Raw genomic sequence first — 143,692 nt, 5'->3', positions numbered from 1 at the left:
CCCAAAGGAAATCACCTACTAAAGGCGTCCTTTGAAAACTTGATGAGACTTGGTTGTTAGTACTTTCATCTTTCCCCATTCTGCCTACTATATACTTCTACACATTTCAAATAGAGAAGTAAGTAATTAAGGAATGCCCAAAGGCTGGAACACAGCTCAACAAGAGAGCACTTGTCTACCATGTAGCTCGGGTTAAGAGTCCCCATCACAGCAAAATAAACTTACAATTTAATGTAAACCTGACTTAGTACTCAATAGTTTTCTAATTCCCCTGGACTTTTTTTGGTTATGTAGGCAGCAACAGCATCCACGTGCTCAGAGAACAACTTGTGAGTTCTGAAGATCACTCAGGTTGTCAGGCTTGGCAGCATCCATGAACTATCTTGCTGATCTTCTAATATCTAGTTATAACACAGATTTTCCTTTTTTTTGCTCAATTTGAAACATGAGCATTTCCTTTCTTTAATGAACTTTTCCTTAAAAAGTAGCTGGTACAAATGTCTCTTGCCCCACTGAACACTTTTGGTGGCTTCTGAGTGCTCTTCAGTTGGCCAATATAGTCATCAGTGGGTTAAGACAATCCCTAACAGGTCATTATGCTGCAACCAACATGCTTTTGACCCTCTATTTTTTTGTTCTAAAAAACAGGCCTTAAAAATTTTCCAAACAAAACTTTACATTGTCAACAATCACCTTTGGTGTGGACAGCACAAAAAAGCCCCTGACACATAAAAACTGTACTGCCCCCACAAACCCTGCCATTAAGAATTCTAGTAAGCATTGACATAGCACATGCAATTCCAATCTACGAGAATTTAAAAGTGTACAGGGGCACATGTGCACACCACAAAATGATGCTGAGGTCAGAGATTTCTCCTTATCTCCCAGGGTGAACTCAGGCCTGGCGTGGTGACAAGCACGTTTACAGGCTGAGCAATGCACTGTTTTATAAATCACTTCTGGTCAAGATATCCTCTACGCAAAAATGCAGACATTTCACCAGTTTCCACAATATTTTTTCTTAAATGTTAACAAATGGGGGGGGGAGCCAACACCCAGGATAAAGGATTTAATCCAGTATTTATTCCATACTCATGATGGTTTTCTGAAATCAGAATACAAGTCATAAGAACAATCTATCAAATAATTTGCTGATAGTCTTAAATAACGCAGCACTGCATTACTGTTAATACTTCTGTCCTAGATTAAGTTTAAAAACTCAAACAGCAGTCTTCATTATCAATAAAAAAAGTTGAATTTTAAAAAAAGGATACTTTATCAAGCTGTTTCATAATTTAAGTATTCTCCATTTATAAAAATGCTTTCGAAGCTTGAGGCTCAAATGCTTTTCTGCCCATGTGCCCCCCTCTCCCAATCACGTGTTAGTATAGGGCTGCTGCAATGCCAAGCTTTACACATTTCCTTTAATATAGTACTTTTAAAATCTGAGAAAGAAGTCAAGGGGAGAAAAAGCACATGTCAATGTAGTTTTTTTTTTTTTAAAGAAAGCAAGTGAATTAATTTTAGGCATACCAACAGTGTCCCTTTGAGGTAGAATGCTAAAAGGACTTTTGATCAAATCACAGCCTAATTTAACCTCTCATAAATTCTCTCCAATATTAACTGTGGAGAATATTAAGTATAACATATTAACAAGAGCTTCCAAGGTAATATACAGTGGACAAGAATGTTAACCCTACAACTGTTGCCTTCATGTATATTGAAAGCACATAATTCTCCTAAAACATCCAAGATCCATTCCCAAAGTCTTTAGCATTCTATTATGAAAAGCACAGCCATGCTAACTTCAGTACACAACCATAATCCCACACCTACAAAACAAAAATAGAATTAGTGGCAGTTTATTGCCTTATACAAATTTAACCAACATGGCAACCATGCCAAAGGAATTAAAACATTTTCAGGACATATGTACAGACTGTACATTTTAAAAACAAACAAAAATGCAAGAACAATCTGTGCATTATGTGTCAACTCAACTGGTGAAAACATCAATGCAATAAATGGGATTACAAAGGCACTTCCCTACACAAAAGAAATGAAAACAGCCTACAGGGAGCTCAAAGAGTGCGTAACTACTGCACAATCTCAACTTGGAAGAAAAAAAGCAGAATTTAATCAACATTTATAGGATTCAATGTGATCCAATTTTACAAAATCTTCACATAGTCTCATCTTTGTTTTTATGTTCTTTTTCTTGGCTCTCTGGCTCTCCACTCTGGCTCCTCTGATGATCCTGTCTGTCTGACTGGTCCTTGCCATCCCCATGATCTCTCCTGTGGGAGCGGTCCTGGCTTCCGCTGCGCTTTCTAGACTTCTCTTTGCTGGGGCTGTGTTCTCGCCGCCTCAATTTTTCAACACTGCCAGTTCTTCCTTGACTGCCACTTCTACTTCTCTTGTTGGCCTTGTCTTTGCTCCCGTTTTTGTGTTTGCTCGACTTGTCTTTGCTCCTGCTCCGGCTCCGCTTCCCCGCATTCTTGCTTCTGCTTCTACTTCTGTGCTTCCTTTCTCTGCTTCTACTTCTGCTGTGTTTTTTCTTGGATTCTTTTTTGTCGTCTCGGTGTCGCCTATCCTCCTTGTCTTCTTTGTGTTTCTTCTCCTCTCCCTCACCTCTATTTCTCTGCTCCTTAGACCGCTCTCTTGATCTCTCCCTGTCCCTTTCTCGATCACTGCCTCTCTCCTTATCATAATCTCGATCTCGTCTTCGACCTCTCTCGTTTTCTTTCTCTCTTTCCCGGTCCCTGTCTCTTCTATCCCCTTTCCTGTCACGACTTCGACTGCGACTTCTGTGCCTTTCCCTGCTCCGGCTGTGCCTGCGCTCTAAACCCCGATCGACACTTCGGGATCTTCGCCTTTCCTTCTCTCTCTCTTTGGCTTCCCGCTCTAGTCGCTGTCGTTCTTTCTCTCTTTCTAATTCTCTGTCGAAACTAGAAGATCCATGGCCCTCCCGGTGATGACTTCTACTTCTTGATCTTCTTGGAGACCTCCGTGGACTCAGTGACCTCCTTGGAGACCTAAAGAAAGGGGAAAGGAAGAAACTGGAATAAGTCAAACACTGTAAGGGCTGGAGTACTCACAGCTCAGCAGAACACTCTCAGCCATTGGGACAGACATTTAACAACAAGCACTCCCTACTGCTCAGCACACACGAACCAACCAAATATACTCTAAACTGTTCTCATTATAGATACACAATTTTACTGAAAACATGGGAATAACAAAAACAAACATATCACTCCCCAAGAATCAACTTTGCACAGGCCCACTTTAAAATGGCAGCTGCTGTATTACCTGGATCGCCTTCGCTCAACATGTCTGTCTATTTCCTCAACTCCTTCCTTGCCGTCCTTCTTCATTTTCCTAGGCCGGGTTTTAATCTGCTGGTCAATATTCTTCTGAACTGGGACGGGAATCCTTGGAAACAAAGTAGAAAACCACTCCAGTTTCGTGAGGAAGGAGCGAAGCATCTCTCCGATGGTCATCACACAGCCTCCGCCAGCTTTCACATCTAGGTCCTATGAAACATAAAAGATACCCTACCGGTTAAAAAAATAAACCAGTTATTTCAACATATATGTGAACACTAAAAAAAAGTTTAAAACCATCTTTGGAATCAAGTATCAAAAACTAACAGAAAAAAATTTTGGCATCCTAACTGGTAATGAATGAAGAATATTTGGGCTAATTGTACACATGCAGGTGAGAACAAACCCTGCAGCCTCTTGGGCATAAAGGGAACTGACTTAATCTGAAAAATCCCCCTACATTGTTAAACTATGTGGAACAAGTGATTTAAACTTACATTCCACATACCTACACTTGAGGACACATTTGCACACATACCTAGCACTGAAACCTAGCTATGTAGGAACTACTTTCAGATAATTCCTGTCTAAAAGTTATCTTTAACAGCTGCAATACAAAATGAAGCCCTGCTAAAACTGGAAGCAATAGCAAACCAACTGCCATGAAGCAGTGAGGTTTCTAAAGTTATGTACAAAATAAATAAATGAACAAATAATTGGAAACGCATAATCCATGATGACCATTGTCTCTGAAAAGGGTCATTACCGCATGAAGGCCTTCTTGCTATGCCCTCTCACAGCTCAGGACATGTTAGTCAGCTATTGTCAGTCCCAAACCTATAGTGCAAGCACACAAGGAAAGTGAGATTTGTTATCTAAACATGAAAACAAGAGCTAAAGGTAAAACTGCTTGCACTCACACACATTTAAGTGTTCAGATATACAGTATTTCCAAATATAATTGCTGCAGATATCTAAAGAAGAAAACATATGTTAGCTCAAATAGAGGACCTCAGGCTTGTAAATACAATAAACAGATAAATCAGAAGCATTCAGAAACCTAATACAACAATTTTAAAAAATTACATGCCTTTTTGAAGTGCTTTAATCTCTTTAAAAAAATCCTGTGTAAATAGGAGAAAAGTTTAACAATTATGATTTTTCACCTCACTTCCTGGATTTTTGAATTAAATAAACAGCTTGGCATACAGACCAAAAACAGAGAAGGAAAATAGCAACCACTGCTGGGCTTGACAGGCATCCTTGTCACCCTGGCATTAGGGAGTGAGACAGGATCAGTAGCAGTAGAGGCCTTCCTTTCTCAGCTAGTCTGAAGCTAACTTAAGTTACAGAAGACCTTGTCTCAAAAAAGTTTTCCCTCCATGTTTTTAAGGTGGGCATCTAACAAAATGACATTTTCATTAGAAGCATGAATTCTTCAAACAAAATCCTTTTAAGACAAGGTCTCGCTATATAACCCTGGATGGCCTGGAATTTACTATGCAGACCACGCTGGTCCGAACTCAGCAAACTCTCTGCCTCTGCCTTCTAAATGCTGGGACTTAAAGGTGTACCACACAAAGAAAGCATCAAACAAATTTGTGTTTGAACTCCTCATAGAAGCCGTTATTAACTATACCATATAAACTCTGAAACACAAATAGTGATAAAAGGTAGATACACCGATAACACAGTTCACAGTTGAGTGTATGTCTTTAATATGTAAGTAAATTAATACAGGCATGATTTTTTTTTTTTTTGGTTTCTCTGTATTGTTTTGGAGGTTGTCCTGGAACACACTCTGTAGACCAGGCTGGCTGCCTGCCTCTGCCTCCCAAGTGCTGGGATTAAAGGCATGCACCACCAAAGCCTGGCTACAGGTATGATTTTAATCTGACTCTAACCTTTGTTATTATGTCCCAGGGCTTGACACAGTGACCAGATTTAGACTCAAAGAATCTGAAGTGCTAATTTAAGGAAATGTGGTTTTGTTTTGTTTTTTGGGGGGGAGGGGAGACAGCAGTATTGGGGATCAAGCCCAGATCAAAGGAGATGAGTAAGTTTTTAAAAACTTAAGCACGGCCTCTAAAAAAGTATACTGTGTATTATACTGATTGAAAAAGCTAGAATTAGGCAGGCATGATGGCAAATGCCTATTGTGATCCCAGCTACTCAGGAGGCTGAAGCAGGAAGAAGGATTGTAAGTTTGAGGTTGTTCTAAGACAGACTTGAGTATCTGGCTCAAAAAGAAAATGGAAAAGAAATACAATTATTTCCTCATCTTGGAAAAGTATAACTGTCAGGTCAATTAAGCCAATTCCAACTCTTTGTAAGTCTGTACTTGTAAGCAAATACAAATATTGCTGTTAGGGAAACGTCAAAGTAAAAAAACAAACAAACAAACAAAAAACCAAACAACAAAAACTAAAGTTCCAGGAGATTTAAAATGCCTGCAGCTACGGCAGTACACGCCTTCTACCACCATATCCTAGAAAGCCACTATCAGTCCTTGAAGTTAGGATCAACACAGTACAGTGTAATTAGAAGAAAAGGTTATTCAAGTTATTAAAGCATAACTCTTAAAACATTAAAATAACTTAAAAATTTAACCTAACATGGAAAACTCATCAAATCTTAGTAAAATAACAATCCCAAAAGTAGCACTGAAATAAATTTACAAAAACCCTGAAGACATTAAACGCCAACAAATGAAAGCTCAAGAGTAGAGGAACCAGAAGGCCGATCCCCTTGCTGACATACCTCCTCATCATCCAGGAAGGGCTCAAACCAGTCCCACAGGTCTGTAGGGGGCTGTGTATACCTAAGACCACACACACACAAAAAATCTATCAGTGTAAGGGAATTAAAATAAAATGTTTACTTAAAAATATAGATAAATGCCTGCGTACCTTATATACATAAATCCAAGGGCTCTGATATAAGGAGAGTCTGTATGTGTTATGAGACCCATCACTTGCTTTCGAGTTAATTTCAGGGTAAATAATTTGTATAACAGGCAAAAAGCTGTAGAAACAATGCCTCCTGTTCCAACACCTCGAACCTTTAAAGGAAAACAGAGTTAATAAAAAAACAATAAACAGAGTTAATAAAAAACAATAAACAGATACTTAATACCTATTGATTGGTGCTGTTTTAGGTATTAATAACCATGATCTAGAATAAGAAATACAGCAGCATAAAAACTAACCTAATTCAACGGAGACCTGAACTTTGCATTTTTGTGTTAAGATCTGCCAATGAATTGTCATTTAGCTTTCCTATAAACCCAGCAGACAGAAAAACTGGAGAAAAAAATGCACGTACTTCTACTTACCCCTCCGCACATCCCCGTCTGGCCAGCAGTTTTCCTGCTTCCTTTCTCCCATGGCTCAACATGTGTGACCTGAAAGTAAAAAAGAGGAAGACAACAAACGTTCGTACTCTGAATCTTTCAGTCTAAGTCAGCTTAGTTCATAAGAGCAACTCTCCCAAGTGTCGGGCCACTTGGTGCGCCATCCACACCACCCTGTGCTCACACTAAGTACAGAAACCATCTTTTGGGAACACTGCTCAGACAGAATACTAACAAAATTATGAGATTTAACAAACCCCTGGCAGCTTGTTTTCAAAGCAGACAACTCACTAAACTAGCTTTATAGACAGGCCATATCTATGTGGAGGCCAGGGAATTTCTATAACTCCTTATGCTTGCAAAAATTATTTGGTACTATTTTATCTTTTATATAATTAAAAAAAGTTCTCACTCTAAGGAAATAAGATTCCTTCTTACCAGTGCAGCTTTATGGTGAATGTAAAACCACACTACCAAATAAAGTGAAGTTTTCTAGGGCTTCTCATGTTGCTCAGTGGCAGGGAAGGGTGGGGGTGGGGTTCCGAGCTGGGTCTCTGCAGCCTTGGCAAACCTGGATCTCACTATTTAGATCAGGCTGGCTCAACTTCAGAGATCCTCCTGCCTCTGCCTTTCAAGTGTTTGGATTACTACCACACTTAGCTTGGGACTTTTTACCTCTGGATCAAGTTCTTTCTTAATTAAAGATTAAAATCACAAAGCCACAAGATCATTTAGCCTATCTGCAAACCCAGAGAATAAACTGTCAAAAGCTAAGTGTGACATCATTAACATACACAAAATATAATCAATGATACAGTACCATCCTTACTCAAAGAAGCACCTTAAGAAAACAGCTTTACCTAATAGCAAAAAGCTAACACTAAAAGAAACAAAACAAAAATATTAGATATTTCTGAAATTTTTCTGCCCATACATGTTAACACTTCAGTGGCTTTACCCAAAAAACAAAAACCAAAAAAAAAAAACAAAAAACAAAAAACCCACATTTAAATTGAAGCACGGGGAAAAACCACCGGTATCAAATAGAAGCTGTTTTGCTCAGCTCCTGCAGTTCTTTCCTGTTCCAACAAATGGTGTAAGTCATGCCCCACATAGCCCCCAGTGCTGGGGCTGAACCTAGGGACTTGTCCCTGTGGAGTAAGTGCAGTACCAGTTTGAATTGAACCATAGACTGTTTCTCTTCTTTAAAGGGTACCCAAAGGAGGAGATACAATGCAAAATTGGAATCCTATAAGTTTCAAAGATTATTTATTTGATCCAAAGAAATTCATAGTAAGTTTAGGTCATGACTTATGATTTTATTTTTAATTATGTGTATGTGTGGGTCTGATCCTCTGGAACTGGGATTACAGGAAGTTGTGACCTGCCCAGTGTGGATGGTGGGAACTGAACTAGGTCCTCTGGAAAGAACATTATATGCTCTTAATCCATGGGGCATCTCTCCAACCGACACTTTAGTTTTAAAATGAATTTAAACTTACTCTCTGGTGGAAAAGGTGGTTTCAAAATTCAACATTTGAAATTAACTTAAAATATTAGCCTGTATTTTAAAACGACCTGTCACAAAAGTACAGGAACCCAATCTTTCAAACTGTATAAACTTACTGCTCATTGCACTGTATCCACACTGAAAAGGCCTTACCTTTTAAAAGCTAGTTTTAAAAACATCTACTCCATAGTATCAGCTACACTTACTTAAGTGTACTTGTGTACTCCATACATCCAAAGTTAAAAGATTTTTCTATAAAAAGCAGTTAGTATCTCAAAAATCTCTCATTAACCTAAACATGTAATCGGGAGAAAAACAGGTAAAATATATAGAGAATTTTTTGTTAACACCTCCACGAGTATATTTAGATGACGAAAAATATCTTACTCTTCTGTCTCAAGTTTCTACGTGTCAAGACAAGAAAAATTAGATGTATTTTATTTTACATGCGCAAGGAAAATGCTTAAAAGACATTAAGACTATTAATACTCATTAAAACATGAATTAACTTCGGAGGCCTGGAAGGTATTTTTTAAACTACCTAATTTGCAAGGAAGTGGAGACTCTAGTTAGTGAGACCAAAATCAATGGCCCAAAAAACAAACAAAAAAAACCTAATTAGCCATTCATTTAACCAGGGAAATGCATTTATGGCGATTGAGCATGATTAATAGTGCATACCTCTACCTGCGACCCTGGGCTGCTCCGAGCCTCGCTGCAAGACTGAGTCAATCCTGCTAACGAAACAAGAACTGAGACAAGAGTGCAGTGAGGAGGCGCCAGGTGAGCTTCCCAGCACAGCCAAGCCAGCACCGACCCTGCCGCAGAAGCCCAGGGCCCAGATAACTCTAATGATGCCCAACGCACAGGTGGCTGAGACCTCCGACTCCTGACTTCCTGCTGGGAAAATTTCCAGGCCTTCTGTACGTACGCCTCCTTGCACTGGCACACCACGCCACCCTCAACCCTCCCACCCCTCCCGACACACTCACACTAACCAATTTCTGTCTGGATTGGAGAGTTAGCGAAGAACACGAGGTCGACATTCAAAGTAATTACTTCGGGGAGCCGCTGGCCCGAGGGGCAGCAGAAGCACCGAGTCGGTGCTCAGTCGACACAGGTAAAAAGGAGTCATTTCTAAAATGGTGAACTCGGACGGCTGCTGGTATTACTTTCCTCCTCTCCCTTAGCCCTCTTGCCCAACAGCTCCCTGGGGACAGGCAGGAGGTTGGGGTAGGTTAAAAGTCGACTGCGGCGGGCTCGCCCGTCTCATTAAAAAACACACTCACACACACAACCTGGAAAGGAAGAAGAGGGCGGCCCTAGCCCGACCCGTCCCGAACCAGCCACGAGCACTTCTCCCTCCGCCAGCTCCCCCCTCCCCCAAATCCTCGGGTCTCGGGGCGGGGGGGCGCTCCCACCGGCGAACTCACCCCCCCCCAAGCCGGGGCCTAGAGGATGCGTACCTTAAAGTAGATCTCGTCCACCACCTCGTGGTAGGTCTTGAGCTCGTAAAGCTGCACTTTGAAGTAGGGCGACGACAGGATGTTGGTGAGGATCATGGGGTTGAGGTTCATGGTCTTCTCGTTGCCCCACAGCGGCAGCACGTTGCCCTGCTTGCCCGACACCGCCGGCTTGGTGGCGCCGCCGCCGCCGCCGCACTGCTGCTGCTGCTGGGCCACGGCCGCGGCCGCCTGGTGCTGCGGCTGCGAGTTGCCGGTCAGCGCGGGGCTGTTGTTAGCCATGTTGCCGCGGCAGGAAGGAGGGCGGGCGGGCGGGAGGAGGGGGCCAAGCTCGATCGCGCTCTTCGGGACAACGGTCCCGGACCTACTCCATGGAAGGCCGTCGGGGCAGGGAGCCCGCCGCGTTGTGCCCCAGCCGAGCGAGGGACTGCAACCGGGACGCCGCCACACGGACCCCGGGCCCAGGGCGGAGACCAAGCGCAGGCGGCGAGAACTCCAGGCGCAAGGCAAAGCGGGCAGCCGAGGAGTGCGATCTCTTCCGCCAACTGCCCCTGGGAACAAGATGGCGGGCCCAGCGGAAGTGACGCCACACGCTCCGGGCGTTCGAGCTAAGCCCGTGGCCAATCAGAGCCGCCCGTGTGGGCAGGTGATTCCTTTTCCTGGTTGCGCGAGGTCGCTGCGTGCCGCCTTGGCTGCGGCGGTTTGTGCGCCACTCGGTTGGGTTTCTCTTGGGAGTTTGGTCCCAGGGGAAAGGGATTTAGACCCAGTCGCTGTGTTTTAGAGTTTCTATCGGTGGTTTGATTTTTTTTCTTGTTTTATACACACACGAAGATGGTCTCGTGACCCTTATGCACTTGGCGAATGCGTGACTCTTGGCTCCTACGGAGCATCCGAGGTCTCAAGAGTTAAATTTGTTAAGGTTCTTCACAGAGAACTAGAGTCAGGGAATCCCACCTCGCCGAATGACTCCCATCAAGAGTCCTTGAGCCTTTCTCACAGATGTGTCCAGCCGGAAGTCGTAGACTGCCTCATTACTCACCTAAGATTGGGGTAACATTTTAACTGGGCTGGGAGCATTAAAGAAAGTACTCTCAGCTGGGCGTGGTGGCGCCCGCCGTAATCCCAAAGCTGGGGAAGAAAAGGCAGGCGGATCTCTGCGTCCAAAGCCTTCTGATCGACATTAGTGAGTTCCAGACTAGCCAAGCCTCCATAGAGACCCAGTCTCAAAAGAAGAAGAAAAACAAAAACCAGAAAAAGCTACTGCTTGCATAAAATCGCATCTTTTGTAATTTTTAGATAGGGAGACTAGTCTGTAGCCCAAGCTGGTCTCAAACTCAGAGCAGTCTTTCAGCCACAGCCTTGGAAACACTGGGATTGCAGGCGTGGGCCACCACATGGGCGAGATAGGTATATGGGAGGGACATCTGCACGAGGCTAGGCACCGAGAGTGGGGAGTGATGGGGATGGTGAGAAGGCATAAAAAGGGTCAGGTCTCAAAGGCTACTGACAACTTCAGATAAATGGAGTTTGAGGGTTAAGAGAAGGCTGTAGAGCTCTGATGTATCCTTAGGTGGAACTGGAGGGACATTTGATTCGCAGAGAATAGCCTAAGCACAGAAGACAAAATCAGGCTTTTTTTTTTTTTTTTTTTTTGGTTTTTGGTTTTTACGAGACAGGGTTTCTCTGTATTGTTTTGGAGGCTATCGGTCCAGCCCGGCCTCGAACTCACAGAGATCCGCCTGCCTCTGCCTCCCGAGTGCTGGGATTAAAGGCGTGCGCCACCACCGCCCGGCCAAAATCAGGCTTTTTAGGTGGCAAGGGGTTAGGAGATACGCTTCTGGGGGAGTAGTGGCAATAGAAATGTCTGCAATGTCAGAATGAAACATTGGGAATTTAATAATACTTAAAACAAAATGCTATACCACATCCTCATAGTATGTGTGTTTATTTGTTTCAATTAGGCTAGGCTTGGTTTCTGTGGCCATATCTGTAATGCCAGCATTTAGGAGGCCGAAGCAGGACAATCAAGAGGCCAAGACTAACTAGTCTGGGCTACATAACAGCACCCTGACTTAGATGAAATCGGGCTGTTGGTGGTGTACTTCAGTGAGTACATGTTTAGCACATGCAAAGTCGGTCTAATCCCAACATGTATGCATGCGCCTATGCACATTCATGTAGACACACTAGGGACTGGGGATGTACCTCAGAGGTAGAGCCTTTGTTTAGCAAGCAGGAGTTTTAGCCCCATCACTGGAAAAAGAAAATAGTTCACATATGCAATTGTACCTGTGACCTTAATGTCTACTTTGTATTACTAATGCTAATATTTCTGGCTTCAGTCCGTTTTTCAGAGATTGCCAGAATAATTCCATCAGTGCACCTCTGCTCCTGACTGCCATGAGGGGAGCAGCCTCCTCAGCTACAAACTCAACTGAGTGCCATCCAAAGTGCCAAGATCTGATGACATTTTTCATCCTATTTGATTTCTGGTTGTGTTGCATCTACTCATTTATTCTTTCCTGGAAGTCTTTGGGTTACAAAGTTTCAAGGCAGAAGATCTTGCTTTCAGCAACACCTGCACAGAGGAGGTAGAAACGGAAGACAGGATGTTGGGGTAATAGGCAATAGGTTGAAAGCAATTGCTCCCCAAACTGAATCCTATTGATCACTGCTCAGAGGGAAATCCAGTCAGTTCCACATGTAGTCCCATCTTGCAGCCAACATTATGCAAGTGACTAAAACTTTGGGTTCTTTGAGGTGAGTGGTGATAAGAAACTATACCACTATAGACTGATTCATCTACACCAAGGAGGAGTTCTAGCAGGGTATGGGTGTGAAGATGAGCTTCCTGGTGGAGGTCATATACTCGTGGAATGGTTGGAATAGAAATAGAATATCAGAAAGGGAAAGCACTTCTAGTGGGCGTGAACTAGTGAGCTGAGAGAAAGGCTCCCACATTGCTGGGCTGTGAGTCAATGTGACACTTGGACACTTGCATACAACCCGCTCCTTCTTTCTGGTCTGTACATGGCAAGGTTTTATTGAATGTACTCCTTTTGCTAGTGAAGGGCAGGTGGGGAAGGGAAGGGTTTTCGGTCTCTCTCTTTTTTGGGGGCCAACTGGTGGCTTCCTCTTCCTCTTCTTCTTTTGTTTTTTGAGACAGGGTTTCATTGTGTAGCCCTGGATGTCCTGGAACTCTGTAGTCCAGGCTGGCCTCAAACTCATGAGATCTGCCTGCCTCTGCTCTCCAAGTGCTGTGACTAAAGATGTGTGTTGCTGACACTACCTGACACCAGCTGTCTTTTATATGTTCATCCACTATTAGTTTAGCCTTAGCTGTCCTGGAACTTGCTCTGTATACCAGGCTGATCTTGAACTCAAAAGAGTTCTATCTTCCTCTGCTGGGATTAAAAGTATGTGTTACCCAGGGCCATCGTTGATCCTCTTTTAAAAAGATGTTCTGGTGGTGGGTGTAGGTAGGCCTTTAATCCCAGCACTTGGGAGGCAGAGGCAGGTTGATCTCAGAGTTCAAGTTCAACCTAGTCTACAGTGAGTTCCAGGACAGTCAGAGCTGTACAGAGAAACCCTGCTTTGAAAAAACAGAAGAAGAGATGTTCTTATTTATCTTTTTAAATTTATTTGTATGTGTGTTGAGTGGGTGCTACATGTGTGTGGGTGCCCTTGGAGGCCAGAAGAGAATTCATTTGTCCTGAAGCTGGAGTATATGGGTGCTGGAATTGAATTAGAGTCCTCTGGAAGAGTAGCAAGCGCTTTTAACTGCTGAGCCATTTCACAAGCCTCCTTGTGAGCTCTCATATAAGTTCATCCTCATGTTACTTCCTGTAGTCTCTCTTCTGCTGCACACTGAGGTAGAACAAGATTAGGGAGCCTGCTGCTTAAATCATGCAGGAAGCAAGAGGAGGCAGCAAAGGGTAAAGACAAGATAGCCCCTAAGAACATGACTTCATAACCTCCCTCCTCCAAGCAGCCCACCTCTGAAAGTTCTATCACCTTCCCTTCAAACCATGAATGCATCAGTGGGTTCAGGTGTGTCCACATTGCAGCCCACAGGCTACCTGTAACCTAACACTAATTCATCCATTTAAAATATTATGAGGGTATTTCTCAATTCTAAAATGGGTTCATTTGCATGAATCTCCAGCATCAGGGAAAGAGATGCAGCTGTGCAATCCCATGCTCTGTGCCCTGAGCACTCTCCTGAAGCTTATCAACCTTGAATACTGAGGTCAAGCATGACCTTGATACTGGAAGGACTTTCAGGGCTAGCTGGTGTAGTGAAGCCAAGTTGGGAGTTTATTAAAGCCATTTTAATGTAGGCTTAATCACGAGAGTTAATAGAGGCACATCAAAGGAATACACATCAGAGAGAGAGAGTGTGTGTGTGGGGGCTCTCCAAAGTCAAAGAAAGCAGGACACATCTACATGTGACGTGGGCTTCTCAGAGAGTGAGCACTTAGTGCTAGCTGTAGATGCCATTTTGGTGGCTTTCAAACCCAAAGGTTATTTAAGAAATCTTTTTTACTCCCCTCTCTTTAAAAGAGATATACATGAAGTGGCTCTGAGAATTCATAGATGCCCAAGCCACACCCAGTGCCTCAGATCACTTACCATTGCCTGTGGGTCAAGATGTAGCTCCTCCACTCTGAGCTCCTGGGGTCCTCCTGCATGCTGCCTTGCTTCCCACCACGCTGATAATGGACTAAACTTCTGAACTGTGAGCAAGCCACCATAATTAAATGTTTCCCTTTATAAGAGTTGTGGTCAAGGCTGAAGAAATGGCTCAGTGCTTGAGAGCACTGGCTGCCCTTCCAGAGGACCTGGGTTCAGTTCCCAGCACCCACATGGCAGCTCACAGCTATCTGTAACTCCAGTTTCTGGAGATCTGACACCCTCACACAGACAGAAATGCAGGCAAAATACAATCACATAAAAAAAAAAAGGTTATGGTGTCTCTTCATAGCAATGGAAACCCTAAGACACACGATAAGGAATGGTGGTAGGAAAACAATTAAGCTAATTTAGCTTTTTGCTTTTTGTAATTAAACCATTATGTTTCTCTTTATCTTTTGTTTGGGCTGGGGCAGGGTCTCCATATATAGTCCAGGTTGGTTTCAAAATTGCTATGAAGCCATGAAAAACTTTGAACCCCTGATCTTCCTGTCTCTACCTCCTGAGTGCCTGGGCTAGTTTAATGTTTCCTCTCTCCCCTCTCCTTCTTCCTTTCCTTTCCCTCCGTGTGTGTGTGTGTGTGTGTGTGTGTGTGTGTGTGTGTGTGTGTGTGTGTGTGTGTGTGTGAGAAATTTGAGGATGATTTTATTGGAGTTGGGGAGAAAAACAATAGGGAAGGCAAACTGAAAACCCCAACAGCTGCTGGGAGGAGGGAAACAGGAGATAACATCATGCCTTTTGTGTTAGACACAGGCCAGCAAGCAACTGCTGAAAGGGCTTGTGGGGCAAGGGTGAAGGTAATGGGGATGAGGAAGTCTTCAGAGAAACTACACGGTGTTAGGGAAAGTGTGCTTAGGCCTTGGCTCGTGTCTGGAAAAGGAAAAAGCATATGCTGCTTTTTAAGTTAGAACTCAGGAAAAAAAATGGGCTATACTTTTTCTAAATGACATTTCACATTTTTTAAAAGTTTTTATTTTTATTTTATGAGCATTGGTGTTTTGCCTGCATGTATGTCTGTGTGAAGGTGTTGGATCCCCTGGAACTGGAGTTACAGACAGTCGTGAGCTGTCATGTGGGTGCTGGGAATTGAACGTGGGTCCTCTGGAAGTGCTCTTAATTGGCTTGAGCCGTCTCTCCAGCCCCTGACATTTCACATTATAATTATTCTAAATTCAGCCCTATTTAGTCTTTGTGGTCTTATTTTGTGGTGGGCATAGTCTAGTAAGACCTGTCTGTCTGGCCCCAAACTTGCCCTGCAGACCAGGCTGTTCTCAAACTCAGAGACCCTCATGCCTCTGAGTGCTGGGATCATAGCACTGCCATCATGCCCATCATATATATATATATATATATATATATATATATCTCCAACCCTGGATCTTACTATTTTATTCCTAAGATAACTTTAATTCTCGTGAGGATTATGAATTTTTTTGTTTCCAGGTAGACTTTACCTATGCTAGTTATGCACACTGTCCTCAAACTCCCTGACTGAAGAGGTCTGATGCTAGGGTTACAAATGAGAGCTTTCATGCCCGGCTGAGAATCTAAATTCTGATGCAACACAATGTTTGGCCAGAGACATTTTTGCAAGGCTTCCAATCAGGTAGCAGGGCCAAAGCCACAGATGGAGTGATCTGCTCAGCAGATGGGTCATGAATTTGTTGATATCACATTTATTTTAAGCTGTAAGAAAGAAAGGAAGAAGGAAAGAAAGACTATTGCGGGGTTAGAGCTCAACTATTTGGAGGGTTCCACAAGGAGGAATAACTGCCACAGTCTGTGTGTGCTAACAGACACAGGCTGCACAGGGGGTTACCATACCAGGGTCCAGGTGAACTTAGGTGATGGACTCCACAGCCTTCTCACCCTCTGTCTAATAATTGTTTTCTGCTGTAAGTCAAGCCAGGGATTGAGCAGCTCTGAGGAGTTCCTTCTCGGGTTGGCCTCTGTACAGCCATAGCCCTCTTAAGTGAAAGTCTCTAGCGGTGTTGTTGGCAGAGGATCTCTGAATGGTCATGACATGTACTGAATTATCAGCTCTTTGCTGATCAACATGCTAGTGACCTCCCTGCAAATGGATAACCCTTCCATATTCTCCTAGGAAATTGGAGTGGGGACAACAGAGAGAGACTCAAGATGTTAGCAGTATGCACTAATGCCAAAGGAATGGAATAAGGAAAAGGAGCCATGTTGATTCACCAGGCTGATGGCCAGGTTCTGAGGAAGCAGTAACTTAAGTGGGATCAGTGATGCAGAGAAAATGTCTCAAGTTGGTGTGCTATAAAAATACAGTGTACTTGATGCTATTCTTTAAAACTTTTTCTTCTACTTTTTGAGGTCATAATATAATTGCATCATTTCCCACTACCCTTTTCTCCCTTCAAACCCTCCCATGTTCCCCTCTTTGCTCTCTTTCAAGTTCATGCCCTATTTTTTTCATTAATTGTTTTCACACATTTCTAAATACTTAACTACAACCTACTTAGTTTCTACTGTTACTTGAATGTGCCAGGCATTGGTTGCATATACCTTTAAAATCAGCACTTGAGAAACAGGCAGATCTCTGAGTTCATGGTCAACACAGTCTATATAGCAAGTTCTAGGCTTGCCAACCCTACATAGTGACACTCTGCTCAAAAAAACAAAAACAAAACCTGAAAATACCAATACTATTCTTTACGAGTCCCTCGAGCTGGGCATGATGGCATGATTTGCCAGTAGGTCTGGGGGGCATAAACACCATTTATGTCTCCCTAGGGAAGAAAATGTAGCAACACCTGGTGTAGTTGGGTGGTTGTGCCAAAGCCGACAAGTTTTGGAAGAAAAATGGTGTCTTGATATAGGGAATGAGACAGGCAACTGAAGTCTAATGGTGGAATGTTCGTGGAGGAAATTTTGACATGGCTTTCTGTCCCCATGTGGCATGTGTTGGTGTGCTTTTTGCCAGTGGTGGCTGTGGCACGGGTAATGCAGACAGTAGTGAGATCTGCAGCTAAGGTGAGGGGATGTCTGTTGGGATGAAAGTTTTCTGGGTGGTCTTGAGTGACATGCCTACTTGATGGGTGGGAGTATGGTGATGTTTTGAGAGAGCTAACGGTCTAGAGCAGATGTTACAAACACTGGGAGTTGTCAAGTGGGTGGTCGTGGGGGTATCAGCAGGCAGCCGAGGGGCAGCCTGGCTGCTGCAATGGGTGATAAGAGAGCTATCTGAAATTCGGGTGCCAGCACAGAGGGAGATTGCAGGGTATAAGGGAGCAATTGCAACAAGAAGAGTCATCCAGACTTCCTTTGTTGGCCTCCAATCTACTGGCTACATTGGATAAAAGAAGGGGCATGGTGGTGTTAGCTTGCTACTTCTCACAACTGGGAGATGGAAGGGTAAAGAAAACCCAATATTAAAGAGCCCTTCCTGGAACCCCAAACCCCGGAAACTATGAGAAAGATCAAGTAGGAAGGAAAAAAGAAAAGAGAAATAGAGGCAATAGAAGATACCCCTGGAGTCTGGCTTTTGACACAGAGAAAGGGAAAACCCATGTTCCATTATGCAGCTTTGAATCCTGTATCCTTGATGAGAATTGCTGGCAAGATGTGCCAGCTTGTGTTGGAATAGTGGAGTGAGTGGTTATTGATAGAGCCAACCTTTTGATTGGACTTCAGGCTCACTCCACCAGGAGGAAATTTACAGATGCTACCGGAAACTTAGACAAAAACCTGTGAACCAGGCTCCAGTGGAGAAGCAGCTGCTATTGCTTTATTAAATGATATACTGGCTAAGGTGCTTCTCCACATTTGTATTTATAATCATAGGTTATTACTGCAGTCAGTGTCAATCTGAGTATTTACTCCATTTCCCATTTTGTCCTTTTCTGACTTGTGTTTTGTAGTAGAAGGAATTCCCCCAGGCTCACCCACAATATAACAGCTTTACTCATAATTACCCAAACTTCAATATAAACATATCCTTGGGAATGGAGGAGTGGCTTCTTTGACTGAGCTAAATTAAATTGACATAACCTGGTCTAACAGATGAGAAGTCATTTAATTGTATTCTGTCTCACAAGAATAGACGGAATGTATGTACAGTGGCTGACCCCAAATGAAGACCACAGACTCATTTTAGCTCCCAAACGACCTAGCCTCAAATCGTCCTCCCAGAGAACTTCCTTAGATATAAATCCTCACCTCAAATGTTCTCTTCCTTACATTTCCAAGAACCTACTTGTGAGCTGAAACTAGAATCGGTGGTAGAGCATCCACCCAGCATTGATGAGGCCCAAGGTTCAACTCCCAGTGCCACAAACAAAATACAAAACCAAAGCTGCTTGTGCAGAAGAGGACTGACAAGGTAGACCTAAACTGTCCTCCTTGCTGGCAAAATTGTCCCTTAGCAAATATCTGGAATTAGAGAGTAAGAGTTTTTGAAGCAAGATAAGAAATTGTGGGAACATGGGAAGAAAAGCCAAAGAAAGAAAAGGGCCCTTTCCTCCCTAGATCTGGTTTGCATTTTCTACTACTAAGGGGAGGAACCCACTGACAAAACCTAAATTGCATACTGGGACAAAGTCTGTTTTCCTAAAGATCCCCCAAAATGGCAAAGACATACATCAGCTGTACTTATGTAACCTTGAGTTTTTTCGCACTCACCCCTCATGATAATTTCACAACTTTAGAAGAGCAGATGCTTAAACTTTTGACCTTGTTGTCAACTACACATTTGAAGCAATGTGTAATAAAGGCTTGGGGCCGGGAACACACTTGTTTCTTAGCAACCTTTAGAACTGAAGTTGAGAACCACCAAATCCTTTATGGCCCATTGTAAAGATAGCTAAGTATGACTCTCTCTTGAAAAACCCATATCCACATTTGGGTATGGTCTTATTCTTACCCTGAGAGTCTCTTCCTATTAACCCCTGTGCTTTAGAGCAATATTAAAAATGTCTTTTTAAAAGTCTCCAATCCTGCTTCATACTGGCTTGCCCTGTAATTCTTTTCTGCCTGAAGCCATGAACCCCAGTATTGCCTGAGTGAAGATTCCTACTGAAGGCAGTGGAGTGAGGGTATGTGTGTGTGTGTGTCTATGACAATGGAGCTGTGCCTCTACCCTGGACATGGCTGACACTCCTACCACCCCTAACTATGAATGGCTGGTTGAAGTGCAATTCGGATACTATCTTATTTTAGCTCAGCCTTCATAGTGTTAGGGTAAAATCCTTCACAAAATCTAGAGAATTGCTACAAAATCTGGAGTTCTCAGGTTACATAACTACCTTAGAGGTGGGAGTATTGCTCAGGAGTAGAGTGCTTGCTGAAATCAAGGCTGCACCTGGTTCCCCCTCTACCCTCTTCCTTCCCCCCCCCTCACATGGCACATCTGATGTCACTTTGGACTCTCAGATATCTTGCATCTGGCTATGCTCTCCCACATATCTATAATAAAATTTCTCCGCCACCATACCTAGGAGCAGGCATGTTCCTTTTTTTTTTTTGGGGGCTTTTTTTTCATTCACTGGGCATACTAGACTGTGTAACTTCCTCACCTGGACCCCCTACCCCCAAACAGGTAGGCATTTAGCATTTCTATGGCTATGATGGCCCCAACCAACCTGTTATCTAACTGTCCAGTTTATGAGTGGAAGGAATGACAGGCTGAGAAATCCCAACTTTCCTAAGGGCCTCTGCTTAGCCTGGTTCTGTGATGATGCAGTCTACCCAAATTGTTGTCTGTCTGTCCTTGTGTTTGCCCATCTGTACCTGTGGTCCATCTATCTACCTGTTCATCCATCTAGACCTGGTCCTGTCATTTTACCTCTGGAGTGTGTAGGAGCGCTGCAGTTCAACTCTGACCTTGCAACCTGCCTTACAGTCAAGTCACAGCAGCTTCTCCAGCAAGACTTTCAGTTTAGTAGGGTTCACTATCTTGTCAATAAAAAGTCATATCTCTATTAGTTTTCGAGTTTTGGCCTCTCAGACTTTGAAACTTCTTGCCTTTCCACCTCATTGCAGTTATTCTAGTGTGTGTGTGTGTGTGTGTGTGTGTGTGTGTGTGTGTGTAGTTACATATACATAAATCTATTTACTGTGTGATGTATAATGTAAAAGCTTAAGGTTAATGTAATTAAGATTGGAAAAAGGAACCCATGCTGACCTTGACCAGCATTGTCAAGGAAGTGTAGATTTATTTTTATTTTATGTGTATGTGTAAAAATGTCTGTGTGTATGTGCATCATATGTGTGCCTGGTGCCCATGGAAGCCAGAAGATGGATCCTCTAGAGCTAGAGTTACGGTCCATTGTGGGTTCTGTGAACCAAACGTAGGTCCTCTGCAAGAATAGCAAGTGCTTGGCTGGGTGTTGGTGGTACACACCTTTAATCCCAGCACTTGGGAGGCAGAGGCTGGAGGATCTCTGTGAATTCGAGGCCAGCCTGGTCTACAGATTGAGTTCCATGACAGCTTCCAAACAATACAGAAAAACCCTGTCTTGAAAAAAAAGAATAGCAAGTGCTCTTAACCACTGAGCTGTATCTACAGCCCAAGGAAAGCAGAAGTGTGGCAAATTGCTGACATTGAAAGCATCATACCTTGTAAATTTGCTACCCAGTAAATCCTGGCACTGTGGAAAGTCACACGCATGTTGTCTGTTTCTGATATAGCTTACTCTTGACACTGTCTTGTTCCAAGATGGCTGGTATCTCAGGCCCAAAGTCTCTGCCCTCTAATCAGAGGCTAATCTTGCTGATGTAGCCTGCCCCCAGCATGAATCATCTTACTACCTTAAGCTATCTGAGGAGCAACTCATGAATCATCTCATTAGTATAAACTACTGGGCCCACTGGGAATAACAAGGATACTCCTACACTCAGGACATTCCAAAGATTTAGAGTCTCATTCCCAGGAATGGGGGACAAAGACCAGAAAAATTCCTTGTCAAATAGCCTTTTTCCTACACTAGTTATTGGGGACTACAACGTGGCAGAGCCCAGGCGACTGGTGGGGAAAAACCAAAGCCGCTGGCAAGGAAAAGGCTTCTTTCAACATAATGGTGTCAGCGTGTGGGATTGAATTTCCACGTAGAACGACAAAAGCTTTAAAGGAATTTTAGAAACAAAAGAACAGAGAAAAGCATGGGTTCTTGGTAGCAGCATTTTTCTCAGGTGGGCTCTGTTTTGCTAGAGACAAGCAGAGACTCATGCGGCTCACTTAAGGGAGTCTTCCTGACTCAGCATAAGTAAAAAAAAAAAAAAAACAAACATAAAAAAAACAAAATAAAACAAAACCAAAAAAAAAAAACCCAGCAAGGTTCTTTTAAGATGCTCTGCTAATGATTGATTGGAAGGTGTGTACGTACAGCTGGAAGTGGCAGTGACCACATCTCCAAGCCGACAGCATTTGCTGGATGTCACCATAGACTGAGGTGATGAGCTGGAATCACGCTTACGCCCACCATCTTAGAAAAACTGCAGTTTAAACAGCCATGGTTTTAACAGATAAGACATGTAGCCACAAAAAACAAAGATTTACAGTAAAGTCAGACTTGGATGAAAAAAACCTCTAAAGGTTTACAGTGTTTAAAAATATATGTAGGATTGAGAGAGAAAAAGAAACGGCATAGTGGTAAATAAATAGAGAAGCCGGCTGTGGTGGCACATGCTGGTAGGATTTGCTGCAGAGGCAGAGGCAGGCGGATTTCCAAAGAGAAACCCTGTCTCAGAGAAAAATAAATAAAAGTAAAATAAATAGAGTAATAATAGATAAATAAATAAGCCACGTAAAAGATGAAAAATACACAGAGAGTCTGGATACTGTATGCTATTGTGTTTTTCAGTTTTTTGATTGCTAAAGAAGGAAAAACTGCTAAAGTACACTTGATTATAAATGCTGCTGCAAAGAGCCACACTTACTCCATACCTCCAATTAGTGCCACTTTCTGTGAGCTTATGGGGGCCATTTTCTTTCAAACCACCATATTCCTCTCCCTGGCCCACATAGGCTTATAACCATGTCATAATGCAGAAATGCATTCAGTCCAACCTTAAAGTCCCCATAGTCTATCACAGTCTCAATCCACTATGTAAAAGTCCAATATTCAACATTTCTCTGAGATATATGGCACTCTCTCAACTGTAACCCCCTATAAAATCAAAATGAAAAAAAACAGATCACATACTTCCAACATCCAATTGCACTGAAAGGGGTAAACTGAACTCAAAGGCTTCACTTCTAATAATTTAGAAATAAAGGGACCAGACTCTCACTCAGCCCCCTGCTTTAGCAGCCATGACAGGCTACAGAAAAGACATGAAGGCCTCTGACACAAGGAAACTCCAGATCCTCTGGCCTCTGAGTGTAGGGCCAAAACTGAACACAAAGAAACTCCAGACCCTCCCCACCCCCCAGCCTCCCAGATGCTTGGTTCCTGGGAACTGTTTGGCCACAAAAGAAACTCCAGGGGGGACCAAAACCTCCCCTGTAGTCTCCAGGATATAATTCTTTTTTTTTTCTTCCTTTTTTAAAAAAATTAAGTTAGAAACACGTTTGCTTCACATGTCAATCCCAGCTTCCTTTCCCTCCTCTCCTCCCCTGCTCCCTCCACCAGGCCCCCCAGCCCCCCACCCAATCTCCACTCAGATCCCCAGGGAGGGTTAGGCCCTCCATGGAGGATCTCCAGAGTCTGTCATTTCACAGGATAGTTCTGAAAACTATTGGTATCTATGTACAACAGGCTACCTGCAAGTAACAAGACAATGCCATAGAAACCACAGAATGTTCCCTCTCAGCACTGACCAATGAAAACAATTGATATGCAGGTATTTCATGCCAAAATATTACTTTGAGAAATACTCCTAATTGTTCCCAAATGTCAACCAATCAGAAACCAACCTGTACCTACTGTTGTAATCCTGTAACTTTTGTCTATAAAACCTAGCAGTAGACAGGGACTTCACTCCCTTTGGAGGCTGCCCCTGTATTGGTTGGATGAATAATCATTAAATCTAGCTTTTGCAGTTTGGTGGGTCTTCCTAGTGGTCTCTGGGGACTTTGCAACTTGGGCACAACAGGCACAGAAAATACATTACCATTCCAAAACACAGGAAAGGGACCAAAGCAAGACTGAAAACCAACCAGGAAAACTCCCAATTCTGTATCTTCATGTCTGATGTCAAAATGCTCTTCAGATCTCCAATTCCTTTCAGTCTTGTTGACTGCAACATACTTCTTTCTCTTGGTCTGGTTCCTCTCCCTGTTAGCAGCTTTCCTTGGCAGGTGTGCCATGACTCTAGCATCTCTAACATCTTGGGGGTCTCTCAAGGCAATCCAGGCTTCACCTTCACAGCTCCACACTGGCTTCTCTAAGCCTTCAACCAGGGATACCCCTGACAAACACACCTGGCCTCACTATCTTTCCTTAGTCACAGAGAGAGATTCCATAACCCCTTAGTCACAGAGGGGGTTTCTATCCTTGGCTCTAAAGTCAGAACCACACAGCTGAAGCTGCCAAGTTCTGCTGCTTGCTGGGGGTGGAACATGGATCCTTATTCAATTACATCTTCACCAGCTTTTTGTTTTGATAGTTTCCGTCACTGCCAAAGTTTAGCTGTTCTGAAACTCGATCTGTGGATCAGGCTGGCCTTGAACTTGGAGACTGACTTGCATCTGTCTCCTGAGTGTTGGGATTAAAGGCAAGTGCCACCACACCAGGACCTAACCTGCTCTTTAATTCCTTTTTACAAGGTGAAATCGTAGCATAGTTTAGTGGGATGGAGTCTTGCCCTGAGGTCACCACTCCCTTTATTTTGTATCAGGCTTCTCTCTAGTCTGTTTGGTTTCCTGACTACAGATTACAGGATTTAGCTCTATTCTACTTCCTGGTGCCTCCTTTCTCTTGGAACTATACATCTTGTATTTTCCTCGATCTGCTTGCTCCTCTTCAGTTTAGTTCTTCATAAGAGAGAACACTAACAGCCACAGACAGAGTTCACACTAGGCTGTTTGAAGATTTCCTGTTGTAGCACAGCACAAAAGGGACCTGGATGGGAAGCCCCACAGAGGTGAGGGTCAAACGGGCTGCCATGTGGACAGAGCTTTCCAGGGAAGTTTTATTGGGGGGAGAGAAGAGAGTGGGGGGAGGGGAGAGGGAGAGAGAAAGAGAGGAGAGAGAAAGAGATACACAGAGAGACAGATGGCATAAAGACCTGCCAGCCTCTTGAAAGGAGCCTTGGAAAGAGAGTGGGAATGGGCGGAGCTTGCCTCTTAAAGGGGCCTTTTGCACCTTAGTAGCAGCCTTAGGGCAGGCGGCAGAGAGTACTGCCTAAGTGCTTCAGGCAGGTGCTGGGGGCAGGGCAGCATACTGAATCCTGACCTTGCCTCTGCCAATGGAATTAATCCAAAACTCTTCACTTTAGTCTCAGGCAGACAACGGCAAAAAGCAGCTATATTCTTTGCCAAAATATCACAAGAACAGTCTCTAGGCCACATGCTAACATTCTTCTCCTCTGAAACATCTTTAGCTGGGTTGACACAGTTCAAGACACCCTCAGCAGCGCTGTCTTTTGTGCTTCTACTAGGATGGTCCATTAAACCACACTTAAAGTGTTCAACTGCTTTTCTAACTTAAGTCTCAACGATTCCTCCAAACAAAAGCATGGTCAGGCCTATCACAGTAATACCCCACCCAGTCCCTGGCACCAACTTCTGCCTTAGGGTTTTATTTCTGTGAAGAGACACCATGACCATGGCGACTCTTATAAAGGAAGACATGTAATTGGTACTGGCTTACAGTTCAGCAGGGCTGGCTTACAGTTCAGAGGTTTAGTCCATTGTCGTCATGGTGGAAAGCAAGGCAGCAAGCAGGCAGACCTGGTGCTGGAGAGGTAAGCTGAACATTCTGCTTCTGGGTCCACAGGAAGTGACAGTGAGCTGTGGTTGTGCTTTTTTGTTGGGACTGCTGGCCCACAAATAAACACAGGGACTTATTACTAGTTAGAAAAGCTCAGCCTTAGTTTAGGCTTGTTCCTGACTAGTTCTTATAACTTAAATCAACCCATACTTCTAATCTACATTCTTCCACACGGTTCATTACTTCATTTCCCCACTGTCCATCCTGCTTTCTCTATGTCTGGCTGGCAACTCCCCGGGTGCCTGCAGTCTTTCTCTCCCTGGAAATCTCACCTGTCCTATCCTGAATAGCTTTTATTACACCAGCCACAGCAACACATCTTCACACAGTGTACAAATATTCTGCAATGGTGAACTACTAGGCATGCTTGAGCTTCTGAGACCTCAAAGCCTACCCCTTCTAGTGACCCACCTGCTCCAACAAAGCCACACTATTTCAGCAAGGCTGTATCTCTTAACAGTGCCACCCTTAGTGAGTCAATGGGGGCCATTTTCTTTCAAACTACCACACTTGTGTATGTGTGTGTGTGTGTGTGTGTGTGTGTGTGTGTTGTATATGTTCGTATATTTGGATGTACATATAGGCGTGTGTGTAGGCCAGACTCAACACTGGGAGTTTTCTTCCGGGGCTTTCCACCTTATGTTTTTGAGACTGAGTGTCTCCCTGAATCTGCAGTTTACAGATTCAGCTAGTCAAGATGGACAGCATCTTGGGGTTTCTGCCTGTTTCAACTCAGCTGGCACTGAGGTTACAAATGTGAACTTCCATGTCTGGCTTTTATGTGAGTTCCAGGGAATCTTACCAGTTCTCATGCTTGTTCAGTCTCAGCTCCCTAGGCATTTCTTAACCCAAAGATTTATTTATTATATACACAGTGTTCTGCCTGCATGCCAGAAGAGGGCACCAGATCTCATTATAGATGGTTGTGAGCTATCATGTAGTGGCTGGGAATTGAACTCAGAACCTCTGGAAGAACAACCAGTGCTCTTAACCTCTGATCCATCTCTCCATCCCGGTCAAATGTTTTTTTAAAAATATCTTCTACTTGATACTCTTTCATACATATATGCAATGTATCATGATCATAACCACCCAAAAGCCCCCTCCCACTCCTCCTGGAAGCTCATGAACACATCACCCTCCCATCTTTCTTCCCTCTCTCCCTTCTTTCTTCCTTCCTCTCCCCCTCTTTTTCTCTCTTTCTTCCTACTGAGTTGAATTGCCTGCTGGAATGTTAACTGATCTTGTTGACTTGATCTTGGGCAGGTAACCATTGCTGCAGTGAGTTCATGAGTGTAGCAGTTATATCATGTCCTGAAGACAACATTCGCAGCACATCTCCCAATCCTCTGGCTCTTACATTGTTTCTGTTCCATCTTCCTTGATGTTCAGTGAGCCTTGGGTGTGTGTGTATCTATCTGGTTGATATGGATTTCCCATTTATGGCTGAGCACTCAACAGTCAATATTTCTTAGTACTTTCATCGCCTAAGAATCTCTGACTGACCAAAGGAATATCAGAGTTGGTATACTTGAAAACTCATAATTCTCCAGGTCATGTTCTCTGTTTTTCTGGTTCACCATCCTGGGCATTTGCAGCAGCCTTATGTAGGCAGCAGATTCTGCAGCTGTGTACAGCACTGTTTCTAGATCTAATGTCTCCAGGGACAGGTAAAGTGATCTATTTCCAAGGATTCCTAGCTCTCTATGGAAAGATATCTGTACTCAGAGGTTATAAGCAAATCTTTCTTCTCCTTAACAAATTCCAAGTCATCTACCTAGGAGTGAACCAAAAGAATGCCCATGGGAACTCAGTCAAATGCTTTTTTATTGGATATAAACTGTCAGTCACTATCAGCTTTCTGTGCATATAGACAAAGAGGCTCTAACAGTCTGCAGGGAGATTTATTCCCAAGATGGTTGGATGACAGTTGTGAGGTGTGGGCAGCTGGTGATTCAGTTTCCCCCGTGGGTGTCTCTCCATGGACTCTTGCACAGGTGACACTTGGTTTTAAGACTGAGTGTTCCCAGAGACAGGAGGATATGCTGCCAGTTTCTCCCACCCTGGGCCTAGAAAGTAGCACTATGGTAAGCTAGTCACTGGTGAACTCACAAAACCCAGGTCTGACGTGACAATATCCAGATGAAGATCCAGCAACTGCAGGAGGCAGGAGGGTCAGGAACTAGCTAACTTGGGCAAGACTGGCAACACACTGAAATCCTGTCTCAAAACCAAAGAAACCCACCCAATAAAGTGTACATAAATTCCAAAGGTGATGAAATAGACCACACTCCTCAACAGAAGGGTTGAAGAATGTGAGAGTTTTAACCTGTCAGTCTCCTTTTATCTACACACTATTTAAGTTTTTCTTACATGCAATCAGTCTCTCAAGACCACCAAATGTCTCATTTTAGCATCCAGGATAACTTTATTTTTAAATTTTGAGACAGGGTGGTGCAGGTTGGCCTCGAACTCCTGGGTTCAGGGCTCTAGTGATTCACCTGCTTTACTCTCCCAAGTAACTTGGAGCATTGCACTTTGCTTAGCCTAACTTGATTTCCTATTGCATGCCAGATGCCTTTACACATTGTTTGGTCTATAACACAAAAGGACTGTTTTCTTTTTTCTCTCAAAACAGAGTTTGAGCCGGGCGGTGGTGGCGCATGCCTTTAATCCCAGCACTTGGGAGGCAGAGGCAGGCGGATCTCTGTGAGTTCAAGGCCGGGCTGGACCGACAGCCTCCAAAACAATACAGAGAAACTCTGTCTTGTAAAAATAAAAAACAACAACAACAACAAAAAAAAACCAGAGTTTGATCCATTAGTTGCCCTATAAAGCCATTTATGAGATAGATAATCTCAGTTCATTCTCATTTTTCTTTCTTTCTTTTTTTTTTTTTTTTTTTTGAGACATGTTTTCTCTGTGACTGTCCTGGAACTCTCTCAGAAGAGCAGGCTGGCCTGGAACTTAAAGATCCGTCTGCCTCTGCCTCCCAGTGCTGGGGTTAAAATGGTGTGTATCACTGCCTGGCTCATTCTTATTTTCAGAAGACATGTTTGAAAGATTAGGGAGTAAAAGTAAAATCAGTACTTGAGGCTAAATTATTTGACTTCAAATTCAACATGGTCTATATCTCAGTGGGACTCACAATGTGGCAGGGGAAGGTGTTGTGTTGACAAAGCTACACTAAAGCAAAGTCTATACTAAGGTGTTGGCTGTGGAAAGGAACAGATGCAGCTCACAGCTTGAAACTTGGAGTGTGGTGATCGTTCAAATTTGAGAAGGGCAGAGCAAACAGTACCCAGGATAGTTTTCAGGCTTGGGGACCAAGCTCAGAGCCACACAGGAGTCCGAGATAGGATGTAATAGGCAAGTAAGGTCTTTACATCCTTAAATGGGTCAAACTCTAGATCTGTCTGTTGTGAAAAAAACATGAGATAAATTATCTCAAAATAGGATTCTAGGTTTAAGCTTTCAGATGTTTCAATCCAAGTTCTGATGGCCCCGTGCTTTGTGCCTGAGGTAAGGCAGACTGTTATGACAATGGGACCATGTAGTAACTGCTCACCTCATGAAAGCCAGAAAGCAAGGAGGGAGAGGTACACTTCCAGCGAGTTACTTCTCCCAGCTAGGACCCACCTCAGCTGATTCGGAAATAAATTCATCTGTGGACCGCTGACAACCTCCCACCCCCAAATAGTTCTCAATAGCGACACCAGCTGGATCCAGTCCTTTGTGAGGAGACATTTCTGGAGGGGTGGTCTCTTCCTGGGCCAGGTGGTTGACCAGACCAAATGGAATGTTAGGTGCCTACCTAGGTCAGAGAATGATTCTCTTGGCCAGAATGAACTAATTTTTCCTCAACGGGTGTTATTGTGGGCTGCCTCACTGACAAAAGCAATTCAAGGAGGGAAGGGAGGCGTTATTTCCGCTGAGAGTACCAGGTAACAGCTCTTCTCCCCCTCCCCTTCCCTTCGGGGAAGCCAGGATAGCAGGAGCTTGAGAAAGTGGGGCACGGGTGGTATTCAGTCATGGTGGAGTGAATGCTCGCCTCAGGGGTCCTTTTCTTTTCTTTTCTTTTTTTTTCGAGACAGGGTTTCTCTGTGGCTTTGGAGGCTGTCCTGGAACTCACTTTGTAGACCAGGCTGGCCTCGAACTCACAGAGATCCACCTGCCTCTGCCTCCCAAGTGCTGGGATTAAAGGCGTGTGCCACCAACGCCCTGCGGGTCCTTTTCATTCAGTAGAAGACAGGAATACCCCCGCCTGCAGTGGTCAAGCCTTTCCATCTCGCCTAGGGGTGTCACCTCAATTCCCCACCACAGGCATGCTCAGGGGTTCTAGATCCTGTCAAGGTGACACCACTAACCGGCCCATCTCCCTAGTGCTGAGGTCACCTTCTGTTTGAACCGCACGTGTGCAAAGCCACCAGGAATCTCTCAAACTGCCATAATACATGATCCTATCAATAAAGCGCCGAGCCACATATTTTCTTCATTAAACTCTAGACTCCAAGATACTGAAAACAAGATGGAGATTATCTTAACCATCAGCATCATGATGTTGCATAGAGCAGCCAGTGAGCGTTTGGATACTTAATACTTCATGTGTGGCTTTTCTTAGTACCTGAAGCTGACCTTGAATTTCTGATCCTCACCTCCAAGTGCTGAAACCACAGGCATGCACTAGCATGTGCAGCTCATTTATGGTATATTGATAGGTTATTCACTAGGAAACACAGCTTGGGGATAAATTAACGAATGAATTTGCTCAGGCTGGCCTTCGACAAAGTAGCATCAGATGATTTTGAATTCCTGATTCTGTTTCCCTCTCTTACTTGGGATTATAGTAATGTGCTGCCGCACCTGGCTCAGTTTTTACTTTTAAAGTGGGTTTTGTGTCCGTGATTGGCGTCCCCCCCCCCCCCGCAGTGTTCCCAGAGTCTTCTTTGGTGGCATTCAGCATGTGTAAAGTTGACAGGAAAGAGGACATAACAAGTTTTCTGAGACCAGGGAGTTCTTAAAGTGTATGTAATTAAAAACAAAAACCAAAACCAAAACCGAAAGAATGTGTTTAAGAGCTCAGGTGACTGGGAACTCAACTTTCCCCAGCTTAAGGTCTCTTAAAGGCCCTCGTGCCATAATTGCTCTGGGCCAGCCGGCTCGCGCCGAGCCCACACGCCTCTTCCGTGGCCTGCCATTGGCCCGGGGCGATCTCCACGTCTCTTCCGCGCACGAGGCGCCTCGCACCCGGGGCGCCACGAACCTAACAGACGCCCAGCCCGCGGCCCGGCCGCCCGTCTGGGCCGCACCCAACAGTCGCGCCAGGGGCAGGTCACCGCAGCGCGAGGGCCTGGGATGCGGAGGGGCTGAGAGTCGTGGTCCCTAGGGTTCGGAAGATCGGGAAAATGTCTTCCGGGCATGCGCCACAGCGGCGGTTAAGTGACCCAAAACCGACGCCGTGGAGTCGGCAGCCCGAAGGGATGGGGCCCGAGCATGGCCGGGCTTCGCACGCCCAGCGAGGACCCTGAGGGCGCAGAGCGCAGGCGCGAGGCGCAGGGACAGCGGGCGTCCAGGTGCGGGGCGGGGGCCCCCAGGTGCGGAGAACGGGGATGGAGCAGCGCGGCTGCGCGGCGTCAGGGGCGGGGCCCGCGGCTACACGGGACTGGGCGGTGCTTTGTCTGACCAGCTCCCCTTCTAGGGTGGATTTGCTTCTTAACCACGGGGTGAGTGCTGCTGGGGGTAGACGCGGGCTAGACATGGAACACTGACGCCACCCCTCCACCCCCAGCTGAGGTTCATAATATGAGCCAGGAAATCAATGAAAAGATAGTGGTTGATACTTGCCCACTTCAGATTAAGTTGTAGTTGATGGGAACATGTGTAGTAGAATACCAGCATTCAAGTCCCAGAGTGAATTGGATCAGTGTTGTAGGATTACTGGCTTATTAAGGGCACCCCCGCCCCCAAGTTTCATTGGACGATGTTTGAGAAGTTACTGAAAGCTGTAGGGATGAGGTTGAGAATTCGAGGATGACCTTGAACTTCTCTGTGTGCTTAGTGACTCCTGTGTGCCACCGGGTCTGGTTTTATATGGAGTTGGGGGGTCGGATATACTTCATGCTTGCTAGGTAAGCATTCTACATCCCGAGGTCACGGATCTTAGCAATAATTTGTATCACACCGAACTGGTGATGGCAAAACAAGAGGAGGAGTGCGCTTTGTGGAGTTGGAACTTTGAGAACCACTATCTCAGCACTCCCTGGATGAATTCTGTAGCAAGTGGTAACAGGCGAGAAGGCAGAACACCTACGCCTTTTCACCTGGGCCATCATTTCTTCTAGGCATCTCGTGTGAAAAGGGATTATTTGGCATTTACAGCTGAGTTGCCGCTGATTCTGATACAGAGCCTGGAGGATAAATCTGCATTTTTATTATTATTTTTGTCGCAATGGAAGTTGGAAACAAAATGGAAGTGGCAGAAAAGACCATACCGGTAAATGCCACCCATCCTACCCACCTACATGGGTCTCAGAGGGAGGGGTACTGTGCAGAAATGACAAATCATCCTATTTAGGCCCTTGCCTCTCCATGGGGTGTTGAACTAAAGACTGACATCAGTCAAATACCCTCATTTGATGTGTATAGCACAAAGACACAGATGCTAGTTATTAAAAAGTATCTCTGAACGTGCAAATGGGTCACCCTGGAGATGTTATTTTCCTCTTCTTTACCTGGAGAGGTTAAAGTGTAGAGTCTTATTTGAGAAGGTCTGTTGAGGCCCCAGACTTTGCATTTCTCTAAGTTACTAGGAATCTCGGTTTACTCCTTTTTGGTACTGGCAGGAATAGTTGGCACAGCTGTTGCAGATACAGCTAACGTTTCTTTTTCTATTGGATCTGCTAAAAAGAGCTGTTGTGATTTAGGGTTTTTGCATTAAGAGCACTTTAGCAGGGTTTAACTCAGGATAGGTACAGCAAGGGAAGCTGAGAATGGAGATGTCTGTATAGATAGAGATTCTTGCAGGGAGTAGGGTATGGGAAGATAGGGTAAGTGTTTAGATTAGGAGGAAACATACATTTAGAATCTAAACTTCAGATGGTGAGGGTGGTCAGATACTAAGGGTGGGAAATTCACTTTAAACTGAGTCTAAAACTGGCCTATGCCCTCCAAAGACTGGGATTCAGACCCTAAATCAAAGCCTGCTGGAGAAGTGGCCTTAGAGGAGTTTGAGTAAAGATTGGGAGTTGAGGGGTCAGTTGTTTGCCCAGCATTTCCTAGCCTCCCGTCTATCTGAACCACAGTCTTTGGTAGTTCTCACAGTAAAAAAAACCGGAAGTCTAGCTACAGGAAGCATAAAGCCCAGTTATGGCATACTGAAAAGAGGTGGTTTGGAGGGGGGGTGGGATGGAAGGGTGGAGGGGGTGAGGGGTGGTTGGGTGGAGGGGGTGTGGGGTAGAGGGAGTGGTGGGGTGGAGGGGTGAGGGTGGAGGGAGTGCTGCCTGGTGACTTTAGGTTTGAGCTGTATGGAGGCTGTTGTTGCCCCATTTGATTGGAAAGAAGAAATCTTTTTGTTTTCTGCTTAAATGTCTAAAGTCATGCATGATTGAGAACTTGTTTCAAATCTTTCAGTGCAGTAGTGTGGCTGGTGGTAATTTTGAAGAAGTTTGTCCAGAGAAGGTAATTAGGTTTAAACCACCACTATACAAACAACGGTACCAGTTCGTTAGAGATTTAGTGGATCGTCATGAACCCAAGAAGGTAATTATGTTTTTTTTCTTTAACTGTTAAGATTGTCCTACTAAAGTGGTTTATCAAGTATACTAGTAAGGACAGAGTTCCACCTCCCACACAGTGTTAGGGATTACAGGCAGAGGCTTTGGCGTGCTGGGCCAGCACTTTCCTGCTAAGCTACATCCCCTGCCTGAAAAAGACCTGAGTGATTTCAAGTGGTGGTGGACTTAAGTATGGCACATTGTAATACAAGTATAGAACTGTCAAAACCAAAAAGATGGTTTAACTCATACACTCAAGTGATCCTCCTGCCTCAGCTTCTTGAAGCAGAGACTGTAGGTATGCCCAGCAGAAGAAACTTCAGAGTGATTATTGCAATAGGGAGAAGACCTTAAGGGTAAGGGCAACCTGTGTTTCAGAGTTAAGTAGTTTTTTTTTTTCATTTCTTTTTTTCTCAACCATGGAGGAGTGAACAAAGTCACATGTAGAGTGTAGTCTTCCTTGTCAGTCGCCTGGGACCTGCTGTGCTGTCTGAACTCCCAAATAACACACAGGACGCTGTATTAATTATTAAGCTGTTGGCCATTTGCTTGGTTTCTTACTGGCTATCTCTGACTTAAGTAACCCATAATTGTTAATCTAAATATTTTTCTTACCGGAGAAAAGGGTCCGGACCTCTTTCTTCTCTGGCTACCTACATGGTGTCTGCATCTGCCTCTCTTTCCTTGGATCCTCCTTGCCTCCTAGTCCCACCTATCTTGCTTCCCTATTGGCCAACAGTGCTTTATTCAGCAACCAATAAGAGACAGATTTGCAGAATGACATCTCCCATCAGTCACAAATTGGGAAAATCATTATGATAGTCCCAAGAAAGGCCAGCAGCATTTTTAACAGTGAGGGCAGCTAAATTATAGTGAGAGAAGTTTATTTTTGGAGACAGGGTCTTAGAGTTCAAGCTGATCTCTGTCTGCACTCTGCCTTTCCTCCCAGGTTTGGGATTGTGTTTGCCGCCACACCTGCTGAATGCCCTTCCATCTGTTTTTAATTATAAGATCTGACTGTGTTGTCCTGGCTGGTCTCAAACTCTTGGGCTCAAGTGATTTTCTTTTCTTTCCTTCCCTTCCTCCTTCCTTCCTTCCCTTTTTGTTTGTTTTTGTTTTTTTTTCAAGACAGGGTTTCTTTGTCTAGTCCTGGCTGCCCTGGAATTCACTCAGTAGACCAAACTGGACTTGAACCCAGAGATCTGTTTCCCCGAGTGCTGGAATTAAAGGCATGTGCTACCAGCCTGGCCTCAAGTGATTCTTGCTTTCCATTTTAGTCTTCTTTATTTTCCCTGACAAAGTGGGGACCACAGACATTTGGGGAAGGATCACTGAGGAAAAGCTATTTCATCAGTCTGGGGAGGCAGTTCAGTGGCATGGGGTGGGCTGGGGGAGGAGCTTGAGGAAACTGGTTAAGGGAAATTTTGGGAACAAAGAGAAATTTTCCATATTGAGGCAAGGAATGGAAACATGGAGCCTAAGCTATGCCTTAATGGAGGAGGATCTTTGTAGAGACCCTTTTCCTGGAACGTTAGTCCCTTTAGCTCTGCACAGGGAGCACAGAGTCACCTTGCTAGCAGGTGAAATGTTTCACCCAATTGGTAGAGGCGCTGGTTACCAAATCTCATGACCTGAATTCAATTCCATGATCTGCCTGGTGAAAGCCAAGAGAATTGACTTCCACAAGTTCTCTGATTCCCACCCCTGTGTTGTGGTAAGCAAGAGAAAAATGCAACAACATCAAAAAAGAATTCTTCATTACTAATTTTTTTCTTTAAAAAATTTATTCGCATCCCTGAGCTCAGGAGGCAGATGCAGGTGGATCTCTGAGTTCCAGGCTATCCTGGTCTACAGAGTGAATTTCAGGATAGCCAGGGCTACACAGAGAAACCCTGTCTGAACAACTGAAAGAAATCTATTTCTCTGTCTCTGTCTCTGTCTCTGTCTCTCTGTGTGTGAGTGTGCTGCTAGAGAGTATCAGATCCTCTGGAACTGGAGTTACAGGCAGCGTGTGCTATCTGATGTGGTGCTTGGAACTGAACCTGGGTCCTCTGAAAGAGCAACCAGCATTCTTCACTTCTGAACCACTTCTCCAGACCCCTTCACTAATATTTAAATGTGAGGGAAATCTTGATTATTTTTAGTTGGTTTTAATGCCATAGATTCCACATTTCAGGAATATTCAGTTGTAATATCAGGCAGTATTACAGTATGTAGTTAGAGGTACTGTGATTCTTTTCATATTAGATGGGCCAGAATGGCACAGGTATCTAACCCCAGGTATACTCTGCTGAGGCAGAAGGATTGCTTAAGCTCTGGAGTTTGAGGCCAGTCTGAGCTACATAGCTAACTCAAAAGCAAAAACTGACCAAACAAACAGTGACAAGTCAGGTGATAATGGGTCTGTCCATCAACTTTGGAGCAAAGTCATAGTTTCATAGAATAAAGTGCCTAGCTGTTATGCTAATGGGCTTGGTGTGGCAGTGGGCTAGATGCTGGTAAGGTTCTTTCTCTGCTCAGCAGTGAGGACGGGGTTAAGAGGCTTTCTCTTTCCGGCTCCCTTTATCGCCTCAGCTATTTTGCAGATGTTCACACATCTGCCTTAGTAGCCTTTTAAGCAAATCTGTTCACTTGAAGGGTCTGAAGTGCCCTCCCTTTTTTGCAGCTCAGAGTTCGATATGGAATTTCATATAGTTCAATATGACTTTTCCTAAACAATTTGAGAAATTAGGGCTGGGGATATAACTCAGTTGGTAGAATGCTTTTCTAGCATGCACAGAGCCCTGGGTTTGACCTCTAGTGTCTCATAAAATGGCACAGTGGTGCATGCCATAATCCCGAATTCTTAGCAGTCAGGATGTGGTTTGGCTGCATATCAAGTTTGAGGCCAGCCAAGGGCACAGGAGACCCTGTCTCAATAAGTAGATTAATGCATAAACTTAAAGAGTTAAGAAATTGGATTACTCTGTGAGAAAGGAGTGGAAGCAGAATTTTAGCAAGCTTTGTTTCTGAAGCATGACACTAACAACTCTAACTTGTGCTGGGCATGGTGTCACAGACCTGTACTCAACACACTCAGGCAGAGGCAGGAGGATTGCTATGAGTTTGAGGCCAGTTTGGTGTGCATAGTAAGTTCCAAGACAGCAACAAAACACCAAAATAAATAGAAATAAGACCCAGCTTGTAATTCTTGCTTTGGAACTGAGGATAACCTTGAATCCTCCATCTTCCTGCCTCTACTTTCCAAGTGCTAGGATTACAGGTCTGCAACCATCACACTTGGTTCTGGGAGTGGGACCCAGGGCTTCAGGCATGCTAGGCAGGCACTATATCAATTACACCTCCATCCCTACGTGTGATTCTGCCCCACCTCTCTCCTTCTTTGAGTCAGGGTCTCATATCCAAGATGGTTTCAAACTTTCTGCTTTAGCATCCCCAGTGCTAGGATTCTAGGCAGAGACCACTATGCCTTTTTATCTTTCTCTTTGACTCAAATATAGACAGTAGCAATTGTTCTGAATAGGAATGACTCTGTCTGACTCCTCAAGCACTGGTTTGCCTGCAGGACTAGAAAGTCTCAGTTTTTGTGTATACTCTTCTACCCCCAAAGATCCTTCCACACATAGCTTTATGTTTTCACTACTGATACACAATCTCCCACTGTGGGCGGAAGCCCAAAAAAGGTCAACACTGGGTGTCTTCCTCTGTCACTCTCCCCCTTATATTTTTTGAGATGGTTTCTCATGGAACCTGGACCTCTTAGACTTGGTTAGGCTGCAAGTAGGGTTACAGGTAGCTTCTGCCACATCTGACTTTCTGACTTTATATATGGGAGACCCTCATTCTTGCACTTCACTAACTGAACCATCTTCCCAGGCACCCTGTAGTTTTTTTTTATTTTTTGAGACAGGGTTTCTCTGTGTAACAGTCCTGGCTGTCCTGAAACTCACTTTGTAGACCAGGCTGGCCTCAAACTCACCGAGATCTGCTGACTTCTACCTCCTGAATGCTGGGATTAAAGTCATGCACTACTACCACCTGGCCCCTCTAGCTTTAAAAGCTCATACTTTTCTGGCTCTGAATGTTTTGCAAATGATACTGTGTCTCATTTATAGGTTGCAGACCTGGGATGTGGCGATACCAAGCTCCTAAAGCTGCTAAAAATCTACCCATGCATTCAACTGCTTGTTGGGGTAGATATCAATGAAGAAAAATTACATTCAAATGGGTAATACTTCTAGTGCTATGGTTTGGATGTGTTTCATCTCCCAAAGGTGCTTGTGTTGGCAGCCTGGTCCCCAGAGTGGTGGTGGAACTGTCGAGAGGTAGGGGGTATAGTCATAGGTCATGGGGGACTCTTCTAAGAGATGAACTCTCCCTCTGTTTTGAGGGAAGATATTATGACATAACATAGGTGTCCTCATATTGAGATATTGAGAACAATATGGAAAACTTAAAATCATGTTCTTAGTGGCTCAACCTCCCACGGTGGAAGGAAGCTTCCCCATAGCCTAGTGTTTAGTACAAGAAGAGAAAAACAGGCAGAGCAGGACTCACAACGGTGTAGCCAAAAGGTGATGATCAGAGAGCCCGGGTTCTACAGCTCTGAGAGCTGCTTCTCATTTTACGTCTGTGGTTCTGGGAATTACAGTTGTAAATCTATACACACCAAAGTAGGACTTTGAGTTTCAGGGCCTCTCCTCATTCAGCTAGGTATGCCCTCTGCCCCTGAGCCATATCTCCACCCCCAATTGCCAAGTCCGTTGTTTCCAACTGTTGCTGACTGATGATGATTCTCTTGCAGGCATCACTTGTCTCCCTACTTGGGGGAGTTTGTAAAACCCCGTGATCTAGATTTGACTGTCACCTTGTATCATGGCTCTGTTGTGGAGAGAGACTCTCGCTTGCTTGGATTCGATTTGATAACATGCATTGAATTGTAAGTCTGAAAGTTGTGTCGACTCTCCATTTTGAAAAGTATGAAGGAATTAGCCTCAGTAATGAATGTGATTATTTGTAAAAAAAAATATACTCATCAGTTGGGAGTGTCTTTTTCCTGTTAGTATTTTACTTGGGAATTCCAGATATGAAGATAATTCCAAAACCAGGCATTCATATACTCATCACACAGCCACCTGTTGACTCTTCTATTCCTTATATTACACGTGCATCTCCCTCTACACAGTGCTTTTCCCTCCCGGAGTAAGAAGGCTATTTACATAGGCCTTTGTTCCTGTTTAAAACTTTCATTTGTGGGGCTGGGAGATGTCAGTCTCAGTGGTTAAGAACACTTGTTCTTGCAGAAGATATGGGTTCAGTTCCCAGCACTCACATTGTAGCTAACATCAATCCACTAACTCCATTGCATGGGCACCAACTCCCTCTTTTGACCTCCGAGGGCATATGGTTTGCAAGCAAAATACTCACACACATTAAAATAAAGAAATTTGTATTTATTTTTATAATGTGTTTAGTTTTTAGACTTTTAATTTACTTTTATGTGTGTGTTTGCCTGAATGTATGTCTCTGTACCGTGTGTGTGTGTGTGTGTGTGTGTGTGTGTGTGCACGCACGCGTGCTTGTGTGTGTAGTGCCTGAGGAGGCTAGAAGAGGGATTGAATTCCTTGGGACTGGAATCACAGACAGGTAATAGTTGTGAGCCAACGTGTAGGTGCTGGGAATCAAACTGTGATCCTCTAGAAGAGTAGCCAGTGCTCTTAACCCCTAAGCCATCTCTCCAGCCCCTGTATGTCTCTTTTTCTCCCATCTACTCTTCCTTCCTTCCTTTCTTTCTTCCTTCCTTCCTTCTTTCCTTCCTTCCTTCCTTCCTTGGATGGTCTCAAACATGCTGTATATAATCTTGAATTTCTCCTCCTCCTTGCCTCTACCTCCCAAGTGCTGGGATTAGAGGTGTGTGTGCACCATCATCAGTTTTGTGTGGTGCTAAGGATGGAAATCAGGGCTTTTAAGGTTTCTATTGCTGTTGATTTGTAGTCTTATTCCATTGTGATCAGACAGGACAGGGAATCATTTCAGTTTTTCTGTATTTGTTGAGATGTGCTTGGTGTCCTAATATATGATCTGCTTTAGGGAACGCTCCATGGGATGCTGGGAAGGAGGTGTGTGCTGCAGTGTTTGGATAGAATAGTCTACAGATTGTATGTTAAGTCATTTTGATCTATGAGTCATTTAATTCAGATATTTCTTTTGTTGGGATAGTCTGTCAATTGGTAAGAGTTGGGTATTGATGATATTTATGTTGTGCTGGGGTTAATCTGTGATGCCACATTTAGTAGCATTTGGCAATGTCTTTAAACAATAATTGTCTTATCTTCTGAGATGTTGTTTCTCCCCTGTCTCCTCTCTCCAAGCCCTTCCATGAATCATATTTGTTTGAGGTGTTGGGATCTGATACAGGGCATTGCCTCTGAGCCCCAGCTCTAGTTCTGTCACATTTCTGTTATCACTTGTAATTACAGATTTACAGACATTGTGGGATTAGGTACAAATTAGCACTGTTCTGTTCAACCAGGCTTACTAATTCTTTACCTTTGCTTCCATTTACTTAGACATTTCCTCTCCATGTAACTTCTTGTATGCATTTTTCATACGATCCACTTGAGAGTATATTGGGTACAATGGTCTTTTACCCATAAATACCTATATTTTAAAGATTTTCCTAAAAATGTTTATTAGATTGTGTGTGTGTTACTGAACTCATGTTGTCAGGCTCCATGGCGAGTACCGTTAGCCTGTTAGCCACATTGCGGCCCTTAAACATTTTTTTCTAAGAAGAAATGATTTGGCCAACCAGATGGCTCAGCAGGAAAAGGCACTTGGCTGTGTCAGTCTACAGACCTGATTTCAATTTCCAGAACCCATGTAAAGATGGAAGGAGAGAACTGGTTTTCAGTGTTGTACTCTGGTCACCGTATATGGCACATGCACACACACAATAAGAATAAAAATTAAGACATAAGATTACATGTTTCCTCTTTCATGGCGGTAGTTTGCTGTATTAGGAAATCTCACAATGGTCAGGTGTGGTTCACACCTTTAATCTCAGCACTTGGGAAGCTGAGGCAGGTGGATCTCTGTGAGTTCAAGGCCAACCTGGTCTACAGAGTGAGTTCCAGGACAGCTAAGGCTGCACAAAGAAACCCTGTCTTGAAAACCCTAAAAAGAAAATGTTCACAATGATGCATATGGTCATGTTATATAGTAGTCTATATCCAACATTCACAACTCAATTGTTCTTTTATAACTATTTTCAATAAGGTTGCCATTTAAAATGTGGGTTTTGTTTTATTTCTTATTTTTATTTTGTGGTACTTTTGGAGACAGGGTCTCTCTATGCATCCTTGGCTGTCTGGGAGCTCTCACAGAGAGCTGCCTGCCCTGTCTCCCAAGTGCTGGGATTAAAGGCATGCCCCACCACATCCAGCCTGGGGATTTTTAGTATCATGTCTGGAACAGGTTTGTTAAGTCTTTCTTTGCTCGAGAACATCACCCCTTAATCTGGATTCATCTTAGTATTTCAATGCTAGATCTAGGGGATTTTTTTCCTGCAGGGTAGGGTATTGATTAAGTGCTTCATGCATGCTGTAGCTCTCATCTCTACCTGTGTGTGTGTTCATGCACTCAAGAACTTAAATGCATGGAAGGTGGAGATTAGAGTGTGATGTCCTATGTCTCCCTCCCTCCCTCCCTCCCTGCCTCCCTCCCTCCCTCCCTGCCTCCCTCTCTCCCTTCCCTTCCTCCCTCTTTTCCTCCTTTCACTCCCTCCCTCTCTCTCCTCCTCTCCTTCCTTCCTTCCTTTCTTTTTCTTTCTTTCTTTCTGTCTTTTTTTTGAGGGGCAGGGTTTCTCTGTGCAGCCCTAGCTGTCCTGGAACTCACTCTGTAGACCAGGCTGGCCTCGGACTCACAGAGATCCATTTGCCCCTGACTCCCAAGTGCTGAGAGTAAGTGTGTGCCACCATGCCGGACCATGGTGTTTTTGAGATGGGTCTCTCAATGACCCTGAATCTTGCTGGCTGGCTATACTGGCTGGCCAACAAGCCCAAGAGATCTTCTGATCTTTGCCTCACCAGCTTTGGGGTTACAGATGTGTGTTCCCATGCCAGATTTTCTCTGAGTACAGGGGATCTGAACTTAGGTCCTCATTCTTATACAGGTATATTCACATGTGAGTTCAGGTGCCCCTCAAGGCTAGAAGAGGGCATCAGACACCCTGAAGCTGGAGTTTCAGGTGGTTGTGAGTCACCTAACATGGGTGTTGGAAACCAAACTTGGGTCCTCTATGAGATCAGTTTGTGCTCATAATTGTTGAGCTATCTCTGCAGTTGCCTGCCATTTTTGAAAAGAACTCATAGAGGTAATGTATTTTGGGGGCATCAAATCAAGGAATGTATGAGCTCAGATACTTTTTAAAGGACTATTGCTATGAATTCTATAGAGAGCAATGGAGTATCTTAGTTGATGGATCATCCTTGGCAATGCTGGGAGGGGGAAGGATTCAAATATAAGAACAATTGCTCATGGGTTGTAGACAGTAGCATTATCAAAGAAGGAAGGAAACCAACATCTAAGTAGGAACTATTTTGGCCAAGTCAATTAGGAAAATACATCCATGTATTTTATTAATCCATTGATTCTGTTGTTTTTCTTATTAACTACTTTAGAATAGAACATTTGAATTCAGATGATCTGGCCAGATTTCCGGAAGTTGTGTTTGGATACCTGTCACCATCCATGATCGTCATCAGCACACCAAATGCTGAATTCAACCCCCTGTTTCCCACAGTGACCCTGAGGGATGCAGACCATAAATTTGAGTGGAGCAGAATGGAGTTTCAGACCTGGTAAGTTCAGAATGCTTGCTTGTTGTTGTGTGTTTGATAGGAATCCTGCTATAGGAAGTAAGCTCTGATCTTACCTGCACTGTTTCTTACTTATTCCTGCAAGGTCTCCTGTGACTTGCGATGTGGTAAGATGCCAAGGAAAGCAGCACATTTGGGCAGCAGGAGAAAAGGGTGCGCACCTACTGGGTGCTCTTTAGGAGGCAGCTTTAGTGTGGGCACGGAATGAGGACCAAAATGGGGAGGATGTAGGCTGTGAGGTGAGCTCACTCCCATGCTTGGGGTGGTTTCTTGGCTTGCACACATGTTTTGGTGTAGTTACAAATGCACATAATCTGGGCCGGTGCCTTTGAGGGTTCCTCATCCACCCTTACACTCTGCCCTCCCTTTTCTCTTCCCGTGTTGACTTGGTAACTGAAAATGTGTCACTGCCTTTTAACCCCTGCAGAAGTCAGGCATCCTCGTGATACATCATACGCTTGTGTTCAACTAAAATTGTTTGTTTTGAGATAATGTCTCTTTATATAGCTCAGGCAAGCTTTAAACTCCTTATCCTTCTGCCTTATTCATGATAGGCATGTGCGTCCATGCTTGGTTTAGAAATACTTTGATTCATATATTTTCTGTGTTTCCTAAAACTGCCGACAAGAAGTGACTTGTGAGTTGTTTGTTTACAGAGCTGTTTAATCAGAGCTGTGTGTTAGAGAAGTGATTTCTCTTTGTTTCGTTTCAGGGCTTCACAGGTGGCAAACTGCTACGATTACTGCGTAGAGTTTACTGGGGTAGGGACAGCACCAGCTGGATTCGAGCATGTTGGATATTGTACCCAGATAGGTGTCTTTAGGAAAAACAGTGGAAAGCTCGCTGAGCCCTTTGTTTCACAGCAGCATGACCAGCATGTGTACAAAGCTGTGAGTATCCCTGGGAAGTAGCTGTCCGGGCTAGAAGTCCATGGGTCAGCATGATGGATAGTGAGACAAAGACTACAACCACCACCACCACCATCACCACCACCATCACCACCACCACCACCACTACCACCACCATCACCACCACCACTACCACCACCACCATCATCATTATCATCATCATCACCACCACCATCACCACCACCATCACCACCACCACCATCATCAACATCACCACCACCACTCCCTCCTTCCATCTTCCTCTCCTTCCTCTGCTTCTTTCTTCCCCATCCTCCTTTATCCTTAACCCCTTCTCCTTTTTCCTTATTTCTTTCTTTCTCCCCTTCCTTCCTTCCTCCTTCTTCTTTTCTTTCATTACTAATCTCAAAAGTAAAAAGGAGTATAAATGACCTTTTTTTTGTTGTTTTTTCTTCTTCTCTGTCTTTTTCTTGGTTGAATCTCACTATGTAGCCCTAGCTGGTCTAGAACTTGCTATATAGACAAGGCTGGCCTTGAACTCACAGAAATCTGCCTGCCTGTACCTCCCAAGTGCTGGCGTCAAAGGTAGCACCACTACACCTGACTAAGTGACTAATTTTGATGCTTATCATAGGAAGATGGTCCAGGCTCCATGGATCCTGGTAGGGTGGCCTATGGCATCCTTCTAGACTGTCTGGCCTCTTGGCATTACGAGGCAAAGAACAATTTGTTGGAGGTCTTTTCGGATGTTTCAGAGTAGGACTTCTGCTGTCTCCTTTGTAATCTGTTAGGATTGTCAGTAGTAAAGGGAGAGCTATTGATAATTCCTCTCCAGCTTGTGATGCACACGCGCGCGCACACACACACACACACACACATACACACACCACACCACACACACACGCACACACACCACGCACGCACACACACACACACACACACACACACACACACACACACACACACACACACACACACACACACACACCCCTCATTTTTCAAAAGACTACATTCTTTCCTTGATGGAATCATTTTCATTTACTTTTAATTTTCCTTTAACCTGTGTGTCACCTTATTGCCTAGAGTGGTCTTTTTTTTTTCTGTAACAGCGACCAATTTTTATTTTATTATTTTATGGATTAACATTTATCATTTTAGTGTCACTATCTCTTTAAACATTTATGATATATTTAATTTCGTTTCAGTGGTTATTCTCATTTATGTTCAAAATGTCCTACTTTTGGCCACTGGGTCTGAACAACTCCTGAAAATATTTTAAATTGCCATAATGGTCCCTGATAACTCCTTCTTATCTTTACCTGAGGGTCCAGATCAGCCCTGAGCATCTCTCTCCTTCAGATACGGACTCAGTTATTTCCCCTAGAGTGGTCTTTTATCTCTTGGACCAGTAGTTCTTTTGCCTGAGCCTCTCAAGGAGTTGGGGTTATAGGCATTTACCACTTTTTCTTTCTACCTTAATTTCCATGTGATATCAAGTAGTAGAAACACCGAGTTATGGGTTCGGTTAGGCTTTCAACATCTGTTAACTCCAGTTCCACCACATCTAATGCCCTATCCTGACTCTGGTGGGTACCACTCATGCATATGTTGCACAGACATACATGCAGGCAAAACACTCATACACACCAAACGATAAAACAAATCTTAAAAAGAGAAAAGGAATACTGGGCTAGTGTCTATTGGTAGAAACATGACTGAGATATAGTTGACATTAGAATCGGAAGCAAAACAGTTAGCCAGCCATGTGTGACTTCAAGTAAAATTGAGTCTTTTATAATGAGTAGATTCTGATGCATGCAGGATGCACACATAGTTGTTCCGATGTAGCTGAATTGCTGAGGGTTTAAACAAGCTTCCTGTATTCTGTTTGGTTTTTCTTCCCTTCAGGTTTATACAACCTCCTACCCGAGTTTACAGCAGGAAAAGGTGCTCAAATTTGTTCTGGTTGGGGAACTCCTGATACAAGTGGAACGCTTGAGGTTGAGACACCAGCGGATGCTGAGGGAGCGGGAGAAGGAATTGGACCCTAAGCCTGGGGACATGGACTTCTCCCAAGCCCCCCACCTACTGCTGGGAGAGGTCTTCACAGAGGCTGAGAAGGCCAGGATAGACAGTTCTCCCCAGCCCTTCTGTGAAGGAGAGAAGTTTTACATACCCCTGCGGAGACTGCTTGCTTATCCCAAGCTGCACCGCTTATGTGTTGACGAAGAGAGGATGCGGTCCCTCATTGCTGATTCAGTGTGCTTAAGCAGCGACAGTTCTGCAGTCGTGGTTGACCTGCATAATTCTTGGGATTATTGGCCTGAAGATAACTGAGTCATCTGAATTTCCCAAAGCTCAGAGTCTCTCTGATAGTTAAGTTGGCTTACGATTCGAACTTGTTTGGTGCTGGGAATTGAACTCAGGTCCTTGTGCATGGTAAGCAAGCACTCTGCCACTGAGCTACATCCTCATCCGTAGGATTTAAACTTTGTACAGTCATAATTCAAGTAATATTTTGAAAGTTTGAACACAGATCGGGTCCTGAACTCATTGACAGATCTGCCTGACATAGGCTGTTCTTCACCTGAGAAAGGGCTTAACTAAAGTAGTTGCTTTCCTTTAAAATTAGATTTTAAAAAATTGGTGTTTACAAGAATGAAGAAATTGGATATGGTAACGTGTTAATTTTGTCCTCACCCATATTTTGGTGTTAGAGCCATATGTTGAATGTGACATTAAAACATTTGAATGTAATCAAAGCCACTTGAAAACCTTTCCCAGGACTGGGCATAGAGGCCCTTACCTGTAATCCTAGCACCTGGATGGATTCCATAGGAGGAGCATGGGTTTGAGGCCAGCCTGGGCTACATGGTGAGACCCTGACTCAAAAACAAAAACCAGTTCCTCTGCCCAACTTTTTCTAGGGGTGATGTAGCTTAAAAATCTAGAATTATCCTTTTACTTGCATAAAACATTATATGAAAAAGGAACATGGGTGTTTTTTGAAGGGTATGGAAATCTCCTGCGGTAGTCCCTGTCCACATTGTGTGCACTAGTGTGTGTGTCTCTGTGTGTGTGTGTCTGTGTGTGTGTGTGTGTGTGTGTGTGTGTGTGGTGCTAGAGGCTGAATCCCAGGGCTTTGTGCATTTTAGGCAAGTGCTCTACCATTGAGCTACAACCTCAGCCACATAGGAATGCCCTCCCAGAGCTTTCTGGCTGGAATTGGGGTGGTAGTTAACTGCAGGAGAGAGAAATGCGACTTTGTTTAATGAAAAAGAAAAGGGGCCTCAAAAAAAAGTCTTCTTGCTTGAGGCATGGCAGTCCAGAGGTTAAGTCCCCAGGAGTGGCTGCTCTGCGGTGCCAGAGCTCCTGGTGTCCATCTTGATAACTGTGGCAGAGACGTGGATTAACCTGGGGTTCCTACTTGCATAGCCTATGCTCACCCTCGCAGAAAGGAAAGAGGTGGGGCTGCCCAGTGTGCTTTGCTGCTCGTTGCTAGGCAACACTGTTGCCACTTCCTGTGTGACAGTGAGGGAAGTTGAGAAGTCTATATTCTAAGGATTCACGTGCATACTCAGTCTCCCAAGGACCCGGAAGAAAATGGGCACTTTGACACACTGCCTAACCTCCCCGTGGTTGTTCTGTGGCTACAGAGTTGGTCCCTGGGTAAGAGCTCTGTGGACATTTATCCTTAAGCTGAGTCTTCAGGGGTTAATAAGCAATGGCGAGAAGGTTTTCATAGAGAAAAACCTTAATCGCGCAGGCACTGCTAAGCACCTGCCCTCTTTGAATCTTGTAGACGAATCCATCAGATTTCCATGTGCCTCAGGTCTAGGCAGACACGACCTAGACAGAGGTTTGCATTCCTCTCGACATCTGAATGCCCATCTCCACCTTTCTAAGTCTGTGCCCGAGGTTTGCCTTAGGGCTCCCTGCTCATCATGGCTCCTTGCTGAAGTCACATTTTCTAGCTAGGTAAAGCCCTTGGCCATATCTTCCCCAAAGTTAGTCCATCTCTTGACACCTGATGACTTGATGCCTCTCCCACAAACCCTGTATGAGCTTCCAGCTACAGTGGGGACTAAACTGCTCTTTCTTGTGTACCTACACTTCCTGCACCGACCTCTCCCTCTTCCCCAGAGCTGCTAGGCAGGCGCTGTACCACTGGGCCACACTTCCAGCCCTGGGCTTGGTCTTACATCCCTAGTTTGTGTTCACTTCCCACTTCGATACACGCCTTTCTTTGCACATCAGAAGGTTTAGTCAGTAGCCCTCTGCCCTTTTCTCTCTCCCCTGGTGCTGGCAACGTACGTCCGGTGTGTGCCGTGCTGGTGCTCTACCACAGAGCCTCACCTAGCACCGGCCCTTGTCCTAAAGCCACACCCTTACCCTTTCGAAGCCTACGAAGACCCTCTGTCTAAAGAGTGAGGAAACTAGAGACTGCAGTAACTGCAGAAGCAAGCCAGACTAGTGGGGGTGTGCCTGTCATCCCAGCACCTGGCAAGCGGAGACAGGAAACAAAACCCAAAGGAATAAAAACTGTGCAAACTGTGCAAATTATTTCCCTTATTACAGCACTAACAATTGAAATTATTAAAGGAAAGGTATAGTTCAGAAGTATATAATCTAAAATAAAGCTAGCAATACGTTAATTCTTTTTATCCTCAGTACCCACCATCTCATAGCCTCCTGGGGGCCCCTGGCTTCTCCCATTCACTGCTTCCTGAAGAGCAGCTCTGCCCACCCTTCTGCATAGAACCCAGTTGATTGCCATGCTTTGTATCAACTTCCCCCAAATGGCCAAAGTGCATGAAGTTTTTACATTTATTCTTTTACTAGTAGGTATTTTAAATGTTTATTTTTAAAGTCTTATGGTTATTTGTGTGTATCCGTGGGTATGTATGCACATGTACTTGCATGGTTATTTGTGTGTATCTGTGTGTATGTATGCACATGTACTTGCAGGGGTCTGTGGAGGTTAGAAGGGGACAGTGGTTCCCCTGGAGCTGGAGTTGCAGGCAGTCGTGAGTCACCCAGTGTGGGAGCTGGGAATTGGATTCCAGTCCTGTACAAGAGCAACAAGTGCTCCTAACCACTGAACCTTCTCTCTAGCCTCTACTGTATGTTTCTGATGCAGCTTTGTCATTAGCGATTATAAAATGCAACTATGTGCTCCATTCTGTATCGACAACGTGTTCTTTTGCAAAACATTCACAGCTGTGTATAGAAATTCATGCTGAAATTCCTCAATTGCACTATTTAAAAATTTTATTATTTTGTGTGTAGGGTGTTTTGCTTGCATTTGTGTCTGTGAACCCTTAGAGGTCAGAAGAGGGCATAGGACCCCCTGGAACTAGAGGGAGTTAAAGACAGTTGTGAACTGTAACATAACATGGGTGTTGGGAATTGAACCTTGGTCCTCTGGAAGAGCATCCAGTGCTTTTAACCACCAATACCCCTCCACCCCCAATTACTCTTGAGAATGCAAAGAAATGTTCCTAAAGAGCTTGCCCTTCCTATCCTTCCTAGAGACAACTAACAAATACTCCTTGTTCTCAATTCACTAAGTGTAGATTCCAGTTTTGCAAGGACTAATGACATTTTGGGGGACAGGTTGTTTCTTAACCCACCATCCCCCTACCCCAGGTATTTCATGTGAATGAGTCACATAGCTTTAAAAAATTATTTACTTAGCCATGTGACTGCTGCCTGAGGTCAGAAGAGGGCATCGGATTCCCTGGAACTGGGGTTGCAGACAGTTGTGAACCACCATGTGGGTGATGGAACTTGAACCCAGATCCTGGGGGAGCAATTGGTATTCTTAACCACTGAGTCATGCCCTGGGCCACATAGTTGCTGAGTAATTTAAGATGTCTATTCTCCAATGATTAAATTACTGTTTGTGGCAATGAAGAAACATTTGCCTAAGTAAGTTTTCACTGCCACTCACCAGAGTCCATATTCCCAGACAGTGTATGAAACATGTTACCAGCCATAGCCTCCAACTCCTACTTCCAGTCTGGGCAGTTCTAAAACCTAGCTTTCTGCTAATACGACAAAATACCGAGGTAGCTAAAAAGAGAAAGGTTTTGTTTCGGCTTTCTGTCTTGGAAGTTCCTGTTTGAGATCATTTCTTTCTGTTGTTTTGGGCCTGTGGCAAGGCAGCACATGCTGGTCAGACCTCATGGTACAGCAAAACCACTCCCTTTTTTAGGCAGGAAGCAGAAAAGAGGAAGGAACCATGGTCTCAATTCTACAGAGGCACACCCCCACTAGCGTAAGATCTTCCAGGATGTTCTACCTCCTAAGGATTGTATGACTGCCCAGCACCACCACCCTGGGGCTCTCTGGGAGACATTCAAGAGGGAAATGATAGCAAGAACTTTTAACAATTTCTGTGATTTCACAGAAGCTTGTTTTCCCGGCATTCTTTGAGTTCAGGTTGTGTCTTTATTATTTGTACGTGAGACCTGGCCCTTCAGTGTCTCCATGAGACTCTCACAGCAGCAGTCGAATTCCCATCTGCTCTGATGTTCAATCTTCCCTTCAGTAGCATTCCCAGCAGGCACTGCAGCTTCCATAGTGTCCTCAGCCCTGTCAGTGGTGGCCAAGGAATAATTCCAATTAAGGCAGTTTTCTCCATTGGATTGAGTTTTAAGGACAACACTCACCATCCCTGGTCCCGTGCCTTGTGTTAAGCAGCTGCAGGAAACCATGGGCTGAACACCATCAGCAACGGTAAAAGAATCTTCCAAAGACTTTAAGAACAATGCATTTCCACCTCGTGCAGGATGCTACACAAACAGTTTATCAAGATACACATATATGCAATGGACATTTCTGTGAAAACTTAGGAAAAAATAACATTTGGGTACAATGTTGAGACATCACAAGCTGGTGGGAGTTAGACGTTATAGAAATTTGTACAGCAAATAATACTTTTTTGAAGCTCCACATGCTGGTTATAAACTCTACCCCCTGCAAAAGTTAACATGTCACACCCCCTACATATTATCTGCTGGGTTCTTAATGTTCCTGCTGGTGTGGGGTATCCACCTGTTGTGGGTTACCCTGCTTGGACACCCCTTGGGGGAGGGGGTGAGAAGATGTAGCACCAACAACTCAAGCACTGGGAGTCAGTGAGTAGCAGAGCGTGCTGCAGACTTGTTTATAAGGACGTTAGAACTGCCTTTATACCCCATCCCAAGGTCTTACTGGCTCAGGCAGCTGACTCTGCTGCATTGTCCTTTCCTCATTGGTGACTCTGGTCAGGTGTCTCTCTGTCAGCAGTCTCTGGGCCTAGAGGCAGGTTTGGCTCAGGGAGGAAATACCTGCCCAGAATGCTCATGCATGCTGGCCTGGGCACCCTACATCCACCACTGCTCAGACATGGGCTTAAGCCAATAAAGAGTCTTAGACTGAGTGTTTGGGATCCCGGTGTAGCACCGAGCCTTTCTTAGGGGGAGTTTTTAAGCACAAATCTCGTGTTATGGGTTGACATACTTCACTTAACAAGAACAGCCAGAAGCAGAGCTGCAAGAAGCCAGAAAGCAAGGTTAGTGCACTTAGAGATTTCTCAGAGCTGTGGACTTTGATGGGTGAGGCCTTTTTTTTTTTCCAAGACAGGGTTTCTCTGTAGGTTTGGAGATTGTCCTGGAACTCTCTTTGAAGACCAGGCCTTGAACTCACAGAGATCCTCCTGCCTCTGCCTCCTGAGTGCTGGGATTAAAGGTGTGCACCACCACTGCCTGGCGAGGTCTTTGTTTTTGTTTTGGCAGGTAGTACTGTCTATGTGCTGAGTTTTACAGCCTGAATGACACTTTCATCATGGAGTCAGTTATGCTAAGATCTGGAGGCCCATTACACCTGCCAAATTGTATATACATTTTGCCAGCATTCCTTTGTTTTCAACACTGTAGTTATCTTTTTTCTAACCATTTCATTCTGCAGTCTGTGATTCAGACTAGCATATTTAGTCAAATTAAGTTAAATCAGTTTCTTTGCTCCTAGAAACACTGCAACTACATCTACACCTTAGCCTTGACCCATCGGACTCTGGGTGTTCACTGAATGGCGCTTGTGTTTCCACTGTGGTGGCTGTGTCCAGGCCTATCTCTACGTGTGCCTTATATCATGGTTTTCATTTGGTGCTTCCTGGTAGGTCTCCTCAGCCCCTTCAGAACCTTGCATCAGTCCCATACCACAGGAAGCGTTTCACCTTATTTAAGCATCGTGGGGAGAAGACTTGCTAAATTTTTCTTGGCAGATATTTTAAATTATTTAAAATCACTACTGAAAAAATATCCAATATGTTCTACCCCTACTCTTTGGTTTTATTCCAAGGACTATATATGCAGACAGAGGATCACTTGGGAGTCACTAAATCCAATGCCAGAAGGGGGCACACTTTCCCTAAAGTAATTGCATACACTATAGCTTTGACTTGCTATAATTATAGCTAAGCTACAAAGCGAAGCAAATGAACAGCTCAAGAAGACAGCCCAACTTAGCAGAGCCGTAATTGCATAGGAATGTGTCTAAAGCATATCATACAGAAATGCCTTTGACTGACATTTCCTTGTTACACGGTTTCACATAGACCAGATATCACAGATGCAGGGAATGTCTAAATTTGACCCTGTCCAGTGTGCTTTGTAACTGTTACATAAACATGGGCTAGATTAATTTCACCATGGTTTTCTTCCTCATCCACTTGGAAACTTTGATTAGTTGTCTTAGCTTGAGTTTTCTGTTGCTGTAATAAAGGGTTCGTTTGGCTTGCATTTCCATAGCACAGTGCATCATTATCAAGGCAGGTCATGGCAGGAACTGAAGCAGAAGCCATGGAGGAGTGCTGCTTCCTGGCTTACTCCCCATGGCTTGCTCAGCCCGCTTTTCTATACAACCCAGGCCCACCTCTCTCCACGGCTGGGTACTCCCAAGCCCAAGATCAATCAAATAAACATGCCGCAGACTAATCTGGAGGAGGCATTTTCTCAGCTGACGTTCACTCTTCCCAGGTGACTCTAGCTGTGTCAAGTTGACAACAAACTAGAAAAGTGAGTGGTTGAAATAGGTAGAGGAAAGAAAAGGGAAAGGTCAGAAGGAGGAAAACCACCAGAGGCTGAGAAAAATGGGAGTTCTGAGGGTAGGTCAGAGACCCTGCCTGGTTTTGCTATGGTCTGCTCCAAGTTAACCTGTGTCCTGGGGATGGTTTGGAGACTCTTCCCTGTAGTGCCTACACTGTATCCTCTCCCACGAACAAGTTGGATGCTTAGTGGTCAGTCCTTTCATGAGCTTCACTGTCCAGGGCCCTGACAACGGGCAGAAGGATCTGACTCAGACTCTTAAGCACAGCTCTGTATTAACTTTCAGTTGCTGTCTCAGCATCGTCAGAGGAGGGTGCTGGGGTTGCATTTCCTTTCTAAGGGGTCATTGTAGCCAGTGGTGAGAAAGGTCTGGGCAAGGATGTGGGTGACTCTGAATGTAGTTATTAAAAAACCTAACTCTTAATATTTTTTTGGCCGAACTTTAAGAAGTATCTTTATGACAAAATTAAAATCTATTGAAGCCCTTTATCCTACCCAAAGCATTTACAAATATGGGTAGCATACCAAAAGCATTTGTAAATATTTAAAAACATCTAATTGGAAATGGTAAAAGATAATGTCCACAGATGTAAGACCCACTGGCGAGAGACAGTGAAATCTTTAGCCAGGACAGTTAGAAGATTACTGTACTATCCAGAAGTTTTAGCTTAATTCCTATGCTTAACAGGGAGGAAGCAAGACTTTTATGGTTCAGCGCCCATGGTAAACTGTCCCAGGCAACAACAGTTTCCCATGTGTTTGAGTTCAGGTGACAGGGAATACTTCTGTCACATCAGCCTTTAAATTCCTGCCTATTTTCCTCTCTCCTTTTCATCACAATGTTAGTTGGGAAGCTTCTTTGAATGTAGCATGCCAGTGGTCACTGGCTGGTGCCTGTCAAATTTAACTGCCTGGATCACATCTGAACCTGATTTAACTTTCACCGAGGATCGCTACTGGTTATCCATGACTCCTACTTAATGAAAGAGGCAGGGTAACTGTATCCTAGGAAGAGTTCCATTGGCTGAAGTTGCAGGTAATCTGTAGTTATTGTGGACACTTGGCTAACTTTTGCCTGGAGCCAGGCTGCAGTACAGACTACAAACCATTGGCTAGGTCCTCCTAGTGCAGCACAGGTCTTTTATGACTGTGAACCTCAGGTCAAGGGCTCAGAGAAAACAGGATTTCTCTCTTTTTTTTAAAAATCTTTTAAGGCATGATAACTCTCTGTAGTCCAAGCTGTCTTGGAAGTCAATATGTAGTGATCCCCCTGCCTTCTGAGTGCAGGGATTTGAGGCATGAACCCATACCTGACTTCCTACTATTTTAAAAAGTAGCGGGCTGGGGAGATGGCTCAGTGGTTAAGGATCTGCGTCCTGTTCCTAGGGGTTTCAAGTCTTCTGGCCTTCATGAGTACCACACTGACATGTACAACCCCTCACACACATAGATGAAAATAATACAAATAAAACCTTAAAAAGATTAAGATCATCTAGACCTTTGAGATACTGCTTTTATTTAACATGTATAAGATCCACTTTTACATTATTACAAACATTTTACAAACAAAACTTTATTTTGTTATAAAACATTTCCTGGATTTTTATCACTGTCTAGTTAAAACATAAGACATACAATATATAAATATGAAGGTCATTCTCCAAGTATTAGAACAGAATACTGATGGAATCACTTCATTTTCTTTTTTTCAGCACTGAGGACCAATCCCAGGTCTTGCACATGCTGGGAAGTTCCTTACTGCCGAGCTATTCCTCAGCTACTAATAACACATTTCATAAACACTGGGTAAACCTCCAAATGATTAAATAATGTAGAAGAAGGTAATTCTCAAGACATATTGTCAACATTAATCAAATTCTTCTATAGTCTGTCTTTCCTTACATTGAATTGGCCAATGAATATTGGTGAAAGACTTATATAAGATAAACATACATATTTAAAAATACAGAACACATTGTAAATCAGATTTTTTTGAAATCAATTTTGTTGTATGGAGAGACCACCCATATTACCATCTAAAATAGTTTGTGTATACATATTCTGACGAAGTCACATGGAGAAGGGAATAAGGCCTTGTTTCCAGGGCATTCTTAACTTAGGCTTACTACAGAAATATTTCATCCCTACAGCTCAACTACTAACATTATGCACAGTACCTAACTAAGCCAGTATAAACAGTGACCTAACAGTCTCAGCTACCCTACTTGATTATATTCACAAGACGTACCATCTAAAAGAACTGAATTTCTGAAATGCCCAGAGGAAAGACTTGTGAAGAAAACAAAACAATCCCGTCATATGAGCTCACTGCGTCTCTCGGAGATTTGAGTTAAACATGGAAGCCTTCAGTGAAATAGTTTATGAAACTGTCAGTTTATGCTTCAAAAGTGGTTAATTAACATGGAAATCTGAGAGTCTGGAATTGCCTCTGGATGCTTTGACATCAAAACTCAGTGCTGCCTGATTAAAAAAGAAGTTTTCTGAGTCAGGGCCTCATTTTGGGCTCATGACTACCTTGGAGCCCAGACTGCCCTTGAACTTCAGTAGATCCTGTAACCCAGGTTATCCTTGAACTCATAGTTCCTCCTGCCTCAGCCTCCCAATACTGGGCTTACAGGTGTGACCCTGGATTTGAATATGTTTTGAATGGAGATTAGTTGAAGATATTTTTTTTCCTTTTAGTAACAAAGGAGTTAAGTGGTCAACTTCTGTGGCTCACAGTTTTACACAAACAGAACAACAACAACAAAATGAAAAACAAAAACCATGTACAGAAGAGTCTAGTTTGGATATTATTCTCATGGGTTTACGCTGGAATGAGATGGAGGATTTAGGGTTGTTGGTCAAGACTTTACCATCAAAGGTGTTCATCTACATTAGTTGTTTGTACTCAGAAGCCTTCAATACCACCACAAGAGGGAGCCCACACTCAAGTGTAAACCGATGCCTCAGGGCCTTCCCTGCCTTTTCCTACACTTCACAGCCTGTGGCAGGAGTGCTCCTGACTGGCCTGTGCCATCTTAGATGTTTAGATGTTTTCTTCTCACCACAAACACTAGCTTTAAAGAGTGCCGTTGGTCTTTTCTATAGGATAGAAGAAGAAAACAATTCATACCTAAAATTCTCTAAGTGATCTAAATATTAAAAAAGTAATTTGTTAAGCCTCTACTTTTCCAAGCCTATTGTTTTCTAAACTCAAAGCAGAGTTACAAGAAGACAGTACCTGGCAAACAGCTTTTAAACTAGCCTTGTGGCTGACAGACTGACAGTGGATGCCCTGTAGGAAGTGAAGAGTAGGAAGGCAGGTACTCGAGGACCCCTTCACATTCTGATAGGACTGGACTGTAATACGAATGCAGAACATACCTCGGAACTCTAGGGAAGGAGAATCCATACTTCTGCTGACCATAGCATCGCAGATAGTCTTTCGCCTTCCAACCCAATGTTGCTACTTACTAAGTGATTTTTTATTACTTAACAATATATAAATGATTATTTAGTAGCTGCTAAAATTAAAAAGGCGTAAGATCTCTTCACATTTTTATTTTTCCTTTTTGAGATAGGGTATCATAAGTCTAGTTTGGCCCCTAAGTCACTATGGAGCCAAGAATGACCTAGAACATCTGATCCTCCTGCCTCCCCCTCCCAAGTGCTGGGGTTACAGGTGTGCACTACCACACACAGTTTTTGTACTGAGGCTTTGTGTGGTTTAGGCTAACATGAGCTATATTCCCCAGCCCCACGCCTTTTATTTTTCTAAAAAAAAAAAAAAGGATTCTGTACCATTTAAAATACCAAGACCTAATCTTGTGTAGACAGAGGGCCAGGGGCAGCCAGGCTAAGTAGGGCAGCCACTCTGCCCTGATTACAGCACCCTGTGTGTGTCTGATGGGTGGTCTCAGTGAACCATGCTCACAATCCAGCGTTATCATCCTCTTTAGAATTCAAAATCATTTGCAGAAGTGCCAATAAAAACATAGCTTAGAAATTATATTTTAAAATAGAAAAATATGCTTTTAAAATTGTCAGACTAAACCTCTCTAAATAATATCCCCATTGTCTGTAGTTAAATTTTTCTTTGATCTTTCTGTAACAGACAATGGATCAGTTCACTTGAAAACAGACAGCATGCCCTCACCTATCTAGATAACTTCCTCCCTGGCAAAGATGCTCATGTCAATGTCCCAGTCTCCAAATATATCTTAACATGGTATTCAAAATACTCTAAAACAGGGTGTCATTTTTTAAAATCAGCATCTATTCGTAAAAATAGTTTTGGATTAATGTAGACTACCCAATTCTTTAGATACTAAAATAAAAATTCTAACGGGAACAATTTCAATTTTCCAAACTTTCCAATCTGGATACTCAAACATTGTAACTCTGTCCTTACTTTGTCAGCATAAAAAGATCCATTCTGTGCTGACCTATTGTGTTGTCAGACATGATTGTGAAGGTGAGGACTGGGGCATTGCTGGCTCTGTACCTCCTCCTGCTTCTTTTCAGCTAAGAGAAGTTTAGCTCTCTCTACCTGGGCACTGCCAAAACCAGAAAAACTGCAGCTCTGTGCTGTGCTGTTTCCATGGACCCAGACCCAAAGGGCTGTATTAGAGGTATGTTACAGTCTACTCTGGCTTCAGACCGCAAAATCTGACAGTAAAGAAAATGAGAAGTGCCACAAGCAGCCACTCAGATGTCTGTCCATCAGCACTGCACGGCTAAGCGTCAGTTCACGGAAGTCTGGCTTCCTTAGAAGGGGGCCATTTTTCTGATCATCTAACAGTTTCCCTTCTGACTGCTGAGACCAGCAAGTCTTAGCACTGAATGGATCATGAAACAGCTTTTCTCCTAGCCTGCCTATGTAGCCTAACCTGCCTAACCTATTAAGTTTACCTTGACTCTTACGGAGTGCTACTGTGGCTTTTGCAGTTTATCTAATATTAGTGAGAAGGAACAATGTATGCCGCACAGTCACAGCATTCCTTCCATCCAACTGTCTCAGACCTGGACACACCTGTTATATTTGACTTATGTCTGATATGAAGTATTTAAAATGTTTAAGTTACAACATTTTCCTAAAGCATGACACCCACTTCCTGTCAATTATTCCAATTATTGCATAAAAAGAGTTAATATACTTTGTACAATGCTATAGGTAACAGGACATGGAAGATTTACTTAATAGTAATTACAATTATTTTGATAGCATTTATGGGTTTAAACTGACTTCACATACTGTCTCTTAAATGTAAAATTCAAAAACAGAGCCCGACCTGTTGAGCACCGCTGGCTTGGATTTTCATGTTGGAATACCACAATCACACTCAGGTGTGTCTAGTGCCATCTTCCCCTGGGGTGCCTTGAAAGCACAAGCAGACTGGGTGCTGAGGCAGGACAGGCCTTCACCCTCCATTCACAGGCTTCCCTGCAGGTGAGTGTCTTGGAAAGGATGGCGGAGGGGGCTTTGAGAAGGAATCAGCATTGCTTTCCTCTTCGCAGATGAACTTCACTTTGAAAACAGATTCGTCCTTTTTCTTACATGCTTGACTAAAACACCTTGAAACACCTGTTGTCCACAGCTCACATACACAGGGAAGCTTCTGTCCGTTGATGTCACCTCTAGCGTTTGATCACAACCTGCTCATAGGCTCCAGATCCTACCCTGAAACAGCAGTGAGGGAGATACTTTCAGAGCTTGAATTGTAGAGGTGGCAATTTATGGAGAAGTTTTCTCCCAGGTACACCAGGTGGTTTTCTACCTCCTCCATCTCTTTCCCTCTCCCTCCTCTTCTCCTCCCTCCCTCCCTCCCTCTTTTTGAGACAGGGTTTTTCCCTGTATCCCTGGCTGTCCTGGAAGACCAGGCTGACCGTGAACTCAGTGATCCACGCTGCCACTGCCTCCCAGCTCCAGGTGGTTTTCTACTGAGTTTATTTTTACAAGGCTTTAAAGGTTTCACGTACATAGACACACAGACAGTCCTAAAATCAGTCTCAGCTAGGGCAGTACATCGGGTTTTCACGGTGTTAATGATGACAGTCTGTGGCTTAATGTCTTTCCAGAAAGTGTAAAGCCTTTTCTTTCCATTCTCTCTCCCTCCCTCCTCCCCCTCTCCTCACACCTCTCCCCGCCGTCCATTTCTTGTCTTTCTCTTTTTCCGACAGGGTTTCAAGTAGCCTAGGCTGCTCCATTCCTCTCTATGTAGCCAAAGATGGCTTTGAAGTCTGATCATTCTTGCCTCTGCCTCGTAAGTGCTAGGATTATGAGTGTTAGAACTCAAGAGTCCCTTTCGTCAATATGTAGATGGCTTTACATAGGGCCAGCATTGTGAATCCCACCCCTGTGGAGACTGGAAAGGAAAGTGTTCTTGAAGAAGGGTTTATTTCTCTAGTATCTCGGTGTAGAAGACTATTGGTTGTCACCCATCCCCGTCTCTTCTCTTCTGTGTAGTTAACCTGGCTGGAGACTGTTTCCTCAACTCCCCTGTGGTTAGGTGTGGGCCATGTGTTTCTCCAGGAAACACAAATGAAGAGATGTAGCAAGTCTCTCTAGCATACAAAAAGTTCTTACCCTGGGTTGGTAGCTCCCCGGCAGTCCAGGAAGGTAAACTAGTAAGTGTTTCACTTTTTGGAACAAAGCTGTATTGTCAGCCAGGCCATTGCATCCTTGGGTTTCTGTGCTACAGTCTTTAATGTACTATGCCATGTACGAACTGACCTCTAACAACAAAATATACTAAATAACTTGATTTGCAAGCTTTGTGAATAAAACCATTCTGAGATAGCCTATTAAACAATGGCTTCATCCACAGTAGACTTTCTGTGGCTACTGTTATGACTTGGTTCTGTGACGTCCAGGAAGGAGCTTGCATCTTCCTGCTGCTGTTCTTTGGTCTGGCAGAAGAAACATTCTCACCATGTCTTTTAGATAGCAGCTAGCTTTAAGCTGCTGAATTGGGTCAGAATTCTGCCTTTTCCTGGAAACATCTTGGGTGATCAGGAGAACTTCAGTGGCAGTGCTTCATGGAGGCGAGGGTCTCACTGATAAAAGTTATCAGTAGGTGCCTATTTCCTCATTTGTCAAGGTATCAGAAACCCTATACCCCAAACCCAGTGCTTTACTCTGAGTGTACAGAATTTAATAATCCTGGAAGCAACCACTATGGCTGGACTCATCCCTTGGAGGCATTATGCGAGGTGTTTGCGGTATGCCTTTTTCCTCTAGTATAACATGACTAACCCATTCCTTCCTATCACACAGCAGGGATAACACTGCACTGTAGTTATGGCAACGAAATAAGTCAATGCAGTGGCAACAAGGTCTATGGGAATACAGTTGGGCTTTTAATAGAAGGAAGGAAGGGAGGGTCACAAGACTCTCACCTGGGGTTCCATCGACCATTCCCTCCTGCATGTGCTCTTGAAAGATGCTAGGGCATATAGGGGGTGGAGGGTTAACTGAATTTGGGCTTCTGGGGGGGCTGTCAGCCATGATGGAGTACAATTTCTTGGTGATGCAGCTGCTATGAGTCACTCCTGCTTTTGTAATCCCAGGAAGCTCACTGGTTCAGCAAATGGGATGTGGGGAGAATTGTTAGTCTGGTCTGTTGTTGGTGCTGTATCTTAGCATATAGAAGATAAGAATGGCATTTGAATGTCAGAATACCAGAAGGAAGCACGCATATGTGGGGAATAATGGCTGGAGAATTTTCAATCTGATGAAATCTAAGAAGGCCAGTGAAACTGCAACAGAATAATCACATCCAGCCACATCTCACTCCAACTTCTAAGAAACCAGTGACAAAGAGAAAATCTGTCTGGGTGTGGTGGCATGGGACTTCATTCTTAGCACTCAGGAGGCAGAGGCAGATGGGCTTTTGTGAGTTTGGGGCTACCCTGCTCTACATAGTGAGTTTCAGGCCAGTCAGGGCTATACATTGAGACCCTACCGCAAAAATCTTAAAAAATGTCCATATAGGGACTGGAGAGATGGCTTAGGAGTTAAGAGTCATTCCTGCTCTTCCGGAGGACCCGAGTTCAGTTTCCAGCATTTACATTGGGTGTCTCACAACTGTCTGTAACTCTGCTCCAGAGATATCCAATGTTCAATTCTGTCCTCTGTAGACTGCCCCCACCCTCAACACACACACACACACACACACACACACACACACACACACACACACACACACACACACACATACATACACACAGACACACATAAAAAATCTTTAAAGCAGCCACACATACAAATTATACAGAGAAAATTAAAAATAGAAATGGAAGCACACGTCTTGTTTGAGAAAGTGAAATATCCCTAAGGTCAAGAAAGGTCAATAACAGCTTGGCTGCTGAGTGTGTGCACAGCTGCTCACAGAGGTAAGAGCACTCACTGGCTGACAATGCTTGCTTTTTTCTGTCAAAATGTCAGGCTAAAATTCTATTCCAAATATTCTTTTTATGTTACAATTGTCAGTGCTCTACTGTCCAATATGTTCTAAAACAACATTAAAATAAGACAACAAACTAACATAGAGTATAATGTTGAAGACATCCAGGAAAGGAAAGAGTGTTCCAGTCTTCTCAAGCACAGCCTCTGCCCTATTTCAGTCTCAGCACAATGAAGACTGCAACCTTTGTCCTTTACCTGTGGTTTTCTTTCAGAGTCCAGGCGACTCACTATGTAGCCGAGGATGACACTGGGCTCCTGAACTTTTGGCTTTCACTTCCCACGTGCTGGGACTATAGGAGGGAGCCACCACACTTGGTTATGTAGCTTCGCTTTTGCTAGGCAAGCCATCTAACAGCAGAGCTACATTTCCTCTCCTCATATTAAGACGGTCTGTTTTAGCAGAATGTTGTTTGGTGGGTAACATACCTGTTTGGAAGGTGATGGCTGCCAAAGGTTGTACTTCCCCCAGGCCCCACAAATAACCTCAGTCCTTCTTCTGCAACACACAAATTGGAATGCTTGTTAAACATACAGTTATCAGATACTATCAAATAATATGAATATTGTAGTAACCCAGATTTTACATTTATTAAATGTATCCAAGTTTTATAAAGGCTTTGAAAGAGACAGCTGGAAAGGTGGCCTATAGCTCCTTACCAGCTTCCCCAAAGCTTTTTCTCTGAACAGGAATGACAGCTCTTTCTACACATTTTCATGAGGTTTAATTATTTCTATTTTCAGCCAGTTACACAACAAAACAGTCCACTGTTAAGTGTTCTCTGTTCCACCAGTGTGAGTAATTGCACCTTTCAAGTCGGTAGCATATAAATTCCCAGCTTCTGTGGAAAATGAGAGGAGAGACTCCAGGATTCCACTCACCACTGTTTCAAGACCACCACCCCAGACCTTCAAACTGGGCCAGGGACACGGCACTCAAAGTGTATGGACATGAGAGCTTTCTTTAAAACTCATCTCTGCTCCTCCACCCCCACCCCCTGTTTGGGGGACCGAGCCAGGGCCTCATACATTCTAGGAATTTGCTGTACTACTGAACCACACCCCCCTCATTTGATTTCTTCACTAAAGTTTGTTCTTTCTCCAGCGTCACCAGCCTTGGGCTTTGCTTTTGTGGGTGTGGAGTTAACTTTACACACATGCCATGGTAGCCCCGCCACGTGGGCTGACACAGCTGTGGACCACAGCGCCCGTACTCATCCGTTCTCTGCACACCTTCTGCACTGGAATCGAGGCTAAAGTCTTGACTCTGCAGGATTTTCTCCACGATGTCATCAGCATCCACTCTGGTGTCATCAACCCGCTTCAGCTGAGACTCAACAGAATCCTGCTTCACCGGGCACCTTTGAGAAGAACCACAGTTGTTTCCACCTTTTGTATTGCTCATGCTATGAAAATAAAGACGTAGAGTCCCCACGAGGGGGGGTACCTGGTGAGTTTCTCAGGAGCTTCTTCTTCTTTATCGGCTGGGTCAGGGTTTGGTTCAGCTGGGATTTGCTCAGTTTCATCGCATGGCTCCAGAATGCTTTCAATTCCTGTTGATGTACTTCCCACTGAGGTATTTCTTCGGTGGCAGAACTCGGAGAAACTGGATGACCGGGAGTGACATGTGCTATACCCTGCGGGTGGAAAAATGACTTTGGATGTATTAACAATATCAGACACACTACAATCTAACCTTTTCTTTCTGTATGTGTACACATGTTGATATGGGTGCATGCACACATATGTGCAGATGCACATGTGTGAATGTGTGTATAGAGGTCAGTGGTTGATTGTGTAGTCTCTGTCCCTGAGCTTAGAACTTGCTGATTTGGCTACAGTGGTCCTCGACGTCCTTCTGTCTTTGTCTTCTCAGTGCTTAGATTACAGGAACGAACTGTCGTGTCTGACTGTCATGTGATCGCTAGTGAGTGAACTCTGGTTCTCTTGCTTGCATGACAAGCACTTTACTGAACCATCTGTCATCTCTTTATCCCACACCACAGTAGTTTTAAGTTTATTCCTGAATTTTACTTTGTTTGGAGACGGACACCTGCTATACAGCAAGCTGGGGCTGACCTTGAACTTGCCATCCTTCTCTCCCAGTCTCTCCACTGTCAGGATAACAGGTATATACCACGACACCTGGCTTCAAGTCCCTTTAAAACAGTGGTTCTCAACCCGTGGCTCCCAACCCTTCTGGCAAACACCTATCTCCAAACATATTTACATTAGAGTTCAGAACAGTAGCAAAATTACACTTATGTAGCAACAAAAATAATGTTATGGTTGGGGTCACCACAGCATGAGGAGCTTTACTGAAGAGTCACAGCGTTAGGAAGGTTGAGAACCATGGCTTCAGAACAATTAGGAGTCGAATCCCACTATGGGCCTCTACCTGATACTTTGGACTGCTGGCTTGCATAGCTCGATGTTCTAGAATGTCCCCAGGCACCAAGTTCATCTGGAACAGAGGCACTCTTTGCTGAAAGATCTGCAACAAGTCAGGTGATGTTATTACTACCAAGTCAATGTCCAATTCATATTCTAACCTGAAGATTTTATTACTTCACAAGTTCATAATCAAGGAAAATGAATTATAGAGTGATAGATTCCTTCAAATTGGTACAATGAAAACAACTACATTGCAAGAAATGAAAGAATGCTTAGATATTTTAGTTCGTTCAATCAATCAATCTATCTATCTATCTATCTATCTATCTATCTATCTATCTATCTATCTATCTATCTACCTGACAGGGTCTCATATTAGCCCAGATATCCTTAAATCCACTCAGTAGTTGAGACTGGCCTTCAACTTCTGATCCTTCTTTTTTGAGATTACAGGTGTGCACCATCATGGCCCTGCCACTTGAGTACTTTTTGTTTTGATTTTAGGTAGTGCTGAGGAAATCTTACATGTTCAAAATTTACATTAGTAATGAAATAAAGGTCCTTTAATGCTTTAATGTCAGTCTTCCTATTTCTAGGCTATCCAGGGGGCAATGCTATAATTTAGCAACACAGCATAGGGTGTAGTACCCAGGATGAAAGTTCTTAATAAACTGGTTTCAAGGCTGGAGATGGCCCAGCTGTTTAGAGCACTGGCTGTTCTTCCAGTGAACTCTGGTTCAGTTCCCAGCACCCACACAGCAGCCCACAACCACCTGTAACTCCAATTCCAGGGAAACAATACCCTCTTTTGGCCTCTATAGGCACTGCATGTCCATGGTGCATAGCCATGCCTATACACAAAACACCCATACACTAAGAATGAAATCAATAAAATCTTAGAAAAAAGTATAAAAAGAAACTGGTGATAGCACAGTTTGAAAGTAAAAGGGCAAAGCAGTTCCAACACTGCTTCCAGTAGCTTCCAATGCATGTTCATAGTCTAGATAGCAATCACGTATTTGTAGAACTAGCCATCCTCCACAGGAGACAGAATTGTGACTGTTTAGCATTAGTGTAAAACACTTGGAAACTGGAACTGTTGTTGACTTAGGAGCAGAAGGAAGCAGTTGAGTGAGATAGTTGCTACAGCAGTAATTCTCCAAATGAGATAGATAGTACACAGTTGGGCCAACAAATGCTGCCAAACATGCAAGCCACTGGTCCTTTGTAAAGACTCATCATGTCCAGGCAGAATGCAAGGATCCCAAGTAACTCTCTACAACAGCCCTAAACCCAAAGGTTAGCTCCAACAAAACCCTCTCCAGGAGATAGTTCATGGAGATTCCTGTACACCCAAAATCTACCCCAGTGTTTGGCTCAGATCTCAGCCATCTGTCTCCTGGTTTTCAAAACGTTAAATGTATTTAATCCATATAAAAGTTTATTAAGCTCTTATCAAACTAGTTGTCTGTAGTATAGGTGAAACCGAGGCATTGGGGACACAAAGTAAATGAGACAAAACACATTCTCAAAATTTGGAGGTGGAAGCAAAGAGAATACAGTGTGTCCAGCATTAACCAAGGTATTAAGGACTCCAAAGGCCAGTGCATACAGTACTACATAGGAGGAGACCTCAGAGAGGAGGCTAGCTCGGGATCTGCCAATGCAGGAGTCTTTCAGCTCACTGAAGAGGGAAGGGCATAGGACACAACAAGCTTGTAGGGCAGCAAATGGCTTGGTGCAGTCCCCTGAGCAGTGGGGAGACGACCAGCCAGAAAAGAGGCTGAACGTGAGCACAGGCCAGCTGATGGAGACCTTTCTGTGAGCTGCATGAAAGAAATACTTCAATGACTTTAAACCAGCGTATGCCACTGCAGGCTATGCTGCGTGAAGATCATTTTAGTAAGGGGAGAAGCAGACTGGGGTGAAGAGCGAAGGTTTTTACTGTAAGCCAGCTGAGGGTGAGAGATGTTTAGCACAAATGGTGGGATCCAACTACTGTGCTAGGATACCTGAGCAGTAGGAGAAAGAGTTAGGCAAATCTGCACTGAGTATGTGATGTTGACAATCAATGCTCATCACATTCTGACCTGTCCCTGTCTGCTGGGTATAAAGCACCAACCACAAAGAATCCAAAGTCTGGGGAGAAAGATGAGCTCAACAACGTCAGTAATGATGTGTGTTGTGAAGTGGACCTTTCCCAAAATATTTGGAAACATATTTGTGAATGGAAAGTATTTAACAGACATTTATATTTATGAGACAGTTAATATAGGGGTGTAGATCACATTGCCCAGAAAACTAAGTAGAGGGGACCAAACCCCTGTGGAACAGCAACAATGGAGAGGAGGTAGGGGTGTTTTTATGCCTTAGTTTCTGTTTTTGAAGGACTGGGGACATAACCCAGGGCCTCAAGTGTACAGGCAAGTGCTCTATATCATAGCTATAGCTGGCACTTTAAGGACATTTCTTTTTAATTTTTTCGTTATTTGAGAATTTTGTGCATGCATATAGTGTGTTTTGATCAAATTCACCATCTATTCCCTCCTTTCCAATTCCACTACTTCTCTATCACTTTTCCCTACCAGCTTAATGTGCTGTGTTCTTTTTTTTTTTTTTTTTTTTTTTGGTTTTTACAAGACAGGGTTTCTCTGTATTGTTTTGGAGGGTATCGGTCCAGCCTGGCCTCGAACTCACAGAGATCCGCCTGCCTCTGCCTCCCGAGTGCTGAGATTAAAGGCGTGCACCACCACCGCCCGACTAATGTGCTGTGTTCTTAAATCTGCTGAATTCACTTAGTGCTGCCTCTATGTGCATGAGTGTAGGACCATCTACTGGAGCATGGGTAGCCTATGAGGGGCCACACCACTGAAGAAAACTCACTTTCCCTCCCCCGGCAGCCACCAATTACAAACAGATTCTAGCCTTTAAAAATTCATTACATTTATTTGTGTGTGTGTGTGTGTGTGTGTGTGTGCGTGTGTGTGCGTGTGCCATGTGGCACACACATGGAGGCCAGGCCAGATGACAACTAGCTAACTAGCTGTTGGCAAACATCTGTTTCCACCAGTGGGTCCTAGGGATTGAACTTGGGTCGTCAGAATTGGCAGCAAGCGCCTTTACTCACTGAACCACCTTGCTTGCTCAAGAAATCCCTAAGAACTGAGAAGAGGAAAAGTCATGAAGGGAGGAGACAAAGGAAGAAGAGGCTTCAAAGAAGAATTAGTGGCTGAGAACAGAAAAAACCCCACAGGATTTGGTGATCATGTAACTGTAGATATCACAGGATATAGACCAGATTGCAAATGAGTTTAGCAATAAATGGACAGTGTAATGGTTAACTCTCACTGCAAATCTGACTAGATCAGGAGTCACCTAAGCACACCTACCTGGGTGTGTCTGTGAGGATGTTTCCAGGGGGGTTAATTGAGGAGTGAAAACCCACCCTGAATGTAAGCAGAGCCATTCCCTGAGCTGAGATCCTGGACTGAATAAGAAAGGGAAAGAGGAAACGAGCTGAACACAAGCATTTATAGGAAACCAGCTGGACACGAGTATTCTGTCTCCTGACTGTGGGTGCAATGTGACCAGATAACTCCCATCTCACCACGACTCCCCCACAGTGACAGATTGTATCCCCTAGAACTGTGAGCCCAAATAGTCTTCTTTTGTCACAGCAATAAGAAAAGTAATGAATCCAAGCAGTATTGATTTCTAGATGTTTGTCTACACAACTGTGATGCATGCCCCAAATATGTATCCTCTTGATGATACTTCTCCATGTCTGTCTGCCTGCTTGCCTGTCTGTCTATCTATCCAACACCGGACAGCTGGAGTCTCGAAGACAACAGAAGACAGGGAAGATGGATATTATCCTACCATAAGGATAATAGGGTCTACTTTATATTTTCTTAGTATAGACAACAGCTCAGGATATTTACGTGCTGAGGGGGGAGTTAATGGAAAGCTTAACAGTATCCATAAGATTAGCTGATCCTAAATAAGAAATCCATTCTCAAATTACTTACAAGAAACCCTATCATTGCACATCTGAAAAAGCAGTGAAAATGTTAATACACTCTGCTCCCATAATTTGGGAGATAGAAGGAAACTCTTATGGCCTTTTCTTGTGGCCAGATTGGTACCCTGCTTACCCTGCTTTTAGCAACCACAGTAGAGTCTGCCTCTACTGGAAGCTGTCTAGGGAAGTGGATCTCAAAGAGTGCTTGGGACCAGCAGCTGAACTGGTGACTATTATGAAGTTCCAGGCACCAACTTGGATTGACCAAGTCCAAGACTGGCTGCTGGCACTGGCAGTATGGTTTAACACCCTCCACCCCCAGGAAAATCAAATGCACAGCGAGGCTTGCAAAGCAACAAGAAGGGAAACAGGAGAAGCAGCACCAAAGAGCTGACAGGTCAGTGTGCCAAGCATGAGGGAGGAATGGGGAAAATTGGAGGTTCTTGTGTTTGTAAGGAGTCACTGTCAGTGCACGTTACTTTAAATAAGTGAGTACTGGCTCAGCTGACACACTAACTGGCATATTTCAAGTCATGAGTGCATACAAATTTACATGTAGGTGGGTTGTAGGAAATTCTTTTTGCATTCATTTCTTTGTTTTTGTGTATGTGTGTGTGGACATGCATGTGTCACAGAATGCGTCAGAGGATAATCTGTTCTCTCCTTAAACTGTGTGGATTCCAAGGATTAAACTCAGGTCATCAGGCTTGGCGGCAAGCACCCTGGCCTGCTGAGCTGTCCTGACAGCCCCTCAGGTTTTAGGAATCTATTAGGAAATTAAATAGTATTGTTTTTCAGAAACTAAAGGATCAGGAAGCTATATGCTCATACCTGCTATTCCAAGATGCACTTTGAGAGTCTCTCCGCCTTTTCTATCCTCCTCCAGAGACTCGGGTTCCCCAGCGATTGGAATTGACATGGATGTGGAGGGAGGCCTGTAAACAGACAGTCTAAGGATCAGATTTAATCACATGTGAGCCTGAAGGTTTGAACTAGTCTTAGAGAGTCACTGTGTGGTCAGTACCTGGCCTTAGCAAGCTGCTTATTACAGTTAGCCTTTTAAGGATGAATTAGAGTTACAGATGGTTGCGAATAATCTTATGTGGGTGCTGGGAACTGAACTTTGGTCCTCTGTAAGTGCTCTTAACCACTGAGTCATCTCTCTCACCTGTGGAAAAGGGGCTTTTATATAACAAAACACTTGGAACATAAAGAGCAATGTCTCGTGGAGTTCTAGAGAGAGAATCCGATGTGGTGTCACAGTCCTGTAATTTCAGGTTGAGGCAGGAGGACAAGAAGACCAAGACCATCCTTGGGCACATAGCAAGTCTGATACCAACCAGGGCTATATGAGCCTCTATCTTATAGCCAAGGCAAACCCTTCAATAGTGCCTTTGGGACAATCTCCACCTCCTAGCCTGATGCCCAAGGCTCTTCACAAGTTCAACTCACACTAACATCTTTGATTACCAATAGTTGTATTTTGACTTTTGTTGTGATATTTTGGGGGCATGTATTTTGAGACATGATCTCACTCTGTAGCCCTGGCTGGCTTAGCAACCTGTATGTAGCCCAGACTGGCCTTGAAGTCATGAAGATCCTCCTGCCTCAGTTTTCTGAGTTCCAGGATTACAGGCTTGTGCCACCAGGCCCAGGTAAATTACATGTTTAAATAACGTAAGGAACTTGGTTGAAGAAAAAAAACTCCATTAAATATTTCATGGGAAAATACATAAAAGATTCATGCGAAGAACGGAGTCTACAATAACAGTCATAAATCATCAGTGATTGGCCTGTGTCTGCAAGCCTGGATTCTTAAATGTCAGTCTCCTCCCTTCCACAGGTGATTATAGCCACAACACATCTAACACTCCCATGAATGGGGCACTCCTGACCCGGGAGTCATTTCTGCTGAGTGCTCGGAGATGGGCAACTAGCATCAGACAGAGCAAACTGACCATGGGCTGTTAGTACAGCACACTCAGAATCTGAAGTCTTAACTAGGCTGCTGCAGTTCTGTTGCCAAGGGCAACCCAGTTCAGTGCCTCAAAACCGAGTGCCCACTGTGTGCTGGCTCTATTCTATCACTCCTTTTGTTCAAAAATGTATAATATTCTTTGTCAGGATCCCATGATACAGCATAGTTGCAGATGAAAGAAATGGGGATTATTTGAATTTTAAAGTAATGTTCACAGTCTGTGAAAAATGACCTCCTAAAATGACATCATTATCTACTGGGTGTTCCACAAATATCCTGTGCACCACAACAATGCCCTGTGTGACAGCCAACTTGTTTTCCCTGCCTGGAATGTCTCTACTCGACTGTCATGGTTAGTGTACACTCTTATTCATCATAACTTAGCCCAGTGCCACCCCGTCATCGAGGACCTTCTGTCTTTCAAGGAACAGTGGTGGTTAGAGCCCCCACTCTCTGCACACTCTTGCGTCGATGGGACAGCCAGCAGAGCAGGGCGTGCATCTCTCCGGTTGCTCTGTCTCAGTTTCCTCCTTGGTAAGGGAAGAATCTGCATCCCACCGGAAGGCTTTACAAATTCTCTTTTTAGATGTGGGTTTTGCTGTGCCTTACATCTGAGCTCTGAATCACCCCTCTTGTGGCTTCTCAGGAGAGAAACATTAACAAATGAACCGTCACACAATCTACCGCGTCTGTCCTTATTCCCATCGCAGCTCCCTCAGATTGTCTCTTTTCTACCCTTGCATCATAATTAGAGCATTTACTTTTCACCTGAAACCTCCATAGCCTTTTATCTTATTCAGAAGGTAAGTGGAGCCCTTACTCTAATGGCCCACAAGATGGCCATCTGACCTCATCTCCTGTTACCAAGCTCTTCACTCCCTCTGCTCGAGATAGGTAGGTCTCCAGGCAGTTACTTGAGCATTCTGGGAACAGTACTCTCTCAAGGCTTTGCTCCATATTCCCTCTACCTCGAATATTCTTTCCCTAAATATCCATGTTGCACGCTTCCTACCTCCTTCAAGTCTCTACTCGAATGCCATCTTAAGCAGGGAGGCCTCCCCTGATACTGGATATAAAATGGCAAAAGTTCTTTACAGCTCGCCCTGCTCCCCTGCTACTCCCTGTCAGAGCGCCTATCCCCAGGCTCCCACTCAGTTTATCATTACTTGGCTGTTTTTTACAGTATAGGCTCTAAGGTGTTGGAATGCAGTGTCTTTTGCTCACTGCTGTCTCCAAGCTTAGAATGCAGAACCACACACTGTAAGACACCTACTGAGTATCTGTTAAAGAAGTGAATAAGGAAATAGAAGGCAAATAAAACCTCAGTTTGTACAATTTCAGCTTAACCCTGAAAACCCAATGATGATAACTTGCATCATTCTGGGAGTGGTAAGTTTCCTTGGTAATAGGAAACAGTCACTTCTACAACATTTAGGTCAGTCTACCACAGTCTGCCTACAAATCTGCCTCAATTTGTATCATAGTCGCAGATTAACAATCCATTTACTGGTTATCAACTTACGTTTTAAAACATGGGTCACCAGACATCAGCTGCATACTGATCAAAACCTACACAAAAGAGTAACAAATGCCACAATTAGAAAAGATTCTCCAGAAGCCAGCGTTATTTCCCCTGTGACACCCAGCCTTACATTTTCTATCCAGAAAGCATGAATGTTTGACGAGGGTGTACCCAATATTCAACTACTGCTTTATGTACACATGGATTAAAAGTCACCTTTAATGTTCAAAACCTTGTGGAAGAGATAAGAATGAAAAGTAAGCATTTCCCAGCAATAATCCTTCCTTAATATGTGTCTATGTCTGGTTTGTCTGTGTTTACTCCAGATTCTTGTGGGATGTAAATATTTGACAACCAGGCCCTTCAGTTCCACAGGCTGTGGCTTCATGATGGGATAGGGAGCCTTTGTGTCAGCTTTGGACCAGGACTAAAGCCTTGCTGTTTCCTTCTGAGATACTGATACTCACGGTTGCTAAGTAACTTTTAAGAATCCACCACAGGACGATTGCATTTTTTTTTTTGAGAAGAGTCTAGCCTCGAACTCACTATGTGTCATGGGGTGGTCTTAAACTTGGCCTTTTCCTCCTTCCTGAGTGCTGTGATCCCAGGCATGTGCCACCATACCCTTTATGTGGTTCTGAGGATTGAACCCAGGGCTTTGTGTGTTAGGCAGGCTTCCTCCAACCAGGCAATACTCCCAGCCTCAAATTCACACTCTTGTGGGAAAAATAATAATGACATTCACAATGAAAGAATTTATTTTGTTTTGACTCTTGAGACTCTCCATATTCCAGGCTACCCTCAAACTTGCTATGTAAGCAAGGATAACCATAAACTTACCATCTTCCTGCCTCAACCCCGAGTGCTGGGATCACACACATGCACCACCACACTTGGCTTGATTTGGGAACTCATGTTCCAGATATAAACTACATGTCCTACACACATCATCTCATTCATCTTCAACACTCCAATGAGAGAGCAACATTCTCATTTTGAGACCACAGAGATCAGGGGATATTTTCTGAGCCACAGAGCTGGCCCAGGAACACACTTACTGAGTTCACAGTCATAATGACAAACCGGACACTTAAAGATTACTGCACACTTCCAGCTAATGTTTGCCCTGCAGCTTCTATAACCTTATTCCACTCATCTCTCTCTACCCAGGACCTCCACCACTGTCCATTTCTTTTTTTCCTGTTTCCTTAAGTCTTAGACCTATCCTGTTGTGTTGGTTCTCTTACTGTCTCTTCTTTCATATACTCCTGCAGTCTGGTTTCCAACTCCACAGGACTGTACTTGTGACTATCGGGAGGTCTTGGGATGGAAGAACTGTATAGCGAGGCAGAACAGAGAGGCAGGACAGTGGTGAGAGGTAAGAGGCTGAGCTTTGTTCTTCACACATGGGTGCCCTGCTTTGTATATTGACCAAGGTGGTTCATTAATGGGAGCAGTGACTAAGTGCAGATGATCCAAAGAGAAACATCCTTGATGTCTGTGTGGATTCTAGAGCCCAAGCAGAAGGACTGACTTTAAGAAAAATTTAAATTAATTTATTTTTTATATTCCAATCCCAGTTCCTCCTCTCTCCTGCTCAACCCCCCCTCCGCCCCCAACTGCCCCATGAAGAGGGTAGGGCCTCCCCTAGGAAGTCTACTAAGTCTAGGACTGACTTCTTACAGGAAGAGGGTCAAGTCATCCTTGTAACCATAGAGAAGACAGCAGCCACGTGCTATAATAGGACTGGAGAGACAAGTATAAGTGAAAGCCCTATGCAGGGATGATGAGGGGATGTGAGCTTAACGAGATCTATCTTTTCTATAGAGGAGAATCTTAGCTGAGGTAAAACACGGGTATGAAAATACACTGAGAAAAAGGCAGGAAGGAGAACCTCTAAATTGGGACAGGAGGCAGAGTGTGGCTGCCAGCTGGAGGTGAGCCCGATTCAGTAATGCCCACTCATTGTGTGTCCTCCAGTGACATTCAGCTCAGGACACAGACCGGGGAGGACACAGGCAAATCAAGTAGGCTTGCAGACCTGCAGGGACAGCAACAGGGAAAGGTACTGGAGTGATAATTCATAGAGGACAATCCAGAACTGTGGCCTCTAAGCCGGATGAGACGGAAGTGGAAGCAGAGGGACCTGGCAGATCATGAGGAAGGGTAGGGTTGAAGACAGCTGAGTGAGATGACCACGAGGGCTGGGGACACAGAGACGGGGGTAGGAGAGGGGCAATTACCTAAAATTAAAAAGCGTTTTAAGTGTGGGGGAGATGACTCCATGGTTACAGAACTGGTCACAAAAAAAGGACACACACACACACACACACGCAGTGCTATTTAGAGATGGTTTATTGCTTTTTAATATAAAAATACATATATTTTTAACTGAACATTTTTTTGTGCTGGGATTAAAGGTGAGTGCCACCACTGCCTGGCTCCTAACTTGGGTTTGAGACAGAGTTCATGTAGCTAAGGCTAGCCTTGAACCCCTGATCTTCCCTGCCTCCACCTCCCAAGTGTGTAATTATAGGTGTGTACCTGACATTTCCTCATCTTCTTTATCATTTCCCTCTCCGCATCAACTGCCCATCTCACTTTCTTAAAGATGCTGACATGTGCTAGGGATGTCTGCCTATAAAAACCAGTCTATGAATTTCCGTATCTTCAGAGCTAAATGTTCACGGAAAAACAAAGCTGAAACTGTGGGAATAAAGTAATCCTTCACTTTACTAACTCTGCAATAAAAACCACTTGGTTTTTAAATAGCCATCTTTCTTCTTACTTACTAATTTAAGTAAAATGCAGCAAAGATTCTCCTAGGTATAAGATATTTTCTGAATATTTTCCCAGTGGATCTAATTTAATATTTCCACCAACTTCAGGAAGCACGCATTCTCTGTGATTACCTGAACACATGGCCCCTGATGAGATTTGGAGAAATAAGGCATACGCCCATGGAGTGGCTCTACCTGTCACTTCACTGGTTACAAGAGAACCTAGGGACCTCTACAAACATATCACAGCTTCTTTGGAAGTTCTCTTGAGAGGTGTGTGTGTGTGTGTGTGTGTGTGTGTGTGTGCGCGCGTGCACATGTATATACAGGTAAATGAGTGCCAGTGCACACAGCTGCTCACACACACAACTCTGAGGAGGGCATCAGAAGTCCTCCTTTCACTTTCTGCCTTATTCCTTTGTGGCAAGGTCTTTCCTGAGCCTATCAGTTAGGCTATCAGTTAGGTTGATAGGCAGGAAGCACCAGCAGCCTTTCTGTCTCCACTCCCCACAGCACTGGGGTGACAGGCAGGAACAAAACCACCCTTGGCTTCTTACATGTGCTGGGATCTGAACTCAGCTCTTCATGATGGTATAGCAATTGCTCTTAACTACCAAGCCGACTTTCTAGTCCCAGAGATAGCGATCTGTCCTTTAAGCTGCATATCTAATCATCATGCTCCCCCTCTCCAATCTACTGTAGTGGTGGTATATTTGTTCACAGCACCAATGAGAAACACTGGACCATAAAGGTGATCATTACTTTTCACTGCTTCTATGGCTTGGAAGGGTCTTTCCTTAGTGGTGTGAAGGCTCATGACCTCCATATGGAGTCCCATTGTATCCACGACAACAGATACCTGTGCTCAGTTAGATGCAGAAAATCTCTTTTATTGGCATGTAAATCATGAAGAGGGCTTACTTTAAGAATGGAATTGTCCTGTCTTGTATTTTTGGTATCATAGCCTTCCAGTAAACAGCGACGGGTGGTATTTCCTGATCCAGCAAACTCTGCCAGGTTTAGATCTGCAAAGCCCAGCTATGAAAAGAAAGAGAATCATATTAATAGACCATCTAGTAGGCTCTATCATATCTCCTTAAAATAGACATTCAACCCATGAGTTTTCTCAAACCTTTCAGTTCTTGTCTTTTTACTACTACCCGCTTTATCATTTGCTTTAAATGGGTCCTTAATTTAGTGGCTTCTTAATAAAAATCTACTACCGATTCTACTCATCTTTTATCATGGATTTGATGTGCTGAATACATTTCAGTATACATTAAAATAAATATGGCTGTGATAGTACAACTGAGGCACACCAAAAGGCAGAATCACTCACAGTAGCACCTACACTCACATTGCCCTGTGGGGATAATTGTAGGCACGTCCAGACTCTCACTCTTCTATTCTGGATCCTGCCCTACGCTGAGTTAGCCACCCGGGACTGCAGATCATTACAGGTGAAGCTCCCATCCTCCACGCACTCACGAGGACTCCGGTGAGCCCCTTCCCTTCTTCAGTAAGGGCCGTTTTTCCTCTCCCGTCTTCCTGCTAGCCAACCATCCTTCAGCCGAGTCTTTCTACGAACCCTGCTGCTGCCCTTGCTCACGGTTCTGACCCACACCTACCCTCTCTGCTGCTACCCAGGAGTTCAGCTGAAACTCGTTCCTCTTCCATACTGCTACCCGGAGATGCCATTTCCTGCCATTAGCAAAGCTTGCTCGAGTCTTTTCCTCTGATGTTGCTTAACCCAGCTTCACTGTTCAGCTGAGCCCCTTATGCCATTGCTGTTTTATCAGTTTCCTCCTACACAACTAAGTGTATACAGTTTTTATGAACAAAAAGTGAATTAAGCACATCTCTAGGAACACGTAATAAGCTGCATGATATGTTTCAAACACTGCTGAGGTGTGTGTGTAATGTATGTGGTATGTGTGTGTATACACAGGAACACACATCCAACAGTGAGTGTGCAGAGGTCAGAGGACAACTTCAGGCTTTGGTCTTCACCTTCCGCCATGTTTGAGACAGGGTCTCTTTGTGGTTGGCGCTGTGCTGTGCAGGCCGGGCTAGCTGCCTGCAGGGATTCTCCTGTCTTTACTTCCCTTCTCACTGTAGCACAGATATTCTGGGTTTACATATTCTAGGGGAGCTAACCTCAGGCTTTTACACTTGGGCGGCAAGCATCTTCCCTATGAGTCAGCTCTCTAGACCCACTTTTAGGGGCATGCAAGAGGATGGTTTCAATTGCCTATTGGAGCATTATTTCAGTAGTTTTTTTTAATTAATTTTTTTACATCCCGATCAAAGTGTTCCCCCTCCTATCTTCCCAGGTTGCAGCACCCCCATCTACTCCTTTTCTATTTCTCTTCAGAAAAGGGCAGGCCTCCCATGGACATCAACCTAACATGGCATATCAAGTTGCAGTAAGACTAGACACCTCCTCTCCTATTAAAGCTGGATGAGGCCATCTGATAGGAGAATAGGGTCCCAAAAGCAGGCAACAGAGTCAGAGACAGCCCCTGCTCCTACTATTTCAGTAGTTTTTACCTGGTGTAAAGAAAATAGCTGGGAGAATCATGGAAGCCCAATGCAGTAAATCAGGCACACAAGACATGGGCAAGAGCTGAGTTTTCACATGGTTAGTCCAGTCTTTCTGTCTTTTAGTGGAGCAGCAGAGGAGGGAAAGCCAGCGTGGGTCCACGCAAAGACACATTTGAGTGAGCATGTGAAGACACATGGCACTTACTTGATCACCCTTTATTAATACAAGCTACTTCATACTCCCCTTTAAAGCTCCAGAACTTTTCCCTGTTCCATTTCCCTGCTGATGGCCTTGTTGCCTACTTCACTCAGAAAATAAAAGCAGTCAAGAGCACTTAGCTTCCATAAATATTTACTGCCAGGCGCAGCCACACCCGCCTTCCCACTCACGTCCTACGGATGATATGGCTGCCTTTCCCAGGCTTCTGCCTCCCGTGTTTATGTTGTAGTTTTTCCTGCTGCTTGACACTCTAATTTTCCCCCTCTCTCCTAGACATTCCCACCAGCACACAAACATGCTGGATTTTCTCCCGTCTTAAGGAACCAACCAAACCTGTTCCATATCTCTCCAGATTATTGGATTATCTTCTGTTCATCCTCCACCAAAACAAAGACAAAGGAAAAACCCCCACAAAACAACCCTTCTTTAAAGAGTTGTCTATGCTCCCTCTGATCATCTGGTCACACTAACTTTCTTCTTCCTGGTGATCCCTTAACTCTGCTAGCCATAAGGGCCAAGGTCAACTCAAGGCCGTTAATGCTCTTGAACTCACTCTTAGATAATCTGGTATTTTCCAGTTCCATTCACATCAAGGTTCAAATGGTAGTAAAGGGGTCTTAATAAAGGCTAGCTGCCCATTAACTTACCATCTACGGTTGCAGCACTGATTTTATATTGTCACTAAGGGTCTCTGTTACCGATTACATGACTCTGTTTCTCTAGAGATTGTGTGCTGGAAGCCTAACACACAATAGGATGGGATGGAGTGGTGGGGGCTTTGGGAAGTAATCATGTCTTGAGACTGAAGTCCTCATGAATGAATGAATGCATCCCTCCCCTTTTGGTGCTGGGTACCAAACCCAGCTCTTTGCACACGTCTCAGTATGTGTTCTACGACTGATCTGTACACTAAGGTCTGGATGGATGCACTTTAAACAGAGGACAGAATTTTCATGCTTGCTCTGAAATCTGCCACACAGTGACATATTGAGAAGCCGGTCATCTGCAAACCAGGAAGTAGGCTCTCCACAGACACTAGATTGTGGCTTTAGACTTCTCAGCATCTAGAATGCTGAGAACTAAATGTATTTTGCTTTTGTCATCCTGTCTGTCACACTTTGGCATAGCAGCAAAAACCAAAAGTGACATGCCAATGTACCTTTTATGTGCCATACTCTTACAGAGACCAAGGAGAACAATGGGGAATAGGAAAACATATTCTGACTTCAAAGAACTCACATTGCAGAATTGATAGCATGGTGCCAGAGAATCCATATCTCTTATGACTTTCTTTGGCTTCACCAAGATAACAGTCACATGAATATCTATGTGTATGTGTTTTCTATATGTGTCTCATAAATATGTCATACCTATACATCACATTTGTGGCAGACATTAACTTATTTAGAAAATAACTTTTAACATTTGTATTCCAGGCAACATTAGGCATTAATTAGGAACATAGAATGTTTTCCCCTTTTCTGGTGCTGGGGATGATGGAACCCAGGGCCCATTTCATGCTCTTCCCTAAGCTGTCCTATAGTACTGCCTGTAAGTGCTGTGGTAAAGGAAGACACGATTACAAGAGAGGAGAAGAAGAGTTCTCATGGGAAGGTATGACTAAACTGAATCCTTAATGACACATGAGTTGAAGGGGGGGAGATACATGCATGGTGTCAAGTCACAAGGCAAAGAAGCTAAAATAGATGAGATGCTCTAGGAAGCTTAGATGGCAGTGTGCCACGTAAGAACGAGGGGTAGGAGAGAAATGGCAGGAACAGAGAACACAGGAAGCAGGCAGAAGAGATCAGACAGCAGAAACAATTTGCAAACCAAAATGGATCTTATTTATTAGCCTATAGAATTTCCAGTTTCCTGTACAGTCAGCGAATAACCACTGAAGAACTAAAAGTGGGGAATGGTAGACCATGTTTCGTCTTAGAAAGACCACTCTGGCAGGACTAAGGAAGACGGAGTCAGACAACGGAGGGGACAGGCTATGCAGGAGGCCAAAAGGGGCCATCAGCAGAAAATCATGCAGGTAAACCTAAGGCAGTAGTCTCACAAAAGGCAAGAGAATATGGTTTTAAGAACTCTTAGAGGAGAAAAAAATTATGAACAGTTTCCAGCAACAGATGTTGTCGTTTGCCTGCCTCTGCCCTGCTAGTCCTTGCTCAAACTCCACTTTCCCTCAGAATTCAATGTCCTTACTTATCCGTGTACACACAGAGGAGCCCACCACATTGCTACATTGAGGTCAGTCTAGCTCAACAACAGCAATCCAGTCCTATGGCCACCGGTGGTTGGGGTGGAATACGGTCCAGTCACACTCAGTAAAATGCGTAGGGGAGCCAGCTGAGAGCATCTAGGAAATGATTTCTCACTCAACAAAAATACCACACATAGACCAGCTAGGGGTTTTTCTGCACATGAATTGTGTTAAAAAAACAACAACAACAAAACTTGAGCAACTAGAAACCTGATGTCCAGGTGTGGTGTTGACCAAGAATAAGGGCATCACAGAGGGAAAGGGGATAATGGATCCCTGACCACATTCCTCAGTCAGTGGATTACCCAATCCTGGAGCAGCAACATCTCATATCTATCTGCTTTGGGTCATCAGTAAGCTATGGTGTCAGGAAAACCAGAGAACATTCTCTAGTAGGGAGGCTAAGACTAAGGGGTAACAGCCCATCAGAATATTATTTTTTAAAAGATTGCTTATGTTTATTATGTGGGTGTTTTGTCTGTATATAGGTCTGTGCACCATGTGCCTGCAGTGCCTGAAGAGGCCAGAAGAGGGGGTTGGGTCCTTTGGAACTGGAGTTAGAGGCAGTTACAGTACCATTTGTGTGTTGGAACAGAACCCAGGTCCTTTGGAAGAACTGCCAGTATTCTTCACCACTGAGTCATTTCTCCCAAAAGAGTATTGTAATACTTTATTGTTAGATCCAGTTATTCAACCTCCAATTTGCTTTACTTAAAACGAGTCAAGCTTGAGTAACAATTAAAAGCTTACGGATTGCAATAGCAACATTATGAATTGCAAAAAAGAGAGAACATCTACTTACCTTTGCATAAGCTTTGCCACCTTTTAATTCCTGCAAATATAGAAAACATTATGAGGACATTATATGATGAGGGATTTATGACTAAATGTAAGTCAAATGATTCTGAAGTAGATATTTATATGTTAGTAAATGTCACAGACAATAAAAATAGACTGATTTTAAATCCAACTATTCAAATCAATAAAAACACCTTAAAATGACCAATTTTTCACTCTGCTTGCAGCTTTATTTATTTAGTCAGTTTTGATATGGAGTCTCTCTATATTGCACAGACTGGCCGTGAGCTCCTGGAGCTCAAGTATCTCACCTCAGCTTCCCTCAGCCCGGACTGTAGGTTACATCTGTGAGGACTAGGAGTAAAGTGCTTAGAACAATACCACCCCATGTACTCTGTTTCTCCCTATCATCATGGACAAACTTCCTCTCACTTTAAAAACATTTTCACTGAGAGAATTGTTCCTTCTTTTTTGCATCTCTGACACTGAAGCATTATCTATCACTTCTATCTTTCACACAGTGAATTTAAATAAGTCCAGACAGTCTACAGGAAGCTCTATTGTTACTTGCAAATATCTGCAGTTCTTTGCCATTCCTGCCCCTATTTCTCTCTTTTCTTTTCTTTCCTTCTCTTTTCTCTTCTTTTCAAGGTAGGGTATCAATAGCTTTGGAGGCTGTCCTGGAACTCGCTCTGTAGACCAGGCTGGCCTCGAACTCACAGAGATCCGCCTGCCTCTCCCTCCCGAGTGCTGGGATTAAAGGCGTGCGCCACCACTGCCTGGCTCCCGCCACTATTTCTATTCCACGTGAGTTGTCACACTTTCTTCTTCATTGGGTCACTTCACATCCCTTACTTAATAGTGCCATTCTTAAACAAGAGGAAATGTCCTCTAGGTGTTCCTTGGATCTTCAACTTTATTATTTTCATTGCTGTTCCTCTATGGTCAAAATTCAAAAGACTTCTGACCACTGGGGACTGAGAGGAGTAGAGGGAGGGGAAACTGTGGTCTGGATAGGATGCATGAGAGAAGAATAAACAAACAAACAGACACTGAAAAAACTTAAACCTCTACCTGCTGCATTCTGTTCCAGTCAATCCTCTGCAACTGGATTTGTCCTCGTTTTCCCTCTCTAGTAGCTCAAGATTCCTAGTGATCTTTATTTTGCTAAAGCTAAGAGCTCAGTCTCCATGTTAGCTTCTCATCATGTGACGGGCTTGACCTTCTTTCTTACATCATTTTCCTCTCTACACCTCCCTGACACCACATCGACCCTGCTTCCCTCCTGCTTCCCTGGCTACTGTTCCTCCTGCCTCTCCTTTCCTGCATCCACTCCTTTATTATCTTCTGCAGAAAGGATGCTGTACCTCAAGTATCTGCTCTTTCTTCCATGTATTGGAGTCCGGCACTTTTAATTGAGTATCTGATTGCCCAAAATAATGCCTGTGTAAAACTTCTACCCCCAAACCTTAGCATTTTGACTTTGAGATATTAAAGCCAACTTTCCACAGCAGCAGCAACATCTTATAAAAGTCCATGACTCTCCTAATTAGAATCTCCCAATAATTGGGCGTGGTAGTTTATGCCTATACTCTCTGCACTTGGGAGGTAGGACAGGAGGATCATGAGGTCCTGTCTCAAAACGCCACCAACCAATCTACCCACCCACATGCTGGGGCGATTGCTCAGTTGGAAAGAGTGCTTGTTGCACAAATTTGAGGACCTAGTTCAGATGCCCAGCATACATCCAAAAAACTAGGTGTGGCCACATATGCCTGCCACCCCAGTGCTGGGGGGCGGGGCAGAGAGCAGAGATGCCTCGATTTTCTAAACCAATTGTTCTTCCCTAAACTCTTGTTTCCCCATAGTTTTTTTTTTTATGTGTGGCATTTATCAGTACTAAACTAATTTTATTTTGCTAATCTCTTGCTTTCTGTTACCTAGTTCTTACCAGAAAGTAAAACGTAAGAGGTCTGAACTCCATTCCAGTTCACTCATCTTTTCAGACCCCAGAGCAGTACCTGGCACATGGATGGCACTGACAGATTCATTGATTGGTGACTGCTTTCCTGTTTCTAGGCAACGGGGTTCACTATCAAACTCTGGTCATCTGATATGTAGACAAAATGGTGTCTATTTGTAGTTTTAATTTGTGTTAAGACTGGGTATATTGCTTGTTTAAAATACTTTCTTTTGGAAGGGAGATATTGTCGGCTGTCATCTTCTCAAGTGCCGTTGATTCTTTTATACTGTGTAGAGGTGTTCTTTCTGTTTTAATTAGGTTTTTTTGATATGATTTATAAGCAGTTTCCTCTAATTAGTGGCTTTACTTGATGAGTTTTTCTTTTAATGGTCAACGTGTTTAAATAAATGAGTTCTCTGATCTTTCCTTCGTACAACACTTAGGGAAGGTTGCGTAGAATAAACTTGACTCCAGGAGCAGTCGATACAGCACAAGATTACTGGTGACTTCCCAACCTCTCTTCTGACATGTTAGAACCTACTAGTCACCCAACTACAGATGACAGTCACAGCCTTTCAGTTTCGAGTGGCCACACAACTAAATTCTAACCAGAGGGAGGTGTACAAAAGACCCATGCACCATTTTTGAATCACGTGTGTCCCTATGTCACTAGTCAAGAGAGAACAAGACTGGAGCTGTCCTCTTAGATCCAAAGATGGAACCATATGATAACAATGGCAGAGCTACTATCTTTATCTCAGGTTCTGAAGCAACTTCTATGCCATTTTGTCTAAGCCTTTGGCTTTTTTGGGTCTGTTTCAGCAGTTTAACATATGTATTTTGTGCTGGTTAGTTTTTTGTCAACCTGATACAAGCTCAGATCATCTGGGAAGAAGAAACCTCAACTGAGAAAATACCTCCATCAGATTGCCTGTAGACAGCTCTATGGGGGCATTTTCTTGATTAATAATTGATGTGTGCGTGCGTAAGTGCACGCGAGCACAGCTCAGCTCGCTGTGGGTGGTGCTTCCCCTGGGCAGAGGTGTATGAGGAAGCGGGTTGAGCAAGCCACAGAGAGCAAGCTGGCAAGCAGTGTTCTTCCACGGCTTCTGCTTCAGTTCCTGCCTCTAGTTCCTGCCCTGACTTCTCTTCATGTTGTACACTGTAAGACTAAATAAACCCATCCCTCCTTAAGTTGCTTTGGCCATGATGTTTATCACAGCAAAAGAAAGCAAGCTAAGACATATCCTAATGAATATGCCAAAGCTCCATAATATAAGAAAGGGTTTACTTGAGGTATGACCTGGCGTCACTGGCATCTGCAGTTTCTGTTTGTTTTACTACAGCTTGAGCCTATTTAATTTTAGTTGGGCTTTACTTTAAGTTGGTTATATGCTTTGCTTTCCTTAGCATCCAAAGACTAGCTCATCATCCTTCAAGCATCACGATGAGAACTCCACTCAGAAGGGTTTCAGTGAAAGTGCAGCAGCAGCCAAAGCAGTAAGATGAAGGTAGTCTTCTTTTTGTCAGCCAATCCCTACCTTCATGACGAATCAAGGAATAGTGCCTTATTTGGATGTAGAGATTTAACATCATAATTGCCTAAAGTCTCACAGTCGGTAAGTGGCATGCTTGGGGCTCAAGGCAGGTTGGCATAACTGCGTCTGTTGGTATAAAAGTGTGCCTTTGCTGTACCACACTTCCTCTGCAGAAGCTTCCACTCAATTACCGTTGCTCTGGACACAACTATTTTCATAAAGTCTTAAACCTGTAAAATCATTTCTGAACACATGTATTTATTATACTCTAACTGAGTGTATTGAGCAATATAAAAACGTTGAAATAAAGCTGATATCAATTCATTCAAACCATGGAACAACAAATCTAAGACTATAGCTTTTTAATCTGATACAGAAAGATGCAAGACCAGAGTGGAAAAGAGCAAAAAGACTTATATGTGCTCTGGTAACTTAAAAAAGAATATATAAAGCTGGGCATGGTAGCATGCCTGTGATCCCAATACTTGGGAGGTGGAGGCAAGGACGATCATGAGGATCATGAGTTTGAGACAAGTCCAGCCTACATGTGAGTTCCAGGCCAGACTGAGCTACAAAGTGAGCCCTTGTTTCAGGAAATATCAGAAAAAATGTGCATAAAATGTAAAATGCACAGTTAGGTTTTTATTTTTCAAGGCAGAGTCATATGACATAGCCTAGACTGGTCTTAAATTTGCTATGTAGCCCTGCTAGCCTTGAACTTGGCATCCTTCTGTCTTTGGCTCTCCAATTGCTATGATTACAGACTTGCCACCACCATGCTTGGCTATGAAGTTTATATTTTAAATATTGTAGTCAATTCACTAGTAGCAGTGATTGACAGATTCTTCTTTTTTAGTAAAAAAATTTAGGGTCTTATGTATATGATCTCCTCAACCTCATATATGAAAACAAAATAAATATAAACAAGGACAGAGATTTGTGTTTGACTCCTCCTATTACCATTTATTAACAATGTAAGTTTGGGTAAGTTACTTCATTTCTCTGAGCCTTAGTTTTTCTGAACATAGAGAAAAGGACACCCAACTCCAGGACTGCTATTAGACATAATTGAACAAAGTCCCCAGAACAACACCTTTCAAAGAACAGATTTGGTGGAATCTGGCCCTGAACTCTAGATCAGAGCCTCTTTTAGCCCTCAGAGAAGTTGTTTCTTGCAGTAGACGGTAATTCACCCAGACACCTTCAACAGGTCAATATGCACAGAGTGTTCATCACTAATGGGGCATCCCCACAGGCTCAGGGATCTATGCGGAAGAGGGGCTGGAAAGACTGGAGGAGCCAGAGGTCGTGGACAATTTGAAGGACACAACAGGACAGACACATGTAAGAACTCACAGTGACCATGTCAAGCACACACAAGACCCGCACAGGCTTAACCCAGCAAATCCCAGCACAGGAGGGAAGTGGGAAAAAAATCCAACTACTAGTTGACTCGTGAGGACATAATGGCATTTGATAGCTGCTGCGAGAGGGCCAGTCAGTTTTCTTTAATGATGCACCACGCTCCAAGGCAGGCCCCACTCCCAAGAGCAGTTGGACAACACAAACAGAACTGGATTAGAAAAACAAAAGGAAACTCCAAGGTGGGTGGGTGGGGCAGTGAAGAAGGAAGGGTAGGTGAAGACAGACGAGTAGGGCAGGAGTACAAGTATGTCAAACGCATTGTATGAAATTTCCAAAGAATTAATGAAAGTATTATTGTAAAAAAGGGAAGAACAGAAGTTTGATAAATGACAGGATACAGACACGCACACTCCCAGACTACTACAAATGAGTGGTTAACACTCATTTTGTGCAATATTTCTGAGAGCAAAGTTTTTTGGCTCTTGGGTAATAACCTTGGGTTTTCCACCATATTTTCCACAGAAATTTAATTTATTGCTGGAAGTGTGAAGTTAAGTTCTACCGTTCAAGCAGATCTAAATAAAGTGACTCAGTGACTGTAGCTAATTATGGTTTCTGAAAGAGGAGGAATAATAGGCTATTTTTGTACCTTCCGTACAGACACTCTGTAGACACAAGGATCCAGGATGCCGGTGGAGGCACTGGCACTCATCTTGCACATAAATGAGAATTTCTTTCTCCAGCGAACACAGTTTGCTTGCACCACCTCCCTGGATAGGGAAAAACAAAAACCAAAAGCCAGTTAATTACTATGTTACAAGCACTCACAGTTTCACTCAGGTCTACAATACAAGGTTATACAGATGTCGGTATTTTCATGTGCTGGACAGATGGCTCAGTTTGTAAAATGATGGCTTTGCAAACAGGAGGACTGGACTTCAGGTCATGTGAAAGCCAGGTGCCTGTCATCCAACCATTTGAGACACAGGGACTCCCTGGCGTATGCTGAGTAGCCAAACTAGCCAAAACCCAGGGCAAGCTCTGGGTTCAGCCAGAGACCCTGCCTCTATATATAAGGGACAGAGCATCTCAGAGTGCCACCTGACGTCATGTTGGGCTTCCACACTCAAGCACACACAGGAGTACATAGAAATGCAACAAGTCAGTATTTGCAGGCAGTGAGACAGGAATAATTGGCCATTAGAAATAAGACATTAATTTATTTGTCAATCAGTTTAAAGCGACTCTTCACCACTCATTTGATGTACGTTTATTTTCTCTGTGTTGGGTACACCTCTAAATGCTTAAAATACAAAGTGAAGGGCAGAATTCCTAACCTTGTAGGACTTTGTGCAAGAGACAGAGACACACACACAAATACTCTAGTTTCTGTCTGTTTCAGCAACATGAACTACCATTTCAGAGTTTCCAACATGATGCTCAATCTCACACCAACTCTAAAATGTAGTTGGCACTTCCCTCACTGCACAGACCAGGAATTTAAGCAGAGGAGGGGAGTTAGATCAATGTTACTTAGGGGGTGAATGCAGGCATCACATGTAAGTCAGGCCTGTTTAACTAGAAGCCCCTTGTCCACAGCCCTAATCTGCTGTTTTTCTAACAGCTTTCCTCTTTCAAATGTCCTGACTTTTACACAAGCTGTTCTATTTACTGGGTAGGTCCAAGGAATTTAGCCTTAGAAAGCAAAAATAATTACTCTGTGGGTGGGTCATAAATAGAGAAAAATGGATAAAGCAAGAGAATGAATGTTTTCTAGATTACTCATCAGTCCAGTTAATATAGGCAAGAGAGCATTTTTTTTAGACAGGGTCTCAGTATATAGTCCCACTGTCCCATTGTCTGGAACTCACTGTGTAGACAAGGTTGGCCTTGAATTCCAAGAGATCATCTTGCCTCCTAACCAACATCACTCCCGGCCTCAATATTCGTATTAATTCTTGAGGATTTCATACATGCATATAAAATGTATTTTGAACATATTCACTCCTACTCCTCCCCCTAATTCCCCCCATATGCACCACATCCCACAAACCTCCCAACTCCATGTATTTATTTATTTAAACAATCAATTGAATCCAAATTGTGCAGCTCAAATACTCATGGGTGTAGGGTCATCATGGAGCATGACTGACCTACTAGGAGCCACATCCCTAAAGAAAAGTAACATCCCATATCCCTGAAGTGCCACCCCTGGCTTCTCAGAGGTGAGGGACCTTGAGTCCTTCCCTACTCCATGCTGGAATGCTGACTGGCTCGATTGTGTGCAGACAGCCACAGCTGCTGAGAGCTCAAGATTGCGATAGTCCCGTCAGAGCAGAAAACACTGTTTCTGTCCAGTTCTCCCTGACCTCTGCCTTACAATGCCACAGTCTCCCCAACCCCTCCTCTGTGATGGTCCCCGAGAGCACAGGTGTGGTGAGGCTGATCTTCTTAAGAAAGTACACAGTAGGATCACTTCTCTGGAGCAACAGACTGATGGGTGACATAAGAAATTTTGATTAATGTTGGAGAAAAGGACATATAGGGTGAATGCAATAATGTGTCAACTTGTAGCTGCCTCTGTGAATAAGTGAATGTGTATTAAGATCACTGAGTTTGGTTTTATAGATGAACTTTTAAAATGCCCAGAAAAATAATGAAAATAATTTAAAAAACACAGATTTTTGTTTGCTTGCTTGTTTTTTTGAGACAGGGTTTCTCTGAATAGCTTTGGAGCCTGTCCTGGAAGCTCTTGTAGACCAGGCTGGTCTCGAACTCGTAGAGATCTGCCTGTCTCTGCCTCCGGAGTGCTGGGAATAAATGCATGTACCACCACCTCCCATAGAACAATATTTTTCCAAGTTTTTGTTTGTTTGCTTTTGTTTTTACCATTTCACAAGAAGACAAAAACAAGCATTCAAGGACAGGTAATTAATTTAGCGACTAAAGAACTCTGAATCGGATGCTGTTAACACTGAAAGCCAAGAGTGGAATTTTAAATGGTTCTGCAATAAGATGAAGGAAGGACCAAAGGTGGATGAGTTGATTGAAAGCAGTTTTAGAAACAGCCATACCCGACCCCTGCAGGAAGCTCAGCTTTATTCTCCTGACAGGGGGATCGGATGACACTCTGGCCTGCCTGACCCCAGGGCAGGTCTCAGTGGCACGATGGCAAATTGATCTGAGTAGCAGAAGACGATGAATCAGTGCTGACCCTCTTCTCTAGCCGGCTCCAGCAACGCTGGAGACAGGCATGAGTTCATCAAGAAAACGCTAAAGAGATGGACACTGAAGGCTCCAAACAAAATGGTCCACGTCATCTCAACCTGCTGTAAACATCTGAGAAACTCTCACCAGGAAAAGCAGATCAAGGTGAATGGCACAAAAGGCAACTTCTCAGAGCTGGTGCTGGAAGAAGAGTTTCCAAATGAAAAACTTACAGTTGACTTTTGATATCCACTCACACACATACATGCACAAATGATATAATAATAAAAAGAAATTGCATCTACTACACAGGACTAAGATGATATTTAGAACAACAACAACAACAACAAGATCATGGGCCCCTGAAACATGTTAATGAAAACCAAAACTACTGGGTGTGGCCTTCCCTTTGTGGTTTGGACTTACTCTACCTTTCTCAGAGCTCAGAGGTGAGCCTTCATAGACTACACAACCGGGGTTCCTGCCATCTACCTCGGACTGTGTGTGCAAAAGCAGCAGCAGCAGAGGGCTGAGGGCAGGTGAGGAGAGAAGACATTCCATTCACCCTCCTCGGCTGCTTCCTTCTTAGGTGTATCAGACATGGATAGTTGTTAGGGACTGCAGTTTTCCAAAGTGCTTGGCATGTAAACCATAAACTACTTCATTAAAATAAGAACTGGAAATTAAAAATATTACTAAGTACTGAAAAAAATCTCAAAAAAGAATGAAGTTACATGTAGGAGTGCCAGTATGGTGACCCACACTTGTCATCTCAACGGTAAGGAGACTGCAGGAGGAGGACACCAATTTGGGTTGCACTAAAAAAGTAGTTAACACTGAAAGCCATTATTTTCTTTCTTTCTTTCCTTCTTTCTTTTTTTTTTTTTGGTTTTTACGAGACAGGGTTTCTTTGTATTGTTTTGGAGGCTGTCGGTCCAACTCGGCCTCGAACTCACAGAGATCCGCCTGCCTCTGCCTAAGCTATTATTTTCTAATTGTTTCAAATATTCACTCCGTGAATACTCTTTCTTGTCTAGTATACAAAAATTAAACAACCTCATTTTGGTCAACTTTCTGCCACTATAATCAATTTCTGAGTCAAATCAACTTACAAAGAGAAGAGGCTTCCTTTGGTTCATTGTTCTGGGGTTTCAGTCCAGGGTGACCGGCCTGTGGCACTGGGCCTGCGGCAAGGCAGCCTAGTGTGCTGGGAACACGTGGTGGAGAAAAGGCCTCTCCCTTCACAGCTAGCAAGCCAAATGGAGGAATGGGCCAGAGTTACACAATCCCTTTGGGAGCATGGGTCCTAATGACCCAAAGTGCCCCCCATTTGACTCCACCTCTTAAAGGTCCCATTTCCTCTTAATTGTGTCACGCTGGGAACAAGCCTTTGCCACACAGACCTTTGGATCCAAATTACAGCTGCATCTTAAAATGTTACTGAGCTAAATGTTCTAGGAATTATGTCAGAAATGAAAATAAAACACGGGTACTACAAACTCCCAAACCCTTGGGTTATGCTTCGTTGCTTTTATCTGTTTGTGAAATATCAGTGATTCCCCAAATTAACTAATTAGAAATACATACTAGGTTTTCAGAATCTAGCACATAACACCCTTACAATGTGGCTTCTTTATAATGATTTCACATATCGAATCTTTTTTTTCCCCTGAGATAGGGTTTCTCTGTATAGCTCTGTAGACCAGGCTGGCCTTGAACTCACAGAGATCCGCCTGCCTCTGCCTCCCGAGTGCTGGGAATAAAGGCGTGCGCCACCACCGTTTGGCTTCATGTACCAAATCTTACATACTATCATTTGTACAAAGAGAGGGCAGCTTCGGCCTGAGTGACAAAGTTAAAGATACTAAGTAAACTCTGCATGTACCTGTTGTCCTTAAAAAAACAATGAAGTGGGAAACATTTCATATTTATCTAGTTTACCTAGGGTGGGAAACCAACAGTAAGTCTGGTAGACTTGGGAGAAACTAGTTTGAGAATAGCAATGTAAATATGGGCATGAATTGCTGCATATAAGGAATAGGTTTTAATAAAGGTATTACTTTTTCCAGAGGAAAAACAAACTTCCACAGGTCCCACCTCTACCTGCTGACTTCTCCTTAATGACAATGGTGACAGCAGTTACTGAGAGCTTTCAATGCACCAGACCCTGGACATTGTCTACATCGTGGAACAACCCCATTTCCTTAGTAAAGTAACTGAGAGAAATTGTGTAACTTGTCCAACTTCACTAAGCTGAAAAGAATCCAAAAGGATCATGTCTTGTGCCTACTATCAATTCCTGCCCATCATTTTCTAACTACTCAGAAACCATTCCCTTTCCTGCATCTACCATCACTATCCTTATTCAGACCCTTAACACCATTTCCTTGATTTATTTTAAGAGTCTCCTTACTGGTCCCGGCTTAAACCTGCTTCCCTCAGCCTTCTACTTGAGAGTGTGGCTCATACCTGTAATCCCAGTATCCGGGAAACCAAGGCAGGAGAAAAAACAAAAACAAAAAACTTAAGTCTCAAAAATAAAACAAAGAAGAAAAAATACCACCCAAACTCCCAAAAAACAAAAAAGTGTATTTGTGTTTCTAAGGCGATTACTCAGTTTTTTTCTGTGGTAATTTCTCCTGTGTACACACAGACTTTGGGAAAAAGCTATCCAAACTAAACAAATCAAAAAAGCTGCAAAGTTAGTTTGTGACATTTGTTATACTGATGGGTTACCATGGAAACCCTGGCAAACCACTTGGCAACTGAGACAAAAGTCACATTAGTAACTGCTTTTGGTTAGGTGAGTCATTAGCTTCCTATGAGTTTTGGACAGTTGCTCAACCGCTGTCTAGAAAGAAAGCAAAGGAATGTGATTTGTGTTGACACGTGGAAAGCCAAACATTTCAAAGATAACATGATAAAGCTGCCGAAGAGGACTCAGAAGAAGATACAGTTGCTATGAAGAGAATTCAGAAGAAGATACAGTTGCTGTGGCCATTGTTTACATTTCAAAGAATCAAGGGAAATCCAGAACATTGACGCCAACATAAACCAGAATGGAAGTGGATGGAGCCAATCTTTGTGACTTAGTATTATTCCAGTGTCAGCATCATTCTCTGGTAACTAGCAAATGTGTACTCTAGAATTACTCAAAGTCCTGATTATTCAAGACATTTTCCACCTTTCAGCAACAGTGATAGAAAACAATCAGCTACCGAGGAATGTCAGCCGTTTGCCAGGTAGTACAGGGATGAGGTTAGCCATTTATGCCACTGCTGGTTTGCTTGGATTTGAACCCCGCCTCAGCTACCTGCCAGCGGTCACTCTGGTACATTCTCCAATTGCTCATATTTACAGTGCTTTCTCTGAGAACAGTGCCCCCCAAACCAGGGAAACCAAATAAATTATTACACTCTGTTCTGAACAGCACCCGGGGTGTGGTGTAGCTCGATAATAAATGTTAGAGGCTGTTGTTTTCAAGGATACATGTACTTCTAAGTCCACTTAAATTTGTCCACCAAAGTGAAACAATGGCCATGTTTAGAGGTGTTTTTTTTTAATTTAATGAAGATCTATCTATTTTAAAAGACATGTGGATTCTGATGAAGGAACTTTTGTGAACTGAGGCAAAACCAAGTGTTTTAAGGCTCTGAGGATCAGTTAGATCTGTAAAACTGACTCTTAATTGCAACACTAAAGATATACGTACGATCTGTCAACTCCAGCAGCATTTTGACTTGAGTGAATTCATGACAGTAATAGCATGTCTGGCTTTATTTACTCATTTGCTGATTCATTTTACTAGAGGGTGAGGCAGCCAAGGAGATGACAATTCAGTCCTAGAGGTTCCCTCTTGGAAATGCTGAGTCGGCAGATAGGTGCGTAGCGAGAACTCACGAGAAAGGACTGGAATCATGCACTCAGGTCTTTACCATGGGAAAGGAAGAGGCCATCTGGGAAGAGTGGCAAAGGAGGGAGGGAGAGGACAGCCTGCAAGGTCACCAATATCAGAGCAGGAGAGAGGCAGGAGAGGCCATGGAGGGGGCGTGTCTACAGGAGGAGAAAGGAAACTAGAGCAACTGGAAACAGTTTTAAGAAGCTCTGCTCAGCAGTGTCAAATGTGGCAGAGAGGTCAGATGAGAGAGAGAGAGAGAGAGAGAGAGAGAGAGAGAGAGAGAGAGAGAGAGAGAGAGAGAGAGAGGAGAGAGGAGAGAGGAGAGAGAGGGGAGAGAGAGGGGAGAGAGAGAGAGTAAAAAAGAGTCACTCATAACGCCGGCAAGAGAAGTTTTGGTGATAAAGTGGGATCAAAGTTGATTACTGATGCAGAGATGTGGGCAACTCATTTCAAATCTGAAAGTGAAGTGAAGTGAAGTGGGGAAATTTAGGGTTGCATCCAACTGAGGACATGACATGAGGGAAGATTTCACTTAAACATGCAGGAAAGTTAAGCATGCTTCAGTACTGATGGGGAAAAATAGTGTAGGGACCAAATTGACTAGTTGGGTGGATATGAGTAATGTCGTCAGAGAAGTCGATCCCGGAGAATGTCAGAAACAATAGCGCCCAGACCATGATTAGGGACCGGCCATGGACAGAAGGGATCAACTCCCATCATGAGGTCAAGAATAAGATTGAATGTAGACAAAGATGTCAGCTGATAATTCTTTACTGCCCTGAATTGTTCTAAGGAGAAATTTCATACAAAATGCGCATTCCTTGGCACATAGTAGGTGCTCAAATAAGTGTTGTCTGAATATTTGCTTATTTAAAACCTGCTATAAATACTACAAAAAGCCTCTATAGTTCCACGTAAGAAAAAAGTCGCTTTCAATGACAACTATCCTGATGAAGACACATATGCATGCATACACATGCCCACACAGCACATATGCATACATATGAGAAAATGCATACCTTATATAGAAAGGAAGAAAATTTATAAACCAAGCATGTAATTGGGGGTTAATATCCAAAACAAATAAAGGAGTCACAACTCAATAATAACAACATAAAAGAATCTTGATTAAAAATGGGCCAAAGACTTGAACAATCATTTCTCAATAATGTTTGTACAATTGGCTAATGAGTTTATAAAGAGGTGTTTACCCTTAATATCAAAGAACTATAGACAAAAACCCAAATGAGATACTAACTAAAGTGGCTGTTATTAAATAGTTAAAACATGACAAATGCTGATAAGGATATAGAAAAAAGAGAACTCTGGTATATGGTTTTGGTAAAGCCATTGTGAAAACAGTATAGAGCTTCCTCAAAAAATTAAAAATAGACCCATGACATGATCCAGCAACCATACATATCTTTGGGTATGTATCCAAAACAGGTGAAAACCGGGTTCTTTTGTTTGGTTGGTTAGTTTTGGTTTGGAATTTGAAGTTAGGCTCTTGCTCTGTAGTCCAGGATGTGTCTTGAACTCATAATCCTCTTGTCCAGGTTTCCAAGTGCTCGGATTATGGGCAAGTGTGGCTTGAACTCAGTATTTGAAAGAGACACCCGCAATCTCATGTTTGCTTCAGCATTATTCACAATAGCCAAGTCTTAGAAACAGCCTAAGTGCCCACCAACAGACAAAATAACAACGAAAATGTCACACAGACACACAGAATTCCAGAAATATCTAAGGAAAGACCCCACATTAGAACTTTAAGAATATCCATCACCGCCTAGGAAAGCTTGATAAAAGAAAACTAAACAAAATAAACCCCAAATTCAATGAGGTAAAAACTCTGGAAGGATACAGGAAACAAAAAGCCACTTCTGGTCTATGACATTCTGAAAAAGGCAAAACTATGCAGACCATAAAGGACTGGCGGTTTCAGGGAAGGAGAAAGGGGTGAACAGCTGGGGCACAAAGCCTTAAAGTAATGAAACTATTCTGCACCCACAGTGGATATCATTACACATAGCAATGCAAAGGGTGGACTCCATCAATTGTGAACCCCAATGCAAACTCTGGACTGTGGGTGGGAATTTGCCTGCCTCTGTAGGTACATCAGTTGTGATGAGTATAATGTTTTCTGGAGGGAACAGCAGAGGATGCTGTGTCCTGTGGAGACTAGACGCCTCATGACAAATGTCTGTGCCTTCTGCTCATTTGATGGGAAACTAAAGAATGATGGCGTGCATGGGTGACACCAAGAGGCACTGGGATGTGCTAATCCACTTGTGCAAGGGGGACCTCAGGCCCTGAGAAGAGCAGCTGGAGGCTACTTTCCTGTTTTCTACTGGAAAGATTGTTTAATGAAAACTTCTTCATCCAAGTGTGTAAAAAGAAAGGATTACTCCATCTTAAAACAAAACAAAAATGAATAATTTTTTAGTTTAAAGGAAGAGAACCGTGAAGTTTTGGGTCTAATGGCACGAAGAGACCTTGCATGTCCTAAGGGAAGAAGCTGATATAGAGGACCTGCACTAGCTGAGTGTGTGTCAACTTGACACAAGCTAGAGTCGGCAGAGAGGAAGAAGCCTCAGTTGAGGAAATGCCTCCATGAGATCCAGCTATTAGGCAATTTCTCAATTAGTGATCAATGAGAGAGGGCCCAGGCCATGGTGGGTGGTGCCATGCCTGGGTTGGTGGTCCTGGGTTCCGTAAGAAAGCAGGCTGAGCAAGGCAGGGGAAGCAAGCCAGTAAGCAGCACCCTCCATGGCCTCTGCATCAGCTCCTGCCTCCAAGTTTCTGCCCTGTTTGAGTTCCTGTCCTGACTTCCCTCAGTAATGAACAGCGATGCGGAAATGTAAGTCGAATAAACCCTTTCCTCCCCAACTTGCTTTTTGGTCACAGTGTTTCATTTCAGCAATAGAAACCTAAATTATACTGTAATTCCAGCTAGGTACATGTTGAAAAGACAAAATTAGGAAGATAAAGTAAACATACTAGTGGTTGAAGTAAGAAGGATGGGTAGGCAGGATTCACAACATATTTCAAGCAGTGAAACTGTTCTGTGGGTTACTAAACTGGTGGATCTGTGTCATTGTATAATACGCAACATCAACATGAACTCTGATAGACCATCAACCTTGGATGATAATGTGTAAATGCAGACTCCCGATTCTCAGTAACAAATGTACCACTGTGTTGGGTGGTAAAAGTGGGGAAGCCGTGTGAGTGAGAGACAGTGGGTATATGGGAAAATTTGCAATTTCTAGTCAAGTTTGCTCTAAAAATAAAATGGATTAGTGAAATGGCTATAAGTAAGACCCTCAGAGAATTCGTAAGAAAAATCTAAGAACTGAGAGGTAAAAGTGGGGAGTAGATTTCATAGAGGCCAAGACAGTCAAGTTTCAGGAAGTAGGAAATTACCACAGCTTTGGTTCGAGCACAAATGAGAAAACACTGAGTATAACGACTGATACTGGGAAAGTCAGTTTTAGTCATGTGTGGGTCACGCTACACGGTTGAGAGGAGAAAAGGCATGCTTGAGACAGATCATGCAGACTGTTCTTTCCTACAAAGTTTGGATTGGCATTGTATGCAGCAGAAGAACAGGAAATTAGGTGTGGGTAGAGTGACAAGGGACAAGCACATTCCTCCCTCTGAAATGAGTTAAAAGACGTCTGCTGATGATGGCTGAGTCTAGAGCAAAGAGGCACAAGAAGGAAAAGCAGGTAAGACGTCCCAGGAAGCAGACGAGGCCGTGTGACCTCCCTTGCACTTCCAGAGGGAACCGGAGGAGCTGTCTTGCATGCCGTGGGCCTGGGTGGGCCACCCCGCAGCTTTTCATGTCCTCCTGGGGATCTTAGGGACCACAGCTCTGCCTGTCCCTTTCACCCACACGGCCTCCTCTGCTCGTCCTTCCCCAGTGTCCACTCTATTGGTGCTGTTCGTCTCTACTTACTCTGCCATCCAAGCCCCATGCCCCACCAGGGTTAGACAAGCTCCCACATTCCCAGCCTCTCACGTTCTCGCTCATTGGTTGACTAAAACCAGGCAGCTTTCGGAGGACACCACTGGCATTGTGCATCTACAGGGAAGGGATGTTTATTCCTCCTCCTCCTCACCTCCTCCCCATCCTCCTCTGGTTAAGAGGCAGCTTGCTCCCAGCTCCCTTGCCACTTGCAAGCTCTAGGTCTTCTTTCAAACCAGACTTAAGATCTAGAGGCATGTGGTGCCTGGCTATGTCACATTCTTCTAGCTCACAGCACAGAAATCCCTTTCCCAGCCAACCTCTGTGGACACTTCAACTTCTTCCTACTTCAACGCCATGAAAAGAACCTCATATCCTAGGCTCAGACTTCTTTGCCCTACTCAATCTTCACACATTTCAGCAACACTCATATCCTAGACCAAGCCAAATCCTGACACGGTTCTACTGAAATAACCTCAAGTGTTAGTGTTCTGTTTCTGGCTGGGTGTGATGGCTCATGCCTGTAATCCCCACATTTTGGAGATGGACACATGAGAATCCAACCTGGGCTACCTAAGACTCTGTGGTGGTTTGAATAAACATGCCCTTATAGGCTCATATATTTGAAAGCTTGGTCATCAGGAAGTAGCATCATTTGAAAGGATTAGGAGGTAGGGAAGGAGTAGGTGTGGCCTTGTTGGAGGAAATGTGTCACTGGGATTAGACTTTGAGGCTTCAAGGGCCTAAGCCAGGCCTAGTGTCTGTCTCTTCCTACTGCCTACAGGTCAGGATGTAGAACTGTCAGCTACTTCTCCAGCACAATGTCTGCCTGCACGCCGGCATGCCCTCGGCCATGAGGATAATGGACTAAGCCTATGAAACTGTAAGTTGGACCCAATTAAATGCTTTCCTTTATACGATTTGCTGTGACCATAGTGTCTCTTCAGGGCACTAGAATGCTGACTAAGACAGACCCCATCTCAAACAATCAAAAATAAAAATAAAATAATATTCCACTTTCTGAGCATAACCCCTGTTCCTTCTTCAATTCAAGGATCATGCATCATTCTTTCTACTCGTTTTCCTGGAAACCACTGATCCTCTATTCTCCAACCTTTCTCATTCCCTGATTTACCTTCCTGGCTCGACTTCCTTCCTTATACATGTGGAATCCTGAGACTAAGTTCTAAATCCTGTGCTCACCTTAGTTGCCTTGCCTCTTGATCTCCCCATCTATTGATAAACTTCTAAACTCAAACCAACCCTTCCACCCATTCTCTCCTAGCTCACAGGTGCTGCTGGTGAAAACCACAGTGTTGCTATCACTGAAATCCATATTTGAAATTGCAGGTAGGCCTTTTGGATTTGGTCAGCTTCCTCTCCCACTCCTTGTGGAAACTTTTCTAACCATTCATTATTATAGCCTCTGTCTGTCTGTCTGTCTATCACTGCACCTTTACTTTTTCTTTTTGAAGCAAGGTCTCATTAGATAGGCCTGGCTGGCCTCAAACTCGTCTGCCTCTGGCTTAGATCACGTGGCTGTGTCACCACATGTTGCTTCCTTTCTAGATGGCTGCTGAAAAACAAAGGTGGTCTTTCAGGTAAGCGTTCTTTTCCGTTTCAGCCCAAGCCAACCTCCTGCATAAGCTACCCCTCTGCTTCTGGCTCCCTGTGGTGTGAAGCAGGCCAAGTCTACACCCTTGATCTGACCACTTTCCCCTCTTCACGTGCAGCAGTGACACAGTGGACAGCAGCTGGACTTCAAGGAAAAAACTTTAAAAACAAGGTCTGGTGGTGGACACTTACAGCTCCAGAGAGGGAAGGTTGAGGCAACAGGATCAAAAGTTCAAGGTCACCCCTGGCTACACTGCAAGTCTGAGGCCAGCCTGGGCTATCTAAGACTGTCTGGGAGGGGGCAGGGAAGAGGAAGAGCAAAAAAAAAAAAAAAAAAAAAAGAAAAGAAAAGAAAAGAAAAAAGCAAAACAAAGAAAAGGTAAACTTTGCTGAGGATTTTCTTCCACAACATTTCCCTTGACTCTTTCCCCAACTTCCAAAAGAAAAAGTCATGAAATATTTCTTCCTCCCTACTTGTTCCTGCATTTTATTTTTATTTTTGTGTCGATCTCTCAAAAACACAATTCCAGGATCCAATGGTGTACAACGATTGGTATAGACAAAAAAAAGTTAGGAATCCTGTGAGAAGAAATCATGGCTCGATAGAGAGGGAAGTTTTTCATTTGTGCAACACATAGCCAACCTGTTCAGGGGATAGTGTACACAGGAGCAGTTGGAGAGAACAGGTGGAGGTCTGTGGACCGTGACAGGGGTGGGTATGAAGCCGCGAGCCTTAGACCTAGCCTGTCGGGAGGGATGGAATTTGATCAAGTGACATGCAAGTGAGGGTGTGGGGAGAGGACAGCATACAAGGACTGAAATGCACGACTATTTGACTAACACAACCTAGTGAAAGGATAAGAGGAGGAGCAGCGGGAAACAATCAGAAGCTTGACCACAGACACGTAGAGTTCCCGGACTCTTAGGAATCACGGAGTCCGCTCGTCCTCTTTAAAAGACTCCCATTCCTGGGGCCGCGGAGATGGCTCTACAATTGGGAGTGTGACTGCTCCCCCAGAGGGTCTGAGCTTGGTTCCCAGCACCCACAAGGGCTAGCTCACAGCTACTGTCACTCCAGTTTCAGGAGATCTGACACCTTCAGCCCCCATGGGCACCATGAGTTACCCACACTCAGGCACACACATAATTTAAGATAAGCTCAGCAATTAAGAACACTTTCTGCTACTCCCCAGGACCCAGATTTGGTTCTCAGTACCCACATGGTGACTCACAACTGTCTGTAACTCAAGTTCCAGGGGCTCTGATGATTTTTTTTTGCCTCTGCAGGTACAGTGCTCACACATGATGCACATATATACATGTAAGCAAAACACTCATATACACAAAGTAAATACATATTTAAAAATAAATCTTAAAAAAGAAAAACACAGATCTTGACAAATTGACAAGGTCATTTAACTGTTACCAGTACTGGGGTAGCTTTGCTCCATTTCATTCTTTTAGATGTAGAAAATTTCTCATCCCTTGATATCTGCCCTCCTATTTATTTATTTTACATAAGCTATTTATCGCTAGGTACAGTGACACCGTGTTTAAGCTCAGACCTATGGACTGTGAACAGAAGGCTCTTTTCCTCACTCCCTCTTCTCCTCACGGCTGGGATCAGGATGTAGGCTGAGCCACAGTCTCAGGGATGTGACAATACTCTGAGAGCAGCACTATCAAATGAATCCAGGTACCTGATAGGTTGACAGGGCAGAACCACAAAAGCATCCCAGACTTCATGTGAGAGAAAAACCTGCCTTGTGTAAGCCACTTATTTTTTAAAATCTGCATCACAGCACCTGACATATCCTAAGCCAAGAGGAACACAGACTTCCCATCTCTATTCACGTGATTTTGCAAGAACAAAACAAAAACAAGATGGTAAAATATACACAAATACAATTCACAATTTTAGTTTTTGTAAATATTAACTTTAAGACTAACCCAAGCTCTTGGTTATTAGAAATGTTCCAGATCCCTCAGAATCTAGTATCTTCTCTGGATCTCTATTTGGTAGTGTCCCCTGGAGGCCAATTCTCTAAAATGAACATACTTTGTTTTGTGACAGGGGCTTGCTGTGTAGAGTAGACTGCCTCAATTGCTGATCATCTCACCTTTTTTAGAGCCCACATAGACATGAGGTCATATGGTGTTTGTCTTTCTGCACTTGGCGTTCCTGATTTAGCATAAAATTCTTCAGGGTCATCTGCTCTGTCACAAATGACAGAATTCTTTGTTTATGAATAAAAATTCATAGAATATGCCACATTTCTTTTATCCAGTCACCTGTTTGTAGACTCATATTGTTTCAGTGTCTTGGCTACTAAGTACAGGTATCTTTTCAACATATTGCTTTCATTACATTGGGATATATACCCAGAAGAGGGACTGTTGGGTTCAGGGTATAAAGAGTCTCCAACTTGTAGTCAGAGAGCATTTCGTTACTTTGCATAGTGGTTTAAAAGAAAACAGACCTTAAAGGGAGTGTCACTATTAGGAGGTGTGGCCTTCTTGTAGTAGATGTGGTTTTGTTGGAGGAAGTGTGTCACTGTGGAGGTGGGCTCTGAGGTCTCATATATGCTCAAGATACCACCCAGTGTCTGTCTCAGTTCACTTCCTATTGCCTGCAAGATGTGGACTCTCAGCTCCTTCTCCAGCACCATGTCTGCCTGTACACCAACATGTCCCAACCATGACGATAATGGAATAAGCCTCTGAAAATGTAAGCCACCTTATTAAATGTTCCTTTATAAGAGTTTCTGTGGTCATGGTGTCTTTCCAGCAATAGAAACCAAGACAGAAGTTGATACTAGGAGTGGGGTATTGTTGTGATAGACCCGACTGTGTTTTAGTTTTGAGGAATTTGGACTTTGGTACTTTGGGTTAGGAAAGCAGTTGAATGCTTTAAGTGCTGCTTAATGGGGCATACTAGCAGAGCATGAAAGACTGTGGTGCTGAGAACAATTTGAACTGAGGGGGGCTGGTTCAAGAGGTTTCAGATGAGAAGACTATTAGTATGTTGCCTAGAGATTGTTCTTGTGATATTTTGGTGAAGGTAGTGCTGCAGTGAAGAGATCTGGATTAATTCTGTTGGCAGAGGAAATCTCAAAACAGCCTAGTATAGACTCTGTTATGTGGTTACTAGTGTTCATGCTTATAAAGATTTACAATGAAAAGGAGCAAGCTGAGCAGAGAAAAGGGAGCACCAGGAAGTAGAATGGAGCTAAATCCTATGCTAAAGGAGATAAATGGGTTAAGAAATGGAATAAAGGGAGTGGTGACCTCAGGGCAAGATCCCATCCAGCTAAGTTTCCAACTTGTGAAAAGGAATTAAAGAAAACCTTAGAGCTGTATGTAGTGGTGCACAACTTTAATTTCAGCACTCAGAAGGCAGAGGCTGGAGGCTCTCTTGAGTTTGAAGTCAGCCTGGCCTACAGAGCAAGTTCAAGGACAGCCGAGCACAGGCAGTGAGGTAATGATTAAAGACAGAAAGCTGGTGGAGATGTAATTGAATAAGAGGGCTATGTTCCAGCCCTAGCGAGCAGCAGAACTTGGCAACTTCTGCTACGTGGTTTTGGCGTTAGAGTCAAGGAGTGACTAAGGAAAGCCACTAAAGCCAGGCTGTGTCAGGGGTGTCCCTGAATGGAGGCCTAGAGAGGTCATTGTGTGAAGCTATGAAGTTGAACCCTGAATTACCTTTGAGACCCCACGATGTTAGAGATGCCAGAGTCCTGGGATACCTGCCGAGGAGAGCTGATAACAGGGAGTGGAACCAGCCCAAGAGAAAGAAGTATGTTTCAGTCATCAAAGCTGAAAGGAGTTGGAGATCTGAAGAGCGTTTTGACATCAAGCATACAGATGCAGAGTTTGGAGTTTGCCCAGCTGGTTTTCGGTATTTCCTCACTATACTCCATTCCCTATGTTTTGGAATGGTAATGTATATTTTGTGCCATTACATGTTGGAAGTGTGTGATCTGTTTTTTGATTTTACAGGGGATTTCAGTTAAGAGGTTGCATGAATCTCAGAAGAGACTTTGAACTCTGGACTTTAAAACATTGTTTCGACTGTGATAGACTATGGGGACTTGTGAAGTTGGACTGAACACATTTTTGCACTCTGACATGGTTACAAGCCTTTGGGGGCCAGTGAGTGGAATGAGGTGGTTTGAAAGAAAATGACCCTCAAAGGGAGTGTCACTATTAGGAGGCGTGGCCTTCTTGTAGTAGATGTGGTTTTGTTGGAGGAAGTGTGTCACTGTGGAGGCGGGCTCTGAGGTCTCATATATGCTCAAGATACCACCCAGTGTCTGTCTCAGTTCACTTCCTATTGCCTGCAAGATGTGGACTCTCAGCTCCTTCTCCAGCACCATGTCTGCCTGTACACCAACATGTCCCAACCATGACGATAATGGAATAAGCCTCTGAAAATATAAGCCAACCATTAAATGTTTCCTTTATAAGAGTTTCTGTGGTCTTTTCACAGCAACTGAAACCCTAACTAAGAAGAATTTGAAAACAAAACATAACATCAACCATGCTTGGTGGTGCATGCCTTTAATCCCAACACTTGGGAGGCAGAAGCAGGTGGATCTCTGTGATTTCTGGACCAGGCTGGTCTACATAGTGAGTTTCAGGCCATCCAGGATCACACACACTGAGATGCTATCTCAAAAAAATAAAACAAAATATACAATAAATGTTGATTATATTTTTATATTTGATACACTTTCTCACCTTAAAAGTCACCTTGATGCAATGAAAGGAAGGTTAGTAATATATGTCAAAGATCTTAAAAACTCGAGATATTCAATAATTCCATTCCTATATATCAATCTTAAATAATAATAGATGTGTATTACGTTTGTTACAAAGATGCTTTCTATAGTTTATAAAGTTATTAATAAACAGGAAAGAAGAAAATTATTTCAGAGGGGTTTAGTTCAGTCATTGGAATTAATGTAATAGAATAATATGTAGCTATTTGAAATATTTTGTAGATGCATATATCATGATTGAAAGATTAATTGAAAATATATTAGGTACGGCATGATCTCATTTTGGTTCAAAAAGATCAGTGGCCAGGCCTGGTGGTGCATGCTTTCAAATACAGTGTTTGGGAGGCAGAGGCATCTTTGTGAGTTGGAGGCCAGCCTGGTCTACATATTGAGTTCCAGACCAGTCAGACCCTGACTAAAAATAAATAAGTAAATAAACAAATAGATAGATAGATGAGTAAATGTCTGTGATCATCATGGGGGGCAGTGTGTGTGTGTGTGTGTGTGTGTGTGCTCGAGTGCACGCACATGTGTAAGGACCAATGGAGGCTAGGTCATATACCAAAATATTAGTAACAGTGGTAAACTTTACATCGTTTATGGGCAATATTTACTATTTTTGCTTCTCTAAGTTTTCCAATAGGAAAACATTTTTACTTTTAAAATAAGGCAAAAAATTAACTAAAAAGAAGTACACAATGTGCAGTCAATTAAGACCTGGAAAACAAAGCTGTTCTCTGGCAAGAAGAAAAAGAAACCCCTTTAGCTTGTTTACAAAGTCAGAGATCCAATACACAGATGTGCTCGTCAGCTTCCCGGACACTCCCCGAGTTCACATGGGTTTTTCCCACAAGCTTATGTGAAACTAGGAAACTTCTTTAGTTACCAACACAAAACACATAACACATAACACACATGCACACATATGAAGACAAGGCAATCTGGGAAATCATTGCTTTGTTTAAATAGAGCAGGATTAAACACGTCTTCACAACCCCCATAAGTTTTAAAAGTGATTTACATGCTTCGCTAAGGAGCGATCTGGAAAGATTCAAATGATACGATGTTCTGTTTTTCTGAAAGGTCTTCAAAAATAATTTATTAGGCAGCCGCTTGGCTTCAGTTGAGCAGACCGTTATAACAGTGTACTGTATTTTCAAAGCTTTGCTAACTGTGGGTGGGGCCTAACCACTTGCTTTAACCATTTTTAGTCTCACATATTCAAAATAAAGACCTTTATATTTCCTCTAACCTTTTACTGATTAAACTTTCACATGAGAATCTAGATCCTCCTAAAATTCCTTTTTTACTAATCATCCATAAACAGACAAAATAGTGTATGGAAATTCTCATAGGAATATAGACAGGCTTGTTCAGATCCAAGAGGTCAAGAATAAGAAATCCACATTCCAAGGTAACAGTGTCTTTGATTGATTGGGAGGCCTAGTGTCATCTTAGATGTAATATATTAAGGATACAGCTTAACTCTTCATATCTTCTGGAGCAGTGGTTCTCAACCTTCCTAATGCTGCCAGTTCCTCATGTTGTGGGGACCCCCAACCCAACCGTAAGATTATTCCATTGCCACTTTGTAACTGTAGTTTTGCTACTGTTATGAATCCATGTAAACATCTGATATGCAGGATATATGATATGCGATCCCTGTGGGGGTCAAGACCCATAGCTTAAGAACTGCTACTCTAAAGCTATGTTCAACCTCCACCTCCACAACCAAAAGGGCATCTCCTCAACTTCTAACGTCTGTCAATGGTGCAAGGCATCAGCCGCTGTATTACCTACCTACTGACACGAAAACCTGCCTTCAGGTTCTCTCTAGACCTAGGTTATTTTCACAGCCTCTCATTTGTCTCCCTGTCTCTAATCTACCTATTGCCACTTGAGCCCAAACAGCAGCAAGCTGCCAGCCAGCTTAAATTCCACTTTAATCACATTACAATGCAGTTCAAGAATCCTGGATTGAATTCTACCCTTCAATCAGGGAAATCAAACCCTACAGTGTCGTTCAGACCCCTTTCTAATATTATCCTCTGCTTCTGCTCGCGCGAACTCCGCCATCAGGCTGATGTAGCGCCAACTCTATTAATGGCTCGTTCAAGCTGCCCTCCCACCTCGCTTTCTCCTGAGTGCAAACTTATGCTCTCAGCATGTTCAGCTCAAATCCCAATGTAGATTTCAGCAGACACCAGAGCTGCAAATAAAAGCCTTTTCCTTCTCGACACTCACAGAGCGTCTGACCCACCGACTAAGCAGTAAGCCGTATGTCCCCCAAGCCAGTAAACATCTAGGCTCTAACATCCCTAGACAGAGAGCTAGAAATCCGCTAAGTGCTTAAGTGATACCTGGTGAGCTATGAATCATCTGCACATTTAGTTTTTGAGCAAAGTCAAGTTGTGTGTGTGTTTGCTGTGTCACCCTGTGTGTATCCACTAAGCCTCTTCTCCAACAGTATACATGTCACTTTGTATGGGGTCCCTAATTCCATGCTTAGTGTTTGGGGGTTTCTTAGAATGCAATGGACTCAGCATGTACTCATTGCTGAGGACGTTCTAGTTCCTGGAGGCACAGCTCCGAGCTTCTCTGGCGTCAGGTTGTGGCGATGTGCCCTCTAACAGGAGGGGCATAGGTGTAATGGGGACTGGCAGCTTAGGCAACTGTCCTGCACTTAGTGGGACTAAGACTCAGGCTCTCAGAAGGCATTCGGTGTGAACCACATGGTTTGTACACACAGAGTAAGTACAGCAAGCCATGCTCATCATCCAGGCAAGAAGACCATGACTCTAATCAAAGATAATCTTGTCAGCAGGCTTGTTGAGGTGGCAGTCTTGAGTCTGCTTTAACTCTTCTACACAGAAGTCATTTCATATTGCTATCAGAGAGATATTAGCACCAATCATGTCTGATTTATAAAGGTCTCCTAGAGTAATTTTTTGAGACAGGGTTCAGTCCTGGCTATCCTGGAACTAGCTCTAGAGATCAGGGTGGCCTCGAACTTATTGAAATCTACCTGCCTCTGTCTCCTGAGTGCTGGGATCAAAGGCGTGCACCACAGCCCAGCTAGAATAATTTTTAAAATTAAAATTTAGCAATTAGAAATGTATTGTTTAGACTGGCATGTGCTGTTTAGATGAAACATAATTTTGATATTTTAGGTTTTGTATTTCTCCCTGCAAAGAAAGGTATCCTTTAGAGGAAGTGTGTGTGTGTGTGTGTCTGTCTGCCTGTTCAAGCTGATGTGTGCATGTGTGTCCTAAGGCTGTCTCAAGTAGTCCAGGCAAGCTTTCTTCTGCTTTTATCTCAAGTTCTGGGACTGAGGTCTAGACCACTATAGCTGGCTCAAACAATCATTCTTAAACAAAGATTTGGTAGTTAGGATACAGGAATTGGTAGAACATCTAAGTAAACAGAACTTTTTCATCACTGAATGCCAAAGCACTGTAGCATTTTAGGTGCGCTGTCCTATGAATCCCTCATGACAACCCCAAATCACTAACTATTTCAGTTTTTCAAGTTTTAGCTGTGAACACCTAAGTAAACCCATGAACTGAGATTTACTTAGACACACCCCTCATTCTAAGACGAGCAAGGTCTTAGCTTTACACAAGACAGACTCACACAGCTTCGAAAGCACATGTTCCTCACCACGAGTCATTCCCTTCAGACCATATTTCCCCCTCACTAGTTAGAGCACTAGTAGCCTTATTTCTCTTGATAAAGCCAGATTTTAGTTGGAAGGAGGGTTTGTTTCACACCAGACTATCCCTCACCCCTGCTGAGGATAAATCCAGTTATATAGCCTTTGCATCTTAAGTTACTAGGAAGCTGCCTTCAGAAACTCTTCAACAGCACACAGCTTCTCCCTTTGTCTGGCATCATACTGTTTGAAGCTCTACACCTGGACCAGGATCTTGGCATCACCTGATCAGATTGGCCAGGGTGGGGTTTTGGGAAGGTGTGCTTCCTAAGACTCAATTCATTTACTTGCAAAGTAAGAACCTCCACGTCACAGTCCTGCTCAGGGTAGTGAAACCCAGTGTACTTGTTTACTGGGAAAAAGAAAAAAAAAAAGTCTACTTTTGATGAGTAACTGGCTTTTGAGAAGCACGCCAAAGAAGGGCTTAGACCGGTGTTCTGACCACCAGGTGTCAGCAGTGTGTGAGCCAGAAGCCCAAGCCTAACTGCTCCAGGTTGGGGGAGGGGGTTAAGAACCCCGCAGGAAAACTTTGTCTAGGCCTCAGGGTAAGGCTGTCACTTGACCCCCGACGAAGTCCAGGATTGCTTAGGCTTCTCCATCCCAAGAGCTAGTACTGTATATATTGTTTCTGCACAGTTTATTGTTCTCTGACGGGAGTGTTAAAATGGTTGTAATACAATCATTTAGTTGACTGCCTACAGGGTTGTCATCACAGTCTAATATGTTTTTGGTAATTTTGGGAATCAATAGCACTTCATACATCTGTTCATTAGGCGATTGGCATTTTCTGGCTTCCATAGGTTTCATTATTGCCACAGAGAGCAACTTTCTGGCTTCCAGCTCACAACCCATTGACATTATTTCCTTTACATTATTAATGGAACAGCAGATAAAAAGAATATAGTGTAAAAATTAACTATATATGATATATATAATATTCATTGACTACTAGCCCTTCTCCTTGACTTTAGGAACTTTAAAGTTCATTCCAAAACTTCTTTCAATTTTCCGTTTTCTTGTAGAGAAACAATACTTAGGGATAAATCTACCAATCTGTGAACTGATTTAAATTACTCAAGGAATCCTGCCACACATGGCTGCATTCTGTCACCGCTGAAGGATTCTCCCACAGTGCCTAGGGGCTCATTTCAAAATGAGGACGGGGTCTGGGCTCTCCAATTCTACGTCCTCCACTCTGAAACACACCAGTGACACTAGAAGGTGGGTAACTGAGAAAAATCGTATCAAATGGACATGGAGCTCTTAGTCGAGCCAAAGACTACAGTCTCGTCTGCCAGGAACACTTGACTCAAGTCAAGTCCGATCAGGCGTATCCCAGGCTCTCTCCTGGCCTGGCCACTCTAAGTCACAGGAATTAATGTCAACCACAGATGGTTCCGAGTGGGCGCTCTTGGAACTGGAACCGTTTGGGTAATTTTTTGCTTTTAAAAAGCTTTAAGTTCTAGTTTGTATTTTGCAAATATGGGAATGTCTCCAGAGAAACCAGAAGCATCCTTTCCTCCTGTGTCTCCATCACTCCCATTCCTGGAGAACTGGGAGGAAAGCAGACACCAGTGGCCACCTGGAGTCAGGAGCGCCGGGAGTCAAGGCCAACTTGATGCCCTGACTGATCTCAGACAAGTCCCCGGAGGACGATGAGCTCACTGGGCTGGCAGCTCGGCAGAGCAAAGGGGCCAGGCAAGGAAAGGGATGCTGGTCGTGCAACAAGCCCCTGCCGGCGGGCGGGCGCCGGAGAGCAGCTCGAGGGACCCGTTACCTGGAGGACTCGGCGGTGAAGCTGCCGCCGTCCAGCAGCCGCATCTTGCAGAAGAGGACCCCGTTGACGAAGGGCACCGAGGAGAGCTCCTCGAGCTCGAAGTCCACCTTAAACTTAAACTTCTTTTTCTTCATCATCGTGAGGGCCAGGCGACGGCGAGCGAGCTGAGCAGACGGCCGCCGCCGCCTCAGCTCGGCCGAGCCTCGGATCCGCCCAGCCCCATGGCCGGGGCCGCGAGCAGCGCGTGGGGGCGCGGCCGGGGGGCGCCGAGAGCCGGCGGGAGCCGGGGCCGCCTGTCGCGGCAGCCCGGGCCGGAACGCGCCGGCGGCTGCAGCGCGGACCCCGGCCGCCCGCGAGGAGCGGTCGCCTTGCAGCTCGCCCGGAGAGTGGGCGCCCTTTCGGTGCCTCTGCCGCCGCCCGTCTGATTGCGAGCAGGGAGAGGCGCCACTGGAAGAACGGTCGCCGCCTCCGGGCCCGAGAGGCCCCCTAGCGGCCACGGCCCGCAAGCACACTCAGTGCGAACCCGGCGGGCGGGCGGCAGGCGGAGGGCGGAGACACTCCAGGTTGGCAGGCGCACGCCGGGCGGGGAAGCTGGGGAAGCTAACACGCGAAGGCAGTAAGCTCGTCACTCCTCCCGCGGGTTAAAAAAAAGACAAACCCAGCCGAAAAAGCTTCCTTCTGCAGCTTCCTCTGCGCCTTTCCTTTCTGGGTTTGCACCGCCCCCTTTCTTCCCATCCCCCTCTAGTGGTTTCATGGCCTCTGAGTGGGAAGAGAGAGACAAATAGAAACCCAAACCTAAAATTTTCTGTAGGGATTCTAAATTCGCTAGTCCTTAAACATTAGATGAAAATCAGGTAGGAGAAAGGAAAAAAAAATTAAAATGTGTTGTGGGCGCATCAAGGGCCCAAGCACGGGGCTGTGCCATGTATTTCCTCTCATTGATGCCTTGTTTATTTAATTCTTGTCACCCAGGAAAGAAAAAGGACTAGAGGAGTTAAAATACTTTCCCCTTTAAAATCTGTCCATTCTGTGAACCATTAACCGTTAACACATGAAGGCATGCTTTAAAAACTTCTCCTTAGATGAGTAACACACACACACAAACACCCACACACACCATACAGTATATTGTTAAAATCTAAGCTATTAACCTAGCTACATAATGTTTTCTGGGCGGGGGTGGGGGTTATGTTGTTACTGTTGCTTGCTTATTTTGTTTTTTAGTTAGTCTCTAGCTCAAGCTGGCTTCAAACTCCCGAAGTAGCCAAGGATCATGTTGAACTTGTGATCCTTGTGTTAGGACGATAGGAATGTTCTGCCATGCCAGGTTTATGCAGTGCCAGGGATCAAACCCAGGGCTTTCATGCATGCTAGCAAGCAACGGAACCACTGAGCTACTGGTCTTTTTACTCTTTGAAAAGATGTAATTGAAAACATTTTTCTTCCTAGATCACTCATTTAGTTAATTTTTTTAAATTCAACTTATATATCTGGGTGTCTTGCCTATGTGTATGCCTGTGTACTATATGAGTGCCTGGTACCAGCAGAGGCCAGAAAAGAGGGTCAGATACTGTTAAACTGGAGTCACAGATGGTTGTGAGCTCCCGTGTGTATTTGTGCATTGAACCAGGCCCTTTGGAGCCCCTGAAGCATCTCTGCAGCCCACTCCTTTATTTATTCATGTAAATATTGTAATTGCCTAAACCATCAGTCACTAGCCAGATTCCATGATCAAAAATGATCAAAACCCAAAAACTGCCCTTAAGAATTTTACGGTCTTGAGCTGGCCAAGATGTCACAGACAATCCTATGACAAGAGTTTGATTCCTGGAACTCATGTGGTGGAAAGAAACAACTACCTAATCCCACAGGTTGGCTTCTGACCTCCACAGGTTCGCTGTGAGGCACACACACCTAAAAATGTGCTCACATTAAATAAAATACTAAATAAATATGTTATTAAAACTTACAGACAAAACTGGGGTGCAGTGAGTTGTCAAAGGGTGAAGCAGCTTCGTTCCAGAGAACCCATGTAGAAGAAGGAAGAGAACCAGCCCCACAAAATCATCCTCTGAGTCCCAAACACCACCATGACATGCCTGCTTCTGTGTACACACATTTCTCTTGATCGCGCGTGCACACACAAATAATAATACATAACAGTTTGTAAAAGACAAAAAATAAGGAAAAATAACTAAATTCAAACTAGGTAGAATTTGGAAGAGAAAGTGATGGATAGAAATGAACATTAAAGAATAGCTGGGATTTGGGAGAAAGTAGGAGGTGTTCCTGGTGAAGAAATGAAAATCCACACAAGGCTTGACATCTGGGCATGGGGATTTGGTAGTGGATGCTTGTGGCCCTGAGGACAGAAAGAGACAGGGAAAACAGTGGATTGATGTTTGTAATTTGCAGAAATGGGGACAGAGTGTTGCAAGCCAGAGGGCAGCTGGGAATAGAGGAAATAATGAGTATTGGAGCAGTTTGCAGGGAGCGAGGCTGAGCCTTAGTGCTTGTGAAAGGTTAAGGTTGAAAATATGCACTTGGGGATTGCGGTATTCACTGATGGCGGAAGCCCAAAAGGCGGGTAAGAGGGGATTGCTCTGGAGAGTACTTAATGGGCAGCTGGAGGAGAGGTGATTGTGAAGGCTTCCAAGAACAAGCAGCCAGAGAAAGAGATTGAGTGAGATCGCCGGGAAGCCAAGAAAGAGTTTGAACCTTATAACACTAGTTACTAAGATCTACTGGGGTGTTGGGTGCAGAGGCAGGAGGATTCCTGGGACCTGCTAGTCTGCCAGTCTAACCATGAGAGGCCCTGTCTCAAAAAGGTATCAGAGAACAATTGATATAAATACCTGATGCTGATCTCTGATCTCTGCCCCCCCATACACACACAGAGAGAGAGAGATTTGCACATGTGTGCACTGCAAATCCTGAAGAATTTGGATTGAAAACAGCTGCAGAGTCGAAAAGCTAACAGTCATTGGTTTACCTTGGTGAGAGAATTTTCCGTAAAAGATGCTGGCAAGGTGAAATTTAAATGGTTTTGCAAGTGGAGAGTAGAAGGTGGGTACGATGAAGTATGACTGAAAGGGTTTTGGTTTGTTTGTTTTTCTGATTTTTTTCTCACTGAATGAGGGGCAGCAGTAGTCCAAGGAGGGTTCAAATCTTTCAGCAGTATTCAGGGACTTTCTGGCACTTACTGAGTTCCTATCATGCGTCAAACACTTTATAGATCTGAGATGTGTCAAAGATGCTGCAGCCTATGGAGGATGTAGTGATGTGTGTGTAAGTGATGGAGAAGGGATACGGCTGTGATAGAAGACAACGCCATGGAGCCAAGTTAAGCGGGCTTATGGAAGGCTTTCTGGGATTGTGATACTAGAGCTGAGGCCGGAAGATGATGGTTGGGGGTGGGGAGCAGTTTCTACCCTATTCTCATGAGCAGAGCCTCAGAGGAAGAGGTGCTGGGCAGAGGGAACTGAAATCATTCTGTCTGACTGCAGCTTATTGTCCTACTTGGGAACGGGCGCCACTGGTATTTTAAACCAGAGGAGATCCACCGGAGTGTTGGGTGCAGAGGCAGGAGGATTCCTGGGACCTGCTGGCCAGCCAGTCTAACCAACTGGCAGGCTCTAGGTTCTTATATTTCATAAGGCTCTCCAGCTGCAGTGATGCTGGGAAACAGCATACGGTTTGACTATTAAACCCCAGCGTGAGGCAGGATGAAGGCAGAAAACAGCCCTGTACTCCAGTGTTCAGGAGAGGAAAGCTTCATGGGAGGGCTCGCTACAGAGCAGAGGGCCGAGAGGTGGGGAGAAATAACTTTGATTCCTCCCACCTCCCACAGGTGCTCCCCTCTCCTGAAGCCAGCCCAAGCCAGAGAGCAAGGGAGCCTGAAAAATGCAGTTTAGAGGAGACTGCCATGTGGGGCATACAGGGGCGGAACAGACTCAAGTGCGTGCACAGTGGATTCAGCCAGCATTCCCTACTGGAATCCTAAACAATGCTAAATATTTTGAGAGAGGAAAAAAAAACGGTTTTCTTTCAGCATTTTGGTACTTCTGATGTCATTGGAGGAGATCGAGGATTGGAGATCCACAGGGTATTGAATCCCTAGTCATGTCATCAGCTTGGTCCTTCTTCGTCTTCTGACGTAGGAAAGTTTGCATCTCCCAGTCTGCTTATAGGCAGGTATAGCTATGGTTCTTTTTCTAGCTCAGTGGTTCTCAACCTTCCTAACGCTGAGACCCTTTAATATGGTTCCTCATGCTGTGGTGGCCCCACAATCATAAAATTATTTTTGCTTCTACTTCTTAACTGTAATCTTGCTACTCTTATGAATCATAATATAAGTAGTCTTGTAGATAGAGGTTTGCCAAAGGGGTTGTGGGCTATGGGTTGAGAACCACTGTCCTAACCGATACTGTATGAGAAGCAATGCACTTCCAGGATGAGATGAAGCATATCCTCCGGCAGTTTTCTGGACCGTCTTTCCCCTGCCAAAGTAGTTAATAGAGTTCTGGGAAGACCTTCACTTAAGATGGAAGAGCCACAAAATCAAAAGAGCTCTGATCTCTGTGTAAGAAGAGAGATACTGCCCACACCTACGGCAGACATTTTGGACTGAGGAATGAAAGAGTAGAGACAAGCACAGCATTGGTGATTCAATGGTAGAAAGAGTAGAGACAAAATATGCTTCAAAGCCACCCCCTCTCTGATAACTCATTTCTTCCTCCCAGACCAAACTCCTAGTTTCCCCCACTTGCTAAAATAGCGTTACCGGCTGGGGACAAAGTCTTCACCAACATGAACCTGTGGAGAACATTTCCTAGTCAGAGCAGACGGGTAGAAGAAGCAGCTATAACCAAAGCAATTGTGTAAGTTGAAGCTAGGCTAGCTGTGACTACAATCCAAAGTAACAGTCGAGAAAGTATGACAAGAAGGTGGAAGAAAGGTGTGCTCTCATCTCTTGAGAACATTTCTGGAAAGATGCAGAATCCATTTTTATTTAAATCCCATTGTCACTGGAGAGAAATCATGACGACAGTTCCAGGCTCCACAGAAGCCTCCCACAGGTTCTTTACTTCTAGCTTTTGCTGGCTGTATTTTGATGTCCAGGGACACTTTAGAAGTTACATGATAAAGATCACAGACCCTGGTCCCTGGGTGATTGTGTAGCAGAGGTTAACCTTTGCACCCCTGACCAAGAATGCTTACATTGAAGTGTTGTGTGAGCAAGAAACATTTTTTCTATAAATGTTTGAAGTATTCTTGCCACAAATAGCTATCAATGCCTTAATACAAAAACTATTACAGAAAGCAGGGTAAAGTTATAAAAATCTCTAACTACTCAGGCAGGAGCAAGGGAGCATTGAAGATGGAAAAATAAAAACCCTTGACAAGTGTCTTGGTCCATTTTTCATTGCTAAAAGAATAATGCCACAGAGAGGCTAAAGAAAGAGAAGAGGTTTATTTTGGCTCATGGTTCTGGTCCAAGGTCAAAAGCTGACATAGTGCCAAAGTCATTCAGGGCATGTATTGCATGGTGAGAGCCAAGGAACTAGAAAGAAACCCAGGCAAACTGGTTTTTACAGCAGACTCACTCTAGATCACACATTAACCCATCAATCCATTAATTACATGATTGAATAAATCCATTCATGAGAGTAGTGCTCTAATCACTTCTTGAAAAGTCCCACTTGTTAATATTTCATAACAAGGCTTGTATTTCAATACACAGTTCAAACCATAGCACAAGACATTTGATCAGAGTTGTCTGCAGTGATTTGAAGGAAAACATGATGCCTACAGATCCCATAGCTTTATAAAAATATTGGCAAATGAGAACACTGTTGGTTATGTTTACTGGCTGCATTCAACAAGCTATTACAAACAAGAGATGGACTCATGCAATAATTAGCACAGATGTTTCCAGGCACGGATGAAAAGGAGATACAGTACTGGAAACTTGAAGCCTCAGGGGTTTGGAAGAAACTGTCTGCTCTATTCTTCAAAGAATAAAAAATAAGGTTGAAAAAGCTTTTTAGCAATGAGGGTCCATTAAGACTCAGCCATGCAGCGAAGATTAGATTAGGATGTGGCTCCACATTACAGTCTAATGGTCTCCAAGGAGCCACCTTAAACTGAAAGGAAAAGTCCTAGGATCGAAGAAGCAAAGACATAAATCAAGACTGAGAATTATCTGCAGGACACTTTAATGTTACTGTCTCGTGGAACCGACTGGAAACACTGATAAGAAGTCTCAGTTTTGTTTGGTTTTGTCTTTCTTTTTTCAAGACAGGGTTTCTCTGTTTAGTCTTGGCTGTGCTGAAACTCGCTCTGTAGAGCAGGCTGGCCTCAAACACAAAGAGAGCTTCCTGTCTCTGCCTCTCAAGTGCTGGGATTAAAGGTGTGCACCACCACCATCCAGCACAGATCTGTTTTATCAGCTATGCTTTTCCCAAGAAAGTGGAGATTCCTAACACCCACTTCAAATTCCATAGTAAAAAACAAACAAACAAATAAAAAAACAAAACAAAACTTGTGGAGGCTAGAAACGTGATCACAGAGGACCATGGACAAAGGAGGTACCTTACTGTTATGTTATCACAATGGCAGAATTAGATCTTGGTGATGGGCTGGCTTCATCCTTTTGCTTTCACAGCTGGAAATATTTACCACATCACGTCTGTCCTGTCATTGCTTAGGAGTAAGAGTTTTCATTAGCTCTTGGCTCATGAACTGGTGATATGTTGTACCAGAGCATGTGTAATGGGGACTGTCGTGTACATTGTAGACTGTTCAGAAACATTCCTGGCCTCCAAGCATTCTTCTCACTATTAGTTGAGTCATTAAAAAATAGGTCTAATGTCTAATGTCTGCTGTGGGACAAAAATCACTCCAATCAAGATTAAGTGGACCACAGTATGATGTAGAATTATATCCAGACCTCATGGAAACTCTTCAGCATGACCTGGGTGTCCTCTACCTGTTGAGAGTTTGGGATATCTTACTTGGTGAGGGAATGAGCATGTTATTTGTTTTGTCAAGAGGATGACATGGTTATTTGGTGATCAAATGGATGAACTATGACATAAAATGCTGGGTCATCATGAAACCTATCTGCTGGACTAAATAGTTAGGCTACATTTTCCAATTAGTGAGAAACTTTCAGGCGTGGCCCATAAAGGTCTCATGCACATGATCCTTTCCCTCTTGGTTTATCTGACAGCCAGATGTTAATGTCAAAGATAATCTTGGAAGACGGGGGTCAAGCCTCCATCAACCTAGGTCCCTACTGACACCTTACAGCAAAGACCTTACTTGCTTTCTCAATTCCACTGACCAGAACATTAGTCTGTAAGGAGGGAGATATTATCATTTACTTTAAAATAATAGTATTAGAGTTATTATTATTAATGCTGGAGATTGAATCTAGGACATCTTGTCTGCTAAGAATATGGTCTACATCGAGTCATACTCAGGCCTTTAATTATTATTTTTTAAAATGCAGTAAATATACATAAAACACACCATCTTAAATCTCTTTAATGTATATTTCAGTGACATTAAATACATCTTGTGCATCACTGTCCTTCCCAGAATCTCCATCTTGAATGGAGACACCATAACCATCAACAGTAACTGATCTACCTCCTGCAGTCCCTGGGACCATTGAGTTCCTTCTAACCTAGGGAACTCACATAATGGTATTTGTCCTTGTGTGACTAGCTCTTTTCTGTTACATGTTTAATTTTTTCCTTTTGTTTTTCTAGGGATTGAATTTGGGACTTCATTCACCCTAGGATGACAAAGTATTGTACTTTAACATTTAAATTCTCAAGCCACTAAAACACATATTATGTGCCTGGTAATAGCTTCTAAAGTAAATGTTTACTGTCTAAGGGAACCTTCAGTTGTTAATTTGAAATATTTGTTTAAGGTATTATGTTGTACCTAATTTTTAATGATTTATAGTTATGTAAAAGTCCTGATACAACTAAATTCAAGTTTAATATTACTGTAGAAAACATAATTACAGGGGTTGAAGAGGTGGTGCAGCGTCTATCAGAACACTGGAGTTCAGATGTCAGCATCCAAATGAGGCAGCTCACAAATGAGGGTGACTCCAGGTCAAGACATTGGTCTCCAAGGGCACCTGTACACACTCACACACATGCACACACACACATACACACACAAGCACGCACACACACACAAGCACGCACACAGAAACAAATATTCCCCCAAAATAATAATTATAATAATTTAAAGCACCATCAGGCCATCGTGGTGCCCATGAAAAAGCTTGTGGTGAAAGGGAGGGGGTAGAAAAAGACAGAAGCAGAGGCAGGTTGTGAAGTCCAACCTTGGCTGCGCACTTCTTGTAGAAGGTGGGTCACTGGTGTTGCCAGTTTCAAGCAGTTTCTCCTGGAGAGAATCAAAGTGAACGGTAAAGCTAGGAATCCAGCCAGAGAGGTTGTAGTCACCGACAGGAACAAGCATGAGCTGGGCCTGGTGGCATAAGCTTGTAATCTCAGCTGCATGGGAGGCTGAGGCAGAGGACTACAAACTCAATACCAGCCTGGGAAACCAGCAAGGCCTTGTCTCAAAGTAATAATAATAATAACTGCTATTATTATTATTATTATTTATTGTAGTAGTAGTAGTAATAATAGCAAATCAAAGCAAACAAGCAAAAGGTGGCTGGGAATGTAGCTTAGGGGTGGAGGACTTGCTGAGCATGTAGCCCTAGTTGGGATGGCGGGTGGAGTGGGAAGGGAGGAGCAAGAGCAATATTATTATAACTTCCCATGTACTTCGTGCTGGCTAACATTGTCAGTGAACTGTGAGGCATAGCACGTCTGAGTCAGAGAACTAATATGTGGCTGTGAGCTGAGAGTGTCAGGCCAAGAGGAGAGGCTGTAGGGAAAGCCCGAAAGCCTCCCGAGTTTGGGTGGCAGCTGGAGACTGTTTAGAAAAGCTACAACCCAAAAATCCCAAAGTTGCTCACATTTGAGGACAAAAACCTGGCCAGTTAGGCAGGGACTCAGGTGGGAGGGACGCAGGCAGGAGGCTCTCCTGCAGCTCAGGCTTGGGCCTGGGTGGGCAACCTGGAACTCAGGCAGGAGACCCTCCTGCAGCTCAGGCTTGGGCCTGGGTGGGCAACCTGGGACGCAGGCAGGAGGCTCTCCTGCAGCTCAGGCTTGGGCCTGGGTGGGCAACCTGGAACTCAGGCAGGAGACCCTCCTGCAGCTCAGGCTTGGGCCTGGGAGGGCAGCCTCAAAGAGGCTTTTTTTTGTGAATTTGGTGAATTCATACTTTAATGTTGGGCACCAATATGTAACACAAAAAATAAAAAACCCGGAGACAGATATTGGGGTTCAAACTTAAAGTTGAAGATCAGAAAAGCAAAGCGGGCGGCCAATAGCTCTTCCCTCTACCTCAGGCAGAAAGGGCTGATCCTGCCTCCACGAGCTCTCACCGAGTCTCAGACTGCTGCCTCTTCTCAGCATGGCTGGAGAATCAATCCTTCCTATCCTCAATGTGGCTGGAGAATGAATGCTTGCTCTGAGACCTTGTTCCTGTCTTAAATACATCTCATGAGTCCTGGGATTAAAGGTGTGAGCTCTGTTACTCTTTTAGACTGATTCAATCTCGTGTAGTCCTGGGTGGCCTTGAATTTACAGAGATCTATCTGCCATTGTCTCCTGAGTCCTGGGATTAAAGGTGTATGCCACTACTGCCTGGCTAACTACTATGGCTAATTAGTGAAAGACCTCAGCATCAAAGCGCCGGGCACTGAACCGAACCCTCTGCCCAAGAACCGGGGCCAGACCACTGGATGCAAAAGCAAGAGGTGATTTATTGAGTACACAGGTGCCAGCAGATGCTACTGCAACTCGGGTGCAGAGCATACCGGGCTTGCAGGGAGCACAATATTTATAGAGTTTTAATGGTTACATAAGTATCAGCATAGCAACAGGCATTTCATTGGCATCTTGGGGGCAGGGGTAGTTCCCACGGACTAAGTTTCCTGGTATTACCTCATGAAAGACCCCGGCACGCTTCAGCAATTATTATCTGGGTCCCATGACTGCTCTGGTGACCACAGATCCTGTTTGACATCCTGCCAGCTGGGCGAGGCACCTGGTCTGGGTTTTTTCATTAGGCAACTGCCTGGCCTTGTTTTTCTTTTCCTAGGGGGTCCTGGAAAAGAAAAACAAGGTCTTTCATTAGTATAGTTGCTTTGCTATTTTGATCTCCAGTGGCTTTAATAAATCATAAACAATATATCACCACAGCTTTTGGTAATGATGTTTCATCAGAAAATTATCAGCTGTAACTAATATGTAACTTTTCCCAAAGGGTATCAGAAATTATGTTACCAAAGTATATTTGAGCTCCCAGGATGATTCAGTGGTAAAGGTGCTTCAGCTGCCCCCAGCCTGGTGACTTGAATTTGATCACTGGAACCTGTGTAAAAGGTGAAGGGGAGAATTGACTCCACAAAGTTGTAACTTCCACAAGTACACTATGACATGAGCACCCCCTGACATCCGTAAAGTCTATACACAATGATTAATACTCTTTAAAACAACATTGCCAAAACCCCTGCCTGTCTTTGGCCGCATAGTTGAGTAGACATCTACTGATGCTAAGAAATGACACTGGATTGTCTTGAGTCCTAGTCTGCCTGACAGGAGAGCAATAGCTTCCAAGGAAAAGACACAGTTGCTTTCTGAGAATCCGATTTGAATTCTGAAATTTGACCTCCTTCACTGTAGTTTTGTTTTAATCTAGGTTCAAATTTTTATGCAAAGGTAGTAAATTGTCTTTGTAGTTCTTAAAAGCAAACATTGAGCCACATAATTTTCTGTCATGAGCGTCAGTGTTTATTCAACTTCTTTCCTGTCAGGATATAACTAGAGTGGGTCAAAAAGTTCTTTAGCTGGACAATTATGGCCAGCTGAAGAGCCCTAGGCCCTAGTTTCTTAAACTGTGGGCAGCGACCTCATATGCGGTTGTGTAACTAATGTGGGGGCACTGAATAATTTACCAACAGTAAGTTTTCTGAACGTGCAGCAACCAAAAGTTGACTCCTAGCAAAATGTGTAACGAGGCCAGTGTGTTTCTGGCACCTTGCCCGTGTTGCATCACACTTCCCCACGGCCTCGGTTCTAAACACAGAGCATGCTCGGTTCTAAACACAGAGCATGCTCGGTTCTAAACACAGAACATGCTCGCTTTGTACTCTGCACGTCACTGTGCAGCACAGCCCCAAAGGATGCTTCCTGAGTCATCTCAGCTCAGGTTTGATATTGTGTGCTATGGACTTCACTATTTTTAAAAGTGTATATATTTAAATACACACACACACAGACGTACACACAGAGTTGTCTTCTCTGTAGAAAACGCTGTTTAATTATGGAAACAAAGACTTTCCAAATGTCTTCTGGGGCCGATGGGAGGGCTCGGTAGGTAAAGGTGCTTGCTGTCAAGCCAAGCCTGATGACCTGCATTCCATCCCCAGGACTCATGGTAGAAGGAGAGAGCTGAAAGTTCTCTCTTTTGACCTTCAGCACAAGCACAGTGGCGGACATGCATGTACAAGTGTGTGTGTATGTGCACAAGTGTGTGCATGCACAAACAAATAAACAAATAAATGTCATATTAACTAAGAGTCTTCTAGGCATGCTATGGCTGTTGTCCTCATGAATTCATTACAACTGTCACCAGCACAAGATTGGGCCCACTAACATTTTATCATGGATGGTGAGACATTTATGAGACGCCACACTCATGTGGGATTATAGGCAGTTAATGATTCTGGGGAAAGAGTATCATTTGTTTTAGTGGTGTAGTCACTGAAAAGTTGCTCAGTAAATAACCTCCAGCAAATACTCCAGGAAATAACCTCCCACCCACACTATGCAAGCAGCCATATTAAACCTCAGTGGATCCACTGAGGCTGGGGTTGCTTACCCTGGGTGAGCAAATGTATGGTGGGGTATAGGAGAGAGAGAGAGGGCAGAATGGTTCATGTCCTGTGGAGAGAGGCAGATCTAAGGAGGAGAGGTCAGTGAGGAGCAGGCTGAGGTGGGTGACTTGCCTCTGGGAGCCATGGTGACCTCCAGGCCTGGGCTTCTGCCATGGCCATATCTGAGTCCATGGTGCTGCTACAGCTGCAGTCTGTGTTGATCCCACAGCTCCTGTCACCACCAAAGTCTGTGAGGATAGGACTGCACAGACTTGGCGCTGCCCTTCACTGGCTGCTGCACTCAGGAGAGCAGGCCCTGCACCTCACCTGGGAAACACAGGTTACCTCCTTGGTGGGAGTATGGGTGAGCCGGCTCTGAGGGCATCAGAGTGGGAGAGTTGGCCCTGACCCCTCTTATCTTTGCCAAGTGATGGCATGGGTGAGAGAAAGATGACCTCCATCCTCCTCACCACCTGCAGCAGACAGGAGAGCTGGTTCTGCCGCTTACCAGCTGTAGCACTTGGGAGAATTGGCCCTGGTGGGGAGGATGAGCCAGCCCTGAGTGAGGTCATGAGATCCGGAGACCTGGCCCTGCCCCTTGCTGCCTGCTGAACTGGGTGAGGTAGCTGGGCCAGTGCTAGAAAGCTCGCCCTGGCGGTGAGGCTAAGGGAAAGCTGGCAGGCTGACTACGCAGGCCCAGAACCAGGATGTTGGCCCACCCCAACATCCATCTCATCTGTGAACTGTTGGAGCATGTGAAGGGACTGGGCCTGCAGATCCAAAGCTGCAGGATCTCCTTGACACAGGGCAACAACAGGATATCCAAGAGGAATCCCAGTGACGGTTGTAGCAGAAGCCAGAGGCCTTGAACCAGACCCATGACGCATTGCAATGCACACTTGCAAGTAAAGACATATGGACTAAAGGGTAAACTGTGTGACTCACTGTGTCACACTCCAGCTTCCACAGTGAGAGATGAGATTTTTTTAAATGCAATTTAATTTTATTTTGGGGGGAGGTTGCTAGGGCAGGCTTGATACAAAGGGATGGGGAAATGAATGGGAATTGAGATGCGTCACATGAAACCCACAAAGAATCAATAAAAAAGTAAACAAAAGAAAGAAACTCAGCAGGTCACACATGCAAAAGACATGAAAGTAGGGGGACTTCTTGAGGGAAAAGAAGGGTTTCAGTGGAAGTCGGGGTGGGAGAAGGTAATGGGGGTGACAATGACATTGTATACGTGTGCTGGTTAGTTTTTGTTAGTTTTGACACAAGCTAAAGTCACCTGGAGGAGGTGCCTCAGTGAGGATTACGCCCCTCAGACTGTCTGTGTGGCCTTTTCTTGATGGCTGATTTATGTGTTAGAGCCTGGTCCACTGTGGGAGTTGCTGCTTCTGTGTAGTCAGTCCTGGGAGGGATAAGAGAGGCAGCTGACTCCGTGCCTGGAAGGCAGCCAGTAAGCAGTGTCCCTCCATGGTTCCTGCCCCTGCTCCTGCTTGAGTTCAGCCCTGATTTCCTCAACGATGGGCTGTGATTAGAATGTATAAGTCAAATAAACCCTTTCTTCTCCGAGCTGTTTTGGGTCAGTGTTTTATCAGAACAACAAAAAATAAACTAGAGCAATGGGTGTGAGTATTTCACAAGGAAGCCTATGTGCTAATAACAGCATTCCCGAAGAGAAAATACACTTAAGGTCTATTTTCAGTGATGCTTGACTTGTATATGCATTTTATGGACCTATGTATACCAGGTCGTATAAAAATATCTCAGCTGAAAGTAGTTGAGTGCTTGGAAACAAGGGTAGGTCCTCTGCAGGAGCAGTAGGAAGGTCTTCACAGCTGGACCATTCCTCCAGCCCTTGAACTCCAAATCTCAACAGATTTTATTGATCTGTTGCTTGAGAGTCAGATGATTTTTAAAATAATAGCTATAAAGACATGATTTACATGAAGCTGAACAAAAGCAAAAGAGCACTCATCAAATCAGACCCTGTTCCCTGAGAGTCTTTTATGGCTAAATTGGCACAAGCCAGAATGTTATGATATTTTGCTCAGCTGGATACCTTCAAAGCATCTTTAAACTCAGTACTGCTCTCTCCTTCAGCACCACCAGTGCATATTTGGTTTTTGATGAAACATTCAGCTGACTAAATAAAATTGCTGCTGTGGCAATCCTAAGACAAACACCGTATTTCCTGCATCACTGCACGCCAAGTTCAGGCTACAGTTGGGACTCTGAAATATTCAATGGGAGGCATAATGTAACAGCAACAGGACTGGGTCAGGGTCCCAGCTGGAGTCCCAGTACTGCTTCTGAGGGTTTAATCTGAGCGAATGAGAACTTCCTTGGGCTCACTCTGTTCTGCAAAATGAAGGAAACTGTCTAGACCAGAGCTTTCCAGTAGGGCCTTGTGCAATGATGGGAGTAGTCTCGGTTCTGTACAGTACAGCAGTCACTAGTCACTTGAAACGTGGCTGATGTGACGAATGAACTGCATTTAATTTTTACTTAATTTCAGGTCACTCAAATAGCTAATGTAGCTAATGACTACTCTCCTGGAGAGCAGAGGCCTAGACTCAGTCACTCACTCAGCAAACATCTGAGCATTTTCTAAGCATCACAATGAGATGAAGATCGGAAAGACAGGTCATTACGATGTCTTTGTCCTCAAGGAGTTAGCACTGAGGAAGACTAAGTTCTTGCTAATTATGTGCAAAATCCACCATGTACTCAAAGAAGAAAGCAATGACCAGAGATACATCTTATTTATGTTCTAAAATGATATTCACTTAACTCAACTAACACAGGCTGAGTGCCTATTTTCTGTCCAGCTTTTTATTAACTATTTCTTAGTAGAGCTCTGCCATCCAGAAATAGGACTATCTAATCAGGGTTATGAGCACTCTTGTTTTGTGATTGTTTGATTGCTGATTGGTTGATTCATTCATTTAGTATATTTTATCTTCTTAGGTAGCAGGCACTTTGCTGGGTAGGCACACATGAAAATTAATCTGAATGTCTGAAAGATGATCTCAGAGTTCCATAGTGAAATACAGAATCTTTTCATCAGGAAATGACTTACCAGGTGATAAGTTCATTTGGGGACTATCAAGATATGATAGTATTTCATATTTGAATTACCCAGAGGCCATTCAGCAGTACTTTCTTATATTAACAATACAGAAATAGAAATGAAAGGATTTGCATGCTTGTCCATTGAAAACCACTGGCTGGGGGGATGGCTCAATGGTTAAGAGTGTTCACTGTTCTGTCTGAGGATCAGGGTTCAGATCCCAGCAACCACAGCAGGTAACTCATTAACATCTGCAACTACAGCTTCCAAGGATCTGATGCCATTTCCTGGCTCCTTGGGAAGCCCCCACTCACATGTGCACTGACAGTCATACACACACACACACACACACACACACACACACACACACATTAATTAAACACCCTACTCATTAACTTTGCAACAGAGTATATCCATTAGGAAAATGTTTTGAGATGTTTCTTAGGAAAGTCTCTCTTTTTTTTAAAATTTAGGTTAGAAATAATCTTGTTTCACGTGTTAGTTCCAGCTTTCTCTCCCTCCCCTTCTCCCCCTCCTTCCTCACCAGGTCCCCCAGTCTCCCACCCAATCTCCAGTCCGATCCCCAAGGAGGGTGAGGCCCTCCATGGTGGATCTCCAGCAACTGTTAATTCATCCAGGGCGGGGCCTAGGCCCTCCCCCAAGAGTCCCAGCTGAGAGAGCTTCTAGTATTGTGGCATGGGCACTCAAAGCCTATTTGTATGCCAGGGATAAATACTACCTAAGGCCCCATAGATTGCCTAGGCTTCCTCACTGACACCCAAATTCAGGGGGTCAGGGTTAGTCCACACAGCCATCAATCTGGAGTCCAAGAGCTCCCTCTTGTTCAGGTCAGCTGTTAAACCAGCCCACTCTTAACTCCTTTGCCCATCAGTTCTCTCTTTCTGACACTGGATTCCAGGAGTGCAGTTCAGTGTTTGTCTGTGGTATCTGCCTCTGCTTTCATCAGTCACTGGATGAAGGTTTTGACTCTCTGGCAGTGGGATTGTAGGCTGGAACTCCCCTGATTCATGTCTAAAATCCATAAATGAGTGAGTACATACCATATTTTTCTTTTTGTGACTTGGTTACCTTACTCAGTATGGTTTCTTCTAGTGCCTTCCATTTGCCTGCAAATTTCAAGATTCCACTGTTTTTTTCCACTGAATAGTACTCCAATGTGTACCACATTTTCTTTATCCACTCTTCAGTTGAGGGGCATCCAAGTTGCTTCCAGGTTCTGGCTATTACAAATAATGCTGCTATGAACATAGTGGAGCAGACATCCTTGTTGTATGAATGGGCATCTTTTGGATATATGCCTAAGAGTGGAGTTGCTGGGTCTTGTGGCAGACTGATTCCCATTTTCCTGAGGAATCTCCATACTGATTTCCAAAGTGGCTATATGAGTTGGCACTCCCACCAGCAATGGAGGAGTGTTCCCCTTTCTCCATATCCTCTCCAGCATAAACTGTCATTGGAGTTTTTAATTTTAGCCATTTTGACAGGAGTGAGATGGTATCTCAGAGTTGTTTTGATTTCCATTTCCGGGATGGCTAGGGATGTTGAGCACTTTCTTAAGTGTCTCTCAGCCATTTTAGACTCCTCTATTGAGAATTCTCTATTTAGTTCTGTACCCCAGTTTTTGATTGAATACTTTGGTGTTTTGGAGACTTTCTTCTGGAGTTCTTTGTAAATTTTTGAGATCAGCCCTATGTCAGATGTGGGGTTAGTGAATATCTTTTCCCAATCTGTGGGCTGCCTTTTTGTCTTACTGTGTCCTTTGCCTTACAGAAGCTTCTCAATTTCAGGAGGTCCCATTTATTAATTGTCGATCTTATTGTCTGTGCTACTGGAGTTATTTATGTTCTGGAAATGGTCTCCTGTACCAATTCATTCAAGGGTGCCTCCCTCTTTGTCTTCTAACAGGTTCAGTGTGGCTGGATTTATGTTGAGGTCTTTGATCCATTTGGACTTAAGTTTTGTGCATGGCAATAGACATGGATCTATCTGCATTCTTCTACATGCCAGCATCCAGTTATGCCAGCACCAAGGAAAGTCTCTTTTATGGTAATGCTTGAACATAAATATTTACTGCTTTCAATGTGCTTTTCTCTTTCTTGCTATAGTGTTTCACAGCAGTATCAAATATCATGTTTTTTTCTGCATAAGATTATATATTCTTTCACATAAAAATGGGTGGGATGTTCCTTCACATTTATTAGGTATATACATTTCTGTCTCTTCAATTATTCTTATTCAGTTGACTAGAATATTACCATGAAATCCATTAGAGGGTTTAAATTATCAAAAGCAGGATCATGCCGGGACATTGAGTGTAGGGAAAGGAAGAGAGCCATTTACAGACGACGCTGCAGAGGACCTCCCAGGAGGAAGCGGTTCCTTCCAGATAAACAGCACAAGAAGACTTTGTGGAGGATGTGGCACTGAGTTAAACCTTGAGTCTTGAGGGAAGTGTGAGAACTACAAAGGCGAGGAAGGAAGCAAGGCCATTTCTGAAACAGGAACACATGAAGCTAGAGATAATTTGAGCTAAAACACAAGCAAAGGGATCTGTGAAACCAGAGGAAACTAAGATTGAGGTTTGTGGAGTCCAGACTTTATGAAGAAGGGAACAAATCATAGATGATCACGGGGGAAATTAATCTGAGACCAGAGATGCAGCTCTTGCTTAGCATGCTTAGCTTGGGGTCCTATTCTATAGGTGCCTGAACTATAATCCCAGAACTTGGGAGGTGGAGGCAGGAGGATGAGCAATTGAAGGTCATCCTCAGCTACATAGTGGATTTGAGGCCAGTTTTGACAGTGTTTAATTTATGATGGGACGGGCAAAGGTTAAGTGTAGAGACCCATTATAAAGCTAGTTACCCCAGCAGGGCAGGCAAGTCTTCTGCATTAGGAACTAATAGAAACTCATGGAGAGAAACAGGCTCATGAAAGGTTAGTGTTAAACTACATTCGGCAGAACTGAGAAGCCCATGTGCATAATGATGGCGTAGGAGAAAGTAAAAATTTACCCAGTATCGCAAGTCTTCTGGATAGAGTGTGGTGGCACTTCCACATGCAGAAGGAGAAACAGACTTAGACAGACAAAATACATTCTCACAAGGAAGAAGCGTGTTTACATCATATTCTGGAGGCGTGTGCATGCGTGTGCGTATGCGTGTGTGTGTGTGTGTGTGTGTGTGTGTGTGTAGAAGCGCAGTGAAGACATCATCTTGAATCTTTGCACTCTAATAATAAAGAGTGACTTGGTCACTTGTGTTTAATGTCGTTTCCCTTATTACTTAAGCATATTTGTGTGCTCCTATTGATGAATCGGAGAAACGCTTCCTGCAACCTTAACTTGACCTTCCTTGTTAGGCAGTGTTGAGGTATATAGATTTTCTTGCCTCATTCAAACTCTTTAACCAAGGATATTCTCAAAATAGCACAAAAGATCCCTATTTTTAACCACAGGAAAGAATTCTCACCCCAGGAAGGACTTAAGGTTTTATGTCAGGAGCTCTTTGAACATTTAAAGTAAAGGACTTTTTAGATTAATCTGATATTGCTAGTAAATTTAAAATCAATATCAGAGACAATTACTGTCACAAAGTGAAATACAGATTCCTAGCTGGAATTTTTTTTCTGAGAAATATTGGTTTCAGGAATAGATAAACGAATGTAAAGCAGTTGTTTTTTTTAAAATAGGTTTTCAAATAACATTTTGCAAAAATGACTAATGTTGTTTCTGGAACTAAATAGATGAATGAAGACAAGTGACTGCATTTATGACACAAAATATCTCAAGCAATTATGCCCTATTTATTACGGTTTTGCATTTTCAATCTGAAATTACAGCAGGAATATGCGGTGGTGCCATCTAGAAGAGTATAAATTCATCATTAACATTCCTAATTTTCTTATTATTTTAATGTAAATTAATTAATTAGTTATGTGAGCTTGGCTGTTTTGCCTGCATGTGTTTTTGTACCATGTGCATGCAGTGGCCCCAGAGACCAGAGGAGGGCATCAGGTTCTCTGGGACTGAAGTTCCAGATGGCTGTGAGCCAACATGTGGGTGCTGGGGGTTGAATCCTTGAAGAGCAGTCAGTGCTTCTACCCACTGAGCCATCTCTCCAGTCTCTGACTTTCTTAATTGTTAATTCTCTTTCAAATCTTAAGGGTTGTAATAAAGACTCTTTGGGGACTGTTAGGTTAGTTGATGGAAGGGGGACCCAGACACATAGCATCATTTCCTTTCTTTCACACATTTCCAAATGCTACCTGAGAAAAGCTGAGTGGTTGCATTGTGTGTGGGAACCAGAAGACTGAATGCTTGGCAAGTTGGTTTGCTCAAAAGAGAACGTAGCAGAAAAGTCATGGCTAAGATTTGAAGCAAAAACACCAGAACAGCAATATGGATAATTAAAAGAATTAATTTTCACATGTCTGGGAAAAGAAGCAAAAGTAAAAAACTTGGAAGCAAGTTTTGTCAAAAGGATTCGGTGTTTTGCTTTAGCTTTTAGTTTATTTTTAGTGAGGTCTTTAGCATGTCTTAGCTAATGAAGTACCTTCGTTTGTAGAGCCTCTTTTCAGGGCGTATCTGTTTGCCTTGCATTATTATGACAAGCTTGGAACGGAGCAAGAGTGATGTACCTGACTCCAAATGAGTGTCAGTAGCAAGGGGTGAGTAGCTGTGTGCTCTAGAACATTTTCAACTGGCCCACCTGTGACTCCTTCCTGCCTGTGACATTTCTTATGTGACCCAGGCTATGTAGGGTCTGGTTTGCTATGATTTCAAGATTTCGTTTACAAGGCAGGAAGGCACCTTTCCTCTACCTTGTCAGTTTAAACTCTGAAAAGTCCAGTTCTGGAATGACGGCAAACAGTTATCACACAGCATGTACTAGTATTGTTCTAGCCTAAGTATTTCATGGACTCATTGATTTAGACATCATATTCAATGAGTTAGTCACTAGGTCTTCCATTTTGCAGATGAATAAACTGAGACACAGATGAGGCAACTTTACCAACATTATCCAGTCACTAAGTAACAGGAACTTTGGGGTTTTCTAAATTATGTTCAAAACTGTAATTAAGGCTTCATGCTCACTTATTTACAAATTCATTTCCTTTGTTTATTCACATACATATAAATATATTTGTTTATTAATCTACATATGAATATATATTTGTTTATTCATATACACATGGATATACATTATGGAGAGAAAGAGATAGATGATAGATGGATAGATGGATAGATAGATAGATAGATAGATAGACTAGAGTATATTAGTTCCCACTCACTGACAGCTCAAAGAAACAGGAGAGGACAAAGCAAGTTCCTACACTTGTGAAACTTCCGTGAGATGAGGTAGGATTTAAACACACAAACAGCAAACAAGAAAAGAGCAGATTTCAAGCAGTGACGAGTGCAATGAAGAAAAGTAAAATAGGGTAAGCTGACGGCAAAATGGTGTGTGTGTGTGTGTGTGTGTGTGTGTGTGTGTGTGTGCAAACGCACATGTGCGCGCGTGCGGCTAGGTCCTCTTTTTGATAGGTTCATCCCGAAAGCCTTCTAAGGGCTGGTAATGGCATGGGCAGATGTGGTGGGAGAGCTTTCTGATCAGAGCAGAGCTAAGGGCTGATAGCAAGGCAGGAATGCACTGTTTTCAAGGAACACAGGAGTAGAGGAACCAATTGAGGGAGTGGTGAAAGAAAGGGAGTCACAGAGGCAGCCAGGAAGCAAGAGGCTGTGAAACAAGTTTACGTTTTCTTTTACATTTCAGGAAGCTGTGCAAGGCTTTGAACAAGGCTGTCGTGTTTTCCAATTGGTGTTTCATTTTTCACTCAATTTAATTTTCTTTTTGGAGCTGAAGACGGTACTTAGGGCTTTGCTCATGTGAGGGAAGCTGTGCCTGGCAGTCCGGCATTATTATGGTGAGCAAATATATGGTGTAGTATGGGTAAAGACAAAGAGACAGAATGGTTCATGTCCTATGGAAAGAGAGGCAGATCTGAAGAGGTGAAGACACTGAGGAACGGGCTGAGGTGGGTGGCCTGCTTGCCATCCAGGGCCACGGTGATGTTGGGCCTGGGCTGCTGCCAAGGGCCACGTCTGGGTCCACGCCCTGCTGCATTCATGGTCTGCATTGATACCCCGGTTCCTGATACCACCAAAGGCTATGAGGGCTGCACAGAGTTGGCCCCGCCTATCATTGACTGCAACACTGGAAAATTGTTCCTGTCCCTCACAGGCTGCTGCACTTGGGAGAGAGGGTCCTTCTACACCTTGCCTGTGCGGCACAGAGCCGACCCTGTTCTGGGAGGGAGGTGTGAGCAAGCTGGCCCTGAGGGTGTGGGAGAGGGAGAGTTGTGCCCCCACCCCCATCTGTGGTGGCATGGTAAGGGAAGGATGCCTCTTCCACCACTTGCAGCAGGCAGGGGGAGCTGATCCAATCCCTCCCTCATGGGAGATGTCATTCTGAAATCTGTCTCTTATTGGTTGTTGAATAAAACACTGTTGGCCAATAGGGAAGCAAGATAGGTGGGACTAGGAGTCGAGGAGGATTCTGGGAAGGAGAAACACAGGGAGTCATGATGTAGCTGCCATAGTGGTAAGAAGTCCAGATCCTTTCTCTGGTAAGAGAAATACTTAGATTAACAATTATGGAGTAAATACTTAAGTCAGAGATAGCCAGTAAGAAACCAAGCAAATGGCCAACAGCTTCATAATTAATATAGACTCCTGTGTGTTCATTTGGGACTGATGCGGGTCTGGAACCAGGCTGGCGGGAAGGCTCCTCTCTACACTCACCAACTGCAGAACTCAGGGGAATGGGTAGCATGGTAGAGCTGACCCTGTAGGCTGGGCCTGAGAATATGAGTGTGGGAAATCAGGCCCCACCGCTCACCTGCCACACACACACACACACACACACACACACACACACACACACACACACACCTGTGACAGATGGAAGAGCCGGTCCTGAGGTCACGAGAGTGGGAGAGCTGTCCTTGCTCTTTACCAGCTGCAGCAATTGGGAGAGTGGTCCCTGAACCTCACCTGGGCAACAGAGTGGAGCTCGCTCTGGTGGTATAGGAGTGGGAGAGCCAGCCCTGAGCACATGAAAGCAGGACTAGCCCTGCCCCTTGCTCCTTGCTGCATAGGGTGAACTGGGAGTGGGTGATGCAGAAGAGCTCACCCTGCTGATTGGGATCAGGGAGAGCTGGCAGACTGACCAATCCTGCAACCACCCAGGTTCAGAACCAGGGTCATGCATTGGACCACAGCATCCATCCCATCTGTGATCTGCTGGAGCACATGAAGAGGCTGGCCCTGCAGATCCAAAAGGATCTCCACAACACAAAGCAACAACGTGATATCCAAGAGGAGTCCCAGTGAGGAACCAGCATTGACAGTGTAGCAGAAACCAGAGGCCTCGAACCAGGTCAATGACTCATTGCAATGAAACTTGCAAGTGAAGACATATGGACTAAAGGATACACTGTGTGTCTCACTGGGTCACACTACAGATTCCATGATGAGGTTTTCCTTTCTTTTCCATTTAAATGTTATTTTATTTTTGGGGGGGATTGTAAGGGCAGAGGGAAGATATGAAGGGAAGGGGAAATGAATGGAATTGAGATGCATGATATGAAAGACACAAAGAATAAATGAAAAGTTACAAAAATGAGGTGGCTGTAGATGTTTGGTTTATAACTGGGTTTCCTATTTGGTTCTTTTGATCTACATATCTTAGTTTTTATTGTTGTATCACAGTATTTTTGCTATCATCTCAGCCCTCTTTTACTTAAGACAAGGTCTGTAAGTTGACCAGCATGCTTTGAACTTGTGATGCACTTGTCCTAGCCTCTGGAGCAGCTGGAGTCACAGTCCTGAATCATTAGTCCTGACTTGAACTCACCTCACTATATGAGACCTCAGGAGACTGTCACTGGGTGAAAGATGGAGGTGACTTAGACTCATTTACTCAGATAAAGAAGAGGAAGAGAAATGCTTTTTTTCTGAAAGAAAGTTTTCTTGTAGCATATTAAGCTTTGAGATTATTAATAGCCAAGTAGAGACTCTGATAAGGCATTTGAAATGGAAACCTAAAATTTTTACTGGGATTATTGGAACTGGACATAAGCATTGAAAGCTCTCAATGTATTGATACATTTAAAAGTCTGAAATTGAGCAGAGCATGGTGGGGCACACCTTTAATCCCAGCACTCAGGAGGCAGAGGCAGGTGGATATATGAGTTCCAGTCCAACCTGGGCTACATAGCAAAAAAGAAAGAAGAAAAAAGAAGGAAAGCAAGCAAGCCTGGGCTAAATACAATCATTTGGAGGTAAATGCAAATAGAAAATAGAGTTCATGACTCAGTGAAATGCTCTAAATATTCCCAGACCTTTCTCCTATCACAGTGTTTAAGATGGCATTAATCTAGTTCTGTCTTTCTTTCTTTAGTATGCTAGTTGGGATAGTTCTTTTTAAAAACTACTTATTATTATCTGGATGGTGGTGCACGACTTTAATTTCAGCACCTGAGAGTCAGAGGCAGGTGGATCTCTATGAGTTTGAGGCTAGCCTGGTCTACAGAGCAAGTTACAGAGAAACCCTGTTTCAACCACTCCAAGACTGTTTCTGTATATGTGCCTGTGTGAGCTTCCGGGTGTTATGTCCCCTGGAACTGGACAACCGAAGACTGGACTAAAGAAGATTGCTAGCTACCATGTAGGTGCTTGGGAAGTGAACCTAGATCCTTTGCAATAGAAGTATAAATTCTTAAACTGCTGATCTATCTCTCTGGCCCTTAGAATAGTTTTATAAAAAGTAGATTCATTGGCTTAACCCAGGGAAGTATTGGTTTTTAACCCAGGCAATGTTTCAATAAGGCTGCTTCTGGTACCTTAACTATGCTGGATGTCGACACCTTAGCATTAACTCAAATCACTTTCCTTTTGTGATTATATATTCCTCTGAGTTTCTAGAATCTTCTTTATGAAGCTGAGCAATGGAAAAATAGAATGGAAGGTTGTACATGGTAGGATTTAACAGGCCAGACCTGGAAGTTGTCTTTTTCTACCATATTCCCTTGGCTGGAATGGTTAAATGGCTGCATCCAACTGCAAGGGATGCTGGGAATCTTGGTTCAATTATATGCCTAGGAGGAAAACCTTCTTGGCAAATGTTGATCATTCTTTGGCTATATGAGCACAGATTAGTAAACACACAAATATAACTTGTGTCAAAGGCTGTAAATTAAAATCATATGTATGAGTAAGAATGGGCAAGGTCAGGTAATGTATAAACTGAGATCTCACAATAAGAAAGCAAAAATAACTGAGCAGAGGATATTATAGGAACACATTAATATGTATGCCTTGAGGTAGGAGAGAGCACAGGGAATCCAAGAACCTACTAGAAGGCCAGAGTGGCTGTCTTAGTTAGGGTTTCTTTTTTTTTTTTTTTTTTTTTTTGGTTTTTACGAGACAGGGTTTCTCTGTATTGTTTTGGAGGCTATCGGTCCAGCCTGGCCTCGAACTCACAGAGATCCGCCTGCCTCTACCTCCCGAGTGCTGGGATTAAAGGCGTGCGCCACCACTGCCCGGCTTAGTTAGGGTTTCTACTGTTGTGAAGAGACACTGTGACCACACCAACTCTATAAGGAAGACATTTAATTGGGACTGGCTTACAGTTCAGAGCTAGCTCATTGTAACCATGGCGGGGAACATGTCGGCATGCAGGCAGACGTGGTGCTGGAGAAGTAGCTGAGAGTCCTACATCTGGATCAGCAGGAAGAGCTAGGCACACCGGGCCTAGCTTGACCATCTGAAGTCTCAAAGCCCATTCCCATTGATGCACTTCCTCCAACAAGGCCACACCTCCTAATAGTGCCTCTCCCTATGAGCCTATGAGGGTCATTTTCATTCAAATCACCACAGTGGCCAAATGCTGGAAGAGTGGCATGAGAAGAGTCTGGTCAGGCCGGCAAGGTCACATCATATTACAGAGTTAGTTCAAAAAGCAACAACAAGTATTTCTAAGAGGCTGTTAAAACAGGACTGTTTCTGGCCCACCTTCAGTGGGAGCTCTCAGTTACCCCATATTCCACAGTGAGTGTTTGAGCCAGTTTAGCAATGAAAACAAATTGCGGAAGAAACACTTAAAACTAAACCCGTGAGGCTGGACATGTCGCTCGGAGGCAGAGTTCTTACCTAGCTCATGAGACTTGGGTTAGCACACTACAAAGCAAAGAAGCAAATGTACAACCTAGTTCTGTGGATCCTTGCTTCACGGCCCCTCTTAAGGCTGCAGACCATGTGTGCTGAAGCAGAAGACCGAGCAGGTAGCTGAGTTTGTGAAGACTTCTATGGGAAGAGTCTACTGGCTCTGAGATTGGGGAAGCTTCACCTCGGGCCTGGCCATGAAGACTTTATTGCAACCACATGGAGAGTTTAGCTGGTACCCTCTGAGTCACAGAGCTCCTGGGGAAATAGCTTACTGGCATTGAAGAACTGCTTGGGAAAGAACAGCATCCTTGCACTGGGAGCCCAAAGGAATGAGATTCTTTCTCAAGAGTACACAGTTGGGGGCACTTAAGACGCCTTGGATCCACAGTGAGCAGCCTTAACAGACAGTGTCCAGCCGTGCCTGAGGCTGTGCCATCTGAATGGAACTTGTCAGGGGAAGCTGCAGAGGAGCCCCCAAGCTTCTCCTAAATGGTCCTGACGTCTGTAGTCCACACCTAGGAACCCGGGGCAGGGAGACTGAGTTCCAGTCCAGCCCCAGACTATCAGTCATCCTGCTCAGAAAGTTACTCCAAGAGCAAGATTCACTACCCCTTCTGAGGCCAGAATGTATCAAAGCTGTAGGACAGTTGTGCCTGTTATGGGAGACACTCCTGGCCCTTGTCGTTCCTTCCACCCCTCGCTGGTCAAAGGTCAGCAGAGAGAATGAAGCGGAAGAGAGCCAGAAGGGAGGAGATGGCTCCCACGATAAAAGCCACCTGTCCAAGCAAGTTTGGGAGGATATTGGAGAGGAAGCATCCGCTGAAAGGGAAGTTCAGAGTTTTGGCCGACTTGCCAGACATGGCATTTTCGCTATTGAAATGATGCTTCTTTACAACGGCGGTGGGGGAAGCAAAAGACTTGACCTAGCTGCTGGGATGTCTGTAACGCTGACTTGAACAGCCTTGGAAGAGCAAAGCTGTTTTCTTTGTCTCATGAGAGCCTCTGCTCCCATATAGGAGTTTTAATGCACTGCCCGGGCTGTGGTGTGGAAATCAGTTTAAAGGACGGCAGCAGGTCAGCTAGGGGTTGATCAGTGACGCCTCCGTGTCCTAGGTGAATTAGTCACTCTTTTGTTGTTATGACAAAGCGTGAGAGACTGATTTGCCTCATGGCTCAGAGGTTTCAGTCTGCGGTTGGCTGGCTCTGCTGTTCCTAGGCTGTGATACGCAGACGGCACAGGGGAATGCAAGAACCAAGCTGCTCTCTCTACGCCACCAAAGAGCAGACCCGAGAGAATGGCCCACAAAGCCTTGGATGGTTCTTACACACTCAGGCCAGGCCCCCTTTAGTATTATGCTCGGAGAAAACACCCAGAAGTATTCTATACCGATATCCTGGTTGCTTCTCGACTCAATCAAATTTATAGTCATGCCTAACCAAAAAGCTCGCTGCATGACTTTGGGCAAGATACTTAACTTCTGTGGATGTTAGCTTCATCAGCTTGAAGTATTAGAATCTCTTATGGACTTGTTGAGAGGAGTAAATGCAGCAAAACTTGTAAAGTTCTTAAAGAGTGCCAGAACCATAGCAAGAATTAGGTTTTCGTTGTTATTTTTATTTTAAAACTTACTGTTGTACCAGATCGAACGTGAGGTAAGACTGACACTGGCGACCTTTAACCTTGGGGTGTGAAAAGCTCAGGATGTAGTTCTGAGTCACGGTCAGCAGGGAGTGGAAGGGACAGCAGAGGCCAGGGAGAGTCACTCCCAGGTTTTCGGCCTGGAATTGAGACTGAGAGGGACGTATGCTAGCCTCACAGGAACTCCTGGTTACAGTTGCTTTAGAAAGGCCTTGTTTCCACAGCACCGGAGGAGCTGAGGGTTAAGTTCTGACATTCAGAATGTGTAAGAGAAGTGGTCTTTCCAAATGTTGTTCCGCTGTTTGAGAAAATCAAGGGCCAGTTCATATATGACAATCAGACTTTTCTTTCAAGAATCAAGAATGCCAGGGGATAATAATCCTTGAAAACAATGCTCTAATATTAATTCTCAAAATGGGGCTGCAGGTCTGGCTCAGCTCTTAACAGGCTGTTCTAGCAGAGAGCAATGTTTGTTTCCTGCCACTCAGGCCAGATGTCGCATAACCACCAGCAATTCCGGCTCCAGGGATCAGATCCCTTCTTCTGGTCTCCATGAGGACCTATACATATGACAGTCACATGTATACACACACACACACACACACACACACACACACACACAAGTACCTATACATATGGCAGTCACATGTACGTACACACACACACACACACACACACACACACACACACACACACACCTAAAAACCTCTAAAAAACCCTAACACTGTAACAGATGTCTCCTTCTTTCTTTTATCTTCCTCTTCCTTGTTTGTTTCAGGTCCTGGGGATTGAACCCAGGGCCCCATGCAAGGCAGTGATCTACTACCAACCTATACCCCACCCCTGCAAAGCACTCCCCCAAGGTTGTTAATTAATAAGCATAATAAACAACACACATACGTGTATACATTGGGGTCTGTTATATAATCTTCAGGCCATTTTTCAAAATCTAAACCTTTACAAATACTATTTTCAGTCCTTTAAAAACACCTTGTATGGCTCGTAATTGACCTTTGTTACATTATATTGACCTTTGTTGCCAGGGTGACACCCCTATTCTCAGCCTAAAGAAACGCTGGGGATATAAGAAGCTTTTGTTCTTTGGCACCAACTCCCCTCCGCCCTTTCTTTTCTTGGCCTCTGGGGATAAAAATAAATGTTGAGAACCTGAATTTCTCTTCAGCATTTTGATAGGGGCTGTCTGTATTACCCTGCCTGACTTGCTAGGGGCTGCAAGGGCACTGGTACCAGATGCCAGGATTGGCTGGTGAATAAACGCCTCAGCCCCTGAGTTTTGTAAAGACTAGAAAGCCATCACAAAGACCACTTTGTAGTTCTCATATGCTGTCATCGCCAGAGCTTGCTTGCTTGCCATTCTTGATAGCTCTTCCCAAGAAGCAGAGTCCCACGGGGCTCCGTGTGGAGGGGAGGAGCAGGTGCTGCTCCCTGGCACCTGACATCTGGCTGCACTGTCCGCCAGGGTAGCCTTGCTCCTGAGGCAGGAAGCACTGTTTTCAGAGAGAGGAGCAAATCCCCTTCTGTTTACTGACAGATGTTGGCTTTTGCAAGTTGCGCTTGCTTTTCGCAGTCTCATAAATGGGCCAAGCCAACCCCCATGATGCAGAGGGGAGGAAGGAAGATCAAATGGTAAAACACTGGGTGAATTCTCCCGTAACTGACAGCTAGGTAGAAGAGACAGCCCTCGAGTTCATAGTGACAATTTTGGCTGCTAGGAACATTGTGAAGCCCATATAGCTACCTACCAAGAAGCAAATGTTTGATGCCATTTCATCCACTTTAAAAATAGACATGTGTTATGGTCTGAGTCTGAACTGCCCCCACAGGCCCATGTGTCTGCATTCTGATCCACACATGGTGGTGCTGTTCTGTGACATTGTTAACCTTTAGGAAGTAGGACCTAGCAGGAGGAAGTAAGGTCCCAAGGGCGGCCTCTTGGGACAGTGGTGTCCTTGGTTACTTCCTTGTGGAGGATCTTGTCTCAAGCTTCTGTCACCATGTTTGGAGTTGCTCCAGGCCTTCTCCATGGGATGGACTGTCCCCTCCGAACCATGCCATACAATTCTCCCTCCCCCCTTAAGTTGTTTCTAGCATTCACTTTGCCACAATACAAAAAAGCTAGCCACAGGAGTGGTAACTGGTATCATTGGCTTTGAAAATGTTCAAGACATACAGCCATAACGGTGTGGTACTTTGGGATATTGGATATTTTTGTGTGAGGTAGAGGTAGAGAGAATTTAGAAAACATCTTTCCCTCATTTATATTATTGTAGCTAATTATTGTTTATTGCTTAGGCATACTATGTGCAAAAGAATCATATTTCCTTTTTTTTTTTGGAGTCATAGAGAAACTGTTTTTCTTTCCAAACTAAATAAACCCATCTTTCATAATTTTGGAAATTTGCTCTAAATTGTGACACATTTTATATGGTTTGTAATTTGTAACATGACTTTCAAGTACAATTTTTATTGTTTGTCTTTCCTGGAATTTCAACTTGTCTTTCCTGTATGCTAAGAAGAAACACGCACTTTCTTCACTGAGTGTCTGGTATCATTCATTTCCACAGCCATTGTATTTTTTTCTTCTGGAAGATGTCACACTGAGGCTTTCTGACTTCTATTCCAACGACTGTTCTTCTGTAACTCAGCATGCCTACCATCAGGCTTACCCCCCCCTTCTTATTCTCTTCATTTTCCTCTTTGCTGGGTTGCACCTCGTGCCTTTGGAATATTTCCAGATATTTAAACAGAAAAGGCAGTTGGAAGAGCAAAAGTATTGTAAATGTCTGAAAAATGTCTTTAGGGTGCCTTAACATTGATTTATATATAGTGTGACAGAATACAAAATTCCACATTCAAATAGTTTTCTTTGCTTCTTTCTTTTAAAGACAAGGTCTCACTATGTAGCCCTAGCTGGCCTGGTACTTACTGTGTAGATCAGGCTGGCTTTTGACTCGAGAAATCTACCTGCCCTCACCTCCTGCTTGCTGCAATTAAAGGGATGCACCTTCACACCCAGCATATTCAAACCTCTTTCCTCTTGAGAACCAAGAAGGCCCTGCTCCATTCTGTTCTAGTGCAGTGTTTGCAGGAGATGCTTGTTTCTTATTGTTCCTTAAAAACAAACAAAACAAACAACAAAAAGTCTTCCTCCCTAGAAGCTTTGAGAAGCCCCCTATGTGCATTGCAGCACTGTGCACAAGAACCCAGATAAGGAGTTGACAGATGGCAGATCAAGAAAGTGTGTATATATACGATAGAATGTTATCCAGCCATAAATAGGAAATGCCACCACTTGTGACAATATGGATGACACTGCGCTGAGTGAAATAAACTCACCACACAATGGCAGTTCTGTGCGATGCCACTTACACGAAGTATCTAAATGCAGAAAGTAGAAGGAAGTTTCCAGGGCTGGGGAGGAGGAAATGAGCAGGTGCTGTTCTCTGGTGTAAAGTTTCGCCCAGAGCTGAGTGAGTTCTAGATAGTGAAAACGTGTGCTTGCAGCCAGTAGTGCTGTACTACAAACTGAGTGTCTGGTTAAAGAGATGGCTATCATGCCATATGTTCTTACCACGGTAGTAAGAATGAAAGATCTAGCTTTTCGCTGGTGCGCTAATGACGGGCTGTAATCGCAGCCCATGGGAAGCTGAGAAGAGGACCAGAACAGAAGGCCAGTCTGGACAACACCAGACTCTGTCTCCAAAACCAAACCAAAACCAAAACTGTTTCAATATCTGGTGTTCTAAAACTTCATGATGGTCAGGGGTAGAGCTACTGACTTGTTTGCAGAGTACACTTGGGTCCCTGGTTTGATTCTCAGCACCACCCTAAGCAGGCTGGAAGAAAGTACAAAATAAGTAGAAAGTGAGCATTTGTGTAGGAAAAGAAAGTAGCTCACAAGAAATGTAAGTGGGGCAAGGCTGGACAGCAAAGCCCTGCTTCCTAAAGACTCCATTTAAGATGAATGACATTATGTATTATTATGAATGGCGAACCTAGGTCTCTGAAGGACAGAAATCAGCTGCCAAGCAGTAACACTCACATTAGACTGTGACCGGATGAGAAACAAATGCATGTGCTTTGAAGCATTGGAACCTGGAGCTTATTTGGGAAATCTGTGTCACCATGATCACCCTTCCCATGCGCACAGCTCCTAGGGATAGTGTTCCTGCTACCCACGAGAGAGCAGACATAAACACAAGAGTCAGAAATTCCTAAGAAGCCAGATCAGTCCTATCCTGAAATAAGATCAACCATGAGATCTCAGGAAAGCAAGCAAAGGAGAGAGATTAAGGCGAACGGAACTGATCTGTTTACCTTAATGGTAAACATGGCATTCTGTAACTCTGGAGATTATCCATCTGTCTATCTATGTAACTGTAATCTGCCTATCATTAGTCTATAATTTTTATAAGGTATTTCCGGGGCTGGGGACACAGCAAAGGCACGTACCACCTGGCCAGATGACCAAGTTCAGTCCCCAGGACTCACATGCTGAGAGAATCAATTCCTGCTTTGTCCTCTGACCTTAATATGGCACCATGACACTCATCCCTCCTATAAATGGATAGATAATTAAAAACTTTGAAGGTCTAATTAAAAAACAATTTCATCCTTCTCTCTTTTTTCTTTTCTATTCTATCTGCTAGATATCACACCTCACGTACTTATGCTTCTTAAAATTCTTCCCTGGACTTTTATCTGTTTATTTTTTGCTTTATATTCTGGGGAAGACACAGGCTAGACTGGTCTTAGGTCTTCCTTTTGGTTTTTTAAAATTTCAGCAGTCACATGCTGAATTTTTAAATTTATTTAATGTGTATAGGTGTCTGCTTGCATGTATGTTAGTGCACTGTGTGAATATAGTGTCTGGATAGGCAGAAGAAGGCACTGCACCCCCTGGGACTGGAGTTCTAGACAGTAGTGGGCCACCATGTGGGTGCTGGGATTCAAATATGAGTCCTTTGGGAGAGCACATACTGCTTTTAACTGCAGAGCCATCTCTCCAGCCCCTCTAAGGATTCTTCTTTTGGATTTTTGTTTTAACGTATGTGAGGAGGTCAGATTGAGGGGCCTCATTCTAGTTTTATGAACTGAAACATCTTTACAGATGAGTGCTAGTTAAGTTTTAATGCTTATTTTTATATCTGTTTATTTTTGAGAGAGGGTCTCACTATGTCGACCAGGTTGGCCGTAAACTAATAGACATAAGTCTGCTTCTGCCTCCTGAGTGCTGAGATTAAAGGTGTGTGTGTGCCTAGCTGTATTTTTCCCCTGATTACATGGGTGACTTCTGTTGTCTCTGGATCAGTACTGTTCGCCTTAATCTCTCTCCTTTGCTTGCTTTCCTGAGATCTCATGGTTGATCATATTTCAGGATAGGACTTATCTGGCTTCTTAGGAGTGTGTTTATGTCTGCTCTCTCGTGGGTAGCAGGAACACTATCCCTAGGAGCTGTGTGCATGGGAAGGGTGATCATGGGGATGCTGATTTCCCAAATAAGCCCCAGGTTCCAATGCTTTAAAGCACATGCATTTGTTTCTCATCTGGTCACTGTCTAATGTGAATGTTCCTGCTTGGCAGGTGGATTCTGTCCTTCAGAGACCTAGGTTTCTCCTATGGGAAGCACCTCCTTGGGTCTTGGTGCTTTGTACTTCTGACTGGCCAAAAAGCGAACCATAGTGTGAACAGGATCCTCCCTCCGTCCCTCCGTCTCTCCCCTTCCTTCCCTCCCTCTCCTCCCTCCCCTCCTTCCTCTTTCTGACACTGGGATTGACCCCAGTGCTTCACATGCTAAGTTCTGTCACAGACTTACTTCCCCGGTCCCACCCTTGCTTTCTTAGAAGTGTTGACCTATAAAGGTCACATACCATGTCTACTCACATTCCGTGTAGTTAGACGCTGCATGTGACCGAGAGCAGAGAATGAAGGTCCTGTCCTGGTCATCTCTTCTCAGAAGCATCAGCACTACGGAATGAGGAACACAAATTCTCGGTGGACAGCTAGCATCTGCTTTCACAGGGACTTACTCTGGGCTGTTTGCACTTTGAACTAGAATACTGGAACTTTTAGTTTTATGGTGGTGGTGCGGAGAGTTTTAGGACTCCAGAATGCAAGAATAGAGGGAAATTTACTTGAGACATCTGTTCTGAGCACTTGCAAGCTTTCATTCAGGGTATTGTAGTTCTTCTTCCTTTACCCAACTTCCCCCTTTCCCTTTCTTCTTGCCTCAGCCTCCCTAGTAGCTTGGACGACAGGAGAGCACTGACCACAGATGGCCCAGCTACCTAAAAACATTTACTGCTGTGAAGAAGCTGGACCTTTGGCTCAGTTCTCTCCAGTTCCAGAAAATGCCTCAACTGAGTTGTATTTAGGCATTCTGGTCTTCATCTTAACAAAACAGTTGGCAAACAGCTCCCTGTTGTTGCAATTATTTTAGGAATTCAGAAATGACACTATGTGCAGCCTTCATCACTCGGGGATATGTTTTAAAACATTTTATTGCTATAAAAGCTTAGTTCTCGTAAGGAAGTGGTACATTGCCTCCTTTTTATAATAAGATGTAAACAGCTGACGACAGAATCACGTGTGGCATAATGTTAACAACAAAAGCTCGCTCACTACATATGGCTGAATGTTGCAGTCTAGATGTGGACTATAGATAGCATCTAGGTTTTTGTGAGAACACTTTGGTGTTTACATGGCAATGGCACCCAATGGTGCGTTTCTCAGAATGCTTTGCTTTCATTGGATGACTCATGACTATTTTCCTCTATCATCTGTATTTTCATGTCTTGTCTTGGCGTTATCTATCTACAAATTGCGAAAATGTTTCTAGGAAGATATGAATCACAATTAGATTAGAACTTGGCTCCCTGACTTCATTTGGATAAAATTCTTAAGTGGGGACTGGCTAGTGGTGTCTTCTACAGGTGAAGTCAGGACATGATTACTTTGTGGTTGATTGGGGTTATTTTCAATTCAGTGTATGACATAGATTTTAACAATTGGTCTATTTTTTCCATAGCTTATAAAGCAAGGTAAACCACATTAGCTGGAAGACTTCTTGAGATGTTCTCTGCCACCCTTTCAATAAGGTAAAGGTGAATTTTTATAGATAGAACTTTTTGGACTCTATTTAATAGCAAGGATTTTTTGCTGTATCTTCCTTTCTTACTGAATTACTGATAAATCCTCCAGGCTTAATAAAATACACACTATTTTTGACAATGAATAGCATTAATTTTATATTGTACATGATGTATATTATTTTTGTAAGCTATTTGAAAACCTCTGTATAGCAGGCAACAAGTAACATGAACATAACTTAAAATAAAATAGAATCTAAGTGAGTGTGATGGCACATGACTTTCATTCCACCATTTGGGACACAGAGACAGGTAAATCTCTATGAATTTAGGAGCGGTCTGCTCTACACAGTGGATTTCATGTCAGCCAGAGATACACAGTGAAGACCCTGTTTCAATAAACAAATATATGGATATATAAATTTAAAAACACTTAATTTGGGTTTATGTTTTGGTGCACCTATTCTGAATATAAAATATTCAGTTGTCCCTATTATTTCCATCAAGGGAAACATTAATTTTCCCTTCCATTATTTCTCTGAAGGAATGCGAAATAGCCTTACTGGGAAAAATAATGAGTTTCCTCAATATTCATGTCTACTTGGAACCTCAGATTTAAACTAACCTGAAAACAGAGGCTTTGAAGATGTAATTAGTTAAGATGAGGTGAACATGGATTATAGTGATTCCTAGATCCAGCGACCAATGATGAGACCTTGGTCGTGTGGAGACAGAGGGACAGACACACAGTGTCATGTGGCTATGAGCCCAGGGAAGCCAGGGTTTACAGGAGCCATGAGAAACCAGACATCGGTCTCAGAGCCTCCAGTAGGAACTGATTCTGACTACCTTGAGTTTGATCTTCTGGCCTTCTGAACCCTTACAGTAAATTTCTGTTGTTTTAAATCACCCAAATCTCTGGTGATTTGTTGTAGCAGCCCCAGGAAATGACCTTAGTCAAATTTAAAAAAAAACTTTCTCTTAATGTCCACAACCTCAGGATCAAGTGCATGCTCCACAAACAACCCTCAAACACCTGCGGTCAATACCCTACCAAAATGAAAGTGAGAAGAGGGACTTCTTTTTTTTCTATTTTATTTTTTAAATTTAAATTAGAAACAAGCTTGTTTTACATGTCAATCCCAGTTCCCTCTCCCTCTCCTCTTTCCCTGTCCCCCACTAACCCCTTATCCTATCCCCTTTCTGCTCCCCAGGGAGGGAGAGGCCTTCCATGGAGGATCTTCAAAGTCTGTTGTATCATTTGGGGTAGGGCCTAGGCTGAGAAAGTATCCCTCTATGTGAAATGAGCTCCCAAAGTCCATTCGAATGCTAGGGATAAATAGTGATCTACCACCAGAGGCCCCATAGATTGCCGAGGCCTCCTCACTGACACCTACGTTCAGAGGGTCTGGATCAGTCCTATGCTGATTCCTCAGCTATCTGTCTGGGGTCCATGATCTCCCACTTGTTCAGGTCCACTGCCTCTGTGGGTTTCATTTCATCAGCCTGGTATTGACCCCTTTGATCATCACTCCTCCCTCTCTGCAACTGAATTTCAGGAGTTCAGTTCACTGTTTAGCTGTGGGTGTCTGCTTCTGCTTCCATCAGCTACTAGATGAAGGCTCTAGGATGGCATATAAGGTGTCATCAATCTCATTATCGGGGAAGGGCATTTAAGGCAGCCTCTCCACTATTGCTTAGATTGTTAGGAGAGCAAGATAAGAGATACCATAATAGAGGGAGCCACTATAGGTTTAAAGAGAAATCTTGTGCTAGGGAAATTTCCAGAGATTTACAAAGATGACACCAACTAAAATCTAAGCAAGAGGGACTTCTATGACAACTTTCAACAGCACACTCTGACAGGGAAAGTTTCTTCTCCCAAATTCAATGATTTAACATAAAACACTTCACTACAGCTACATTTTGAAACGTTATGGCCATGTGAATATTGCGTAGCACAATAAATAAAAGATCCATAAGCAGATATTGGGGTTCAAGCTTCAAGCTGAAGATGGGAGAAGCAAATCAGCCAGGCCTCTAGCTTTTATCTCTGTCTCAGCTCAGACCAAAGGGGAGATCCCCAAACTGTTCCTGACTCCACTGCTCCTCAGATTCACTCAGACTGCTATGCTCTCCTCACCGTGGCTAGAGACTAATTCTCAGACTGAATGCCAGCTCTGAGACCCTGCTCCTGACATGCATACCTCCCTGATTCTGGGATTAAAGACGTGTGATTCCAGGTGTTGAGATCACCTTTGTGTCAGCTGTTTCCTTTTCTTTTTTACATTTCTTATCTCATTTTATTAAACTCTGATGTTATTTTATTTATTTTTAAAATTTTATTTTGTATTCTAACCACAGTTTTCCCTCCCACTCTTCTTGCCTACCCCCACTTTGGCCTCCCCCTGCATCCATCCATTCCTCCCAAAGCTTAAGGCCTCCTATGAGGAGTCAACAAAGACTGGCATGTTCAGTTAAGGTAGGACCAAGCTCCTCCCTGATGCATTAAGACTGAGCACAGCATCCCACCATAGGAAATGGGTTCTCACTAGCTAGTGTGAGCTATTTCTTTTAAGACTGGATCAATTTTGGATAGTCAGTGTGGCCTTGAACTGACAGAGTCTGTCTACCTCTTAATCCTGAGTCCTGGGATTAGAGGTGTGTGCCACTACTCCCTGATAGCTCGAGGCTGGCTTTGCTTTCTGATTCTTCAGGCAAGCTTTAGTAAATCATAAATAATATATCAGCACAGCATTGTTTGTATGACATATAGCCAAAGGAACTGATAGGAATAAGGGTTATTAAGTTCCACGCTGTGGAGATATACTGCTCTCAGGTGACATGGGGATATCATTCTTTCAACAGCCATAGTTGGCATGGTGTTCTTATCACTGGCTTTTACTTGATCACTAGCTTGGAAAGACACCAGTAAGACAAACTACAGCACTTCTGAGAAAACTGATGCAAT

The 143,692-nt window shown here is 43.8% G+C and overlaps 3 protein-coding genes and 1 long non-coding RNA gene across 12 annotated transcripts; 2 read left to right on the top strand and 2 right to left on the bottom strand.

Moving 5' to 3' along the window:
- Window positions 1-1,063: 1,063 nt before the first annotated feature.
- On the bottom strand, window positions 1,064-10,168 carry Prpf38b (pre-mRNA processing factor 38B). 2 transcript variants are annotated; one of them, XM_021230987.2, is made up of 7 exons: window positions 9,655-9,784; window positions 9,187-9,398; window positions 6,661-6,729; window positions 6,236-6,387; window positions 6,087-6,147; window positions 3,313-3,536; window positions 1,064-3,035 (listed from the first exon to the last, which is right to left on the bottom strand). In XM_021230987.2, exons 2-7 carry the CDS (start codon window positions 9,232-9,234, stop codon window positions 2,183-2,185), a joined length of 1,407 nt encoding a protein of 468 aa, XP_021086646.1. In that variant the 5' UTR covers window positions 9,235-9,398; window positions 9,655-9,784; the 3' UTR covers window positions 1,064-2,182. The 2 variants fall into 2 exon arrangements, with proteins under 2 accessions (XP_021086646.1, XP_005076712.1); XM_005076655.4 differs by lacking the exon at window positions 9,187-9,398 and having other exon boundaries at window positions 9,655-10,168.
- A 57-nt stretch (window positions 10,169-10,225) lies between these two features.
- On the top strand, window positions 10,226-20,274 carry LOC121142353. 3 transcript variants are annotated; one of them, XR_005879351.1, is made up of 3 exons: window positions 10,226-10,701; window positions 11,994-12,411; window positions 20,133-20,274. It is a non-coding gene; the product is annotated as an uncharacterized LOC121142353 (long non-coding RNA). The 3 variants fall into 3 exon arrangements; XR_005879352.1 differs by lacking the exon at window positions 20,133-20,274 and adding an exon at window positions 16,448-16,635 and having other exon boundaries at window positions 11,994-12,242; XR_005879350.1 differs by lacking the exon at window positions 20,133-20,274 and adding an exon at window positions 16,448-16,635.
- Window positions 20,275-29,094: 8,820 nt separating this feature from the next.
- On the top strand, window positions 29,095-48,032 carry Henmt1 (HEN methyltransferase 1). Of its 6 annotated transcripts, none has more exons than XM_040752028.1 (8): window positions 29,095-29,185; window positions 31,583-31,734; window positions 32,871-32,999; window positions 37,129-37,241; window positions 37,818-37,952; window positions 41,695-41,874; window positions 42,605-42,782; window positions 44,667-48,032. In XM_040752028.1, the coding sequence occupies exons 2-8, from the start codon at window positions 31,690-31,692 to the stop codon at window positions 45,093-45,095; spliced, it is 1,209 nt and encodes a 402-aa protein (XP_040607962.1). In that variant the 5' UTR covers window positions 29,095-29,185; window positions 31,583-31,689; the 3' UTR covers window positions 45,096-48,032. The 6 variants fall into 6 exon arrangements, with proteins under 6 accessions (XP_040607962.1, XP_040607958.1, XP_040607961.1 ...); XM_040752024.1 differs by lacking the exon at window positions 29,095-29,185 and adding an exon at window positions 30,469-30,814; XM_040752027.1 differs by lacking the exon at window positions 29,095-29,185 and adding an exon at window positions 30,469-30,835.
- Window positions 48,033-53,345: 5,313 nt separating this feature from the next.
- On the bottom strand, window positions 53,346-106,914 carry Fam102b (family with sequence similarity 102 member B). The gene is made up of 11 exons (XM_005076656.4): window positions 106,666-106,914; window positions 84,359-84,479; window positions 78,848-78,877; window positions 73,934-74,050; window positions 70,233-70,279; window positions 67,564-67,667; window positions 62,716-62,811; window positions 61,765-61,954; window positions 61,551-61,678; window positions 60,747-60,816; window positions 53,346-57,533 (listed from the first exon to the last, which is right to left on the bottom strand). Exons 1-11 carry the CDS (start codon window positions 106,800-106,802, stop codon window positions 57,491-57,493), a joined length of 1,083 nt encoding a protein of 360 aa, XP_005076713.1. The 5' UTR covers window positions 106,803-106,914; the 3' UTR covers window positions 53,346-57,490.
- Between the last annotated feature and the right edge of the window lie 36,778 nt (window positions 106,915-143,692).

The sequence above is a fragment of the Mesocricetus auratus genome, unplaced genomic scaffold (genome assembly GCF_017639785.1).
Source record: "Mesocricetus auratus isolate SY011 unplaced genomic scaffold, BCM_Maur_2.0 Super-Scaffold_100009, whole genome shotgun sequence".
Classification (NCBI taxonomy): domain Eukaryota; kingdom Metazoa; phylum Chordata; class Mammalia; order Rodentia; family Cricetidae; genus Mesocricetus; species Mesocricetus auratus.
This window is presented reverse-complemented; position numbering and strand designations above follow the sequence as displayed.

What these genes read in the sequence shown, in the direction of transcription:
- Henmt1 (XM_040752023.1), top strand. Translation starts at nt 30,851, where the DNA reads ATGGAGCAGCGCGGCTGCGCGGCGTCAGGGGCGGGGCCCGCGGCTACA. An exon ending in ATTTGCTTCTTAACCACGGG is followed by an intron (nt 30,965 to 31,582) that starts GTGAGTGCTGCT and finishes CATTTCTTCTAG; the next exon opens with GCATCTCGTGTGAAAAGGGA. An exon ending in AGAATGGAGTTTCAGACCTG is followed by an intron (nt 41,875 to 42,604) that starts GTAAGTTCAGAA and finishes GTTTCGTTTCAG; the next exon opens with GGCTTCACAGGTGGCAAACT.
- Prpf38b (XM_005076655.4), bottom strand. Translation starts at nt 9,933, where the DNA reads ATGGCTAACAACAGCCCCGCGCTGACCGGCAACTCGCAGCCGCAGCAC. An exon ending in AGACGGGGATGTGCGGAGGG is followed by an intron (nt 6,388 to 6,660) that starts GTAAGTAGAAGT and finishes TTTCCTTTAAAG; the next exon opens with GTTCGAGGTGTTGGAACAGG. An exon ending in CCTTCCTGGATGATGAGGAG is followed by an intron (nt 3,537 to 6,086) that starts GTATGTCAGCAA and finishes TATGTTTCATAG; the next exon opens with GACCTAGATGTGAAAGCTGG.
- Fam102b (XM_005076656.4), bottom strand. Translation starts at nt 106,802, where the DNA reads ATGATGAAGAAAAAGAAGTTTAAGTTTAAGGTGGACTTCGAGCTCGAG. An exon ending in GTGGCAAAGCTTATGCAAAG is followed by an intron (nt 74,051 to 78,847) that starts GTAAGTAGATGT and finishes TTCTTTTCATAG; the next exon opens with CTGGGCTTTGCAGATCTAAA. An exon ending in CCAGCAGTCCAAAGTATCAG is followed by an intron (nt 61,955 to 62,715) that starts GTAGAGGCCCAT and finishes TTCCACCCGCAG; the next exon opens with GGTATAGCACATGTCACTCC.